Raw genomic sequence first — 144,179 nt, forward strand, 5'->3', positions numbered from 1 at the left:
ATTAAGTTGCGGTTTACATTAGTTAGTCTTCTCATGTGTAAATTCACACACAGGAGCACGAGTACCCTTCACCGGATGAGGACAGCTGAGAAGATCATCGGGGTCTCTCTTCCCTCCATCACAGACATTTACACCTCACGCTGCATCCGCAAAGCCACCAGCATTGTGGACGACCCCACACACCCCTCACACACACTCTTCACCCTCCTGCTCTCTGGTAATCCGTACCGAAGCATTCGGGCCTCACGACCAGACTGTGCAATAGTTTCTTCCCCAAGCCATCAGACTCCTAAACCCTCAGAAACTGGACTGAAGAACACACATACACACACACACACACACACACACACACACATACACACAACTGAGCATCCTCCAACCTCTTTGCAATTTTTTTTGCAAGTTTTTGCACATTACAGTATGCTGCTATAATATTTATTATACTGTACATAGGCTGCTACTCTTATGTTTACACTATTTCAGCTACTTGTATTGTACTCTTGTATTCTTTGCACTATTGTCACTAGATTCACTTTCTAATAGAACTGTGTGCTGGTCGGCACTGCCCTGGGACTTACTGTGCCCATTGTCTATCCCAGTAGTCACTGTACTGTCTTGTATTGTCTTGTGCTGTCTGCACATGTTTGCACTTGTGCACTTTATGTATAAATTTATGTAGTCCCTTGTAGTTCTGTGTTGTTCTGTGTTTGTCTTATGTAGCACCTTGGTCCTGAAGAAACGTTGTTTCATTTCACTATGTACTAACTGGCTGTATATGGTTGGAATGACAATAAACTCCACTTGACTTGAGTAGGATACGAAAGTTTTTCCATTTTAAATGTACAGAATTTTCATGAACACCAATTTTTTTGTGTAAATGCTTATATGAATGATTTAAGAATAAATTTGTTTGTATGCAGCTTGTTAAATGGGGCCCAGTGTGTGTCAGTAGAGTTCCTGCCTCAGGACAGCATCATTCCTGCATACTACATGTGCTTGCATTCAGCAGCTTGTATAACGTGATCAGCTGCAAATACCCACTGGCTGAATACAGTGGATATAAAAAGTTTACACACCCCTGTTAAAATTGCAGGTTTTTGTTTTCACCACCTGTGAAAAAACGTTTCAAGGGGGAAAAAATCAATAAAAAAGACCTGAGCAAAGGGATCAGCTGCATTTGTGGTTTCAGATACAGGAACAGAGCAGGGAAGATGGCTAACACATAATCTGTATGCAGTATTCTCACATGAAATGCTAGCAATAATTATAGCTTTGGACTGACTATAAGAGTGTTTATTTTCTTCCCCAACACGTCTTAGATTTGCTTTATATTAGGTTATAAAGCGAGCTAGCTCACACTCCTGATCAGTGGGTGGCGGTAATGCACAACAAGTTGTTTGCCAACCGAAGTTACAAACCGAAGAAGAAGAAAAAGCAGACGAGGCAGAAGAAGACGCGCTGCGTCACGTGATAGTCCCACATCGTCACGTGAGACACGCAGGCGATTTTGGCGTTTCCGGATTTGTAAGTGGAGTAAAAATGGTATGTATGTTTGTTTATTTATTTGTTTTTGTGCCTTTTTATGCCTTTTTTGTGCTTTTTCTGTGCCTCCCGTGTCGAAATGAGCTTTTTCCTTTGGACACGTAATGAAAATTAGCCACGCTTTAAATCTTTATAGCTAATTTTAGCTGTCCTTTAGAAGTGTCATGCAGGCTAGAAAAACTGTATATAACCGGAGGCTTCCATTATAAGCGGCGTCCATGTTTACTTTCCTCTGTGTTTACTCTTCCTCTGTGTCTACTCTTCCTCTGTGTTTACTCTTCCTCTGTGACTACTCTTCCTCTGTGACTACTCTTCCTCTGTGTTTACTCTTCCTGTGTCTACTCTTCCTCTGTGTCCACTCTTCCTCTGTGTTTACTCTTCCTCTGTGACTACTCTTCCTCTGTGACTGCTCTTCCTCTGTGTCTACTCTTCCTCTGTGTTTACTCTTCCTCTGTGACTGCTCTTCCTCTGTGTCTACTCTTCCTCTGTGACCGCTCTTCCTCTGTGACTGCTCTTCCTCTGTGTCCACTCTTCCTCTGTGTCTACTCTTCCTCTGTGTCTGCTCTTCCTCTGTGTCTACTCTTCCTCTGTGTCTACTCTTCCTCTGTGTCTGCTCTTCCTCTGTGTCTGCTCTTCCTCTGTGTTTACTCTTCCTGTGTCTACTCTTCCTCTGTGTCCACTCTTCCTCTGTGTCCACTCTTCCTCTGTGACTGCTCTTCCTCTGTGTCTGCTCTTCCTCTGTGACTGCTCTTCCTCTGTGTTTACTCTTCCTCTGTGTCTGCTCTTCCTCTGTGACCGCTCTTCCTCTGTGACCGCTCTTCCTCTGTGTCCACTCTTCCTCTGTGTCTACTCTTCCTCTGTGTCCACTCTTCCTCTGTGTCCACTCTTCCTCTGTGTCTACTCTTCCTCTGTGTCTACTCTTCCTCTGTGTCTGCTCTTCCTCTGTGTCTACTCTTCCTCTGTGTCTACTCTTCCTCTGTGTTTACTCTTCCTCTGTTGTCTGCTCTTCTTCTGTGTTTACTCTTCCTCTGTTGACTGTTCTTCCTCTAGACTACTGCACTGACTCAAGGTTTGGAGAGAATACCAGGCCAGCTCGGATATCTGGTGATCAGCGAGGAGGGCGTGCTTGCAGTGAGTTTGTTTGTTTGTGTTCCTTTCTCTCATTTCTCCATACTTGTATTACTCTAAATAACACACTACCACAACAGGACAGCTTTCAGGTATGCACATGCTGGTAATTAGATAAATGACACACTGAGATATCCAGTGTTGTCACTGACACTTCAGAATAATGTGCCCCGCCCCTGAGTATGGGGCAGTGTGATTTCTGCCCCAGTGGGCCTCTAGTGATGCTTGCTGCAGCTCTGAACACTAATTGCAATTATAATAATGCTGCACTAGATTAACCCCAGAAATGTGAAGTCAGAACTCAGAATTACATCATTTTTGAGCTTTAAAAGTAGGAAAAAATCACGGCCGCCTCCATGTTCGTGTTTTATTAGCAGCAGGCTAGCCAGCTAGCTGTGCTGAGTGATGTAGTTATAGATATAGATATGTGTTATAGATTTAACAGGTGAACATGTCTGTATGCTAAATGCTAAAGCTAATACTTGTGTATATACAGGGTAACTCATTGAAAGGTAAAAAGTGCTGCTGTGTTTACTGCTGATGCTGTGAGCAGCCATGTTGACGTCACTCCCTGAACTCGGGGGTGAGGTGACCGTCCCGAGTTCCTGAGCTGATGGAGAGTTTTCTTTGTTTTTACTAGGCGATGTTTGGAAACTAAGGAGTTATTACCTTTAGCTGAGTGCAGCTTTAAACATTGTATGTACTATTCTAAGAAAGACCTAGGAAAACTGCATTTTGAACATGTGCATGACATGTTTTTTCCACATTTTGGTTAATTTCTGCTCTGGTTAAAAGGAACATTGCTGACAATTAGAACCAGCAGTTTAGGTAAAGCTGCTATGGCTGTAGGAAGCCTAGAAAACGTCAGTTTCATTGATCCCAGAATCAGAACTACCTTCTTTTAGGACCAATGTCTAAAATATTTCTGTTACCACAGTAAAACAAAATGTTGGCAGTCAAGTTTTGTGCACATTTTTTTTAAAACGTAAAATTCAACTCACAGTCTGCGCAGGCAATATGTCAGCACAGTGCTGAAAAAGTATTTGCTCCTTCCTGATTTCTTCTATTTTTACATATCTGAAAGAAGTATAACAAAATTTAATATCCTGAGCGATATTGATCCTATTGATCTACAATACAGTCTTTAAATTATCATTTCAGTTATTGAAGAAAAAAGTTTCAACTCCAACTGGCTATGTGTGAAAAAGTAATTGCCCCCTTAGTTGCCCGATCAACTAATTATGCAAATTTAATTGATATTTGGATTCAATTAGACTAGACACACCAGACTTGTTTACTGCCAGCCCTGTTAAACCTAAGTATAACTTAACTAAAAGCTTTCCAGCAATGTGAAGTAGGTTAAAAGGTCTCAACAAGCAGCACACTGTGCCATGATCAAAAGAAATTTTGGAAGAAAGGAGAAAATTTATCAATCTGGAAGGGGTTACAAAGCCATTTCTGAGGCTCACAAAGCCATTTCTGAGGCTCTGGGGTGCAGTGAACTAAAGGAAGAGCCATTATCTCCAAATGGAGAAAACCTGGTACAGTAGTGAAGCTTTCCTGAAGTGGCTGGCCTAACAAAATTCCTCCAAGAGTGCAGACGACTCATCCAGGAAGTCATTAAAAAACCCATCTATGGACGTAGATCGTAGAACATCTAAGGATCTTCAGGCCTCACTTGCCTCAGATAAGGTCAGTACTCATAATTCCACCATTAGAAAGAAACTGGGCAAAAATGGTATCCACAGGAGAGTGGCACAGCAAAAACCACTGCTAACCAAGAGGAACATAACTTCTCCTGTCGGCCAAAAAACAGCCTGATGACCCCCAAGCCTTTGCGATAATGTTCTGTGAACTGATGAGTGGAAAGTGGAACTTTTTCAAACACCTGGGTCCCATTGGTGTAAAGCTAACACAGCGTTCCACAATAAGAACATCACACCACCACTCGAACATGGTGGTGGTAATGTGATGGTGTGAGCATGCTTTGCTGCTTCAGGGCCTGGAATCACAAATTCTTGAGGGAGAATGTCCAGGCATCAGTCCATGATCTGAACCTCAAGTGCAATTGGGTTATGCAGCAGCACAACAATCTGAAGCACAAGAGCAAATCCACCTCTGAATGGCTCAAAAGAAATGAAAGGAAGGTGTTGGAGTGGCCTAGACAAAGTCCCGGCTTGAACCCCATTGATATGCTGTGATAAGACCTTAAATGCCATTTCATGCTCAAAGCCGTCAAATGTGACTGAATGGACTAAAGCACTTCTACAAAGAAAAGGGAAAATTCCTCCACAGCAATGTGAAAGACAGACTTCCAGTTATCAGAAGTTTTTTGTTCTACGTTCTGAAGTTACCAATTTTATCCACCGCATTTGCAGCAACAGTGATAGGTAATGACAGCCTATATAACAGCATATACACTCACTGGCCACTTTATTAGGAACACCGGTACACCTGCTCATTTATGTAGTTATCCACTCAGCACAATGCAAAAAATCATGCAAATATAGCTCAAGAGCTTCAGTTAATGTTCACATCAAACATAAGAATGGGGAACAAATTGTGATCTCTGTGACTTTACCCGTGGCATGATTGTTGGTACCAGATGAGCTGGTTTGAGTTTTTCGGAAACTGTTGATCTCCTGGGATTTTCACACTCAACAGTCTCTAGAGTCTGAATGATATGAAAAAAAACCCAGAAAAAGCAGAAAATCAACTCAGCATGCACAACACACTAATCTTTGAGGCAGATGAACTACAACAGCAAAAGACCACATCACATTCCACTCTTAAAGCTTTAAAAACTTTCCAAAAAGATCAGATAACCTGCATTATATGCAAAACAGTTCAATAACAAACAGAAGTGCATAGCGGGATGTGAACAGTGACAATTTTTGTATCTTAACATTATATTTGCAACACAAGAAGGTTAGATATATGTATAAATAAAAGTATGTCTAATTGTTGATTCACTCTGCATAGCAAGCTGTCTAAACTAGATATATTGTAGCTTATTCTAGGTTTTATTCAGGTTCGAATGCTGATTAGAAAATGCTAATTAAAATACTTAATCGATAATTGAATTTACTGTTTGTGTGTGTGCTCATAATTTAAGACATTTATTAAGACATAATTTGCACATTTTCTTTCACACAACCACCAAATCAAGTTGGAGGTTGGGCACCTACACCGAACAGCCATAACATTAAAACCACTGACAGTTGAAGTGAATAACGTTGATTATCTCGTTACAATAGCACCTGTAAAGGTGAGGGATTTATTAAGCAGCAAGTGAACAGTCAGTTCTCGAAGTTGATGTGTTGGAAGCAGGAAAAATGGGCAAGCGTAAGGATCTGAGAGACTTTGACAAGGGCCAAATTGTGATGGCTAGACGACTGGGTCAGAGCATCTCCAAAACAGCAGGTCTTGTGGGGTGTTCCCGGTGTGCAGTGATTAGTACCTACCAAAAGTGGTCCAAGGAAGAACAACCGGTGAACCGGTGACAGGGTCATGGGCTCCCAAGGCTCACTGATTGCATGGGGAGCGAAGGCTTGTCTGGTCCGATCCCACAGAAGAGCTACTGTAGCACAAACTGCTACAAACTGAAAAAGTTAAAGCTGCTCTGATAGAAAGGAGTCAGAACACACAGTGCAGTACAGCTTGCTGCGTATGGAGCTGCGTAGCTGCAGAGCGGTCAGAGAGCCCATGCTGACCCTGTCCACCACCCAAAGCTCCTACAATGGACACGTGAGCATCAGAACTGGACCATGGAGCAATGGAAGAAGGTGGCCTGGTCTGATGAATCACATTTTCTTTTACATCATGTGGAAGGCCGGGTGCGTGTGTGTCGCTTACCTGGGGAAGAGATGGCACCAGGATGCACTATGGGAAGAAGGCAAGCTGGTGGAGGCAGTGTGATGCTCTGGGCAATGTTCTGCTGGGAAACCTCGGGTCCTGGCATTCATGTGGATGTTACTTTGACATGCACCACCTACCTAAACATTACTGCAGACCAGGTTACACCCCTTCATGGCAACGGTGTTCCTTAATGGCAGTGGCCTCTTTCAGCAGGATAATGCTCCCTGACACACTGTAAACACTGTTCAGGAATGGTTTGAGGAACATTTGACTTGGCGTCCAAATTCCCCAGATCTCAATCTGATTGAGCATCTGCGGGACGTGCTGGACAAACAAGTCTGATCCATGTAGGCCCCACCTTGCAACTTACAGGACTTAAAGGATCTGCTGCTAACGTCTTGGTGCCAGAAACCACACACATCTTCAGAGGTCTAGTGGAGTCCATGCCTTGATGCGTCAGAGCTGTTTTGGCAGCAAAAGGGGGACCAACACAATATTAGGCAGGTGGTTTTAGTGTTATGGCTGATCAGTGTATGTTAATCTGTAGAAAGTGAAATAGGTAAGCTGGATTTCTTTCTAGGCATACAGTCAGCATATTTTATTATGCATGCACATGAACTGTGGTTATTAATAAAACATAGTGAACAGGTCACATTGTGTAGGAATTTTAGAGGTATTGCAACTACAATAAATGTAATATTAGAAATGGAAACAGTAGATTAGTTTCCCTAAATGAATCACACTGTGTCCTAGAAAATTGGCTTACCTGTTCTTTTATCCACACTTTATTTTTGATAAAATTTGTAATAAGAAATGACAGTAGTAAGAGCATTCGTAAATTAACTATTAAGGGAAACAATGTTTTAATACTTGTTTTTTTTTGGGGGGATGGTTAATGGGCCATTGGATTGCTTTTTTTATGCCAACCTGGCAACACTGACTCATCCACCTGAAGCCTGTGAGTTACTTGATGCAAGTTTACAAACCCACAAACTCTTACAGCATATCAAGAATCCCTTTGGCCCAAAACAAGATAATTTTTTCTAAAATGTCCTTTCTGGCAAGCATTAAAATGTCCTTGGGAATTGTTATCTGCTTATTTTTAGCATTAAATGAGAACTTGCTAGAGTTGTAGCATGGGGATGGGGAAGTATAATTGGAAATGTAGTGCTATTCATTATTGCAGAATCATGCCAGTTTAGACACTGAAAATCAAATGTTTGATGGACTTTTGCATTTTAATTTTAATTTTGGCGGCCACTGCACATTGCTGTTCATACATGACTTAAAAGAAAAAGATTATGCAAGACAGTTGATTGTTCATTGTATTTAATGCGCCACTCTAACAGCGTTTGCCTGATTAGATTTATGGCTTATTGTAAAGTTTAAGAAAAATGTGCATAAACTCAGAATGCCAACAATTATCCTTGTTGAGCCAGGTTTTTCTCAGTTTTGAGCCAGGTTTTTCTCAGTTTTGAGTCAGGGTATGATTAACTTGACAACTAAGACAGTAATTGGCTCACAACCTACAAGTTATTACTAATGGTAGTGTTAACATGGGGATGTGAGACGTATTACCATTGCTACACATAATTTCAGGGAGATTGTTACACATATATTTTAAATGCTTAAAAAATATATTAAAAAATACAACACATTGCTATTAAATTGCGAACACAAAATGGCAAATTGAGCACAAATGAAGTAGTTAAATCTTGCACAAGCATTATTATTTTCTGGCTCTGATCCTATAGCCACATTAAACTGCAATGTCTTACTCCACTGGGTGCCACTTCAGGATTCTGAATCATTCTCATTAGCTAGTTGCCCTTTTGAAACCGAATTAGCACGTTTGGAATTATCTTCATTAGTAAATCTGGTTTGCATTTTATTTTGGAATAAACATTATCTTTGGTACAACAAATGTACAACAGGAACATTTGTGAGCAAACAATTTTACACATCAGGGTTGCCAAGGAATATAAATGTCTCAAAATAGATTTTTGATATTTAAGGTCTTCAAATTTCTTAAATACACTACATGGCCAAAAGTTTGTCGACACATTTACATTTAAGGCATTCGGCAGATTCCTTTATAAAGAATGATTTACAGAAGTGCTTTGAAGTCTCTATCAATAAATACATCCTGATACTGGTTCCCTAGGTCATGGACTAAGAGTACTATCAGTCTAAAACACTGTTGGGGAGGTGATATAGTAAGAAAAGCACATAGACAACACTTTTTTTTTTTTAAGTACTTCAGGAAGAAGTAGGTTTTTAGATGTCGTTTGAAGCCAGTCAGTGACCCAGCAGTTTAGACATCTGAGGAGAGTTCATTCCACCACCTAGGTGCCAGAACAGGGAAGAGTCTTGATGCATGCATTCCTTGTACCTGAGAGATGGTGGGAGCAGTCATGCAGTGCTAGAGGATCAGAGGGAGCGTGGTGCCATGCGAGGTGTGATAAATGCTTTGAGGGAAGAGGGTGCTGGTCCGTTTTTGGCTTTGTAGGCAAGTGTTTTAAATCTGATGCGGGCAGCTACAGGAAGCCAGTGGAGGTAGCGTTTCAGTGGGGTGGTGTGGGAGAATTTAGGAAGGTTGAAAACCAATCGTGCAGCTGCATTCTGGATCAGTTGCAGAGGTTGAATGGAGCTCAGAGGCAGAGCTGCCAGGAGTGAGTCGCAGTAGTCCAGTCTTGAAATGACAAGGGACTGAACAAGAACCTGTGTGGCCTGTGAGGAAAGAAATGGACGAATTCTTCTGATGTTATAAAGGAGAAATCGACATGAGCGTGTCAGATTAGCAATGTGAGAGGAAAAGGACAGTTGATTGTCCATGGTTACCCCAAGGTTGCGTGCAGTAACTGAAGGTGAGATCAGAGAGCTGTCTAGGGAAATTGCAAGATCCTGAGATGGGGATGAATCACCTGGGATGAACAGCAGTTCAGTTTTGGTGGAATTAAGTTTCAGCTCATGAGCTGTCATCCATGATGAGATGTCTGCCAAACATGCTGAGGTCTGAGTGGAAACATGAGCGTCTGAGGGAGGGAAGGAGAGGATGAGTTGAGTGTCATCCACAAAGCAGTGATATAAAAACCCATGAGAGGATATGACCTCACCAAAGAGATCGAGTATAGAGGGAGAACAGAAGAGGACCATTATTACCCTTTATTCCCCCTTTGCTGTTATAATGAGCTCCACTCTTCTGGGAAGCTTTCCACTAGATGTTGGAGCGTGGCTGTGGGGATTTGTGTTCATTCAGCTACAAGAGCATTATTGAGGTCAGGCGCTGATGTTGGGATGTCGAGGAGGTCTGGGGTTCAGTCGGTGTTCCAGTTCATCCCAAAGGTGTTCAGTGGGGTTGAGGTCAGGGCTCTGTGCAGGACGCTCGAGTTCTTTGTGGTAACAGTTTAGGGAAGATATATAAGATATCCGCATATGGGTGTGGTGATCAGTGTCACACTTTTGGCCATATAGCGTATGTTGCATCAGATGATGTTTTCATTTAAAAATAAAATAAAATAAAATAAAAGTGCCCAAGAACACATTTATTTTTCTTAAAAGTTGTGACCAGTGGGAAATAATGCAAGTAAAGATGCATCTGTTGACTTTTTTACACAAATGTGAGGGCAACATTTGAGAAGATAAGAATAATAGATCACTTAGAGTATATATGTTGGTAGTTTTGTATTTTAGTTACTTTTTTAGAGATCTGATGCAAACATTTTCCTGGACATGTGTAACCATGATGTAAATGGCTCTCATCATGTGACCAACAACACCCACATAGAAATGTTTTTACTTATTATTATTATTGTTATTATTATATACAGTTGTAATTCTTTAGAGGTTTAGTAACTGAAACCAACTCTGACCTGTGGGAATGGGTTAAACGCAAGGCACGAATGCTAAGGGGTGCCTCATTTTTGTTTCTCTTAAAATAGAGACATGAATACAGGTATCTTTCACACCTTAAAAGAGATATTACTTAGTGATATTATAATATCCTCACATGCCTAGTTCCAAGTAGTTTCTTAAACAGTTTCATGCTGTTTTCTTTCTGCTAGTCTTCAGGAGAGCTAGAGAATGATGAACGTACTGCAGGTGTGATCATGCAGATGGTCCGCACAGCGTGTCGATTCAGGCTTCACAGCGCAGCAGAGCCTCCTCTCAAACGCATGTCAGGTGAGGTATATAGGTTGATCTACTCTACAGCAGAGAGATGCTGCTAAAAAGATACACAAATACCTGCTGAGTACAAACTAGTAATTCTGATCTAATGCTACTCTAATTTTGTCCACAGTCATTTTTGAGGACTACGTTTATGCTGTAACTATTTCCGGACAAAAAGTATTTGTAGTGAAACGTCAGAACAACCAACGGGAACCTGTGACTGCCTAATGTTGAAAAGGAAATGCAAATTAAAGGACAAGTAATTCCTTCAAAATAAATCCTTGGAATAGTACACCACCTTAGCCTGATGCCAACCTGAGGATGAAGGAATACTGATAGTAAACATTTCTTCTGTAGTCTGATACAAAGAATCATGCTTAAAATGTTTCAAACACCTGGGTGTGTCTTAACTGCTCTGAAAATATCTAATTAATTTTGTTCCTCAATAATATGCATTTTTGTGGCGGAGGGCAGTGGTGGTATATCAGACTTAATGACTGTATTAATGCTGTATTGTATGTGGATGATGTTTAACTCAGTGATGCATTGTAATGTTTTTTTGTGCATCTGTTCCACTAGTAACAAAATGTCAGTATTTATCCAAAATAATTTCTGTTTTAACTTTTGTCTTTTCATAAATCTGTTAATAATTTTCTTTCTATTTCTCCAATTATGTTGTACCTTTACTTGATAGGTTCCCAACCTTGGGGCTGCAACCTCACATGGGAATGCCTGAGATGCGGATGGGGTCAATTTTTACCAGCCATAATTTAACCTTTCTTCTGGTATTTGTTTGACATTTAATAATTATTAAATCTGTCAGATCATTATTATTATTATTATTATTATTATTAAAGTTTCATTAGCCTTCATTCAGTTTGGAGCAACTCTTAAGCCCATTTTACACCTCATGCTGCATCCAACATACTGTCATGTTAAACAAAGTGGGCTTTACACCAGACACTGGCAACGTGGATATTTAAAATAAAAGAATGCATATTTTAATTTGCAGTGTAAGTCCATAATCTAAACAGCACACAGGCAAATTTCAGTGTGTAGCCTACTGTGTTGCTCTGATGTGTCAGTAAAAATCCAGAATTCAAACTCTAAAAGGGTCGAGGTGGAGTAACAGAACTCATGTTTAACAAACTATATGTTTAATAACAAACATATGCATTCGTAATGCGTCTTTATAATATTTAAAGATATTTGCATGTGCAAGAAATCACAGAAAATACTGCTCCACCCCACAGGGTGATTCAGCGTGAGCTGATTCTCAGTTGGATCAGATTCAGATGTGTTTTATTAACAATACTGAATTAAATATGTAACAATATGAAAGCAGTTGGTGTGGAAAGGGCTTTGTTGAAATAAAATGGTGGGCTTTTGTTATCTTTTTGTATTTAACAATTGAAAAGAGTATGTTTTGTGCTCGTTACAAGTGGTGGCCCCAAAACTAAATTAAATACAGTTCAGTAAAGTTATGGGCAGAGAAATATCATTTGCTTCAATCTGGCCAGTATCCAGAAAGCTGATATAGAATGTAAGCCATCTTACTCCCAGACACAAGGAGAATGTAAGGGAGCAAGAAAACACAATGGCTCTAACTTGAGAGAATTGCTGTTGCATGTGAGTCTTGCATATAAACAGATGTCTCATCCATGCCAATAGGCTATTTAGAAGCACTTAAAAAATCTTGAAAAGTTCACATAGTGATACTGATGTAAGTGACACATAATCAATATTATGGTCAGTAAACTAACATATGGGCTTAGTATCTCTTCACCCATAACAGACATTTCACCTAGGCATGTTAAATTGCGGGGCTTACTCTGATTCTTTGTGTTTTGGGCCTGCACCAGAAATAAAGTTCACTAATGTTGAAATAAATACATTATTGTTTATTCATGGAAATTGTGTCACCAAACAGTCAACACAGCTGTGCTTCAGAATCCTCAAAACAACAAACGTCATTATAAAAATAGATAAAATTGAAAATTTTATAATAGATAAAATTGAATATTCAGACAGTGCACCTCAGTGGTAGATAGGCTGATAAAATTCTGTGCCCTTACGTCTTATTTACATTTCAGATTCCACTGATGTAATGAATGAAATGAAGACAAATCATGCCTATTTTCAGCTTATGCATTGGATCGGGTTGAGATAAGAAAAAAAAAAAGTTAGAAATATGTTGGAACAAAATCTGCTGCAACACACACACACACACACACACATTTGTACATTCATTTGCACAGTTCAGGTGTGTGCCTCTGGTCAGTGGGAGGTATGTGTAGTACCCGGAAGAAACACAGGATCCTGGAACGGAGAGATGGTAACACACCGTGCCATTGTGCCACCCTGCATGATCACATAAAAATAAAACCAGGTCTGGCATTGTTTGTCTAAACTTCAGTTCATACATAAAACGCTAAAATTTAAATAAGGGTGTGTATCGATGGTATCTGCGGATGTAATATGGTTTTTGAAATCGGTAATATAGTGTATGCAGGGAGCATAATCAATTACTAAATACTATCCGAGTTAAAAATTATTAACACAAGAATGAGTGTCCAGCCTGCATGCAATCGCTATATGAACAGCGGTTGTTAAACTAGTGAAAAACACAATATCGTTTGACTATCCTCTGCCCTAGTTTGACCTCCAAGGGCCCAAAACAATTAACCGCTATGTTGGTGAAGGATGGCGGATCGGACTACACCTAGCCTTCTGGCAAGAGCCATTTTTGCTGGTTTGGTATTGAGCTTTCTGCACAGTGTACAGTTTGAGATGACTCACTTGACAGATGAATTTGCATGAAGATTTCTTACATAATTTTGTCAACATGTAATTATGCCGCACTTGGGCTTTGTATACATGTCTTACTCTGGATGAAATCCTCTTGATGCCTGGACAGCTGTAGTTAATGTAGATCTGAGGTACCACCATTGTGTAGGCTGTGACTTCTCTATTATTATTGTAACTTTATTGGAAAAAAAAAACATCTTACAGCATGCACTTTCATTTAAGATATACAGTTCCTTAGCAGTGTAGTACAAACAGTCCAAAAAATAGATTCTTTAAAGTGGGACTTCATTTCTGATTCTTGTCTGGACTGACTGAGACAATAGCTACAGTCAGTACCATTATTGGAAGAGGTGGTAAGGAGCAGTATCATAGCGTCACATGTGGCGGCAGCAAGGTAACTGTACTGGACTTCTACTGACTGTAGACATCCATCCTGCTTGACTTAGTGCATCTTCTTACAGTAAAGTCTGCCAGGAGCTTCAGATCTGCCAACCAGTTCTGCCCTTTCTGAGCATGCTGACCTCCAATCTCCTCATTCCAGCCATATTTCTCTTTACCCATGTTTACACAGAGCTAAAGACTTTTCAGCGGCTCTCGACACAGTCAATCACAAGACTTTCCTCTCCATTCTCACAAGTCTTGGAATTTGTGGCACAGCATGGAGGTGGTTTGCTTCTTACTCGAAGGAATGGTCATATCAGGCGACATGTGGGGATGCACAGCTGCTCCATGCAGATGCTCCACTGGTGTCCCACACAGCTCAGTGCTGGGTCCTCTTCTGTTCTCTCTGTACCCGCTCTCTTGGTGAGGTCATTTCTTCAGATGGGTTTTCATACCACTGCTATGCTGATGACACTCCTCCACAAACCCATCCTCTCCTGTCCTTCCTTAGACACTCATGCTACTGCTTAGATCAGACGAGAGAGCTGATGCCAGCTCATCAGCTGAAACTAAATCTCAGCATGACTCAGCTGCTGTATATCTCTGGAGATGCATCCCCACATCTTCCAGGACAACATTCAGATCACATCATCTGATAATGCACACAGACTAGAGGGATTTCTGGACTACCAACTACCTTTCTTGTCTCACATCGCTAACCTGACACAGTAGTGCAGGTTTTTTAACATCAGCAATTCTACAACATCAGGAGCATCCAGTCTTTCCTGTCAGATGCTTCTTCAGTCCTTTCTCAAGATTTGATTACTACAAATCACTCCTGACAAGTCTGCCTCTGTGCACCATCTGACCATTGCAAATGATCCAGAATGCAGCTGTAAGACTTGTTTTAACCTCCCCCACTGGCTTCCTGTAGCTGCGTGCATCAGATTTAAAACACCAAAGCTTGTGTACGAGGCCAAAAAATGGAAATGAGCATAATGGGGAGTTGTAGGATGAATTATATTTATGAATTATTTCTAGCAGTGAGTCCAAAATTTCTTGTATGGACTCGTAAGCAGCTAGAGGGTACTGGCAAGCAAAGGTTGGTGATGCATTTCGATCAGGAACGTACATCGTGTAGAGGTCTGGGACACTGCAATTATAGGAGTCCATAGAGAAGATGTGCTCAAAATAGTGGAACAATTGATTGAGTTGACGTACAGTGGCACATCTGTAGTCAGTCAAGCTGTTGCTTTATATCAGCCTCAAAGCATTAACACTAGGGGAGGAATTTGTGCTCTGAGACAATACCATGCATGATCATTTCATCCTACCGACTGAGGTCAATGTGCCAAATTAATCCTTTTCGGGTGTGTGAAGAACACACCCTCTTGATCTGACAAGAGTGAGAGCGAGCTTGTTGGCTCACCAATCACTGGAATCAAAAGTCTGAAGTCCTGAAATGTGCTACCAATTAAGTGTTATAACACTGTGTGGGGTAACATCTGAATGGCACAATTGGTCACATTCTGAATCAACACATAAGCTGGGTGGAGCAGGCTGGAAGAAGAAGGGTTGTGAGCATTCAAGTTTCTGTCCTATCATGATCACAAGCCAAATGGGGATGCCAAATGCAGGGACTACTACTGGGTAATACCAGAAAACATGTCACACATTCTGACCCAGTCAACTGAGTCATTCTGACTCAGTGTCAAGAAACATAGGACATCTAGGCAGTCTTCAGTGAACACAATGTTGTAGATGCATCATGCATTGCCCTTTTGGACAAGATTGCCAAGAAACAAAAAAGTGGAGTTGTGGTGGGGAAGGGTCCTGGCCTAGTCATAAGGCTGGGAGACCATTACTGGCCTTGCTTGGGCAATCTTCATTATATATCAATACATAAAATGCACATATCACTGTATCAGTGGGAGTACTCTTCATGCCATTCATAGACTGACTCCACATACTTTGGCCTGTGTAAAGGCAATGAGACAGCATGCGTTCTTCATGGGTGCCCCACGATCACTGGTGCAAACCTCCAATTCACAGAGAGAAGGACAAACGGCTGAGGTGGCTGGTCCGCTCCACTGAGCCCAAAGGAGGCCTGTGTGGTTTCACCCATGGCTGGAGTAGGATTAATGCGCAACATATCCATACCTTCTGCAGCCCCTGAGTTGAGGAGATCTGGAAGATAGTGGAGATTTACACACCAGGATAACAAACACCTCATGAAAAGCCTGCTCAAACGTTCAAATGTTTGTTGTAGCACTGCATATGAGAGATGGCCCATCTCTCTCCCAGTAAGCAGGAATAACACCAGCTGTATCTTGTTGATTTCTTCAGAATACAGAGAGGGAGAGAAAGCTGATTAAAAGGAGAGAGAGCATTGCATGAGGAGGCCTTTAGATGTCCCTGAAGCACCATCCTATTTATCAGGTTGTGCTACTCTGGGCTTTAGTGCACTGGCTTCCGGGTTAGCAGTTTGTATTCAGTTAATTATGGTAACTATTCACAGGCAAAGTTGATTAAAACACAATTCACAGTCCAAATTGTTATACATGGTAATGGCAATAATCATGAAACAAGAATAGTCAAAGAAATGTTAGCAGAATGGTCAAAAACACAGATAAGGCAAACCGGGAAATCACAGCTCGGAAATTACACACCACAGGAAACTGGTAAGACTTTACAATGAGATGTTGAAGACCTTGTGGTTGAATAGTGTTAAACCAGGAAGAGACATTGATTTCTGCAGGGAGGAAGGTTGTGACATGCATTATCTGGCAGCTGAATTATTATTAAAATATGCTCTGCTTTTGAATACAAAAAAAAAAAAAAAAAAAAAAAATTAAAGAAACTAATACTGTGTAAGGTATGTACTGTATATTGACCAAAGACAAATTGATGAAGATCTTACGTGAACACAAGCTTCACTGCGTCAAAGGCTTTGTAACAATCCATAAATTAAAGACTACTAATTAAAGCTAGTTTAAAAGATCTAGAATAAATTGAACATTGTTTTAAATATTGCGTACGTTCATAAATCCTGACTGAGTGATAGAGATAACGGCATCTAACCATGGCTTTAACTGGTTATGTATAATGTGGTAATTAGTTTATAGTCAGAATTTAGGAAAGTAAATAGAAACCATTTGTCTAAACATGACATTTTATTGGTGTAAGGACACACTCCAGTGCTGCCTCACTGCTCAGCAGGGCTTTATTTACTCCTGCAGCTGGAGCCCAGGAGAGAGTCCTCAGGTCCTGCAGGGCAGATTCAGGACAGGGCTCTGATGTCCTGAAGGCTGACGTGTGCTTCAGCTCAAATCCATGTTTCTTCAACACCTTAGCAACCACTTAGCAACCTCATAGCAACCACGTGCGATACCATAGCAACCGTGTAGTCATACCAGGGAACTCACTCAGCACTTTTCTATCATCATTATTATTATTATTATTATTATTATTATTATTATTAGTGGTGGTGGTAGTTATTTTTATACTAACAATATTTACATTGTTTCATTGTTTTAATTCCTTTGACTCCTCACCGTTCTTCTAGTGGACACTTTGACTTTTGGTTTAATTTATTTTGCAATTTAATAAACACAGACTTCTCATTTTTAAAGTAGGGCTTTTATATGCTCAGGTAATTAAATTATTGCGCTCATGCGTTCCGTTATCTTAAACTTTTTTAAAATCTATGCTGACGTGTCGCCCTGTTGAGTGACCCGGATGTTGTTCGACTGGGCTACGTCAGTGTGAAGTCGCCCTATGAGCGCGCGCCTCTGAGTCTGACCCCGGAAGTGGAATTCTTCGACGTGTACATCCCTCGCATGTTTCCATGCTCTTCCGGGGAAGCAGGTCTTGATCCACCGTGCTCAGTCTTGCCTCGTTGGCTTAAAAAACGCTAGAACAGTCTCATAAGACTATCGGTTCTAAAGCCGTTTTTCTTCCTGTAGGGATTTGTTTTCGGAGAAGGCGGTCATGGCCACATCAGTGTCTGCACAGGTCCAGAGCAGCGCGGCTCAGGCTCCGGCGCTGCAGAGAGGGATTGTGAAAATGGTATGAGCATATGGATCATGTAAAGTTACTCCGCTCTGTAGTCGCCTCAGCACTGGCTGCACTTACTGTGTGTGTGTGTGTGTGTGTGTGTGTGTGTGTGTGTTTGTGTTTTAATGGTGGAAACTTTTAGCCAGACACTGTAGCTGTTAGCCCTAAAGTCCCACTGTTAGCCACATGGTTATTTGTGAAGCATAGCTAGCTCCTTAATTCGTTTTAAAAAAGGACGCATTTAAAATGCCTGAAAATGTGCATGTTGGTGTATTTCAGCTGACATAAGCAAATAAATGCTGGAACTAACAGTGACCGTTTCTCAGAGTCGGCAGAGATGAAGCAGTGAGGCGTGTGTGTTAGTGCTGTGCTGGAGTTTAGCTGCTGAGGTGAGCAGTAGGAGCGAGTTCAGCGGGAGCCTCTCTCATAAACACGCTGTAGTCGGTTCTGGCTGGTTCTCATAAACACGCTGTAGTCGGTTCTGGCTGGTTCTCATAAACACGCTGTAGTCGGTTCTGGCTGGTTCTCATAAACACGCTGTAGTCGGTTCTGGCTGGTTCTCATAAACACGCTGTAGTCGGTTCTGGCTGGTTCGTTGCTTGTCTAGCGCTTCGCTAAATAAATGCTCAGGTTTGCTCCTCACGCTGGTCTTAGGGCAAAGTGCGCCTGTGATTCCCCTAGCTAGTTCCCCTCACTGCGACATGCAGCCTGGGGCAGAGAGGTACACTTTCAGTCCAGCTCAGCTCAGCCCCCCTTCGTCCAGCTCAGCCCCCCTCGGTCCAGCTCAGCTCAGCCCCCCTTCGTCCAGCTCAGCTCAGCCCCTCTCGGTCCGGCTCAGCCCCTCTCAGTCCAGCTCAGCCCCCCTCGGTCCGGCTCAGCCCCTCTCAGTCCAGCTCAGTCCGGTCCAGCTCAGCTCAGCCCCCCTCGGTCCAGCTCAGCTCAGCCCCCCTCGGTCCAGCTCAGCCCCCCTCGGTCCGGCTCAGTCCCAGTGTTAGATTCCTGAAGATCAGCTTCTTGGGTGCTCATAACATAATGTTCATGCTGTTGTACTATATTAATTAAGAATTATGGGATAATTCCATATCTTTCCAAACTCTGTAATTGGAAATCATTTGAAATTTTTTTTTTTTTTTTTTTAAATAACTCAATACCAACAGTGAATGGGTAGTTGTACCTCGTTTATCAGTGATGTGTATGTGCATAAATTAAGAACTTTGCAACACAAATGTGGGATTTATTGAATGAATGATGTGATTTGTGTGGTTTGTTGTGACCGTGTATATGCAAAGCGCCCTGGTGGCAAGCAAAGCCACTAGTGTACTGCGCTGGCTTAGGACTGTTTGTTTTTCACCTGTCTGGACTGCTAAAGATTTGAATTGTCTGATTTTCAGTTGAATTGAATTTTGCTTCATTAGAGGATTTTAAACATTTGGCATCAGTTGTGAGTCTTACGTAATCATGCTTCATTGGTTTTAGCTTAGATGGTGTGTTTCAGTTATCTGGTCATGTGTAATTATTCTTCCATTAAATGATGTGTTTCAGTTATTTGAATATTATCACTATTTCCACCGCTAACATGATACAGCATATCCACAGAAATAAGCTGAGTCTTGGATATATTGCTGTAGTCTAAATTGCCAGAAGCGTCTTATAAATCAATGAGATGTTTATTTTAGTTAAGCTTGTTCCTTCTTGCTCTCAGGATGTAGCTTAACTGCTGTCATTGCAGAAATTCAATCAATTACACTGGCTTCTGATTTGTGACGTCTTTGTAACCAGTCTTGCTGTTGCTGTTTCATGAGATCAGGATTATACCGTATAATAATTTGATCATAGTGATGTTACCTTAATGAGAGTTCCTGTCTGTTCAGGTCCTGTCTGGATGTGCCATCATTGTAAGAGGCCAGCCACGAGGTGGGCCTCCTCCGGAGCGGCAGATCAACCTCAGCAATGTGCGTGCTGGTGCCCTCGCCCGCCGCGCCACCCAGAGCCAGCCTGAGACGAAGGACACCCCAGATGAGGTGTGCATGAAATCTCATACTCCTGTTATAGCCTCAATAAAGCTCAAAGCTTTTATAAGCTTACTAATTGCAAGACAGGTGCTCTCTGGATGCACTACTTTTTTTTTTAACTTGAGAAATAACTTTTTTAACCATCGAGTCTGAATTGAATAAATTCATGGATGACTCGCTCTTGTGCTTTGTAGACATTAGTGCTTGACTGTCCTGTGTTTGTGTGTGTTCTGTAGCCCTGGGCTTTCCAGGCTCGTGAGTTCCTGCGCAAAAAGATGATTGGCAAAGAGGTGTGCTTCACTGTGGAAAACAAAACCCAGCAGGGGAGGGAGTATGGAGTGGTGTACCTGGGAAAGGGTAAGCAGCATTGCTGTGTCTCTTTACTTTTATAATATTTCAAATGAGTGGCTTTGACCCATTTCGGTGTTGATCTCTGACTCTGTACCTGTACACATGCTGGTCTTTTTGTCAGGTAAACCTACACAGGGCTACAATTGGGGCTACAATTAGTGATTATTCTGTTAATTGATTAAATTGGAAAAAAGATAGATTAATCAATTAGTTTTAAAAAATATCTTAAATACCAAAAATATTTGTTTGCAGCATTTCAATCAGCTAACACTATTACAGAACTGTTAACTAGGTTTAATTAAATAACAGGTCACTAACTGCAGTACAACATTACTGACCTTTACCAGATAATCTCTTACAGCAAGTGAATATTATCAAGTGTTTCCCTAAACCAAGAGAGACACTTAAACTAACGCAAGATGACGGAGTTCCATGCATTGTTTATGGTTCCACACTCTTTTTCGCAGCTATGTGTCTGCATTTCATGCCCTGATTTGTTTCATTTGAACCAGACGAATTCAAAATAAAAGCAAAATACATATGCTTACATAGTAACTGGAACTTTTAGTGTGTGGAATCGAAAATACAATCAGAGAGAATTTGTATTATTTTTTTTTTTTTAATTTTTTAATTATTATTATTTTTTAATTAATTAATTTTTTTTAGACAAATATTTAAAGTATTCTGGATCAGTCATGGGTGCAGGAGTTGTGTACTGAATGCTCCAAGTTTAATGAAAATTAGTAAAACTGGAAGACCATGATTTAAGAGGAATTTATAAATGTATTGATAAAGTAAATGCAGAAATAGTTAGTCCAAAAATTCTCAGTATGATCTGATGTGATATTACTCAAAGAGAGAAAATAGATATGAATGTTAAGAGGTACTGACAGGAGACTCTGACTTCAGCTACTGACAGGAGACTCTGACTTCAGCAGGCAGTCAGTGACACAGGTAGAGAGAGAGAGAGAGAGAGAGAGAGAGAGAGAGAGAGAGAGAAGGTAGGTAGGTAGGTAGGTAGGTAGGTAGGTAGAAGGAGTTAATGGTGACTGTGGCTGTACGGCAGCAGAGCAGATGAATGTAGTGACAGATTTCCTGTTCAGAGTGCAGTTAGGAATCACTATCATAGGTTTATGGACTGGCTAAGGAGTATGAATTCAGCGCAGGTGTAGCTTTGGAACTGCACGGGGTATAGGTAAGAGTACATGTGTTCCAGGACTGTTTTTGGTAGCCCACCCACATGACCTACATGAGAACAGTTAGAATTATTCGTTGTATTTTCATTGTTGTGATTTTGCTGTTTATGATTTGACCCTCAGACACATCAGGAGAGAACATTGCTGAGGCGCTGGTTGCTGAGGGCCTTGCCACAGTCCGCAGAGAGGGTATCAGAGGCACAAAGTAAGACGTGTGTGTTGTGCGTGCTCACTTACATGCATGTTCCAGACTGGTTCCATATAACCACGTGTCAAGGAAGAAACCAGTCACATATGATTTGATATGAAATGAGTGGATGTTTTTCCGTTTTCTATAGTGTGCATTTTATGATGGTAAGCTTATGGTGTGTGATTTAAGTGTATTTAGATGAACTTTGTTACTTATGTGTTAACAATGCTATTCCCTAAAGCAAATATAAAATGTGTGTGTGTGTGTGTGTGTGTGTCTCAGCCCTGAGCAGGCCAGACTGTGTGATTTGGAGGACCAGGCAAAGGCGGCTAAGAAAGGCCTGTGGTCTGAGGGTGGAGGTGCGCACACAATTCGAGACCTCAAATACAGCATTGAGAACCCCCGCAATTTTGTGGATTCCTTGCACCAGAAACCAGTTAATGGTGAGCCATGAGTTCCTTTTTTTTTTAAATTTGCCCTGTTCAGACTTCATATGAGCATCCGTCTCCGATGAGACATCGGACACCATCGGACAGTCAGGTAGGTTCCTGTTCACACCTGATGTTTTCATGTGGCTTGAATGTGTCTCAGGGACTACCTGTGATTTCAGCAGGGTTGTCCAGTCTGCCAGAAGCAACCTGATGTCACCAAAATATTAGCCAATACCAAAATTAAAAAAAAAGCAGCATATATTGAGCTGTCAGCAGCTTTTTCAAATTAAACCAGTGCTTGGTCAGAATTTGGCCACAGATCACAAGGATATAAACAAAAAAAAAGGCTTATATTATAGAGGATATTGCAATACAACTGATAATCTCTTACAACATGAGAATCTCATCAAGTGTTTATCTCACCTGAACGAGACACTCAAACTAACGCGAGGTGACTGTGTTCAGTACATTTTATGCTTCTGCACTTTTTTGCAGCTGTACATCTTCCCTGCATTTCAGGCCCTGATAAATCAGAATAAAGGCAGAATAAATATCCTCAGTCTGTTTCACTAACTGAAACACTCCGATGGTAAATTCACTCTGCTTGCTGTGTGTACGAATCATTTTCCTTGTGTGGAGTCGACTCTGAGTTTTCAGGAATCAGTGAATCGACTGTTTTCAGAGTTCCAGGTCCAGAGTGCACTAAGCTTATCGCTCCGGGATTATTTTCATATATATATATTTTTTTTCTGACTCATTTGGGAAAAGGGAAGAGAGTGCTGCTGAATAGGTGGCATTTATGCTAGTCTGTTTTACGTCCACAGATTACAGTAAAAGAAAAATCTAGGGGCTAGTGGACTTCCTCTCTCTGCGGCTCACACGCTTTCACAGTCTCAACTCCAAACTACAATAGCCATGATGCAGTGCACCTTAACGTTACCCCTCTACTCCCTAACACTAGTGCAGGCTGATGGTTTTGCAGAGCTCCTATGTGAAATGTGTAAGGTCTGGTAATATAACGTAGTCATTGCTAATTATTCAGCAGCAGTCACACAAGACTTTAGCTTCACTGTTTTCTTAATGTTGGTTGTTGCATATCTGAAAACCCCAGATTAGCTAGCTAGCTAAAGTTATCCTTACATTCTCTCCAAAATCACAAGACTGTCAGGACTGCATGTCATCATCTGATTCTGAATCAGTGAGGAAAACAGCCTGGTGAGAATCAGCTGTGGCTGTGGCATGATTCCTGTCAGAGCAGCATCCTGTTGATCTGTGCAATCTGATGGTATCACGTGATCAGTTAATCTAAGTGCTAATGCTACCAAAAAAAAAAAAAGGCTGTCTGGAAAGGTTTTTTCGCATTTCCCACTCTTCGGTAGTGGATTGTGCCGTGTATTGCCTTTTAATGTTTTACAGTATGTGGACTAAACATCATAATTTTATTTATTTTCAGGCAGATAAAAGTTAATTGATGTTCTTTGTCCTTTTTTTTATTTATTTATTTATTTTTTTTATTTTTTTTTTTTTAATTCTGCTAATAAACCAATACCACGTCTTTCACCGCAGTTCACTATTATCAGTTATAGACAGTTTATCATGTGGAGCGTCTGACATGGAGCACACTGCAAACCAGGCCGCACTTATTTTATAATTTATGCTGTTAGTATGCGGCTGGCCTACCACCAACACGTGCATGAGTTTTTGTGATAAATTCTGTTTTTTTTCCTTTCTGCCTGCTAGGATTTTCTTGTTAGCGATGTTAGCGAGGTTGTTCTGCATGCAGTAACCTTCCACTCATGGTTTGCTGGTTATTGAAAATCAGAAGTTCCTGTTGATAGATAGGGTTATGTAGTAACAGTAGTTCACCGTCTTTACTGCACATGTAAAAGGATTTGATCGAGTAAAAAAAATTCCTCTCTTAATTTAGAATGTAATAGCAGCTCTTTCACCTGTTGTTTTTTGAACCTACTTGTTTTTTTAAGCTTGAATTTCATGCTATTGGTGGAGTATAATCTGACGACGAAATGATCTCAAAATAAAACAACCTTTCTTCTTCATCTCTCTCCCTTTCACACACACAGCCATTATTGAACATGTCCGCGATGGTAGTGTAGTGCGAGCGCTCCTGCTGCCTGATTACTACCTGGTCACTGTGATGCTGTCTGGAATCAAGGTGAGAAATTATCCCTACTTAAGAGTGGTGTACAAAACCGATTTTATATACAGTGAGGGGAAAGAAATATTCTTTTATACACTATGGTTATTTCGTATCCTTCCACACATATGGTTATGTGTATCCACTTTACACACGTAATGCCTTTTGCTTTTGTACTTACGAATAGGAGCAAAAAAGTATTTCAAATTCATACATTTTTATAGATCTGATTGGATAATTGTGTGAATAAGCAGGATTACTGGTTAAACACATATACTCACTGGCGCTATATATATAAAATATAGTATGGTTGTAGTTGTATTCCATGTGCCTCAGGGTTTGATGTGCATTCTGAGATACTTTTCTTCTAAAAGAGTGTTTATTTGCGTTACTGCTGCCTTCCTGTCAGCCTGAACCAGTTGATTTTTTCCTTTAATTTGTCACTGGTCTGTGTAAAAGTATACAGAGATGGGGAAGACCACTCCTGTCAGGATAGAGATATTTCATCATAGCATACATCTGTTTCATCTTTTTTTCCTTAGTGTCCAACATTCAAACGGGAAGCTGACGGAACAGAGACACCAGAGCCGTTTGCAGCTGAGGCGAAGTTCTTCACTGAGTCCCGTCTGCTGCAGAGAGATGTACAGATCATTCTGGAGTCCTGCCCCAACCAGATCATCCTGGGTACCATCCTCCACCCGGTATAACAACCTTAACTCTCTTAAAAATGACCTTCTTCTCTGTCTTCATTCTGTCTATGGGTGTTGGTCAGTTTCAGTGGTCCAGTTAGTCTTAGATCAACAACACCCTCGTGTGCGAACACAAGTAATGAACTCGGACTTCTCTAAAATGACCCACAGACCAGACTGTACACAGACTGTCTCCTCAGGTAGGCTGAGGTCGGTTTGTTTGTGCTTCATCTTGAGGTCCACTTGATTCATGTCTTGTGATTACAAAGAAATGACCGTGATCCCAACATTATGCAACCATCATAAATACCGCAGCCATACAGCCATTCTTCCCTTTTTCCGTCTTGCCCTGTTCACATGTGCATGCTGCTTATACAACATATGGAGCTTTCTGCTTTGCAGCTGGTAGTAAGCCTCCTTATCTATTCTGCTGCAGTGCGTGTGTTTTTTTTGTAAACTATTAGTGCTTTTATAGTAAAAAGCTGCTGTGTCCCTTATTCCCTGATCACTCACATCTCTGAGGAGGGTGCGTGTTTTCAGGATCTTGAAACCAGCATGGCCAAATGTCGTGTCCGTGTGGCACCTTTAGGTCACCGCAGCCTGGTTCCTTATTCCAACATTTACCACGCTTTCAAAACTAAATGTGAGGAGGCTGAATTTTTTTGCGAAGACCCTCCCTTTTAGTGATGAGATTCATGCTGTGTAACCACCACGTTCCATTTCCCCAGAACACTGCTACTTTATACGGTCTGCCTTCCAAGGACATGCAGGGTAAAGAGTTCAAGTTTTACCCTTCGGCCTCTCTCTGGTTCCACAGGCATGTTGAAATGTGTGCAGATAGACAGAGACATCAGGATACTGACTTCTTTGGTTTACTGGGTCCTTTGCACCCCACTAAGGAACAGGCCATTCAGGGCACATCAGTGTCCTCGCACACATTTGGCACTCTGTTTTTAACACCAAAAACAAGCCACACCGTTCACTGGCATGAAGCTAGATTCACTTCTCCTGATTTGAGAGAGAAAGAGGAAGTTACTTTTTCAGAGCAGGGAGTGTGAGTTTGATTTAGTTTAAATGTTTTTCACCTCATTGAATATTAGGAGTAGCTAATGAAATAGCCTATTTTATTATGTAGCCTGTTGAATATAGTGTTTGATACTCAGGTGTATCAAATTGAGATCCTCATATTGAACAAAATGATGCATCATAGTGTTACACCCCAAAAAAAAAAAAATTGTCATCTAGAAAATTTACATCAAAAACACAGGCCACATACACCCACACACTTGAAGACATGATTCACATTTGACCTAAGACGTATGAACATGAAGGAGCTGTCATGTCATGAAGTGCAGTGATTGATTAGTAGGAATAAATACATTGTTTATGAATCAGATTCCCACAAAGGGACATTTAAATTAAGAATTTAGCAAGGCGCAACAGCCTGTGGAACAGAAACGTTTCTAAAACGTATTATTTGTAGCTGTAGATACCCTATATTGCCCCCTAGAGGGATGGTTGTAAAATTCACTAAAAAGAGGATGGGAAGGATCTTTCAAAATCTGCGCAGCTTTCTCATTAATTTCAGATAACGGCATCTGTGGTTTCCCTGTAATCTATAATCTGCCATGTTTACTGTTTACAGGTTTTCTTATTCTTTACTCCATTAAGGCCATACCAAGTGGAAATGGTCCTATTTCAGATTATAACATTTAAGGCTTTTTTTAATACCAGCTCCAGTGTAGCTTTACTTACAGAAAAACTATTTCGGTTCCTTAGTAGACATAACTGGTGCATAGCCTTTTAAGAAAAATATTAAAAAAAAAAAAGTTTTTAGTTGTCATGTAAAGTACCTAAATATTTAAAATCATCCACAATTCCCACATACTGGTACACGTGATGTTATTGCTGATAAATTTACTACTCAGTTTTCCTCGTATTTTTACCGAGAATGCTGTTTTAACACCAGTTCAGTACTTGATTAATATAAATAAATATGATCTCTCCCTGTCTGGGTCCTCTTCCTCCAGGAGACCCACCTCAGCCATAGCATCAGTACACTTGTATAAATGAGAGGTGGAATCTTGAATTTGCATCTCATTAGCATAGATGGCAGATAGTACGACTGACAAGTGCAGGTCCTTTATCAGGACCTTAAATAATGTGTTTTGTTGTTGTTTTCTTTAAACTACACATCAGAGGTTTTGATGCTGTAGCCTCACACAGTCACCCAGGTTTTTTTGATTGTGGAGTGGTTTGTGTCCCAGAGTGGCCTCAGGCGTATGTTCTGGCTCTTCCTTTTAGCTCTGCTGTTATAGTTAGACGTGCCCGAGCCCCCGCTTGCACTCTGATCACTACGTACACACTTTTAAACCACTGTAGTGTAAGAGTATACCTAATCTGGTCCCCCCCACTGTCGAGCTGTATGTGTACTCCTGCTGCCTGATGTGGTGTCTGTGCCGGATCCTGATACACTGGTGTGCGGCTCCTCTCGCCCTCTGGATCTGTCTGATTTATCCTGATCCTTATGCTCTACTTCTGCTTGGAGCTTTCTGCACTTACCCTCTGTGGCTGCAGACAGTCCTACAGGGACACCCTAAAGATTTCTACTTCCCCAAACCAGTTTATGCTTAAGGTTCTCCTTTGCTGCAGTGGATCTGACCTGGATAATGGATTTCTGCCCTCAATGACTTCCTGCTGTAATCATAAAGACTCTCCTGTGTTCATTCCGGGACTCTTATTCACAATGTGGCCATACTGAACAGGTTTTAAACACACTTGGTGCAGTTTGCTCTTCTGCACCTGTAGAATGTGATTATTTTATAATCCTGCTCCTGTTTTGAGTCTGTTCGTCTCAAGGAGTTTATCCTTGCCACTGTCACCTGTGTCTTGCTCATTAGAGATCTATATCTACATCTGGATTTCTCTAAAGCTGCTTTGTGACTGTCTATGTTAAAAGTGAATTAAAAAGTACTAATAAAATTGAATTAAGTGGAATCTAGATATTTGTCTGTAGTTACCCAATAACCTACCCATGTCGCAGTTCATTTTTCTCATTTCATATTCATGTAAATTTTTCTAATACTCAATTTTGTCAATATTGAATCATTTATGTTCAGATATCCAACCAATTGATGTGTTTAATGTGACTCTGTGTGTTGTGCAGAACGGGAACATCACAGAGCTGTTGCTGAAGGAGGGCTTTGCTCGCTGTGTGGACTGGTCCATGGCTGTGTACACCCAGGGAGCAGAGAAACTGCGGGCCGCAGAACGGTCAGTCTGTTACACTCTGGTCTGGTAGCTCATGCTGGTCAGTGACTTGAGCTTTCATACATCCAGTTGGTAGCCAGTGGAAAAAAATCAGGCAGTGTGTATGTATATATATATATATATATATATATATATATATATATATATATATATATATATATATATATATATATATATGTATATATATATATGTATATATGTGTATATATATGTATGTATATATATATATATATATATATATATATATATATATATATATATATATATATATATATATTAAAAAAGTAGTGGATGGATATTCATGAATTCGCTAACACTAATTAAATGGACCAACTAATAGAGACGTGACAGAAGGACAAATGCCTGTCCAAAGTAAATTTCTAGAAGTGCCACAGACTAGGGGGAAAAAGCTGCTTTGCAGTTGCTGACCTCTTGAACCAGTCAAGTGCAAAATCTGTTTCTTTTATTACTGCCGTCTCCTAGTAACGGGAAATCACGTGTATTAATGCGAGTCTCGGGTATCCAGCTTCATTCAGGTATAGAACGGGATTCCTAGTTGTTTACTGCAGGGCTTCTTAAACCCTGAGATTGGAATTAAAGCCATTGTATTTATATGTGAACTCAATAAATACAGTTAAAATACAGTCAGGTACAGGTGTTCCTAATAAAGTGGATGGTGAGTGTGTGTATGTATCAAAATTATTGCTACTCCTTAGTAATAATTTAATCACATGAAAGTGTCATTCGTGAAAAATATATAGAACTCTGGAACTCAACTCTGCTCTTGCTTTGAACCACGAGTTCACACAAAAATCACACAAATTCACACAAAAATCACACAAATTCACACAAAAATCACACAAATTCACACAAAAACCCACAAATTCACACAAAAATCACACAAAATCACACAAAATCCCACAAAAACCCACAGATTCACAGGTCAAAATTTATCATGTTAAACTTTGACCTGTGAATTTGTGCGCTAATAGAAAACAGAGAAAAAACAAAAGAGTTTTCTTAGGAACTGTAAATGTGCAGGTTGGGGAGGTTTGGCATATGTAGGTGGCAGAGTTACCTTCAAACAGCTGTTTCTCTGGAGCTGTAAGTCTGATTGAGCTTGACTGATGTGTTGTACTGAGTCATGCTGGTCTGAAAGTGAATTTCTAATGATGACTGGTTTATTCATTTTTGATCTCTTTAGTGTTCACTGTTACTTGTCAATAATTCGATTAGATTTCGGTAAGGTGGTGCATGAATATGCGCATTAGGTTTCTATTTTCAGTTAATTAAAACATGCAACATTACAAAAGTTCAATAATTGAAACTCTGAGTCTCATAACTCTCTGTAGCTCTCGATGTATTTTTAGCCCTATTCAGACTGGATTAAATGTACATGTGGTCCTGGGGATAATTTCCTATTTACAAGTGCTGCTCTGTGATTTTATTACCGTCCGGATCGGCCACGTGGTGTTTCTCTCAGGCCTCCTCTGAGAAAATTACAGCCTGAATTACCTGCTGTTTTTCTCCAGACTCAGCGCTCGCCTGCACATTTCAGACTGGATACGGGGCGGAGTGATTTTCTACGCAGTTGTCACTTCGCGTTGGGGGAAAAAAGATCTTTGACTGCTGCTGCTTCCCACTTACAGTGGTGTAGCGTGTGTATCAGTGCTCCTCCCCCAGATTTTAAAAACTTCCTGAATCAAAAAATGGAAAACGGACGCCTTTTTATACTTTGTGGTTATTGTTGTGTATTTCAGTCCATCACTTACTGACTGTCAGTGTTGTACTTTAGTGGGAAGCTGAAGAGCTCCCATACACTAGGCCTTAAAGACTTGGGCGAATCTTCCATCTCCTGCTTGCTGCTGAATGTAGGATTAGTATGCTAGTGTGTTCGCTTGTGGAAAAACGGCATGCTTAGGAGAAGCATGGTTTTTAAAAATCCTTGTAGCCTCTCCTGATTAAAGATAAAAAGGAAGCTGCTTTTTTTTTTTTTTTTTTTTTTTTTTTTTTTTTTAGAGAAAGGGCTTGATTAAGTTTATTACATCTCCCATGATATAAGCAGTATTTTACGATGAATAGCCCACTTTATAATGCAGTGTTAAATTTATTGTTCAATGATGTATCGAATCAAGAGACATGTCTTGAATGAAATGATAGAATTATTATATATAAATATAAATTAGGCACTTATGGGTGTATCCTCTCTAAGGCTTAAAGGCTTATGGGTGTATCCTCTCTAAGGCTTAAAGAACAATAGAACCAAAGATAATTCCTTCGGTGTTCTGTCACCTTGGAACAGTAGAACATCTGTTCTATGTTGGCTTCAGTGGCTAGCTGTAATTCGAGGAAACGTAGCAGGATGCCCTGTAGCGTGTTGTTGAGGTCAGAACTAATAACCCTAAGTGAGATTTCATTATACAGAGCACTTGTATCCAAACCCCTCTAATATTTTTAGGCAACTGCGGATGATAAATGCCGAATAATGACAAATACTCGCACTGCTCACCAGGCTGCAGTGGTGGAGTCGGCTCTGCTTGGTGGTTTTCAATAACCTTTTGCATAAATGCGAAGACACGCTCTTTCATTCCTGGCTTTCTCGGAAAAGTGTGCTGCAGTGAGGACAGATGCTGCATTGCTTGCTTGTTGTTTGGGAGCAGACTTCGGGATGAGAGGAATGGCAATGGTGCCTCCCAGTGGTTTTCTTTGTCCTGGAATTCAACTATGAAGCCACTTGCCTTCCTCTTTGCCATTTCCACTATACCTGAACGTGGCTCGATACGCTCTACAATTATATACACTCGACATCATACAATTCAATTCAATTTTAGTTGTATAGCGCTTTTAACAGTGGACATTGTTACATAGCAGCTTTACAGAAATATATAAGTTTTGGATATAAATTTTAAATTTATAAATTTAAGCCCTAATGAGCGAGCCAGAGGCGACGGTGAGGAAAAACTTCCTGAGATGATATGAGGAAGAAATCTTGAGAGGAACCAGACTCAAAAGGGACCCCATCCTCATCTGGGTGACACCCGATAGTGCGATTATAAATCATTCCCTTTAACTGTGTACTATACAGTCAAAAAGTGCCATTGTGTAAACAGAAACTTATGAGCTTATGAGAAACGTATGATTATAAGCATCAGAGTTATTTCTGAATTCGTTATAGTGATATAATGAATAGTGTAGTATATTTAACATGACAGACTATTCGTATCAATTACAGTCCAAAGCCATCTTCCTGATTTCTAAGTGGCACCAAACAAAATGTCATTAACAAATGTTACTTAGGCCAAATTAATTAATATTAGTACCAGGCAAGAGACTGATTTGCTTGAGATGTGCTGGCTATGGCCTTGTTAAGTCTGTATGGGATGTGGGTTAATTTTCTCAGAAGAGATTTTTAAATTGGCATTTCTTTGTTTTGCAGCTCAGCTAAGGAGCGCAAAGTGAGGATCTGGAAAGACTATGTTGCCCCCACTGCCAATCTGGACCAGAAGGACAGACAGTTTGTGGCAAAGGTGAGTTCTACGCTGTGCTACGCTGCTAACGCGCACACACACACACACACGCCATATGACCGAGCTGTTGGCGCTAGAGTGAGTGTACTAACTAATGTGCCTGAATAGTAAAATGGTAATGGTTTACACTACACTATGCGCAACACTGTTTTACAGAAGAGTGTGTCAGAGTTCGTTCATGATGCATTCTGTTTTAGAGACTCTGACTTTGCATCTGTTCTCTACACCGGCTGTGAAAATTTAACTGATTACTGCACATAAGTGTAAACGACATGCTCTTTTTCCACAGTTGTGCTGTGCCGTGGTATAAATCAAGTTGTTTAACGTTGTGAGAAAGCTGCTGTTATGGGACGAAAGAAAGATTTAACTGCAGAATAGAAGACAGCCATCGTTAAAAACTTGGGTCATAACAAATCGAAGCTTGAAATTGCTAAGATATCTGACAGAATTTAAACGCATTGAGGAAAAGGTCAAATAAGGGGAAAATGAAAGATGTTTCACAATGTAAATGCGCTCTCTCTTTGAGTGAGTACTGATGAAAAAGCCTTTAGCCAACAGCAGAGAGATATTTGACAAGGCTGGTGCTAGAAATGTTTCAAGATGAGAGAGGTTCTGGATACTCCAGCACGTGCGTGAAGCCCTCCACTGAAGACCATCCACAAGGTGACATGTGTTCAATGGGCCCAGAACTGCATGAAGGTGGATCCAAACTGCATTATTCCCTGATGAGTCCTGAGCCACTGTTGATGGATCTGATGGATAGATCATGGGTTGGGTCAGTAATGAGACCCCTCGTGCTCTGAGATCGAGACACCAGCAAGGTGGTGGTGATGCTTGGGGCTGGAATAATTGGTGGTGAACTGGTTGGTCCCTGGTGAGTTCCTGATGGTGTAAAGTCGTCTGCAGATGCTTATGTTGACTTTCTGAAAAACCACTTTGTGCCACGGTAAAAATGTAACCTGAAACATGACATTCGTGTGTGATGACACTCCATCACATGCAGCGAAGGTACAGTAGATTAGATGAAGAACACGGGCTTCAAAAATGGCTGTCTGCTGGAGTGGCCAACATTTTCACCTGCTTAGAATCTAATTGAGAACCTATGTAGCATCAACAAACCAGAAATGTATGCCTCTGGATATCACTTTTCTGCAGTGGAAGAACTGTGGGATTGCATTTCAACATCAGCAAAAGTACTCCACCCTCCCCAATTCAGAATCTACCCGAGTCAGTGGCTCAAAGACTCCTCCTGGTCGTATCAACCATGGCAGTTACATCAGTGAAGAAGCTGTTCATTATGGAGGATTGTTAGAAATCACTACATTTCTTAGTTCTAAATAAACATAGATACAAATCCCAGAGTTTGTATACAAACACTTATGAAACTGTTGTCTTCTTCACAGATTTGAATAATAGTGCAACAGTGGACAAAGTGCATATTTTGGTTAATCAGGAATTGGCTAAAGTTTGACTTTGAGCTGTGTTTTTTTTTTTTTTTTCTTTTCTTTTCTTTTTCCTTCCTTCACATCTCATATAAAAGATATTATTTGAGGTAGCTGGTGTAATCTTTGTGATCTTTTCTGCTGTGGTAGAAACATTATAACCCTCTTGACTCATTTCTTCTGGTTTCTCATTTATACTTAGAAATGCTAGCGCATAGCATAAAAGAATACATGGGCATGATTTTCACTGATCTCAGTAGCCAGTGAGGCGTTTCTGACAGCTCATTAATCACGTAAGCCTTGCCCTTCTTTTATAGTGACTCAAGTCAAATGGCAAAGGGATATTATATGATCAGAGATGGAGTTACAGATCATTTTCATTACATTTTTCAGTATTTTTGCTGGTGCTTGCTTGGTTATAGTTTCTTGGTGTGTGCTATAATAACAACAGTATGGTGTTTATTTGGTCTTTTCTCTCTCAGAAAAATAAAGAATTACATATTTTTCAGGATATCTGGGATCCACCCTGTGATGGACTTATCAAGCTCAATACAAACAAATTTATTTGTATGTTTTTATAGGCATATTTACACAAGAAATTTGGCATTCTTGAAAAGAAAAAAAAAAAAAAAGGTTAGTCTGGAAAATTGTAATATCCTAGAAGATAACCTCGATCAATCAGCTTCAAATTGTACAACTGGTGATGAGTTACTGTGATTTTACACACCGATTACTCTGTCAAGTTTCAACAGCCTATTTATTTACATTACACACAAACTGAACGCAAATTTAGTGAAACCCAGTTGTTTTGTGTTAGTGCTATTAATTAAAGAAATGTTAAATATGGAATAAATATTAAAGAAAGCATTATAACAAAAGTCCAGTCCTTCTGCTGTGTAGCAGGAGGAAGCGCAGCAGCGGCTCCGCTGGGGTAGAAATCGCTTCCATTTGCCCCAGCTTCTTTTAATCCTGTGCGACACCTCGGAGGCAGCACTACGTCACTGATCTAATGTGTCTCACTTTGCAGTGTGCTGTATACTCGCTAGTGTGCCGTGTGCCATCAGTGGCCTTTTATGGAATACATCAGGTTTTTTTTGGCGCGTGCTCTCTTGCTTTTCTAACACAACACTGGTGTGAGAGACTTCAAGACCAGCAGTCCCCGAGACACACACAATTAAAGCACTGATCATGGCAGTTTCCCTGTGTGATGTGCTCAGAGGCCATGATCACTTGGGTACAGTGTCGATCTCTGTCTTATTTTTTCCTTTGTTTTCATGTCAGTCCATTTTCTTTTCCTCTCACTTAAATAATGTCTAATTTATCCTTTCTTTTTCGTATCCAGATTTTAGCCTTTTCGCCTGCTGTTATGCTGCTAAGTAGTATTTTTTCTGGTGTAGACATGAGAGAAATTCACTTCCACCAACATTATCAAGAGAAGACAAAAACACGTGCTTTATCTCCTTTATATCCTCAGTTTTGCCTTTTATGGAGTTTTATGCACTGCACATGAGCTGTGGTGTGCACACGCTTTACACATTACGGCTGAGTGGGATTCAACACCATAGGCGTATAAGTACGGAGAAAACTATTAACGAACTTTTTGTAAACCTGGCGAAAATGTTTTGGTCGGTTTGTCCTCCGAAAACACTTACAAACTTTTTTTTTTTTTTAAATATATCAGAATGATAAATGAGGCCTACTGTGCCCCGGATAGGCTCCAGGATATGTCCCTGACCAGCACAAAGTGGTTACTGAAAGTAAATGAACATGACAGTCCAGCTCTTGGCCTGCAGATGGTGGTGTTCTCCTGCTGAGCCGTAGTGTGCAGAGGCAGGATGAGTCATGGAGCTTTGCTGCATGTTTCTGCTGGCAGCTTTCAGTGAGGTGCTTTGCATATGCAGCTACTAATTAACTAGCACGTGTGCCAGCCAGACATTTCATAGCAGCATCCACAGCCTTCATGTTCATTTAAAGAGTGGGAGATAAAGCGCAGATGACGTGCAGATAAAGCGCAGTGGCCTTGTTGGTTTGGGCTGAGCATGTGTTTGTCCTTGTCTGCAGACCGTGGCTTCCTGTCATAGAGAGATGCACGTGTTTTTGTCTTCTCTCGATAATCCTTCCAAGTTCAGCCTTATCTCCTGCCAAAGTCAGTGTACACCAGTTCATTTAGTTTGGGTGTAAGATCAGAGTGCTTCAATCATGCTTTCTTGTCTGTTAATCATTTTGTGTCTGACTTGTTTTCTGTACCTGTCCAAAAGTCTGTACTGTTCCTTTCAGACTGCCAAGTTGTTCGCAACTGACAGAGGAAGGATGCTCAGTTCTTTATCTTTGAGGAGTTGAAATGTTATGTTTAATGTTTTTTTTTGTTTTTTTTTTTTTGTTCTCTTATTCAGCTTTTCCCTTTTTAAGGATGCTGTCTCTCACAAATTCACCCTCTCTTCCCATTTACTCACACAGCTGCGGTTAATCTGGAAAGTGTTTGGATATTTTATTTGCATCCCTATCTCTGTGTCACTCAGTGCATTTGTTTTTCTGTTGCTTGGGTTTCACTGTCATTTAGGGTAATAGTTGAATAATTGAGGATTTGAGATTGGGTAGGGATAGGGACATTATCCAGTAGCGAGTGGGCGAAGTATTTATATGCTACTGTCTTTCTTTTTTTTTTCTTTTTCTTGTGCTTCATCAGGCTCGGCTCATGTTGGATATCCAAGCTGTTTCTCTGGCAACAAGCTGTGCTCCATGTTGTTAAAGTGACTTGCTTAACCCGTCCCTAACTCTTCCTGTGTGTTTGTTTTTCCTCCACTGTGCAGGTGATGCAGGTTATGAATGCAGATGCCATTATTGTGAAGTTGAACTCGGGTGAATACAAAACAATTCACCTGTCCAGCATTCGACCCCCCAGGATTGAGGGCGAGGTATGAAGGAGAGAGAGTGTGTGTGTGTGTGTGTTCGTTCCAGTCTTTCTGGGTTTGTGTGCTTGTCACTAATTCCACTGGGTTTAGGCTGTCAGATACATACTTTGCTGATGTAGAGAGCACCATTCTTTATTTTTTAAAAATGCTGTTTCTTATGACTTCATCATTTCCAAGAGACTGCAGAGTTTGGTGTGCTTCAGGCCCAGTGCTCTCTTTTCTACAAATGTCAGTCTTGTGAGATCTGAGACATCAGATCTAAATATCACTTTTTAAAATCTTGATTGGAATGATGAAAGCAAACAGTGTTTTTAAAATCAACCAGTGTGCGAAGCTGTTTGAGCAAGAGGCAGTTTTGGTTCTTAGTTGCATCAGCCTGACAAACACATGGCATACACAGGAGGAAGAAAGTTTCCTTGGCAGCGCTAGCCTGCAAGTTTTGTGTTATCTTTCTTGTTCAGCTGGTAGGTACAGGTTAGACTGGAGGCAGTTGCTAGTGCTTCACCTAATGGCCTAATGTAGAAAATTTTAGATCATTGTTTTTCTGCATCACTGAAAAATCTTAAAATATTATTAAGTTGCTTATTATTATTTAAATTGTATAAATTGGTGGATAATGAATACACATACACTTACTGGCTACTTTAATGGAAAAACACTGGCAGGAAGGCTACATTTTACAACCATGGTGAGCAAAAACGCATCTCAGAAAGCACAACACGTCAAACGTTGAATCAGATGAAGACCACATCTGGTTCCACTCCTTTCAGTCGAGCAGGAATCGGCGTGTTCCCAACACACGAACCATTCTGTGGGAATCACAGCATGATGGGAGAATGATTTTAGTTCCTGAACTTTAAGTTACAGGAACATTTTTAGCTCCTGCGAAAAAGTACATGTTGGTCCTGCAGAGCGGAAACCTCTTTCAGGTCCAGCAGCAATGGAGATTTCAGACTGAACATTGCTGATTGGTTAAATGCAAGTGCAACATTAATTCAGTTATATAGCAATTTGAAAAGCTGCGTCGCTTATAAGCAATTTAAAAAAAACCCACTTTTTTAATGTAAAATTATATACACACATTATATACACATATTCACACAACAAAGCAAAAGTGATATGGAACACTGCTTCTGTTTCACCTCAGTCTCTTCCATGATCACCATGTTGCCATGTCCTGAATAGTTGCATCTGTAAATATAATTTTACATAATGGTTACGGTTGGCAGTGAAAATACAAACCATTCCTCATTCAGGATTGTTTTAAAAGCATTAGACCCTGAAAAGGATTCAGAATCCACAAAACATGCCTACTGCTTGAATGTGTCTCATGCATTATGCAGTCTGTAGTTGGACATGAAGGTTTTGGCCCTTGAATTAACACTGGCTTTGAGATTAGGATTTGAGATTCTGAAGTTGAAAATATAAATCCCGATCACATGTACATGCATTTTAGTACTTTGATGTAAATTTACAATTGACAAACGCCTGAAGAATGTGACCTATCACCGTCACTGATATGTTTTGAGGGAAATGGCTTGATTTGAGCAGTTAAGACACGGGCAGCTACACCAGCTGAACATACGTTTGAGCATAATTCAGGGTGTAATGTCTATTGAGAGGAGTTATAACATAAGAAATGTAAGGAATGCCGTAACTAGCAGTGCGTAACGCAAGAGTAGAATAAAACTTTGTCACACAGAGTAATGTATTTCACCATCTGCCAGTCAAACATGAACTGACATAATCAAGAAATAGTACAGCCATGATCAGGATGTGTAGAGACACAGGAAGATGAACATCTTTTTTCAGTGTAATATATTTACTCCACATCAGTTAGATTGTATTTGTCGTACAATAGACGATATATGTACAAGTTATAACTCTGAGTCAGTTATATTGTATCCGTCGCTTGTATTTGTATTTTATACTAGTATACACTCATCGTCCACTTTATTAGGAACACCTATACACCTGCACATTCATGCAGTTCTGTAATCAGCCAATCATGTGGCAGGAGCACAACGCATAAAATCCTGCAGATGCAGGTCAAGAGCTTCAGTTAATGTTCACATCAAACATCAGAATGAAGAAAAAGTGTGATCTCTGTGACTTTAACCGTGGCATGGATGTTGGTGCAGATGGGCTGGTTTGAGTTTTTCAGAAACTGCTGATCTCCTGGGATTTTCACACACAACGGTCTCTAGAATTTACACAGAATGGAGCGAAACACAAAGAACATCCTGTGAGCTGAGGGTCTGCAGGCTGAAACAGCTTGTTAATGAGAGAGATCAGAGGAGAATGACAGACTGGTCTGAGCTGACAGGAAGTCTATAGTAACTCAAATAAGCACTCTTTACAAGTGTGATGAGCAGAAAAGCATCTCAGAACGCAAAACACATCAAACCCCAAAAAAAAGACTTGTATGTCTCGCTGTATGGTACAGTAGCAGGAGGGAGCCCCCTACTGGTGGATACATGGTCGCTACAAAGCTTCAATACATTCTGCCAATATTAGTTGTTTATTTAAACTTCATATTTGTATATTATTCTAAACTATATTTTTCTCTCTTGTATATATGTTTCTCTCATATTACAATTGATAACAAAAAGCGATAACTTTTTTTGTGTAGTCTTAAAGACGAGCGCTTGTTGCTAGTACCACAAAGGAAAGTCTGAATGGGCCATAGCAAGACTGAGAACTTTCCCACATAAATATTAATGTATCTTTTTAACCTAGGTAACTTGCGTGACCCTGGTTGACCCAGATCCAGCACCCACATGTGTACACGATTACCTGTACCCTGTTTTAGCTTGGGTAGTAACTCACCATACTTATATTCATGTTGCATGTGGATTAGTTTTACTGTCAGAAGAAAGGGTTTTTTTATGACTTGGAATATAAAAGCCTGGAAAAGGTTTTTTTTTGTTGTTGTTGTTTCTTCTTTTCTCTCTATCTTAACCACCTTCCTCCCTTTCTTTTCCATAGGAGAAGAATAAGGACAAGGACAAGCGCTTCCGTCCTCTTTATGACATCCCCTACATGTTTGAGGCCAGAGAATTCCTGAGAAAGAAGCTGATTGGAAAGAAGGTAATGTCTTAAAAACAGGGATGGAACTGCATTAATGAATTCAGTTAATGTGGCTGTCTAGATTAACAGCTCTTAATCTTCAGCTATATCTATAACCTGCTCTATAACCTGCAGATCTCTATCTAGATGATGTATTATTCTTACATGAACCATTTCAATATGAGATAGGGCTGTAAAAAAACGAATATTTTAATTGTTGGATACTCGTGAATTAAGCAACAAACTGATTAATCAGCTTCAACGTGACGTAAATGAGAGTGGCTGTAGTGAATGGCGTTTGGCATTTTTGTTTAATTTTTGTGTAACACAATGCAAAAAAAAAAAAAAAAAAAAAAAACCTTTGAGGAACTACTTAACATTTAACATCTTTTAGTGAACTGACTTTCTTCTCTTGGGGTAATCTAATGATTACTCCCTGTTACAATAAGAGTATCTACTTTAACCAATTACAAACAAGGAATTTGTTTAAAAAAAAAACACACACAATAAGAGTATCTTTATGTAAACTGCACTAAATAACAGATTTTGCCTCATCATTAATCTTATAAAGCCAAAATGAAACAGACTTGATGAAATTAAACTGGCCTTGTGAAACTACACATATTTTACACCTGTCCCTTTCATGAACTTTAATGGTCAACAGTTTAGTATGTTTCAGGTGTTTTCATTTTTAATGTTTGTGCATCATCAGTGTGCTGCTCTTTGCGTCTGCTGCTTTGTATCACACTTTTACATTTAGAGGAAAATACCACTGTTTTAGGTATTGTTCTTTTGACTTTTCTCTTCAAAGCCATTGTTTGATATTTTCGTGTGATATTTCTTCAGTGGTGTGTATGGAGAGAAGAGATGGTGGCTCACCCTCACGCTCAGGGTCTCAGATTAGAGATAAAGTTCACACAAACTCAACGCTAAATGATATTAAAGCTTTTTTCCACACATTCAGTTGTCTAAGCAAGGACCATATATATTGCAAGTGAAATCAATTGATCTGTTTTTTGTGTGCTTGAAAAGTGTTAATTCACACTTTGAGTATATAAAACCACATCAATAATTTTACCTAATCTGTAGTGTTGGAGCTGTAATACACATTCTGCTTTAAACAAGGTCTGGTTCAGAAGCCTTGAATCGAGCTAGCTCATAAGGTTGTCATGGGGAACGGTTTATTCAGAATATGTTTTAAAATACACGAAAACCCATTACTATAGAAACAGGAGTTGATCTGCAGGAGACTGAATAGATGAGAAATTAACAATCTTTAATTATAGAAGATTTATGATATCTGTTTACGATGAGAAACAGCAGCACACGAAAGGGCAGTTTCTCTTAATTTGATATGATGAGGCGTTTGGTTTCTAAGCAGTTATATTCGGGTCTGGTTCACAGTGGATGTTTGCTAAGACAGAAGAATGATGATAAAACGAACCAGTGCACTGTAGATCTGTGGTCTGTATATTTTGTTATTGTCACCCACATTAGGGGACGAGGGAAGTGTAGTTTGTGATATATATGAGTCTTGAACACTAGAACATTTTGAACACAACAAATCGAAGCTTCTGCAACAGCAGGATTTTGCAGGTAATGACATTGTTACATAAAGCATGTGTAGTGCGAAACATGTAGTTAATGGAAATATTTTTAACACTTTTTCGCTGTTCTCATGGCTTTAGTGCTGATTTCACCACGTGTTTTCTTTCTGTGTGTATATTTCCTCCATGTGCTCTCAGCTTTGATTTGCACAAAGATAGCAATGCTTCAAACAAAGACCAATAATTCCTGCTGTTTAGTTATTACTTGGCTATTTTACGAACAGCGGATAGGCCAGGTGTGTATTGCAACAACAGCCCAATGGCCATTAATCAGTATCAGCCCAATAATCAGTAAAAGCAGCCCCAGCTGCACCTTACACGGACAGGAAGCAGAGAAGGAAATGTTTAGGGGTGAGTTAAGTGAGAATTTATCAGTGACGGTTTCTGTTGGTTGTAAATTCATGCCATTTCTGTTAACATGCAAAAGCCCAGAATGAAGAAACATTGGTCGTTTATGATCCTGTATACTAAGACATTCATTTTCAGGAAGCTCGAGCATGCGTCCCATTGTAATCATGCAGTGATTGGCAAGAGGTGAATAGAACTGAGTTTAAGGGAACTCATGTGTTTGTAATGTAGGGTCTCATTAAATTGTAATGGTAGGCTTCAAATCAGGTTTATGGCTTGGAATTTAAAATGTACAAGCTAATAATTTCTGACTGTAGAGGCATTTAATATAGGAGATGGCTGTAAGGTGCAAATATAGTATAAACAGGTTTTATGCCATCATGTATGGCAAGTGCATTTAAATGTTGCCGTTTTACTGGAATATGTACATAATGTTGCAGTGCCACGAATCTGTTTCTGAGGGATGTACAGGGCATTAACTCCCATGCAAGTTTATCTAGAATAGACTGTTTAGAATTTAAAATACCTCTCCCAAGGGGGAATGAATCATTACTGTACATGTAGTTCTTCATTAAGACTGACCTAGTCTATAGGTGTTCTGCTAACATAGTTCACCTTAAATTAGAATGTGTGACCTGGAAAGGAGGAGCTGCACTTGCACTTTTCAGTTGAAGTGTATTTCAACGGCACTCTGCTCAATAAGCCAGCGGGGCCAGGTCGAACCTGCTCGTGGGCTGATTTATTTGTCATTATGCTCACATTGCAGCACGGTAATCAAAAAAGGAGAAAGGGAGAGAAAAAAAGCACTTTTACCCAACTAAAGCTTGCTTTTCAGCTGTTGCAGTCCTCTTGGCTTCTTCAGCTCACACTCACAGGCTCAGCTTACTGCTCAGACAGAGAGAGAAACAGCTCGGTAATATACACAGTGCAGATAGGTGTTCCACATTAATTATCCCCAAACGCTCCTGCTGCAGACGTCCTCTAACCACGACCCCACCTGCTACAATCTGTTACCAAAATATCTTATTGTAGAAGGGTTAATTTTGTGCACATGGGAGTTTACTGCTGATATTACGCAGTAAACACAGGCTGTTTTTATGTTTCTGTTTGATTCATTTTGTTGTTGCTAGGACACTGGAATATGTGTATGCCAAGGGCATTTAACTGCAATGTGAGAGACACTTGTGCCGCTCTGGCTGCCTTGGTAACGGCAGTGACAAAATCCGATAAAGTCCAGTGCCCTGTTAGGTAAACGCTCTTTATCCAGCACAACAATTTTGAAAAGTAAAATTTCTGTTTGTTGCTCAAATAATGAATTAAATCTGCAGAAGTAACTGTTTCACATGGGTGAGCTTTGCTGTCAAATGGAAGAGGCTATCTTACTGTTTTCTCTGACGGCGTTCAGTAACTGTGCTTGTGGCATGGGTCCAGTAGGCTGAAAATTTGAATTCAGTCTGGAATTTGATTCTGTATTCAAATATAGTCTTCCTTTCCTGGCTGTAGAGACTTTTAAGGATTGTTGAAGAAGCTTGAGGCTATGCCTGGATGCGTCTGAGACTGCTTTTGTTACCAAGGGAGAGATTATACAGGAAGGAGACTGTTTCAATCCATGCTCCCGCCTTTGAAATAAGTGCTGAAAAGATGTGCAAAGAGTTTACTCACATTGGGGAAATACGTTTCATTCAAAGCAGCCTTTTCATTCGAGCAACCTGTATTTAAGCCACTCTCAGTAATGGTATAACCCAAAACTGGCTAACTTTATATATACATAGCACTTCTATAGAGGGACTGTATTCAGTGCTGCTAGAAAGTTTGTGAACCCTTTACAGTTTTCTGTATTTCTGCATAGATTTGACCTGAATTGTGATCAGATCTTCATCCAAGTCCTAAAACATAAAAAGATAAAGAGAACCCAATTAAACAAATGACATGAAAACATTATACTTTTTACATTTATTTATTGAGCAAAATTATCCAACAACAAATATCTTTGGGATATTTGAAGTCGGGTGTTTCACTCAAGTGGATGGCAATCAGGTGTGAGTTTAGCAGGCCCTCCCATGTTTCAAGAACATAAGCTTCACTATCGAGGTCTGGTCTTCACCGCACAGGTTTATGGAAGTGTGCCATGACTCACTCAAAGGAGATTCCTGAGGACCTCAGAAAAAGAGTCATCGATTCTCACCAGTCTGGAAAATTTTGCAGACCCATTTCTTAAGAGTTTGACATCCACCAATCCACTGTGAGGGAGATGAAAGAAATATAGAAAATGGAGGGAATTCAGCACCACAGTTACTCTCCCAAGGAATGATCGTCCTGCAAAAATCACTCCAAGGGTACGGCGAATAATGTTACGGAAAGTCACAAAGAACCCCAGGGTAACATCTAAGGACCTCGTGGCCACTCTTACATTGAGTAACGTCAATATTCATGAGTCCACCATCAGACAAACACTGAAGCAGGCTGGTGTGAATGACAGGGTAGAAAAGGGGAAAAACACTACTCTCCAAAAAGAGCACTGCTGCCCGTCTGAAGTTTGCTCAAGACCACATGGATAAGACTGAAGATGACTGGAAGAATGTTCTGTGGACAGATGAATCAAAAATATAACTTTTTGTTTTAAATGAAAAGCGTTCTGCTCGGCAAAAACCAGACACTGCATATCAACATAAGAGCCTCATCCCAACCGTGAAGCATGGGGGTGGCAGTATCATGGTTTGGGGCTCCATCGCTTCCTCGGGTCCAGGGCAGCTTGCTATTATTGATGAACGTATGAATCCTGGATTGTACCTGCAGATTCTACAGGAGAATGTCAGAGTATCCGTCTGTGAGCTGAAGTTTAACCGTAAGTGGGTCATGCAGCAAGACAACAACACTAAGCACATAAGTAAGTCTCCAAAGAAGAAATGTAACCTACTGGAAATGTTGTGGAAGGACCTAAAAAGAGGAAGCCCACCAACATCACTGAACTGAAGCAGTTCTGTAAGGAGCAATGGGCAAAAATTCCTCCAATCCGTTATGCAGGACTGATCACCAGTTACCAGAAACGTTTGGTTGAAGCTGCTCACGGGGGTCACACCAGTTACTGAAAGCAAAGGTTCTCATACTTTTTCTCACGAAGATATTTAATGTTGGATCATTTTGCTCAGTAAATAAAGATAAAACCTGTAATGTTTTTGCATCATTTGTTTAACCGGGATCTCTTAGGATGAAGAGAAATACAGAAAATTGTAAAAGGTTCACAAACTTTCCAGCTGCACTGTATATAAGGAAAGGTTGAAGAGTACATTAATCCACTTATCAGGAAAGAGTTCATTCGGACAGTTCCATCCTCACATGGTGTGTATGTGAGTGTACTGCAAGCGTTTGTTGGATAGCACTCCAGTAATATGAAGTGGGTCATTCTGGCTGAGCTTCAGAGAATTACAGCCTTGTGCAACTCCAGCAGCTCACTTTTAATCCATGAAATATTGCAGCCTCTCCTCAGTGTATCCAGCCAAAGTGCATTAGATTATTCTCTCCGGGATGCAATGCATGAATCAGCCCCACTCTTAAATGTCCACCTGCACTTGAGGGTTGATTTAACGTGTGCGGTCTTGGTATCATAGGCTAGCAGCTCAAAAGTCCATGCCCACTGAATGGGCCATAATCCCGTTATCCCTTATGTTAAAAGGCTGTCAGAGGAATTTTTGCATTAGGTTTGAATAAATGTACAGAAAATGCGTTCTCAAATGGAGCAACATTTTTCATGGGATTACAAAGTATTAACAGATTTCAATTTTCTTCTAAATGTAATGCTGTGGTTCAGTAATCAAATGTAAGTTAGGTTATGGTGTGGTTATTCCAGACACTGTGACCAAAACTGGATGTTGTAGCAGGAGTTCCAAAGATTTACAGTGTTGACAACTTTGACAGTTCTGTTAGCAAAGCCATGTCTTGTTCTGCTGTAATCTGCTCTGAAAGACCAAGCTTAAAAAAAAACGTAGTACTTTGGCTCCTGTGAAGAGTTCCGAAGTGATGACAAAGTTCCAGTGCTGTTAGAAAAGTCACATCTGAGTAGCTTCAGTAGAGCGGTGCGGTGTCCTGTCTGCTAGGTGTCTCTGAGTATTTCTTCATTTCCCATGAAATAAGTTCATATTTAATTTGTATAATGGGAATAAATGGCTCTCCAAAACTTGCTGTGTTGAAAACGTAACGTTTAGCCAGACATTTACTGATTTATATGTATATATGTAATATATGTATATTATTTGTCGGCTTTTCTATTGGCTGCAGTCATCTCTTCCTTTATCTTATACCTTTCTTGAGGGTAAATTATTGGCTTTTTATTTTCTCTTCCCCCTTTTTAGTGTTTGAGAGGGTTGAAGTGTTGCTTCCCCTAAGCGTATTACCTCTACCCTGGGGGGCAGAGCACTCCTTCTTTTTACTGGGGGAGATAAAGAGAGACAAAAAAAAAAATCTCTTTGTGAGCCAATGTTTTACGTGTTGATGAGAGTGAATGATCCACAAAGCTGTTTCTGTTAGAGAACAAGTGTCTCTACAGCGCATTCTCTGTATAATTGCAATCATTTGTGTGTAATAAATCTATTGTGACAGTGGAGGATCCGTCTCTGCACACCCACAGGACTGCAGGAGAGTGAGACGAGCAGGCATCAGAATAATTGGTGCTAGTGTGTCCTCGCTTTGAATATCTGTGTGTTTGCACAGTGTTAATGAGGAAAGCCAGGAGGCCGCATGTTCCCTGTCTGCACATATGATGGGCTCTGTGAGAGAGATGAGCATGGATTCCGACACAGGAGCTGTTTACAATACTGTTTTTGAATATTTATTTATTTTCTGCTAAAAGGACTGGTTTATTGCTGTGACATTAACCATGTCCTTCATTTATGGCTGGGACTTTCTGCTTGTTGGGTATTTGCAGGCACAGTGTGTTAGAGTGGTGGTGTTTAAGAGTGAGAGTGTATCTGTGTGAAGTGCTCAGTGTAGACGGTCGTAGTCAGCCCTCCCTTTCCCCCTCTCTCTCTCTCTCTCTGATACTGAACTGTTTCGATGTATGATTTAGTGTTGCTCTGCAGAGATCTACAGCTTAACAAGACATAATTCATTCTGACTGGGATTGACCTTGGAAAAAGTAGCTAACAGGCTTTATCCATTATCAGGGTGTGAATTGATGTTTAATTATTTTTTTAAATAAATTTCCTAGCTCTTCAGTTGAGCTATCATTCTTCACAGGGAAATTGGGAAAAAAATATTTAATGTGGGTTTTTTTTTTTTTTTTTTTTTGGATGTAGTTCTGTCAGATTTAGTGCATGGTCATGAAGCAGTTGAACATTTCTATGTTCCTATCCCTGTCTATAGGTTTTCAGTGGTCTGTATATTTCCAGAAGTGATAATAGTGGTTGCTTGGAATAATGTTTATGTTTGCAGATTTTGTGAGTGAGTGATTTCTGTGTGCTCTCAGGTCAACGTCACTGTCGATTACATCAGAGCTGCCACCACCAGCACAGAAACGGCACCCATCCCTTCCTTCCCAGAACGCACCTGTGCCACCGTGACCATTGGAGGAATGTAAGTACAGTGGCACGTTGTCCAATCTTGCAGAGTCAGTGATTTTTGATGGAACTATAATAATCTGTTATTTGATAGATAATACCTAAAGCTCAATGTTTCTATTGCTCATATACACATGTAGTTCTCTGGAGCCTGTGTACGTAGTATGTAAGGATAGATTCTATGGTGTTTTGGATTAGTGCAATATAAAATCTCCCTTTAAATGGACCAAAAACTGCAGATTACAGTAGAAGAGAAAAAGTGAACTTCCCCCTCAGATTTTCTCTCTTTTTCCCTCTTATTTGCTTCATAATGTGATATGGAGAGATGAGTCACATCTGTTTGAAAACATCCACAATAGGTTTTAGTCAGTTTGTTGTACTTCACTCTAATCTAATACACACACACACTCACTAGTGTATGCAATGCTGTGGGATAGAGGTGTGAGGTTATAATATACTTGAGGGTGAACTGATGATCCAGCATGCATTAGCGCTGAAGCCACGCTAAATTTTGTCTCCCAGAGCCTGAGGAAGATTGTGTGTAATTGTACACAGTCCTATTGTAATTGTAGGTTGTCTTCTTCTTAGTCATCGTTGTCTTCTTCTACTACTACTACTTCCACATGGAAGGCTATGGCAGCCCATAGAATGCTTTGTACACTTTTTATGAAATTTGGCAGAGGACAGTGTCAGATACCTACGCAGCAATTATGGTGTATAGCCCTCAAGCACTGTAGTGGCACTGGGTGGCAGGTTTGGACATGTGTTTGCAATAATAACTGTAACGCAACATCGTAGAAACATGATCCAACCAGACTTAGTACATATGATTAGCAGCATAACCTGATGATAACAAAGAAACTTGTTCATTTGCAACTTGGGAGGGCTACTGTAAACAGGAAGTGATGCAATTTCTCAGCAGCAGCTTAATGTATTGCCATCAGATTTCTCTTTGAGAACAAGTGCTGCTAGTCCCAGTGTCTTCTGGTCTTCCTCCATCACTAAGGGTTGGGGCAAAAAGTGCTTGGTCCCTTAATCGCTGCTTGCTGCTATATTTCTCTGTGCTCTTACATTTAAACTGAAACTTCATTAGACTCTTCTGTACACCTAAACCTTTACCAGCCCTCCTTGCCTGTGAGTTCTTCTCAATCATTGCACAAATATTTAACAGCTACAAAAAAAACAGTACAGATTTTGAAGAGTGGCATCATAAATTTAATTTTATTGTATTAGATAAAGGGATAGATTAATGCTGAGTTGTCAGTAAAGTGTGAGTAACAAACAAGTCTCAATTTTCTCAATCTTTGCTTCGTTTTGCAAAGGCATGATTCTCCAAAGCTGTGAAGGCTAAAACATCATACAGTAACAGCCAATAAGGTTTTTGCTTCGCTGTGTGTGTGTGTGTGTGTGTGTGTGTGTGTGTGTGTGTGTGTGTGTGTAACACGAAGACGTGCTCTTGACCTGCAGATTATTTTATTTTCATTATTTTTCTCTGTTCTGCTGAAACCGTTTTATTATATTGTTATATTTTAAACATATAAACCTGCCCACTTTCACAGGTGCGTTAATTTTTGCTTTCACTCTCTCTGTAGAAATATTGCTGAGGCTCTGGTCAGTAAAGGCCTTGCTACAGTAATCAGATATCGTCAGGATGATGATCAGAGGTCCTCACACTACGACGAGTTACTGGCTGCAGAAGCGCGGTAAGAGCACACCTGTCCCTAAACCCTAGGACTAGACTCTGCTAGGACACCACGTTGTTAGTCTGCTGTCTATTGTTCCTTTCACACTTTTCCGTCTGCTTGTAATTTTTTTTAAACCTGAGCTTTATTTGGTGTGCATTGGGTCAAGGTAGAATCAAGGGTCACATTTTCATCTCTGAAGACATATGGAAGGGCATGGGGTCGAGGGTTTGGTAAAAGCATGCATGATTAACATATGGGGAAGATGAACTGAATGGAATTTCAAATGAAAGCAATAAGCAACTGGGAGTGCTATTTTACAGAAGTACACAAAGCAAATTATCTCACTTCTCATTGCCTGTTGTGTGTCTCCTTTTCACACAGTGTAACATTGTTATTCATATGTCCTTGCATCCCGTAAATCCATCAATCTCTTTATCTCTTATGCTGAAATGTCTCATATCCATACGTTAAGGGTATTATAATTTGACACAAGGCAAGTTAGAGCTGGCTTTTAGACCATCTTCTTTCAAGCGGTCAGTCATGTAGCTTCTTCTCTGCAGTCTGCCAGTCTTAGGACTCCTAATTGGAAAAAAAAACACTTTACAGGGCTCCAGTTTTCCCACATGTAATAATAATGTCTCCTACTGTTCTGTTCCTTATATATGGCACTTCCCTATTAGGAGCCTTAGTAATGGCACTATATGATAGCCTAGAGTGAGGAATAGTCAAGGACATGTCTCCTTTTAGGAGTGCGCAGTGTCAGTGGGACTCTGTGTGGTGGTGTGGTGATTTTTCAGGCCAGGCCTGCATTGTTTTTAAGTGCTTAAGATATAAAGGAATTCTTCAATCTTTGCTCATATAGACCTATTTTAACACTCTTAATGATTGCAGGGCCATTAAGAATGGGAAGGGGCTCCACAGCAAGAAGGAGGTCCCCATTCACCGAGTGGCCGACATCTCGGGGGTGAGTGTGTTTCACGTGTACGAGATTGTGTCCTGGTTTGTACATGCACGTTATTTTTTTGTTTGTTTGTTTGTTTTTTTTTTTTTTTTTAAATTCCCCAGAGTTTCAGTGTCCTCTGACTGTAGATTTATGACAGGACTCGTTTATTTCCCTGCACATTAATGTGACGAAATGAATATCGCCTGCCTCATTAATAATCTCTGATGTACAGATGTTGTTCAGATGTGCCAGGAGCCAGTGCCATGAATTTTGATTGGGCTGCGCACTAAATGAAGACGCAAATTTACCTGGCCCAGTGAAGTATTTTAACTCCATAATGAGAAGTTGGACTCTTCCCACTTCATGGAAGGCATTCTTGAAGTTTTATTTAACAGGCTGTTCCTTTATTCTAAGCTTTATGTTTCTCTTAAATGTCTGCTCACTTTCCACCTGCCCTACCCCGTCTGTCCGAAGTCTTCGCATTTTACAAGAAGCCGCTCGTGTGTTTAATGAACTGCATGACTGTATTCTGTGCCGTGCTTTACGTGAGCACGTTATTTGCTTTTTAGATGACCAATATTCTGGAATATTCCTGAAGACATACATACAAAGCTCAGTATTAGCCGTTTTCAGCTATGGTTCTGCTTCCTTTTCATATTTAAAAAAAAAAAAAAAAAAAAAAAAAATCCAAAAATAGCTTTTATATACATTTTTTTTTTTTTTTTTTAAATAATAGTCCTTCCACCTCTTCGTTTTCTCTCTGCACTGAGTGTCACAGCTGTGGGATATTTCCAGCTGGAGTGGGTGGCTCTCTTTGGCCCAGGCTGTCTCACAGGAAGCAGTTTCACTTAAATTAAGCTGGCATACCCAGTCTTTCAGCAGCTGCGTACTTCTCTATAAAACCACTTGCTGTCAGACTTGGGATGATGAGCAAGTAATAACTGAAATTATATATACCCTTTTCACTTTCCACCCAAAGACTCACAATGCCATATATATTAGAAATTATAGTATATATTAGAAACAATAACCACAAAGGCTGCTTTATTTGCAGTCATACAGTGTGTTTTATCACTCACTGAGTTTCTCTGTTAGGTGGACTCCAAGTACTAACGATGCCACTTAAAAACATTTATCTTTATTTAATCCTCAGCATTGTTGACTGCAATTCAAATTTTGCATCAATTTCATATTTACATATTGGAGTACCAGGGTTTCATATTGGAGTACCAGGGTTTCATATTGGAGTACCAGGGTTTCATATTGGAGTACCAGGGTTTCATATTGGAGTACCAGGGTTTCATATTGGAGTACCAGGTCCACTTTACGTTACGATGGTGGGTGAAGTGACAGCAGACTAGTGCAGACTAGTAAGGCAAAACCGTTGGCAACTGTTGTGTTTAACACGTAAGTTGATGAGATAAGTCCACGGTAATGTTTTTAAACATTAATGTATTCGAGCGGGCCGGCTTCGTTTAAGAGGAGGAGAGGAATATACATGCATAAAACTGCTAATGCAGCACAGTTTATCTCATTCTTATTAGCTAGTAATGAAACTTACTGGGTAATTAACAAATAATTAATACATTTCTGGCTAGTTAATAATGGCTAATTAATAATGTTCAAACATTGCAACAACATAACAGTTGTCCATGAACTGTCTGTGAAAGGTAGTTTTGGTTGCTGGACGGCGTCCCCCGTCAGTGCCGCTGTAGTCTGGACCGCTCCTTCTCTCACCGTAATGGTTCTCACACTGGTGTGTTTCGTTTTTAAACGGTGGACTGAAGACGTTATACTACCGTGATCCTTAAATTCGACGAGACAGCGGTTGCAGACTACGACATCCCTACTGATCACGCTAATTTTTCTTTCTCCATCCAGCTCAGAGATACGCCCGTTTTGTCTTATGTATTATTCCTACAGTGAAACATGAACCTGTTTTTTTGTTGCTATTTTTCACGTTCCCTTTTTTGCAAATTCTAGTTAAATGAATGCAAAACTGCCCCTTCATGTATATGTTGACGTTAAGTGTGTCTGTGCACGGCGCCATGACATTATCACAGATATGTGATATGATGCAGAGGTATAAATCAGCTCTTAGTGAAATTCTCCCCTCCGCCTCCCACCCACGTTCGTCTCTAAATCCCTCACTTGGGATAAATTCATATATTTACCATTTATATCCTGAATTTATTTATTTTTGTAAAGCTGTTTGTGAAAATGTCCATTGTTAAAAGTGCTATACAAATAAGATTGAATTGAATTGAACTGAACTAAGCTAAAGTAACGTTCACTAAGCTAAGTTGATGCTCACTAAGCTAAAGTAACGTTTATTATTAGTGTTTTCGTTAAGATGCGGTCACAACAGATCTTTGTCTTGTGAATTTCTTCCCCAAACATGAGCAGCTAGCCCTTGCCAGCTAGTTTGTTGTTTGTGAATGATGAGAAATTATAATCTTTGCTGTGTGCTGCCAGCTTGTTAACTCATTCAATAAAGTATTATCATGTTCATTTAGCTCGTTTGTGAGCATGCCGTATGGCCCACACTTCCAAATTTGATGACTTTGCAGGACAAATGCTATCTAAAGTTCATCTAGATGCATGAATGCAAAGCGGAGCAGGTGGATGTGAAATTAACTGCTACTGGAGCCAAGTTGCTTTTTCTTGCAGGCTGTAGAAAGTCGTGTTCAGAACGAACTTCAGTGGCTTTATACAGTCACTTATGAGTAGTTAGAATGGCTTCTATAGATCCACTATTAAAGCTGTGATCACCCCAGACATGACCAAAACCCACCTGTACAGGTTTATTCTGCTTCTTACTCGTTTATTCAGTTCACACCAGCACTGCAGCAGGGAGCGTCATTTCTGTGCTTTCTCACTATAGTAAATATATTGTGCTAATTGGCTATTGGACTGTTAGATTATTTAAAGCATATACGTTACCACTGCATAAATCAAATAATGTTTATTTGCTTGATGAAATAAGCCTAATGTGTGAAGCCCTGTCAGATTTAAAAGAAGTGTTTATTAAGGCAGTGCTTCAGTGAGGTACTCGCAGTCTGACGAGTGAATTTAAACACATGCAAGGGGAAAACAAAGGTGTGTGTGAGAGAGAGCACAGGTGTACAGAACAGCCGAAGAGTTAAGGTTTATTGAGGGAATGAGTGTGGGGTCATGTCTTTCTGAGTCAACATGTAATAGCTGCTTATTATTACTATTTCACTAAATCAAGATACATTTTCTGCTCCTCAGTCAAAACAACAAATGAACTAGCTGATAAAGGTTAGCTGTTCACTGAGCCACTGCTTTCCCTCTGGAAACACATCATACCAGGGACACAAATAATTACCTGATAATGTGACTGGCGTATAAAACACCCCATGCTATATTCTTATTTGCATCTAAATTGCCATTTTAGTCTTAGCTTGTGAACTCTGAACAGACTGAATTAGCCTTAAAATGGCAAGAAGGGATCCTTTTGTAGTAAGTACATTTTTATGCATGCGTAGTATATGGAAAAAATCAGGCTTACTGTGAAGCAGATCTGAGAAAATCTGTGAAATACTGTCCACAAAGTGTAGTGTACAACTTGTCGTGGTTTACTCATTGCTCCTATTATCCCTAGGCAGTAATGAAGGCTTACAGGATAGAAATAAACAAACCTTTTTGTGTTTCTCTCCACAGGAGACCCAGAAAGCCAAGCAGTTCCTGCCATTCCTGCAGAGAGCGGGCCGCTCTGAGGCTGTGGTCGAGTATGTGTTCAGTGGCTCCAGGCTGAAACTCTACATGCCCAAAGAGACATGCCTCATAACCTTCCTGCTCGCCGGTAAGATTATATATGTATATAATGTGTGTGTGTATCTGTGTATGCACATGCGAGGCATTCAGGAAATACTTAAATCCCTTCTCTCCTTTCTCATTGTGTTACATCACTTTCTTATTCTAAAATGGAGTCCTTCATTTGCAAGCAAAAAAAAAAAAATCACATTTACACAAGTATTTAGATTCTTCTGTACTTTGCCAAAGCGACCTTGGCTCAAATTTAGGCTCTGGCCAGGCCGCTCAGTGATGTTCTCACACATGCCATAGCTCTGATACAGAAAAAAACCATGATTATGGGTAGACATCTGAATTGCTTAGTGCAGTGGTCATGAAATAGATTTGACCTAGAGCCAAATTTACAGTGTTTGGGCCAGACATCAGAGTGTTGAGCCAGAGTGTTGGCTCTGCATCCCTGCAATGATGTAACGTCTGCAAGAGAGCAGTGCCTATATGTAGTTATACATTTCAGTGAGACTTGATGGTAGGACATTATGTAATATTTTTACCCTTATTTTATGGATCATTCATATTTTAATAGAACTGGAAAATGTGCTGGAAGATGGGTTGCTGTCAGAAAATAATCTCTGGTCAGCTGGATTCCAGGATTAGAGTTTGATCCTAGGTTTAGACTTTGAGAATGTTTTTCATGCATGGTTATTTCACACCACAGCCATCAGAACATTAAAGTTTATTCATAGCTCCTTTACTGTGGTGATACATTTGCAATACAATAAACCACAAAGCTCCTAAAAGCCTGTGTTCCACTGCTATGCCACTTGACCATACACTGTAGTGTATAAGGTGACAACGCAGCGACCATGCGAAGAGAACGCTCTACATTTGCTCAGTACTTACTGAAGAATCTTTATTTGTTGCTGTTTCCACTTCAAATAATTTTTACCTCCAAAACCAAGAGACATATAGTGGATTTTTGTGCCCTGCAGGATGTCATACACTCATTTTTGCTTTAGCCATGCTTAATGGTGTGTGTCTGCACTGTAGATGTTTAAATTAATTTGGTAATTTGATTCCAAATGTCTTTCCCTGTTTTCCTGTGCTTGTTCACTCCTTAGACACTTAAGCTTTTCCTCTTTCTTTCCCTCAGCCATCGGCTCCCTTCAGTGTGTCACTTCTTTTGCTTACATTCTCATCATTTCTTTTTCCTGCATTTTTCTCCTTCCGTGATCGCTGTAATTGCTTTATTATGTCTGGCTTATTTCCAGCGGCTCTCTGAGGCATTTTAGCGGTAGGTGGTGGTAAGTCTGATGAAGCCATTTGCACTCTACCAGAGATAACGTGATTTGTCATGGACTTACTTCAGGCTTGCTTAACGCTGATGGCGATGATGGTCACTGCTTGATCTCCACATGTCTTGCCTTCTAAACTTATCCTCAGAGGATCTGAGTCTGTGGCTAAACCCTGCATGTAGCATAAACAGACAGCTAATAGCCCTGTGACCTAAATTTGTCCTCATCAGAAAGCTAATTAGTGACTATAATAATATAATACTATTTTACAAAAAATATCACAAAGTCACAAGGTTGATGCAGTAATCACAATAAGTACCAATGTCATAGAGCCATCTTCCCCTGAAATCTTTGTTCGTGACTGCACTGCGACTTCAACACTCGGTTCTTCTGTTACTAGCGTTCTGTTTCAACCCTCGTCACCACCAGGGGCAGTGAGGATCAGCTGGGTAATGTTCAGTGATTGCCAGCAATGCCAGCGTGTGCCACAATCATTGAAATTTTGAGTTGTAGTGCATCAGTAAAGGTACATGGAAAAAAAAATACACCCAGGAGAAGTGATGGGAGAAGGCTACTGCCAGGAGGATGGGAGGAGGACAGGCTATTGTTAGCTCCAACTGTAGTCACAAGCTGCTATCCAGAGTTGTACATGTGATCAGACATGTGTATGAGGCAACAAAAAGAAAAGAAAAACACAAAACAGTAACTTGGGTAAATCTCCACCCAGGTACATACCACCCATTAGTGGAAAGGGAACATGAATCATGAAATTTGTCAGAAACAGAAACAAACCTTTTTTCAATCTCTCTAAATGCCCATAAGTCACCACAGACAGGCTAGTTTTTATCTTGTGGGTCCTCAAAATGGGGGAAAAAGTGCAAAATTTCCTAACTTGAGTGACATTAGGGGCATGTAGACCCCACTTTAATAGGCAAAGATAGTAAAGGTCACTATGTGCCATATTCATATTACTAGCCCTGTTGTCAAACTTTTGGAAATAATACTGCTGATATGTGCTGTGTAGTCTGATATCTGTTCTAGTCTGCTTGTCTAATGTGTATTGCCATCCTACACAGGTAGGTGTAGGAGCAGGTACGATGCACAAAACATGAACCAAAGGTACCCAGCCGATATCCTCAGATTCAGCCCACTGAAGGAAACTGCTGGTCCACTTGGCTGCATGTCAGAACTTGAAATACTTGGGGCTTGCTTTTACTTTCAGTTAGAGTTTCTTTTCCATTAAATTAAAATGCTTTTATAACTTGCTCTTTTGTTTAATACCTAGAAAAAGTTCATTCAATTTACCTGAAATAATATGCTAAAGTCGGGGATCCATTCAATCAGTTTACCTTATATATGATTAAGACTAAATTTAAACATGAAGACAACGTGGAAGGACATTGCAACTTGGAACATAATATGGCAATCAAATTTTCACACAGTTTTTCATGATTCTGCTAGTGAGTCAACATAACTGGGCATGTCAAAATAGTGCAAATTTTTAAACCCGTCTTTTTGTCAGTATCTTTCTATAATTTATCTATAATTTTGTCTATCTTGAATTCTATTGGTTGGTCAAACCTCAGATTTTGACACAAATTCAATGAAATATAGTGGTTTAAGCACAAACTATGACTAGCATTTGTTTCTACTGAAGTGGCATCTATAAGCCCCTAATATCACTCACTTTTGCACTGTTTTTTGCCATTTTGAGGACCCCATAAGGGGAAAAAACTGGCCTTCTGTGGTGAATTCTCAGCGTTTTTCAGGGGTAAATACTTAACTTTGGTTTTAGGTCACAAGCAACAACAACAAAAAAAGAATGAACAAAATCTGAGACATGCAGCAACAACCTCACCTGAATTGACAGTGAACGATCTGAATGGTACAACTGAGCAAATTCTGGACAAACAGATAAGCTGGTCAATTCTATTAGAGGTTTGCCACAAGTAGTTGGATTCAGCTCAAGAAAGTGTGGAGCAGTCTGGAAGAAGGCTTGTGAGCATTCGAACTTCTGTCCTTTCAGGAGCAGGGACTACTACATCATAATCACTTGCCACCTGACATGCTTTAGAGTGGTTTGTGTGAACGCACGTGTTTGGGCTCAGCCGTCAGTGAATGGCTCTGAATACTGGCCTGAGACCAAAGTACTCCATTGATAGTGTCCAGTTGAGCTCCAAGCTGGACTAAAATGTCTGTCTCAACATAGATAGAATGTGTCAGTTGGGGAACCACACTCATGTGCAGGTATTCTTTCTTCACTATTCTTAGGAAGAGTGCAGTGCACTTAAGAAGACTTTGTGGAACTCCCTCAGATAGCAGCCGCAGGCTTTTGGGCACAAACAATGAGTGCAAATATTGGCTAAGGACAAACAGATTCAGGCTTATTGTGGATTTCTCAGACCAGAGTGCAAGCAGCACATCTGCAATGGCTGTCCATTCACATAGAAATGTCTGTGACTGAGGGACTGTGCAAGGGTGTACTGGATTCAGTGAGAGCGCAGAGAAAAGAGACCTGGCTGTGGTTTGCCAAGGTCAGTGAATCGCATGTTGTGACATGTGGACAATGTCTGATTTGTCTGAAGCTGCCAAGACGGAGTCTGCCAATAAAAGATCAGAGTCTGCCAAGTGCAAACCTACAGTAGTGAGACTTTAGGGTGTTGAATTAATAGTCATGAGTTTGCAAGTATTGTAGCCACTAGCCTGACTGCTAATCGGTTTGGGACTCTCATTTGTCTGTGCTTGTAGTCGATCAGTGGTGCCAATCAAGTATGCCTTGACCAGTAAATAGCTTTTCTGTTTTTCATTTCAATGGTGGTTCATGGAATTTGTATTCTAGCTAAGAATTCTGTGTGATGGGAACTGGGTCTTGAGTGTAACTGGTCATTGTGAGTTTACACGACTCTAAAGGTGTTTCCAAGATGTGTTATGTTCCCATAGAAAGCAAAGGCCTCGGGTGAGTGCAAGAACGATAACAAGTCAAGATTGCGGGTTGGTTGGATGGTAGTAGTTATGATGGGTGTGAGTAGGACAGGAGTTAAGAGTATGGTTGTAGCTTTTATTTCCAATACACAAACAAGAAGACTGGCATTTACAGACAGTAAGAACAACAGGACAAAAGGGAAACTAGTCGCACCTAGGAGAGAGAACGTGGACGGTATAAACTTAACAAAATAAGACTACACTAGGCTGTAGTTAAAGTAGCTAACCTGCCAAAACATTAAATGAAAACTAGCTAACTACTCTATACTAACAAAAAATACAAGAGGTGGCACCCACCCTCTAACCTATTGTGTCTAGACATTCAAAAGCACTTAGCTGTTCTCAAACCAAGGAAGCTAGTATAAGGGTGGAAGGGAAAACAAAGCAACACACAAACAACAGTTGGTGCTAGTCACAACGGGGAGCTAGACACAGGGCAGACAAATACAAAACAAATGTTAACATTCAAGCAGGTTGACAATGAAAAAAAAAAAGCTAATAAGCAGCAAAGCTAGCAAACAATCTGGCTAAAAAAAAAAAAAAAGAAGCAGCAGCAGCTCATAAATAGTTTATCCATAGTTAAAAGAAATGAAAATTCATTAAAGATTAATAGCAGGTAATTGACCAATTTTCTCCAGAAAGCCAGGACAGTTTGATTTTCAGGCATGTGTGTCATAAGCTTTATAGAATTCTTGCATCTTCAGCTGTCTTAAGCTGCCAAACCTTTCCTTTCCCTGGCTATTTCTGTCATCTGATCTCTGTTCCTTGTCTGTGTTGGGTACAGGTATTGAGTGCCCACGAGGGTCCCGAAACATGCCAGGTGGTACACCTGAGCCATTCAGTGAGGAAGCTACACTCTTCACCAAGGAGCTTGTGCTGCAGAGAGAGGTAAGATCCCTCACTTGTATTCTTCTCTCCAACAACATGCTTGGTTCGGGCTCTTGGTACCAATTCAATCTCTGACCAGTATGTAAGTCCTGACCTACTTAATATAAGTCCTAATATGGTCCTACTTAAATTGTTGCGGTTTAGATTTTTGATTTTTGATTTTTTTTTTTTTTTATTAGTGTAAGGTCTTGACTCTCCCATGCTTTGTGCAGCTTTGATTCAGCGTTGTTGTGTGGTACCCTCTCACCGTACGTGTGGTGTTGTGCCTGCTCCTTCTCCCAGGCTTCACTCAGATGACTATGACCAGAGATGCTGTCAAAATTAATAAAAAAAAAATAATAATAAAAAAAAAACACACAGTTCAGCAGGAATGTCTTTTTCCAAATTTTCCTGTAGGGTCCAAGTGAGGTGCTTGTGCTCTCATGCATGCACAAACAGGCAGGCTTTACCTTAAGCCATTCCAGGCAATGTTAGTGGTATATTCATCTGAGTTGTGTGAACAAGCTTGATGCTGTAGTAAGGGGTAATGAGGTGAGCTTTTTATATGGGGTTGACTCAAATTGGTCCTGTGTATTGTGCGCTGGACTCTGCATCCTGCACATTTGTTAGAGAAAACAAACAGGAGAGAGTGAGAGAGATGCAGTGACACTGTGCAGGGAATTAGTCCAAACAAGCTGAGCAATGTGTATCCAGAAAATGGTAAAATCCAGGTTAACTAATGACTCGTATTACAAGGAGACGTTTGGTCTTGACTTTGGCCCTCATGTAAATATTTTGTTCAGTTATTCTCCAGGTAAATGACTGTTCTTGTTTTAAAGTCTTTCTTTTAGAAGATTCTTTTCAGAATTTTCCCTTAAGACCCACTCAAACTAAGAAATGCTGATTGATGCTGTTAAGAAACGCTCCATGTTTTCTCAGGACCCAGTAGCAAAGCTGGATCTGGTAAAGGTGATTTTAATGTGTTTTAGTGTATTGTATCCAACATTTTTTTCCAGCGTTTCTAGAATGCATCATATTTCTACAGCACTACTGCTGCAGGCTGCTTAAAAAATAATGCTGCCACAAGCCCAAATACACAGCACTCATGGACCACTTTCTTTCATCTGCAGTCAAAGTTCAGACAGGCTCAGATCGAGTGTTTTATTCAGTACCCAGGTGTGTTGGCTGTGTTCTCACCTGCACCAGAGTTTGATTATATATATATATATATACATACACTAAACACTGCACATATTAAACAGAAGTGTGTGTGTGTGTACATCTTTTTTTTGACCATCAATCCACACACGGTAAACCATAATGACAGAGCAAAAACAAGTTCTTAGAACTTTTCTGCTATTTTATTAAAAATCACAAACTGAGCTCGCTCATGTAGGTAAGTATTCAGACCCTTTATTCAGTACTCTGTAGAAGCAGCTCTGGCAGCAGTTACAGCTTCAGTCTTCACTGCGTAAGTCTCAACAAGCTCTACACACCTGGATTTGGGCAGTTTCTCCCATTCTTCCTGGCAGATCCTCTCCAGCTCAATCAGACTGAATGGGAGGCGTCTGTGTATGAGATGTTTCATGGCAGGGGTATCAAACTCAGATCCAGTGTTGTCTTGGCTGTATGCTTTGGATTGTTGTGATGAAAACTGATCCTTGGCCCCAGTCTGAGGTTGTGTACACTCTGGAGCAGGGTTTTTTCAAGCACTTGTCTGTATTTGGCTGCATTCATCCTTCCATCAATTCTGACCAGTCTCCTTGGCCCTGCCACTGAGAAGCTCCCCCATAGCTTGGTGCTGCCACCACTATGCTTCACTGTAAGGATGTCAGTAGTCAGTTGATGAGCAGTACCTGGTTTCGCCAGATGTAGCACTCGGAGGTCAGTCTGGCTACTGAGATTGCCTGGATGCCCGGCTCTAAGAAGAGTCCTGGTGGTTCTTCCATTTCGCAGTGCACAGAGGAACGTTTAAAGCTTTAGCAATAGTTTATACCTTTGCCCAGATCTGTGTCTCAACACAGTTTAATTGTGGATCCGTGGACTTGCACTGTGAATTGTGAGACCTTATGCACAGGTGTGTGCCTTTCTAAATTAAGATTTTGTACGAGGATCTTAAACCAGTTCATATGACAAATACATGTGGCAAAAAATAGAGGAAATTAGGGAGGTGGCAAATGCTACATACTACACAATACCAATACAACAGCCAACACACATTATATTTTGCGTTGTTACACAACAATGTTATAACCGTTAAAAGGGCTTTTCAGTAGCTTTCAAATGACATGAAAATCAGGCATTTTAGCCGACTTTGGAGCTCCATTTCCTGTTAAAATGGCGCCTCAGACACTGCTACAGAGCTCATTATGTTTCAGTCCATCACTTTCCCCATGTCAGAGACTTTGTTTAAACAATGAAATTTTAGGGAGAAATTATAAATTAATTTTTTTCTTTTTAAGAATATGGTGAACCTGTAGTAAATTTTGTTTACAGTATTAAACTTCTGTTCATATATATATATATATATATATATATATATATATATATATATATATATATATTTTTTTTTTTAGCTTATTTTATTCACTTTTATACAGACTAAAATGCACATTGTTTTGCATTGTTTATGATTCAGAAATAAAGGAGTGTTTTCTGTCATACATCTTTAAATAATATTTAAATTTGTGAGGCCAGTATTGTGAATTAAATTGAATAGAAAATTGAATCGTGACTGGAGTGTATCATTTACACCCCTAATAAATATGTATATAAATAGGGTCACCGTTACTCCTGGACTAGAGGGTGACTAGAGCCTCTTTTCCACTACAGACCTGCTTTATTTCAGCTGTTGCATCATGCCATTTTCCTTCTGTGCTGGCAACTACACAAAGTAAAGTAATGTGTCAGTAATGGCATTCCAGGTTTGTTTAAAAAAAAGTGTCAGTTGGTAAAATAGATGTGAAAACTATGCTGGTGTACCTGTTAAAATAATGTTTTGACAATGGCATAGAAATCTTATCCTGCAAGTTGCTGGAAATGGTAGTGTTTATTCAGCCATGGTCTTAAATGAAATGTCATTTTGATATCCTATGTAGATTTAATAACTTGTTCCACTGCAACCATTTGACAGATTCAAACAAAAAAGTGCAGTGGAAGTGTTAAGTGTGGACTGTGAGCTGAGTCTTGTGCTCTGTGGTCAAGTCTGTTGCAGATCATCGCAGAACATTGACAGTGCTACATGATTGTGTTAATCACAGTGAGCCAGTGATTGAATTTATGTCCACAGTCCACATTTTACTTCAGTTTTTACTTTTTACAGATTCAGTTTATCATCATTATTATTATTATGATTAATATGATTAGATGCCTTTACACTTGCTTGCATATAGTATATATGTTTTAAATACATTTACTACCGTACCTCTACAATTTTCCTCGGAAATCAGTCAGTCTGTCTGTCTATTAGAGATGTAACAACGGACAAAATTCGAATTTTTATGCAATTGTGATATGGTGTTGTCTCTCTATGATACATTTTTGATGCAGAAAAACTCCAGTTAGTGTGCCGTTAGCTCGTGAAAAGCAGCATGATTAGGAGAAGCGTTTTTTTTTTTTTTTTTTTTTTTTTTTTTTTTTTTTTTCCTCCACCATAGTCTCTCTTGATTCGAGATGTAGAGGAAGTTTGTTCAGTGTGTTCCTCTGCAGTTCTTGGGTAATAATGAAGAAGAGCACGACTTGCTTGTGTGTTGCTAAGTGACTGGACAGCAAGAAATAGCATGAAAGCAGGGATGAGTTAGAACAGGAGGGAGGAAGGGAGAGAGAGTGGCTCTTGGCTCACCACTGTTTGAAACAGTCATTCTTCCCCGCCACTCCTGTTTTCTTTTCTCTCTTTCTCTTTGTCTGTTGCTGACCTTTTGTGTGGGTGACATTTTATGCCGTGTTAAAGCTGAGGGCTCAAGAAATCATTTTTGAGCAGAAAGTTATTATGTCTATGCTGAGCTGCTGCAGTCAGTCGGGTTGTGACAATCCCAACATTTTCAATAGCAAGACCAGTTGTAGTATTGCTCTTTTTAATGCCGACACCACCTTCTGGCCGCTCGTCATAGCCTCTCCCCGGCTGAAGCAAAAGAAGCACACTCCTTGTCATTTTATACGTTGACTGCCAAAGCGAACTCTGAGCAACTTTAATGCTTCTAATCTCAGTAGCTCTTATGCATTTTTGTTGCTGATTGCATGATTTTTCTCTCAAAATCTATTTCACGTGTGACACGTGGTCAGTTCGGGGGCCCTGAGTGACCTCCACTTTCACCCACCCTGAAGACTCTGTGTGTATGTTCCATAAAACAGCTCATACGTTTAAAGTGTTTTGTATTTAACACCTACCAACATTTTATCCTGCCCCATCAGAATTGTGTGTGCATGTGTGTGTGTTGATCTGTGTTTGCATGTGTAGACTATATAGATTATCACTGGCAATCATTCTGGGGTTAATGTGGCTCTCCCAGCAGGTGTTTTTTTTTTCCCCCCATCATTTTCTCTATTGGATTCATATTCATCTATATGCTGCTGTAGCACACAGGGTTAGGGACAGAAGGTTTTTTTTTTTTGTTGTTGTTTTTTTGGTAATCTAGAGCAACCTTTTTCTGGGAGCAAGTAATCCCATGCTGGTTTAGGCTAACGCCGTGGCTGACCTCTGCTGGCAGTGAGGACAGTGATGTGCCCAGAGAGATGCATCTAATCTCTGTGCGCTCTCCCATCCAAAGCCTCCCACTGTGACACTAAAGAAAGGACAAGCAGGGCTGAAAGAACTCACTATTCCCATAGTGCTCAGCTGTGAAGAGAGAAAGAGAATGAGTGTAACAATACTCTGTTAGTGTAATTCTGCCCAGTCCTTAGCCAGCTGATTGTGATTTTTACAGTCAGATGTGTTTGTGTGCTGTATTTTTTTGAAATAGTGTTGCTGTAGCTCTGGGAAGACAGAAAGCATGTGAACCCAGGCTATGCCCGTTAGATTTATGCCTACCTTTCACAGTGTCTCTCTCTCTCTCACACACACACACACACACACACACACACACAGACTGCATAGAAGCACTATTCCAGTTCTCCGTGGAACATTCCTGCAGTATTGCAGGCTGGGACAAATATCAGATGAATATGTACTGTAATGCAGCATGATTGAAGGACGTACCAAGAGATATGAAGAGTACTGTTAAAATGCCTGTTTTGTTGGTTAAATCAGCAGCTCTTACAAACCTTACACAATAAATGTTCTTATAAAATAAATGCTCTTCCTTTGCCTGACAGTAGATGGTCCAGTCTGCACTTTCGGGCCACCGGTTGTGAGAGGAAAAAACACGTCAGTCTGACAAACCTATCTGGCCAACTAAATAGCTATTAATAGTCCGGCCCATTAGCTGTAATGAGCCGCCTCCCCTTCATGGGGGGTTGTGGATGGAGTTATTTGAAATGCTGGAGCATCATTAAGTTTGTGAAAACCACAATGTGGGCTGGTCCAGGTCAGGGGGTTATTGAAATAGAATCAGCAGTGGGCTAACCCATGTACAGTGAGGTAATGAGATAACAGAAACTTAGAAGCATACAGTTCAACATGAGATTTCATCATGGACAAACACAGTAAAAAGAAAAGAAATGATAGTGCCTAAGAGAGAAAAAAGCAGAAAAACACTGAGGCAGATGCAGGTAGCTTTGTAAAGCTAGTAAACGTGTGTGTGTGTGTGTGTGTGTGTGTGTGTGTGTGTGAAAGAGGGAAATACATTTATTATTGTTTTGAGGTTAGGCCTGTACTTTATTCATGGAGTATTTAATTGTTGTGGAAACCTGTAATTTACATTTACTCTTTTGTTTGAGGCTTTTATGCCTAATGCCTTAAGCACTGAGCTACCACTGCCCCAAACAGATCATTTAAGGAAGCATCTATTAGCCTGCTTTGCCATTTGGGTGTCTGATGTTTCCCGTGTTTAATTAGTTGTCTGCTGCTGGTGCTAAAGGTAGCAGAGGCTTGTGGAGGCCACAGTTAAAGTCCATTTCAGACCTGTTATTAATGTTGGGTTCAATTAAAGCATGTAACAGTGAATCTTCAACCTCTGGCCTGGTGTGCAGGAATATCTTTCAGTAGGCTGCCAACTCAAAATGTGATGTCTTTTTTTTTGTGTAACATAGAGAGTCTGTGAAAGGGCTTTTTCACACCTCTGTGGAAGTGTAAGAGGTGTTCAAGGACTCATCTTAATGCCATGGCTTTGGAATGTTCAGCAAGCACGTATGGGTGTCATGGTCGTGTGTGTGTGTGTGTGTGTGTGTGTGTGTGTGTGTGTGTGTGTGTGTGTGTGTGTAAAACATGAGGTGCATATGGGAGAAAAGTAACTCGAAACGCCAGTGCATTCTCCATCTTGATTGGTCAGAAGTTGATTACTTTTCGACACATTGCGTGGTCTGTTCTTTAGCACTCTCATTTGTCCAGTGTTGTATATGAGTAACTGGAGCAGAATAATGAAAATGGCAACCCATGGTCAATGTCTGTTGCCTTTGGCCACATGTATTTGGAGGCTGTTTGATCCAATACCAGCACTAATGTTGCAGTCTTCCCTCTTCTAATGTGAAAAACGTGCATTCACAAAATCTGTTTTGTTTTAAGTTTGGAAATGTATAATTAAGAAATAAAGCATTAGAAATGGCTAGGTTTACATGCACATCAAATTCCGTGTAAGGTCTGTATTCGGGTTGCCAGCCGTATTATAGTTGAGCAGTTGGATTGTGGCATTTGCATGACACGATGTAAATTAGAATATCGCCAAATTCTGATAAATATCGGAATATTAATGTGCATGTAAACGTAGTCAATGTCATAATAGTGATATTGCATCTGACATTCTGTCTCTTTTCTCTGTCTGTCTAAGCCCTTCCTTCCCCCTTCTGCTGTACTCTAATCTATTTCTACCATAGCCACATAGCCCCTTACCTCATCACTTCCTAATCATGAATGTGACACACACAGGAGAAAAACAGCATGAATGTCTGCCAAACATAAGCATGTGAGCAAGGAACTCTGTCCCTTTCTATAATGTTACACTGCCATAATCTGTGCAGCTTTCACTTAAAAGCACACTGGTGTTTATGCCAGACAGTTCCTGCTGGCCTTGAAGGGCAGCGCACAGGAGCTGGTTTGTGATAAAGTGGTAGCCACAGCACTGAGGTGCAAACTGAGCAGAAACTGAGTTTAGCTAATATTAGACAAGTGTATAGCTAACATCAGTTAACCATATACACTCACTGAGCACTTTATTAGGAACACCTGTACACCTACTCGTTCATGCAATTATCTACTCAGCCAATCATGTGGCAGCAGTGCAGTGCATAAAATCATGCAGATACAGACAGCAGCTTCAGAATCAGAATGGGGGAAAAATGTGATCTCGGTGATTTTAACCGTCGCATGGTTGTTGGTGTCAGACGGACTGGTCTGAGTATTTCCATAACTCCTGATCTCCTGGAATTTTAACACACAACAGAGTTTGAACAGAATGATGCAATAAAGAAAAAACATCCAGTGAGTGGCAGTTTTGACGGAGAATGGCCAGACTGGTTTGAGCTGACAGGAAGGCTACAGTAACTCAGACAACCACTCTATACATTTATGGTGAGCAGAAAAGCATCTCAGAATGCATAATAGAAGAGAAGACCATGTAGGGTTCCACTTGTATCAGCCAAGAACAGAAGGCTGATGCTGCAGTGGGCACGGGCTCACCAACACAGGACAGCTGAAGACTGGAGAAACGTAGCCTGGTCTGATGAATCTGGATTTCTGCTGAGGAACACTGATGACAGGGTCAGAATTTGGCACCAACAGTATGAATCCATGGACCCAACCTGCCTTCAACAGTCCAGGCTGGTGGAGGTGGTGTGATTGTTTTCTTAGCAGACTTTGGGCCTGTTAATGCCAATCAATCATCACCTGAATGCCACAGTGTGTTTGAGTATTGTTGCTGACAATGTGCATCACTTCATGGCCACAATTTACCATTTTCTAATGGCTTATCATTCCAGCATGATGATGCTCCATGTCACAACGCAAAAGTCGTCTCAAACTGGTTTCATGAACGTATCGATGAGTTCAGTGATCTTCAGGGACCTTCCCAGTCTCCGGATCTGAATCCAGTAGAACCCCTTTGGGACGCGGTGGAACGAGAGACTCGCAGCATGAAAGTGCAGCTGAAAAATCTGCAGGAATTGCGTGATGCGATCATCTCATCATGGAGCAGAATAGAGCAAAGTCAGGCCCTACCCGGTGTTAGTGTGGTGTTCCTAATAAAGTGCTCTGTGAGTGTATATAAAAAACACTTTTCTATACCATTACCATTTCATAGTCATGAGATTATCTATATGGCTTTTTTACATTTATATTTCTAGAACTGCAACTTAGGACTGATTAATCTATTGATTATTTTTACGATTAATTGAGTACTTGTTTTTTTTTTTAAGTACTGACAATATTTAAAAAATATCTCTTTGCAGCGTTTTAATCAGCTAACACTACTACAGAACTCTTCACTAGGTTTAAATAAACTAGCTGCATAAACTAACTGCAGTACAACATTACTGACCTTTATCAGATAATCTGGGTTTTTTCTGTGTTTGCGAAAACCAAATGAGACACTGAAACTAACGCAAAGTGACTGTGTTCAATGCATTTTTATGGTTCAGCACACTTTTTTTCTTTTTTTTTTTTTCCTTTTTTGCAGCTGTACGTCTTCCCTGCATTTCAGGCCCTGATTTGTTTTAATTCCCATCAGAAGTATTCAGAATACAGGCAAAATAAATCTCTGCTGCTTGTGTCATTAACTGAAACGACCTGAAGCTAAATTAATTTTGCTTGCCCTGTGTGAATGCGAGATGAATCATCTTGGTAACGTAGACCTTGATGTGAATATCATGAATCTGGAACACAGATTTTATAACAGAGTTCCCAATAGATGTAGTCTGTACCCTTTAATGGCGAGACTGACATAGAGACAAATCACAGGCTTGGTCAGGGTATCAAGCAGGATGTGAATGGAATAAACTTTTCTCCTTTCTGCGTCTTAACTAAAACAGACGAGCAGCAACTGTTTGTCTGGTGGTTACCTTAAACCCCCATATATATGCACACTAGTTTCTATCTTAGACAAATGATATATGAGAAGACTAACTGACTTCCATCACAAATCATGGGAAAATTTAGACATCATAAAAAAAAAAGCTGCATAGTAAAGGGGAAAAATATTTTTTATTGCATTTACGACATTTGGCACAGTACAAATTCATGGTGCTTACAAGATAAATCTGTAAAGATCAACTTAGGTCTTTTTTCTCTTAAAGAAAATCTTATCAATATAAATAATTTCAATACTTTTTCTTTTGTTTTACTGCATTCTCTATAGTATAGTTTAGAAATTGCACAGAATGTCCTTTGAAAACAATACCCTCATTTCTTAAATTCAGGGTGGCATTTTAAACAACTCCTCTTTAAATAGACGTTACAAGGTAGAAAATAGTTTTTAACAAGTGTTCATTGTATGTAATCTGCGTCTCTATCACCAGCCCGTGGTCGTGCACGTGTTTGTGTGGGTGGGGTGTCCTGGGAAAATCCTTCTTCATATGGTGAAATTTTGACAGTTTTAAAACATGAAGTTCTGAAACCTACAGCTTTTCCTGACCTGATGTTTGTGTTTCTTTTGCGCTTATTTGCATTTACAATTCCACTCTGATTTCCCTGAAATATATCCAAAAACTAATTATCTAAAAGCAAGTGTCATGTATTAATTTTGCTTAAATTAAATGTAATATGTAGTAAATGAGAGCTACAAAATGTGAATATGACAATGAATACTAGGTCTATCTACATAGCAGTTTTTATTCATAACCTACTGAGAGGCTTAGTCCAGCCCATTCAGTAGCATTCAGTGTTTAATAATAATATTCTGTATTTTACCTAAGAATGGAAAATAACATTTTAAACTATTTTAGAGTCCTCAGTAACTCACCTCTATATTATCTCATTTGAAATGATCTTAATCTGATTTAATAATATTATCCTGAGCAGACAAGCTATAGCAAGCACCTTACCTACCTCTACACTTGGAGTAGTGACACTTTTTATCAAAATATCAAATTTTCTGATGAGAATTGAGTAAATATTCTCATATTTAGTCATCATCCACATCAGTATCTCTCTCATCACTTGGGGCAAACATCATTCAGGATAGGAATAGGATTTAAATACGAGCCTCATCATCACCTTACCATCAACTCATCACTGCCTGTTTGTATATCGGTGGGAACAGAATCATTGATTGTCTAAATTTCCATTTTCTCATTAGGTAATTTAAAGTTTTTACCTCAGATGAAGAAGTGCTTTTTTTCTGGTGTCATGGCCCAGATGTGTTGCAGACAATTTGACAGCTCTGTTTATGAACTGAATAGGCATGAGTCTGTTTGGTTATGGAACGTAACTGTCCAACAATTTGATCAAAAATCTGACATTCACTTTGTGAGGAAATCACACTTAGCTAGGATTGATTGATTGTGTTTATTAAACTGATCTCTGCAGGCTCATAGCCAAGGCAATGTTAGAAAGTACAGAAAAATATTTCCACATATTTTTATACATATGTTATGGGCAGAAAAGCTCAATTTTGGTCAATTTTCTTTATTTTTGTCTGTTTGCCAACACTCCACGGGTTTTCCCAGACACACACACACACACACACACACACACACACACACACACACACTTTCTCTCTAAAAGAACCCACCCCGTATGTGTGTGTGTGTATGTGTGTTTTCTGAGGGGGTGCGTTCTTTTAGACGAGGACTAGATTTGAGTCTCTTGTACTTTCTCCTTGTTGTGTGTTTTTATGATGAAAGGCTCAGGCATAGTGCTGATACTGGGTAAAGTTCGTGGAAGGGAGTTTCCAGTGCTGCAGTTTTCTGTCCATTTATTTGTATGTCCCCAAGGCTTGTATGAGTTCTGAGTGCTATATTTTATCTCATGGTGGCTGTAATCCATTTCAGGTTTTTGGGGGCTCAAGTCTTGTTTGTGACTAAAGTATTCTGCTTTGAGTGGGCTGTATTCTGTCTTAAATGCACTGTAGTCTGGTTTAAAATGACTGCAATCCATCTTCAAGGGGCTGTAGCTGATGCCAGATTTGTTAGGAATGTAATCAGATTTGGGCTTGTGCATACTGTAGTCCATTTTGGGTTTGTGAATGCTGTAATCTGATTTGAAAGGGCTGAAGTCCAGTTTGACTGCTTGAGATTTGTAGTCAGGCTTATAAGTGCTAAATCCCGGTTTGTAAGGACTCTGGTTGGTTTTTTTGTGTATGTGATAATCAGGCAGTGACTTGTGCGCGTAGTTTGTAGAAGGTTTGTGAGAACTGTAGTCCACTATTGCAAGTGTGTTGTAATCAAAGTTGGATAGGTGTTTAGTGTAGTCTTTCTTCAGAATGTCAGTAGTATCATCTGATTTGGTTTTGGAGGTGCTAAAATGAGGTTTGGGTTTGTGGATGCTGTAATCTGATTTGAGTTCAGGTGTGTGGTAGCTGTAGTCTAACTTGTGGGTGATGTAATCTAATTTCTGAATGCTGTTATGATCTCTTATCACTGGTAGTTTCAATGCCCCGTCCCCTGACATACTGGCAGCAGATGCAGGTGGTGGTAGGTCTTCTTTATCTACATTAATAATCTCTACAGTCCTTGTTGCTGATACTGTGCTCCTTTGTTGATGTCGCTTCCGCAGTTTATAGAACACAATTAGCATGACTGCTGCTAGCAGTGTTACTGCTAGAAAACAGCCAATAATGATCTTAGTAGTCTTCATCACCTCATCCAGACTGGTACTGGTGGGTTTGGACGGCTTCCCTGTTGTCACTTTTGTCGTGGGCGTGGCTGGCAGGCGGCTTGGTGGTATGTCAGTGCTTTGGAGGATGACTGTTGGCGTTGAAATGAAAACTGGTTGAAAGACTGAAGGTGAAGTAGTGGTTGTGGTGCTTTGATCTGCTTCTGTAGTGGTCCGGGATTTGGGCATGTTGAACATTGGGTTGAGAACTTCCACTGTAACTGTGGTGAAGTAGCTGAGGTTGGATGTTTTCAGTTCTGCTGCAGTCACATTTAGATAAGCTGAAGCGTTGGATTTTCCAGCTGCATTGGACACCATGCAGGTGTACATGCCTGTGTCACCCACCAGCACATTTGAGAAGTTTAAAGTCCCATCCTTAACAACGGTTATGCGTGGGTGGTTAGTTGCATGGGTCAGTATCGTACCATTTGGTAAAAACCACTGCACTGATGACATAGCTGCTGTTCGACATCGAAACTCTGCTACTCGATCAGCTGAAATATTGAGGTCTCTTGGAGCATCAGAAATGAAGGGTGCAGAACACTGCATTGCATCTGTGTCTCCTTGGTCCACATCCACCAGCTGACGGCCTCTCATGTGTGCTGGTGAATGGCATCTGCCACAGCAGGTTGAGTTTGTACGGATGTACTGATGCAGCCACCGTGCTAACCACAGTGAGTCACAGTCGCAGTTCCAGGGATTATGATGAAGGTGCAGTTCCATCAGGTACCTCAGTGGGGAAAAGAGGTCATAGGGTAGAGAAGTCAGGTTGTTATGGGCTAGGTTTAGGTCTACCAGTGATGACAGGTCATCAAATGCATTACGTTCAATTATTCTTATGTTAGAGTTCATGATCCATAGCTTTTTCAGTGAAGTCAGTCCTCTGAAGTAGCTGGGCTTGATCACAGGGAAAAAGTTCTCAGAGATCTCCAGCTCCTCTAGCACTAGCAGTGAGTTCAAGTAGGGAATCTCCCCTTTGATGTTGCACATACCCAAGTTGAGGTACTTGAGGTTGACCAGACCTTCAAAGGCCCCATCAGAAATGTACTCAAGCTTTCGCAGCTCACCCAGGTCCAGTCTCATGAGAGAGGGCACACGATTGAAGGCATAAGATGGGATGCTTTCAATGGGGTTGTTTCTGAGCCACAGTTCCCTCAGCTTAGACAGATATTCAAAGGCCCCACTAGGCACCACAGTCAGCCGGTTATCAAAGAGCTCCAGGGTGTTCAGACTGGTCAGCCCATTGAAAGCTCCCACTTCGATCTGTCTGATGGCATTGCGTCCTAACTGGAGCACCTCCAGGTGATGGAGATGGCGAAAAGAGTCAGCCTGCACTGCCTCAATGGCATTCTCCATTAGATTGAGGTGTCTTGTGTTGGTGGGAATGCCGGGGGGCACATGAGTGAGGCCACGGCGGGTACACACCACCTTGCTGAGCTGGTTACTGCAGGAGCAGATAGGGGGGCAACCCTGAGTCCCCAGTGCACCCACCACCTCCTCCACATGCGCTTGCACCATGAGAAAGATGACAAAGAGCAGGGCAGCTTTCCTGACTCGATGTGCAGCTACACGCTCCAGGACACTCATGTTGTGGCACACTCATATTTCAACATGGTCTTGGGGAGGGGAGGGAGCAAGATTGGGGAGGATGGTGGTAAAAAGGGAATAATGGGAGGGATTTGTCTCCAGTTAAGAGAGCTAGCCCTACCCAGGGTTAAGCAAAACTCTGACTCTGTTTGCCATTTACTGTACTGGGGGTGGGGTAATTTTCAATGACAGGTGTATGAGAGCAAAAGGGATGGGTTCGGTGGGCAGAAGCCAAGCATTAATAAATTAGAAGGAAATAACAGACTGTATGTGTAAAAAGGGTTGGAAAGACCAGAAACCTACCTCGTTGAATTTACAGGTCCATTTTTTGATCACATAGGTGCATATTTTTACTCCTGTATCCAAAGGCAAATCCTTTTTGGGGCTTTTTTGGTAGAAAACACAAGATGAACAACAAAATGATTACTAATAAATCCACAGAGGAGTATATGAAGCAATAGAGCTTCAGGCTCACAGAGCTTTAGGCTAGGATAACATTCCAGTTTTGCTCAGACGCATGCGCCTTTGCTTGTTGACGCTCTGTCCGCAGATGGTTGTCCTTGGAAATTGTCGTTTGATGCCACCACTAAATACCTATTCTAAATCTCCATGGAGAATGCCTGCATGCACTAAACCAAGGGAGAGGGGGAAAAGGGGAGGGGGTGGTAAGAGGAAGAAGCATGAAAATTCCACCGTCTTTTCAAAAGCTCTCCTCTCCTTTTGTTTAGCCTCCAGTTTTTTCCACTTATTTTTTCCTGTTGCTGATGTTCTCCTGTCACTGCTTGTCCATTTGCCTGTGTGGAGCCCAGTTAAAAAGGCTGACACACGCACTGCAGTCATTAGTTTTTTCTTTTTTTTCTTTTTTTTTTTTTTCCCTTCTTTTTTTTTTTTTTTCTCCCCCTGATGTAGCTCTACACTCGCATATGGCGGCAGCTGCACCCTTCTTCACATGCTCTCACTGCAGTCCGTCGAATTCTTCAATAAAGGTTGGACAGAAGGTACCAGTTTGGAGGTAGCAGTAACAGTAAAAGAATCCGTTAAGGCTTGTTCACTGCAGAAAACTGTCACTTGCGTTCAAGCATGCTCTCTCGTTCCCTTGAATGAGAGAGAGGAGCGTGAGAGAGACCTTCTCCTCCCCTGCTATGACGCTGCATTGATCTGGAAAGTATCTGTATTGTATGGAGCTGAGATGAGTGTCCTTAGCTGAGAGCAGTTTTGGAGAGCTCAGCCCCGTGTTGGCTGCCCAGGCGCCTGGCTCGAGCTGCTGGAGGATTGTTCTGGCAAGGAAAAAGTGCATCCCCACGGCAACAGCATTCTCATTCTCTCTGAAAGTCTCTCCCTCCCTCCTGCTCGCTCTCTCTCTCTCTCTCTCTCTCTCTCTCTCTCTCTCCTGCTGCTGTTTCTGGCTCAATCTTTGTTCCGCTGCATTGTAGCAAGCAGATGAGACACAGGCTTGTGCTCTCACTCCCCCTTTTGTCCTTCAGTGGAAGTGCAAATGTACTGCTGACACATTTTGCTTCAAGCAGTGCATTGATTTGATGCAGTTTTTTGTGCATTAACATCCACTCTCACCCCTTCTCTTTATCTCACCCGCTCTCACCCTCTTGCACGCTCTTGTTCACTTTCTGGGCTCTTGGGATTCTTTATAAGTAGTACAGATTTGCTCTCTAAAAATTCTTGTTCTGGTGGCTTCGTGACTGCATAACGCTATTTTGCAGCTGCAGACTGGCTGGGGATGGACTGCAGTGAGGTAAAGCAGCTTGCCCTGATTTTACAGATACACACAGTCCAGCTGATGAAAGACTTCGGTCCCGCACACTGTAGCCCCCAAAAATACTTATGGAGCAGGCACAGGGTGATACCATTTCCTTACACTGGGTATGTAATGCTGGATCAGCTGAGAGACTGGGAGAGGGCTGTGCAAGGCTGGAGCATTTGCCTGTCTCTATCATATCTCTCCTATCTCTGTGTGTGTCTCTCTTCTTCCTCTCTCTCCCTTTTCTCTCTATCTTAATAGCTTTGAAACAGTTGCTCAGAGCACAAATGTAATGTAATGATGCAGTGCACGTTTGTAAATAGCACGGCCTTCGGGCCAGGGAGGGGGGGAGTGAGTAATTGCTTTCTGGAGCTTTACATTTTGCATATATGATTTTTTTTTTTTAATGCCAGGGCCTTCAATTTTCTCTTTAAAGGGACAGTCTGGCTACAGGTTTTCATTCTAACCAAGCAGGTCTGACGTTCGATTCCACTTGTTTAATTAGTCCATCTTGATCTGTAGTCAGCTCAGTGTATGTGTGTGTCTGATGTAAGAAAACAATCGCACAGAGTTTGTCTGCAACTACCGCAATATTGTTTGTGCTCACTATAGTCCAGTCAACCCAGTTTGTCATAATGTGGCTTGTCAGTTAATCCATAGTGGAGGTGCAGTGCATGAGCCTCAGTGGAATCCGCTAAATCAGACCTGTTTACCAAATAAAAGAAAAGCAAAGTGAGTCTCCTATCTACCTATCTCCCATCTCCTATCTGCATTCATATCCGTTTAGAACACAGATGTCTGTTCAATCCAAATAATATATTCATGTTCAGTTACATCCCTACATCCATAACATATGCCCTCCAATTCTACAGTGGAAAAGACAATGGGATTTAGGGTCTTTAAGCTTCCTTTGTGCTTCTGCCTCTGGTCCTCACTGTCTTTTTTTCCTTTTTCTTTTTTTTTCCCCCCTCAGTGTTTTTTAGTATATGCTTAATATTTGCCCAGGCTGTTTGTATTGTGAGCAATAGGAGATCTGAAGTGAGTCTGGGTATCAGAACTCCTCTGTGCTGGCACTGTGCTAATGGCTATCCTAGCTATCTGTTAATGACCTTCATTATGTCCAGCTCTATTTGTCTTTGAGGCACAAGCTAGATTATGAAACTGCAGCCATGTACCTTAAAATCGACCTAACTGGTGTTCCACTTTGCCCAATGACAGCGGTGGCATGAGTTGCTTTTTTCACTGCAAGCACTTACTGAACCTACACTACAGGCTACACTGTGTCCTACCCAGTTGCCTCTAAATCAGCCTGAAAATGCAACCAGGAACTGAAATCTAAAATGGCAGGCTTTCAGTATTATTCCTTTTAACAAGCGATTTGAGTTCTGGTGGGTTTCTTCTTTTTTAAGTCTCCAATACTAGGTGCAGGGGTTGGTATGTTTTCTGGTTGTTTGTTCATGCATCCATCTGATATTTTTATTATTAGTGTGGACACGATGTCGAAAAGCCCTTTTTATTCTTCACTGGTTGTGTTGGCCACTCCATGTAACCTTTAATCACAAGTTTCAGATACTAAGTAAATACCTAGTTATCACGTGATGGGATTACACCTGGTGCCTACCAAGGCAGTGAGCCACAATGCATGCCTTTTAAATCCACTTTCCACAGTGTTGTGAGCCTTGGGCCAAGTTCACTCTGGGGTTATTTCCCTTTGTAGCACCAAGACTTCATTCCCCTCACAAAGCCACCCATGCAACAAGAAATAGAAATCAGAAAAGGGAAAACTGATGGAACTTGCCACTCATAGATGTGTTTAACATACATTACAAGCACCATTATGATTTTGATTTGCAAGAAGATTTATGCATATTTTAATTAACACACAGGTGCACAAAGGGCTACCAGGCACAGGCACGGGTGATGCGGTCTGTAATCTAAGGAAGTGTGTCCTCTGTGTGTGCTACAGTAATAGGTTCAGTTCTGATGTGTGTGTTTCCTAGTTTCTTACTGAGGCCTGTAACTAAATTTGTGTATCATTTTTGAATATGGAAAAAGTAAAGTTATTTTTATTTTGTCTTAAAGTGGTCTCATCTTGCTCCCTTTCTCTTCCTTTTCTGGAGATCCAGGGATTGAGCAAAGTGAATGTAGTTTGCACCAGTAGATGAATGTGTGGTAGCTTACATACAGCCCTAATCCATGACAGCAGATCTACAGACATGACCTAGATAGATGGAAAACTCTGTTATAAATCTCCTTACACTAAATACTATGACATTTAAAGGAAGGTGTTTTCTGCTGCAGTGCAGGATTTAACAGTGGTGGTGAAGCGCTGTATAGATGGGGTGGGGAGGCAGTTAGCAGCTGATAATACGTTACCTTTACTGATATAGGTACAGCTGTGAGTTCAGCCATTGCTCTGTGTAGAATTTATCATGAACAAGATGAGACTGACTTTACTGATGTTGGTAAATAACAGGCAGTTACTCAGGCTTGTATGGCAACTTATACAACTCACTAACCCTCATAATTCCAGTATATTGTTTTAATATCCTAAGTTTCCTTTGAAAAACTCTTTCAAATTAGAGTCACTTCTTGTAGAGTCGTTTAAAAAGCAAACCTGCAGATGTATGAGACTATAAGAGGGAAGAGCAGAGTGAGAGAAGGGAGGTGGGAATAGATAAGAGAGAGAGGAAGAGAGAGTCAGGCAGAACCAGGGAGTGTTCTCACCTTTGACCTTGGTGTTCTCTGGGTGAGACTCACCATACAGTGATGCAAAGAATAAGAAATAAAACACATTCAGAGAAAGCCCTAGGTATTAAACTGTCATGTAGAATAAGAAATATAATGCATGCAAAACTTCAGGAGTTCTGAGCCAAACTGAAATATATCAGTGAGATGACAGGTGTGTGTGTGGAACATAAGTCACATTTAACATTGGGTTAGAGAGTTAGAGAGTCAGAGATAAGTCGGCTTTTCTTGAGCCAGTGTGTAAATTCTGTGGGAAGAATGATGTGAAGAGAAGAGTAGAGGAAGTGCTCGTGATCCAAAGGTGTCAAACATGTGGAGGCAGTGTTATGGCATGGGCATGTGTGGCTGCCAGTGGAACTGGGTCACTGGTGTTTATTGATGATGTGACTGCTGGTAGAAGCAGCAGGATGAATTCTGAAGTGTGTTAGAGCTCCTTTCTGCTCAGATTCACTCAAATGCTGCAAAACTGATAGGACGGAGCTTCACAGTACAGATGGATAATGACCCAAAACATACCGCAAAAGCAACCCAAGAGCTTCTTAAGGCAAAGAAATGGAATGTTCTTAAATATCCGAGTCAGTCACCTGACCTCAACCCACCTGAGCTGCTTTTCACTTACTGAAGGCAGCTGCAGTAGAAAGACCTGGCAAAGCATCTCCAGGGAGGAAACTCAGCATTTGGTGATGTCCATGGGCTCCAGACTTAAGGCAGTCATTGACTGTGAAGGATTTGAAGGATTTTAAAAATAATCCTAATATTTATGATTGTTAGTTTGTCCAATTACTTTTGAGCCTGTGAAAATGGAGGGACTCAGTAAAAATGGCTTTAATTCCTAAACGGTTAATGCAATATTTTTGTTAAACCCCTTGAATTAAAGCTGAAAGTCTACACTTCAATCACATCTTGACTGCTTCATGTCAAATCCATTATGATGGTGTAAAGAGGCAAAATTGTGAAAATAGTGTAGCTGTCCAAATACTAATGGACCTGACTGTATATGCGTAATTATTAGTGCAATGTATTAGTGGTGATATCTCTAGGCTGGTATATATGAAAGTATTTAATTCTCTGAGTCAGTGAATAAAACGGTGTGCAATGTATTGAAAAATAGTGCAGTGACCGTTCAGAGTGAAGAAAAGTAAAACAGTACAGTAGAGCTGAAAAGTATTAATGGCCCGTGGGTGAGCTAATGATGGTGTACAGTCTGAAAAGATGTGCGAAACACACTCCTGTCTGTGGTGAATCAGGAGTATCTGCACCGTGTAACACTGGAGTGGTTGCTTAAAAGTGGAGTGCTTAAAAGAGCAGCCTAAAAGATGGCAATTGACATTTTCAGACTTGTAGAACATGTGCACCAGGTTCTCGTGTATACCAAAAGCCATCAGCCTCCTCACAAATGGAGCTGTCTTTGGCCCTTCTTGTCCAAACCATCAACATTTACTTCCCACCCCACCATGTTGCTCAGATGAACACTCAGGTTCTTGTAGTCCTGCCTACCTTGATGTTCTCGCCCTGGGTCCCTGGGTCTCTCCCGAGGCTGGAGGGGACTTCTTATTGAGTTAAACATGTGCTGATACCACTCCACAAAGCTTTGAGTGAAGTTCCTGCATTCCACCTCCCTCCCCTCACTAATACACCACACAATTGCAGTGTTGTTTTAGAGCCTTAGGAGCAGCAGCGTGCATGTGTGTACGTGTGCATGTGGGCGAGAGTGTGCATGTGTGTGAGAGAACACTCCCCCAGCGTTAGTTAACAGAGAATCTCGAGGCTCGTCACAGAGCCCATCTGTCATAGCAGTGCCCAACACCCACTGCCTCTCATACACACTAGTTATTTATCTTGCAGATGGAGCGCTCAACTCCACATTTTGGCCTGATAACCATGGTTACTTGAGACCAAGTGCCCTTGCTGCCCTTCCGGGCGTCTTTCGCAACATGTGAATGTGTGAGAGTTTAAATATTATTGAATAGGTTTATTTTCCTAGAACTTTCTTGATTAAGCATGTTGAGGACGAGTGCATCTGGCTATCACAACTAGGGCTTTGTCTTAAGCACTATGGGTTTCACTCACACGTATTAGCTGTCAGGTGGAAAAAAACTGTCATTTGTTACAGCACATGCTATTTTTTGCACGATGATCTAGACATATTTTGTCTTATTTAGTCTAATATTTTGTGTTATTTTGTAGTGTTTTGCAGCAGAAAGCATAAAGGCCACAATTTTTTTCACTTTTTTTGATTTTCTGCATCAATACACAAACTAGTGTCCATAAGTTTAATGTGAGCATGAGATACTAAACTGATACTCCTGAAATCCTGACATGGTTAATGGATACGCTGACCAGGTGCTCATGTGCTATGGTTAGAGTTCGGTAGTTACAGTTTCTAAGAATTTCAGTGTGGAGTGTTGACAGCCGAAAGTGAAGAGGCAGGAAGAGAAAGGAGTGGTATATGCCTCGCAGCAAACGGTGAACAGAAACTACTCAGTGCAGTCAAAGTCACTGACACTGCAGAGAAAAGCTTTCAGCTCCCCGGAGAGAAACATATGCATAGAAAAAGAGCAAGTAACTAGCTAAATGCAGGCCACTACTGATAACAAGGGAAGACTGACTTGATGCTAACAGCTTCTTTATGAATAACACTCGTAATATAGAACAAAGCACATTCACCGAGCTAGAAATGAGTAAGAGGGGGTTGTAGCCTGCTTTGGAAGACAGGTCACCTGTAGCTCCTACTGGGGTCACAAGGTGAGAAAGGGAGAATGATGGTACGGTGTCATGCATCAGCATGAAAAGGGTGAAACAGTGATGTGGAAATGGCCAAATTTCCCATCCACCTTGACCGACACTCTCACAGAATTGTTGTTGTTCATTTGTAGAACAGAGTTGAACGGCTAATAGGACATCGCTAAAATAAAAATACAATTCCCATTCATATTTTGTTCTTGCCATTAGAACCATAATCACAAGGATTCATTAGTATGTTATTGCACTCAGCCTTGTCTGTATTGTTTTCTAAACCCTAAAGAACATCACAGGTAATCTGCAGAAGATTTCCTTCTGTTTTGTATCTTCCTATGCTCTTCTTTCAATCTTCAATCTAACTTTCCTCATTCTCCTAAAATGTGGTACTTCCCTTTCTTCTGTGGTATGATGGCTGGCCAGTAATCCCTGCAGTTGAACCACACTCCTGCATTCGAGGTGTGTGTTCTTCGAGTGTGAGTGTAATATCAGGGTAAGGGTAGTGTGCAGAGGTGTGTCTGAGTGTGTGTCTAAATGCAGAAGACAGTGCGTCAGCTGACGCCAATGAAATGGGAGCCAGTGTAGCTGATAGAGTGCAGACGTAACATGTGCTGAGCACTTTGTAAGGACTCTAACAGCCGAGTTTTGAATGTGTTGAGGTTTATTTAGGGTTTTACTCGAGAGAATAGACGTAGAATAAGGAATTACAGTAGGCTAGGTGGACCGTCTAAGCATGCTGCGGAGGCAATACTGCGGAGCTGATAAGTGATTTTTGTGAATGACCCAATATGAGGTTTTTAAGAATGAAAGTGTTATCAAAGATAATACCTCGATTGTGAATGTTTGTAGAGGTTTTACAGTGACGGCATCAATATCGACAGAGAATTCTGAACTTTTAGAGATGACAGGTTTAAAATTAATGTAAGGAAGTTGGTGTCCATTCATGATTTTATATTATGAACACATTCAGTTAAAGAGGAGTGAGGAAGAGCTGTGGAGGATCTTCTACTGAGATAAATCTGAGTGTCATCTGTGTAAAAGTGGAAGCGAAGACCATGTTTACAATTGATCTTAAAAAAAAAAAAAAAAAAAAAAAAAAAAAAAAAAAAAAAAAAAAGAAGAAGAAATGGAACAAAGACTGATCCTTGATCGTGATTTGGATTGTATGCTCTGTGTTTTTTTTGAATGAAGTAATGTGAAAATGCATTTTGTTGTCTCTGCCAGATTTAAATATTTACAGTGATTTTGAAAATAAGTGTTTTAGAATATTTTGGTTAATGAAGTTTATTTTCTTATACAAAAAAATGGACCGTATGAAAGTCATTTAACTTTTGAGCTGGGAATGAAGTACATGTTTCCTTGTTATGCTTGACGGACTTGACACTTGACTACAAGCTGCATTAGAAGGTATTTTGATGGCGTAAACCTGGCTGGTGCTCCAACCCAAACTGCACCCATTACAATCACAGATGTACATTCTGCAGTGAGCTCGTTCTTCTGCACATGTCTTTATTAAAGTTTTTTTTTTTTTGAAAGACTAGACACCCCTTTCCCTTTCTCAAATGTACCAAATTCTTTCTTTTTGTTTCAGGTAGAGGTTGAGGTGGAGAGCATGGACAAAGCAGGCAACTTCATTGGGTGGCTTCACATCGAGGGGGTAAACCTGTCTGTGGCATTGGTGGAGAACTCGCTCTCAAAGGTTCACTTCACAGCGGAGCGCAGCTCCTATTACAAAACCCTGATGTCTGCCGAGGATGTGGCCAGGCAGAGGAAAGACAAGGTGAGTCCTTAAATACATTGTCATTGTTGCTTTTTCATTGTCTTTTTTGCAGGCTTTTTTTTTTAATCATTGCCTCCTTTAAAAAAAACAATCTGGGTGCTGAACAAACTCTTTTGTGGTAGTAGGATAAAAAAAACCCTAAAGTCATTGCTGTTATATGCTGGTGGTATATATGTTTCTGTGGTGGTCTTGTTCCTAGACTCGAGTTAGACAAGGGCGGTGTATAACGCTGTATCCCGGGGATAGCTTCATTTAATGCTACATACTCATTTGGAGTAGATTACATCCCTGATCAGTAGTAGTTTCATTTACAATAAGCACTTTAGATGTAAGGGATCTAATCTTTAGCAGTACTAGCTTAAGATCAAAAGTGTTGACAGTGCATTTGGTATTATCTAATTTTATTTCAACTAGATTACCAAAACAAACTTTGTGAGATTCTGAGGTAGCTCAGGGAACAAACACAGTCTCAGTGTTGTGGAAGGTGTGTTCCCACTCAAGGCAGCTAGCAGGTGGGTTTAAGTAGGCCTGTTCTGAGACTATGAGCTATGCTGAAAGAAATGAGAGCAGCACCTCTGAGTGGGATGGGCACCGTCCCGCCCTAAAAGGCCATACTTGCCCCCAAAACTACTTCAGTTGTCTATAAAGCCACCACCTGGACATCCAGCAGTTCAGTGACCATAACCTGCTGTAAGCTACATCGCCACGGCCGTACTGGGCTGGGGCCAGAGCATACTACTGCATCGGACATCACCTTCGCTAATTTACACACCTCTACAGTGTTAGCTTTAGTAACCTCTGATTGATGAGGTCATATGTAATTAGCTCCTATTACAGAAAACCTGTGCTTGCCTAAGACTCTGAGACTAAAGGCTTGACTAATTTTTACGTGTGATAGAATAGTCTCCTGTAACCGGAGCTCTTTAAAGAGGCTCCTCAGAGAGTGTCTTACTGAGGCGAGTTAACCTGTTTGACGTGTGATGTGGACAGGAGTGGCGTTCCTGTGGACGAGCCTTGGCGTTAGCTCTGGCTCTGTGTCTATGGCACCGAGTCGTCACTCACCCACTCTAATGCGGGGGGTAGTGTGTTCACTGTCTCTGCCTAAGGCACGCAGACTTTCTCCTACTGAGCCTACGCTGTTCTCGCACATGAATGAGCTTACCAATCATGAAATTCTGGCTTTCAAATAAATACCTTCTTAGCTACTCTCCTAAACTTAGTTCTAAAAAGGCATTCTGGGTTAAATATTTTGTGAAGTATGATAAACTTGTGAAACTAGTCCTTATTTAGTTTTTGTTTTATATAAAATAAACAAATGAAAAAACATGCTATTAACCAAAAAAAGAGATATTAGCCTGCTAATTCCGGCAATGCCAGAGACTTTCTGCCATGTAGTATTTCTTTTATTTTCTTCTTTGTTGAGTTTTAGGTCGTAGAGCATGGGGAAACCAGACACTGCAGTTATTCATTTTTCATGTAGGCTTGCATTGGACGCAATTGAATTTGGACAATAAGACGATGTCTCGTGTCCGATTGGTCAGTCCTACGGTTTACTTGCCACACCATGACTGTTCTCGCCATCCCACAATCCCTCACTTCCCATTTGAACAGTTATGGGTCATACTTTACTCTTGCCAGATTCAGAAGTTCTTTTATGTTCTTCTTTCCACTAGACTCTTGAAGGACTAACAGTTTTAATGCTTATATTCTGATAAATGTTCAAAGTGAGTAAATGGCAAAGTAAAGCGATTAAGTTCTGGAAAGACTGTTTTTTTTTTGTTTGTTTGTTTGTTTGTTTGTTTTGTTTTTTTTTGTCTGGCTTCTGGGTTGAAAAAATTTGAGCCAATAAGAAAGGATCTTGGGCATCCCAGCCTAGTTCCACAATCCAGAGCATGTGTCTGATAGATATCTATTAATTACTTATTGCACTAGTAGCTTTATTAGATGTGTCATGGAATCACAATCATCTTGACACTTTGTAAATTCCGAGCCTTCTCAAGAATGAAAGCAGTCTTTTTAAAGTCACAAACAAAAGCCAACAAAGCAGTTTAAATTAAAAAAGGTAAATGATCCATAACTCCCCTAATTTCTGTTTGTCCAATATTATATATGAACTGTGTTTAATGACATCAACCAAAAGAAAATCCCAGTCTGAATGTAACATTAAGTGCTGGTGAACACAGGTGATTGCTGAAGGAAGCTTTCAGCTTGGACAGTAACACATTCCTCTGAGAAATTTAAGCACTAGCAATCTTTGCAGAACAATGCGTCCAGGGCTTGATGAGCCGTTACTATCTGTCTCTGTGTCTGTCTTTTCAGATGCCTTTTTTTCTTGTGACAGCGTTAGTTGTATGATACAGTTGAATGTTTCATGAATGATTGAATGATTAATCTTGTTGTAGTGTAACTTGACTGTACATTTTTTAGCAGTGATCCCAGTAAAGTCGTGTCCATGTTTAAGTTAGGTCAAATCACAACTGGCTTCCTCTATTTACACTCTCTACTCCATATACAGGGATCAGCATAATGACGCTGTGAACCCTACCTTGTGCCCTATATGCGAAGTGAAGGAAGCTCTATGCAGAGGTGCCGAATTTGTGGAAATGTGTTCCCCACCCTCTGTGTTTACTTCTATAAAGGCCCAGAGTGTTGGGGGGGAAAAAAACAAGAGCACAGTCCTCAGGCTAAATATAGAGAGAAACCTGTAAAGAATTCTGAGATGCGTATGAGATGTATTTTATTGCGTAATCTCTGCATTTCATGTGATGTCAGGGTTACTGTGTATGTGCTGAATTAAGAAGACTGTTGTCATTTATACTGATCATCACCATGTCAGGTTGCCTTGTAGCTAAGATAGCTAGCTAACTTTAGCGAACAGTAGTCAGCTGATATCCATTTACCCTCCCTATAACCAGTTGTTTCTCCTCCCTGGAGACTAGGTGTCAGTGTTTTTAAATGCTTTGAGGCGCTCCAGAATAGGAAGAGGGATTGTGTACAAATAAACACACAAATTTGAAAACACTAATTTACAGACTTTTCTTAAAGTTTAAGTGGAATCAGCGATTTGGGGCAAAGCAATGCTCACAGCATGTTTTATTGGCTTTGTCAGCGTTTCGCGTACTGTAGTGTAAGGGCTGATTTAATACTTCTGTGAGCGCATTATTGCGAGCACATCAAGGCGTCATGCACGGATACTCGCATGGTGAAGTCTTCATGCTTTGTTGAGCGTGTCCTCTAGGGGGTGGTATCACATGAACGTTTTAAATAGAAAACTGCATGCAGGGAAGAATCAGCATTGCACAAGCCTATTAACTACCCTGTTGTGGTTGTGACTGACAGACAGACAGATACCCGTAATTGCTTAGTGAAAGGAGAAAATGAGCTTTCCTTATCCACCAAGGAGGAGGGTGTGAAAAGGGGGTGGATTATGCTGTCTTGCGCTCTTGGCCATGAAGAGTTGTGGCATCATTGCAAATCAGTTCTTGATTATATCACGTCGATATTCCGGATTATTCTGTTACCCAACAGTCCTCCTGTAGTGGTAAGATCCCTTTGGCGCACACACACACACACACACACACACACACACACACACACACACACACACACATATTCCCACACACTCTCGAGATAAGTTGTGTGCAGAAGACAGGTTCAGGCTGGCAGATCCAGGGCTGATGATTCACAGCTCATTAATTTTCTTCATTACCTGCTTAGAAAAAGTCTTCAGTGCAGGGGAAGGCTATTCTTAGATCTTTAACCAGTTGCACTTCTAAATGCTTTCTCTCTTTCCATCTCTCCATCTCTTTCTCTTACATACTTTTACTAAGATTCTTAGTTCACTCATATTTTTTACACATTTTTGTGGGCTTTGTTTTAGTGAAATAGATGCTAACACTTTGTCACCATGGTGTATATTAGACTTGGATATTGACTTGAATATGGAAATGTAATTGTTTTTCAGGCAAACAATTTATCCTAAATGTCCTGGGGATAAGGGGTTGATATGAGAACTTCATGAAGCTGGTTTGAAACCCACACAATCATTTCCCTCAAGTGGAACTATTACTGTAGTTTTATGTGTCTCATCATGGAAGAGGAGAAAACCAGCAGCAAAAAGATCTCAAGTAGTCACATACGCTATATGGCCAAAAGTATGTGCACCCCTGACCATCACACCCATATCTTCTCCAAACTTTTACCACAATGTCAGAAGCACACAGTTGTATAGAACGTCTCTGTTTGCTGTAGCATTACAGTTTCCCTTCACTGGAACTAAGAGACTCAAACCTGTTCCAGCATGACAATGCCCCTGTGCACAAAGCGAGCTCCATGAAGACATGGTGTGTGAAGGTTGGAGTGGAAGAACTCGAGTGTCCTGCACAGAGCCCTGACCTCAACCCCACTGAACACCTTTGGGATGAACTGGAACACCGACTGAACCCCAGACCTCCTCGACATCCCACCATCAGCGCCTGATCTCACTAATGCTCTTATAGCTGAATGAACACAAATCCCCACAGCCACGCTCCAACATCTAGTGGAAAGCTTCCCAGAAGAGTGGAGCTTATTATAACAGCAAACACAGGGGAATAAATCTGGAATGTGATGTTCAACACGCACATATGGGTGTGATGGTCAGGGGTGCACATACTCTTGGCCATATAGTGTATTTTTGTCAGCCGAAGAACAATTGATTGAGCAGGTGGTTCAGATGTGGCTACTTCTTGGTTGGAATGAAAACACAAACCTTGCCCTGTTATGTAATTAGAGAGGCAGTTACAGTTGAGTAATGAGTAATCTGTCCTGGTGGATGTAACTTTCTTTTTCTGATTACATTCCCTTTAACTGTATTATCTCTGTTTTTTAAACCCAGTTTGCTCATTGCCAATTGCCACCCAATCGCTAGTTCACACACACACACACACACACACACACACACACACACACACACGCTAGCTGCTAGTTTCAAACTGCTGATTGTGCAGCATTCAAACATTTTGCTTATTATGTTACACTGTTAACAACATTATAAAGTTTCATTACCCACTCTGGCAAATCGGTGGACCAGACTTCAGGGCTAATACCACGAACATGTTCACGCATCTGTGCTGATATCACGCTTTTGTGATGGGCAGTGGAACTGGATGAAACCACGAAGCAACACACACTGCATTCAGGCAAACCTACACAATGTCATCATAAAGGTTCAGTTAGAGCATGTGTACATCAGTGGCATAAAAGAAACAGGTAAACAAGGATTTCCACCATTTCAGGTTTAAGGAGATTACAGGAGGGCGTAAAATCAGCTGTGCAGTTGGAACTGGGGCAAAACTCAGGTGGATCTTTGGTGATTCTGCAGTAATGTGCAGTAAAAAAAAAAAAAAAAACATTACATTTCAATATAATCCTTTTACTTAGTGTTTGTCTAATGTCCACATGGACAACTGTTTCTCCATTGTTGCTGTAGATTTTGAGCATCAGCAGTGTCTGGCACAGGAGGAGACAAAGACTGCTCTTTTGGTGTATTTTTGGGTGATAATTCTACTCTGTAGATGCAGTATGTGTAATGGCTGGCAGGTCTAATAATAATAATAATAATAATAATAATAATAATAATAAATATCATCAGCGATTAGCATCACTGGATATTGTGGTAGTGTAATACTGTGTAGGAGCGCTAATATTATGTCGAGCTATATGTATATATTTCTGTTAGAAAAGAATAAGATGTCTTTTTGTGATACGCACCGCTTTGAGATCATTGTGCAAAGGCATGTTTGCCTGCTTGGTATTCTCGTTGTTTTAATGTGCTTTATTGTGGCAAGGTTTGGGTGAAGCGTAATCAAGGTTATGCTCACTGAGTATCATCAGTTATGTGTTTGTAATGTCAGACACCTCTGTCCTGCAGTGGGTGAATGAAAAAGAAGAAAAAAGATCTTCCATCAGACATGCAGTTGTCTGTATAAATGAAAGAGTACTGTATATTTCTATGATACTCTGTTAGGGGACACAGAAGAGTATTAAAAGGGCTGGGTCAGTCAACTTCACCTCAGACTACTTTTAAACTTACCACCACATGAAACTCTGAATTTTAAATTCTGCTTTATTGAAGCGTATTGCATGGAGGTACTCTTAAATATTTCAGTGCATTTTACAAAAGCAGCCATACTGAATTTTAAAAGAAAGGAGAAAAGAAAGAGAGCTACTAGCAATGCTGTAGAAGTGTGTATAAACCTGTCGAACCCGGTCCCCACTATGACGACCCCTACCCCAACACCATGTCTGATACACTTAACAAAGGTACTAGCTGTATAAGTGTGAATGTGTTGATCCCATATCTTTTATAAAAACATGAAATGTTCCGGAACATGTAGCCTAGCGAAAATTAACAAAAATGGATGTATAAATTAATAACACATGGAATGAGTGATATTTTGAGATTGCATATGGGAACATTGTGTTAGTTTTTCTCCCCCAACAATCCATTTTATTCTTTATCACGGTCTTCACAGCAGGAGTCAGTTACAACCTGCATTTATTTTGTAATATAGCAAGAGATTGTGTGCTTACTGATATGAATATACACTCACTAAGCACTTTATTAGGAACACCTGTACAGCTGCTCATTCATGTAATAATCTAACCAGCCAATCGTGTGGCAGCAGTGCAGTGCATAAAACCATGCAGATTTGGGCCAGCAGCTTCGGGTAACATTCACATCAACCATCAGAACTGTGGCATGATTGTTGGCTGGACTGACGAGCTGGATTGAGTTTTTCTGATCTCCTGGGATTCTCATGCACAACAGTCTCTAGAGTTTACACAGAATCGTGCGATAAAGAAAAAAACATCCAGTGAGCAGCAGTTCTGTGGCTGGAAACACCTTGCTGAGAGGGATCAGCTGGGAATGGCCAGACTGGTGACAGGAAGTCTATAGTAACTCATAACCACTCTGTACAACTGTGGTGAGCAGAAAAGCATCTCAGAATGCACAACATGTTGAACCTTGAAGCGGATGGGCTACAACAGGAGAAGACCACGTTGGGTTCTACTTCTGTCAGCCAAGAACAGAAAGCTGATGCTGCAGTGGGCACGGGCTCACCAACACTGGACAGCTGAAGAAAAACGTAGCGTGGTCTGATGAATCTGGATTTCTGCTGAGGAACACAGATGATAGGGTCAGAATTTGGTGCCAACAGCATGAATCCGTGGACCCAACCTGCCTTCAACAGTCCAGGCTGGTGGAGGTGGTGTGATTGTTTTCTTGGCACACTTTGGGCCTGTTAATGCCAATCAATCATCACCTGAATGCCACAGCAGCCTGTCTCATTATTGCTGCTGACCGTGTGCTTCCCTTCATGACCACAATTTACCATCTTCTAATGGTTTATTATTCCAGCATGATGATGCTCCATGTCACAAAGCAAAAGTCGTCTGAAACTGGTTTCATGAACATGACGATGAGTTCAGTGATCTTCAGGGACCTTCCCAGGCTCCGGATCTGAATCCAGTAGAACCCCTTTGGGACGTGGTGGAACGGGAGACTAGCAGCATGAAAGTGCAGCTGAAAACGCTCATTTCAACAAAGGAATGTTTCGAACATCTTGGGGAATCAATGCCATGAAGAATTGAGGCTGTTTTGAGCGCAGCGGGAGGCCCTACCCAGTATTAGTACAGTGTTCCTAATAAAGTGTTCTCTGAGTGTATTTAGAACAGTTATAAGTTGCGAACATAACTGTCTTCCTGGCCAGCGTCACAGTGTGCTGAATCAGCTCCTTATATTTATATAGGAATTACCTCTAGGACACACACGGGAGTTTGGGGTTCTGTTCAAAACTCTACTCAGGTATCATACATCTCTGTCCAGAACTTGTGTACATATTCCTGTTCCCATTCACAGTGAAGCTGCTAGTTTAAATACTATTTTAAAAAGTGGTTCTTATGTGAGTGGTTTCTTCTGGAGAAAACATAAGTAGATCTTTAATTGTTTAAGGTTTAAATTTGAATGTGTGCATGCTTATTTTCTGCAGTCGTTTTTGCCCATTCTGTTAAAGGGTGCCAGTAATTCTGCTGTCTGTCTGAGGTAGAATGCTGACATTAATTTGTGCCTGTGTTGGTGCTACACTGTATGTTGCACCCTGTATAGATATATGCGTCACATAGCAATATACTGAAACCTGTTTTCTGGTTATTTGATAGATTTGGGCCAATTATGAGGAAAAGCCAACAGAAGAGGTCGCCCAGCTGTCTGAAGAGAAGGAACGTGTGGCCAAATACAGGCCAGTGTACGTCACCGAAATCACAGACGGCCTGCACTTCTACACACAGGATGTGGAAACTGGTGAGTGATGAGTCACTGGTCAGGGATCAGTATGGAGTTATAACAGTACTTTCAAACTGATAGTCAACAAAATGATTATAGTTTTGCACCTGTTAAGGAATATTCACAAACAGATCTTGAGGAGGTATTAAAACAGTGTCCCAAGAAGTTGGTCTAAATGTGAAGTACAGTATGTGCATTACCACTGTACTAGTTACGATTTTCACTATCTGCTAGAGAGTCGTGTTTAGCTACAGAGCTAACTTCCTAATACCGCATGTGGTAAAAGACCCACTGGACATTCAAATCCATTTCCTTCCCGACTGGAATCCAGTCAAAATGAGGTCATAAATGTCAAAAAAGTGGAGATGTGTGTATAACTTGAGTCACGCTGATAAACTGATGAATCAGTTCTATGCCATTTACTCAGTGATTGAGTTTGGTGTGTCCTTCACAACTACAAAACTCTTTCAGATCTTTTAAAAGAAATTACAAGTACAGTAATATGCAACTGCACAAGATTGAATTATTTTCTAAGTATTATTTTATCTATTCATAATCTACTTTTTTAAAACTTAAAACTTAAAACATGCACAAGGCTACAGCCTCAGAGTCCATGCTTACATTACATCACAATTTTATGAAGATTTTAATGTCTTTGAAGTATTGAAATTGTTTAAACTCTTATTTTTGTATGTACACATCTCAATAATTCATAGCAAGGATATCACTATTTGTGTAGTTATAGAGCTGCTGCGTCCTTTTAAAAAGGGGTCCAAATATTTAAAGCTTAATATTTAATACTTAACAATTAATACTTAATACTTTATATATTTAATTTACTACTTGCTTGTATTAAGTGGTACTTAAATGTAGTGATGATATTGCACAGGTGCTCTGTGTTGTACATTTTGCCAGACATTTGTGTTATCTTATATCTTATCTAATATTATCTACTGTACCCAGGTGATCATTGACACCAAACTCATCATACAGAGAAACTGCTGTTTCATAGTTTTTTTCAAATTCAAAGCAAAGTGTCCCGCTGTCTCTCGGCCAGAAATCCCTCATGCTCTCCCCGATGCCATGAAAAGAGAAGCAGAAAGACCACAGGAAGCGAATGGTGGGCGACACACTGGGGTGTACACGGCACACTGCAGCTTGAGACCAGCTCAGTCCCTTAGTGCTGCAGTAAACGGGACAGACTCGTACACTGCCTGAGCGCATCCTCCTCATAGCGGCATTCTTAACTGAATGACTGCTCTTATTTGTCTTAATTTATGGATTTTTATATTTCTTTCAGAAAAACCATTAATATGAAACGGCTTTCACAAAAGTTTAATTAAATTTGTGTGTGTAACTATAAATACGCAAGCTGTTTAAAATTGACAGCAGAATTAGTTTTTTTTACTGTAAAAGTGCAGTAACTTATTATAGATGATATGATTTGAAGCCGATCAGTTAAGGTTTACATTGATTTGTCTTCTCATGCGTAACCTAACACACACTCAGGAGCATGAATAGAATATGAACTTTTTTTGTTTTGTTTTGTTTCCCAAAATTTACAGGATTTTTTTTTTTTTAATACCAAATTTCTTGTGTGAATGTTCCTAAGAATGAATCTGTTAATGTTAAGAATGAATCTGTTAAGAATGAAGCTTGATAAATGAGGCTCAGTGGCCCCAGACATGCGTCCAAAACTGCTAGGTACAAACTAAACCTACTGGACCCACCAATCTCTCGCCTTTTGTGTAGGAATGTCGCATTTTAAGATGCCTTTTGGTACGCATTTTAGTATGCTGCTACGAGTTACCTCTCACAAATGCACCAAAAGAGCAGTGTTCTTGGTTTTTACTCCCCCACTCGATGCCTCCTCGCTGCGGGACTACGCTGTGCTCGTCTTCAGGGCTGGCACATCTGGTGTTCTGTAATGGCCAGCTCAGTCTCTGGATCAGAAACCTGTCATCGAGTTGAAGAGGCAATCCATATGCAGAACTCTAAGAATATAAAGAGTTTGAAATGTTCTGTGTAAAGTGCAAAATATCACTTATTGCATATGGAATTGTGTGAATTCTGCAGTTTTTGCTAGTAACTCCGCTCACAGCTTGATATTAATAGAAACTACTTCGTGAGCTGATGCATGGTTGTGCACATACTGTGTGTGTGAATACACTGTACCAGCAACTTTCTAGTTTTTTGCCATTTTAATTGGGCGGCATTTTTGCACAAAAAGGGAAAAGGGTCGAGGTGTTTGAAGTGACCCAAGCAGCACTATAGGCTTTCCATGGTGACACACAGCAGCTCAGCAATACTGTTTGTTAGACTAGATTTTTCTCCCCGGATTTAATAATGCCATTTTAACTACAGTATTATAACAAATCACAGTTCCAAAACACAAGCAGAGAATTGATTTCAGTCGGAGGATGCGAGTGTTGGCATACACTCGGAATTACAGTAAGGAAAAAGGACTTTGTAGCTTTAATTCAGTGTAAGTAAGAGTGGATTTTACTCTAGTCTTCTGCCTCCAGCTAGGGTCCTTAGCACTGGTCTGGTTTACAGCATTGCAGAGCGCACACTTTGCGCACAAAACACCTACACTAATGTGTGGAACTGTTGACAATTTTAACCTTATTGTTGATTACGTTTCTGAGTTTGTAATACATAGTTTATTCTGCCTCTATCAACTGTATTGTGCTTCAGGAAGTCACTATCTCTCACTCGAGTTATATGTGATGCACAAGGAGTACACACATGGTTAACGTAGTAAAATAATTTTATAGGATTTCCCCCAAATATCTACCCTCAATATCAGACAATTTTCTTTAAACCCTTCGAATCTTTCGTTTTGCAGGAGGCTAGTCGATTAAGCTTGTTGAGGAAGTGTGCCTTTTTAAAGCAGCGGAAACTGAAAGCATGTCATGCGCCTGAGTTCCTCACACTGCAGGAGCTCATGGGTAATTTTGGAAGCCGATGTAAACAAAAATGCTAGAAATGCTCCCAGCTGCACAATGTCATTAATTGCTTCCGTCTTACAAAGCAGTAATTGAGCACACAGGCTGTGATTGTCTCGTTCCATGCTTCCCTTCCTACTCTTGGTCCTGCTGGTGACTGTGAATGGAAGCGAAATAATTCTCCTAAGAGTGCTCTAATTTCCTTTCTGTAGTATGCTCTTTATGCAAAGCCAGAAATGACAAGAATAGTTTCTGAATAGGAAAACCTTCATTTCTGGAAAGACTCGTGGTGTTTTATAACCTTCTGACCTGTGTCTGACACGAACGCACACAATAACCTGCTGATCAATAACCAAATGACCAGTCTCTGCAGAGTGTCTGAATCCTGCTTACTGGGAGTTGAGTGTCTCTAAGTTCTTCCACATGCTTGTGATTCAGTTTATATTCTCTACACCTTGGGGTGGGTGATGTGGCAAAAATATCATATCACAATTATTTTTAGGCTGGATCATGATCCACAGTCTTATCACAATTATTTTTCATGTTGGTTTTAAAGACTATTTTGCAAGTTACTGAACAGAGCCACCAAAATAATTTCCTTACTGATGAGTCCATTTAGGCCAAAGCAACCTTCCAGTTGCTGTATGATTACTTCCTTTCCTTCTGTATGTCTCTGGCTAACTTCGTCTGTGCACTTTAATGCTCGAACATTCTGGTTTGTTCCTGGAATGTCTTTATTTACTTACATTCACAGGCTCGGTTACACGACCTACCAAACCTTAAACAGATGAGATGGTATAGGTGTTGGTACCAGTGCATTCTGAGGCAAATGTGCAGATAATGATATAAAGCACTAAATCACAGATTCATTTCCACTGAAAAGTGGGTATTATAAAGCAAAATCAGTTAATTTACAGCAAGTGCTTTGACTCTGTAATTGCGAACCAATGGGTGCTCATCTAATGGATGTGTCTAATGGATAAAATGAACATGAATATACTCAAATGTTGAAAATATAGATGACTCTATAACATATGAGCTGTAGCACGGTCATTTTACAACGACTGAAGCCCTGTAATTATGATGAAGTGCAGTATATGTTGGCTGCAAACTACAGACTGCTAAAATGTCTGTGACTGTGCCACAACCACAAACAGAAGTCATATGTGATGCTTTTTGCTTTAATCTGTGCAGGTGCACAGCTAGAAAGCCTGATGGAGACCATGCGAGCGGAGATTGCAGAACAGCCACCTGTGGAGGGCGCCTACACCCCACAACGGGGGGACTACTGCATTGCCAAGTTCACTGATGGAGAATGGTAAGCACTTAAACGTCTAAGCACTTAAACGTCTAAGCCCTTAAACGCACAGGACTACAGGGAACAACAGGAGCACCACGCCAGAATTTGGAGCTGGAATTGTCTTCTAACTGCTCTCTAAATGCTGTGAGAACTGACCAGGGGATGGTATCAAGGGCTTGTTTTTGGTAGTGTGTCAAACTGTTTTCTATTTATCTCTGCCTTATAGAGGTTTAGATTTACTACGCTGGTCACATTTCTTACCTTTCTATGATCATGTACCAGTGAGCTGTGCTCAAAATGGACACTGCCTCCTCGCCTGTAAATCAGGGGTGACAAAGGGCCCGTGTGGGTGCAGGTTTTCATTCCAACCAGGCAGGAACCATCAGCTGATCTTGTCCTTTAATTGACTGTCAGGTTTGGTTCCTGCTTGGTTGGGATGAAAACCCACACTCACACTGGCCCTTACACTAAGGCATTGTTTTTATAATGGTTTCCCAGAACAGGACAGATGGAAGTGTGCATGGTATGAGTAAGTATGAGTAAGCCTGAGATGAATTTGCAGGCCTCATGCAATGAGGGGTCGAGCTCTAGAAGAAAAAGAAACATCATTATTTATACTATACAGTAGGGCTAGGTGGTAAACTGGTATTAAAATGACAAATGGATTTTACCATATTGTGGATATCATGATAAGCCCTAAAACGGTAAATGAGATACAGCCCCAGTGTGAGAGAAATTAAATATGAACTTGAACAGCTTTAAATAATTTGTAGAAACCTAAAAGAAAAAACTCACATGCATGTTTACAGTGATGGCGCAGCACAAAACACATCTAACGTTATATACATTAGCCATGTTAGTGGTAAAATCTGCCAACAGCTTTCAGTGGTCCCTTTTTACACTTTGGGTTTAGAGCTCAGAAGTAAGCAACAGCAGGGTAAACAGAACAGCAAGGTTACTGAACGTAAATAAACATTTAGCTTCGTCGGTTTAGTCAGGTTCACATGCTACATGTGTAAAGCTTATTTTACACAAAAAGCATCACAGCCTGCACCAGTCAGGGGTGTGGGGCATTCACTTCTGTGCTTTCTTGCACTGGTTTAGTAAATAATAACGTTCAAATATCTGTACATACAGAATGATTATTATAAACATGCATTACCTCTATATATGATCACAATGTTCTTTTAATCTAATGAGATTTTCACTCGTTCACAAACTTCGGATTTTAACTGACACCAGACATTATGGACATACACTCCAAAATATAGCATAAATCTTGTATTTTGTAGTTTTTCTAATTTGAAACCGTGACAGTGCACAAGTACGCTCTGCATGCTGCGGTGTCCGGTGTAAAGTCCACCCTGATTAACAGGACAGCAGGTTGGATGCAGCACATCTGTGGTCTGTGTAAACTCCAAATTGAATGAAGTTTATTAAAATTTTCATTTAATTTTAGTTATCACATTAAAAATTCCATGAATATAGTTACATGCATACAGCTGCCATAAGCAGTTGGTGAAAAAAAGAAATCTCCTTCGAAGGTTGAGAACTTTTATACATTTATACAGTGAGAGAGATGGTATTTAGATTGAATGATGAGCATAAATAAGAGCAATATTTTTAAAAATTATAGAAAGAAGTATGTGAAATATCCCTGACGGACAGAGATTGCTTGCCACGCCTGGGAGTGAGACTGTCAGTTGCAGTGCTGCTAGAGCTGGGCAGAGGTCCTCGGGCGAGTCTGCAAGAGGAGTGTTAGCTCTGGTGACATCGCATGTAGTATTCGTCTGCACTTTGCTAGAAAGCGACTTTACTTCTCCATATCGAAGGCTACATGACAGGGAGGTTTCATGCAATGCTCAGAGATGGCTGCACAAGTACATTTACCCTTTACTAGGTCTGAATTCTTCTCCCCCTCTTGTCCTGTTCCCTCTCATTATCACTCTTTTCCCATCTCTCTCTCTCTCTCTCTCTCTCTCTCTCTCTCTCTCTCTCTCTCTCTCTCTCTCTAGGTACAGAGCTCGAGTGGAGAGGGTTGAATCTACAGCAAAGGTTCACGTATTCTACATAGACTATGGCAATGTGAGTAATAATGAACTACACGTGTGTGTGTGTGTGTGTGTGTGTGTGTGTGTGTGTGTGTGTCAGTGGGTGGTGAATTCACAGTTAAAGTAACTGTAATTTTAATTACCTTTGAAATGGGGGAATTAAGTAGTATATCCAGTTTTACAGTTGTAACAATGCCTGTACATTAGTGTCATGGATATTAAAAGGTTTGAATAATGGCTTGTCCCTAATGGGATGAAGGTAATAAAGCTGAGTTCCTCTCTCCTCCCCTCTTCAGATTAATGACTCTTTCTGCCTGTTGAAGGCTTTGACAGCCCTTTCAGATGATGCTTAATAAACCTTTGTGTGTGTGTCATTCTACAGAGAGAGATATTGTCTTCTGTACGTCTAGCAGCTCTTCCTTCTGCCTTCGGTATCCGTAACCTGCCTGCACAGGCCACAGAGTACACCTTCGCCTTTATCCAGGTCCCACAAGACGTAAGTACATGCACAAGCACAGACTGAACTCTGCTTTGTTCCCCAGGAAACATTTCTATTCTGCTACGGAGAGAGCTGTAACTTCCAGCTCCACTCCATTATACACATTCTTTTACACTGGTGGAATTCCTTTCAGAATTATTCCTCAAATTTTACCACCACTGCCTGACACCCTTTCTGCTGTTGGAGAATAGGTGACATCATATCATCATAACATTATTGCAGAAAGCCTTTGCTAGTGTGTCACCATTATTTAAGACCATTTATGATTTAAGACTATTATTGATGTATTGATGTGATGTATTATTAATATTTTGTGATGCAATGTGTAAGTTCAGCAGTGTCTTTTTGCTTAATTCTTTCAGTTTTCTAAACTGTTTTCTAATTACTTTGCTATTGATCTTAACCATGATATATACAGTAGTGCATGAGCTTGTTTGTTTGGGGTGTTTTTTCGTCGTCGTCGTTGTTGTTGTTGTTTTTATCTTAGACCAAGTGAATAGCCTTGACTATAGCCTGAAGGCAGAGATTGTGGTCTCTGTTGATGATAAATGCTGAAACTTCACTTTGCCTTCTCCAGGAGGATGCACGGGCTGACGCGGTGGACTGCTTGGTGAGGGACATCCAGAACACACAGTGTCTGCTAAATGTGGAGTACGGTGGCACCTCTTGCCCCCACGTCACCCTGCAGTTCAATGACTCCAAAGACGACGTGGGCCTCGGCTTGGTCAAAGAGGGCCTGGTCATGGTGGACGTGCGCAAAGAGAAACACCTGCAGAAAATGGTGAGGGAGTAGTCTTACACAAGAATTTACTCTTTACATTATACCTGTCTCATCTGCAGAGAAAAGGACACAAAACAGCATGTAGCCAAATCAGATAAGGGCTCTTTTACTTGTAATTTTACTAAGTTACTAATTTATTCATTATGGGACGTGCTCATTAATAAACAGTATCAGCTGTATTGTAAATAAGCCGGACTTAGCCCAAAAAGGCTCATTTCCATCTGTAGTCCCTGGCCAGATGTTAGTAGGTGCCCTACAATAGTTTACATTAGAATACAGTGTAACACTATTATAAAAAATACAAAACATATCTAATCTTCACAGCAGAAAAAAGCAGAGTTCATATTTAACTCTGTATATGTATGCATTCATAGAATCAAGTAACATATGCAGCCATTGCAATCAAGGTAGTACAGGCACATCTTGGTTGTAAGATGCCAGATTAGTTGTTTTTCTCATCTTTTAAAATATTCATGAATGGGATGGAAGTAGGCACAGCTTTATTGAAGCTTAAATGCATATAGTCTGTTCGTGTCAAAAAAAAAAAAAAAAATTCTCAATTCTTCAGCCTCAAGGTTCAGTCAAGGATTAAAAAAAGCATTAAAGTCCATAATATTCTACAATTATTAAATACCTAAATCTGTTACAGAATATTCACTTCAGGAATGGCATCATATCCTCCCGCTGTCCCAGCTACTACAGTATATTACTGACGATAACTGACTTGGCCAGCCAGCAAGTGCGATTTCAGTGTCAACGATTTGCATTGTAATATTTTGACAAAATATACCTTAACATTACAATTTTTATAACAAACATATTTTCTAAGTTGGCTAGCCCTTTAGCAAACTGCTTGTTTGCAAGTTGGGTCGATGGGTATCATGCTGTTCTCAGCAAATTCTGACCCTACCATCTGCATGTCACAGCAGAAATCAAAGCTTGCTCAGACCATGAGATTACTCACACCAGCCCCTGTCACAACCACCGCCATGCCACGGTCAAAGCCGCCGCCATCACATGTTCCCCTTTCTCATGTTTGATGTGAACATTAACTGAAGCTCTTGACCCTATATCTGCATGATGTTCTACATTTTTAATAAACGTGGTGACTCAACACAGAGTGACTAAAATAGGAAATTCAGCAGTGTGAGTAGACAGTAACTGCTGAAACATCAAGCACACATGGTCCCCACGCTGTGACCTCAGATTCATTCTTGATACGCCAGATCACTCGCGTAGAGCAATCACAGCCACACTCATTTACGTGGGTGATTTTAAACTACTGACTCGATGATTCAGTGATATGATGCCTCAAGGGAAAGAGTTTTGGCAGTGATTACGTAAAATCAAATTCAGTTTGTCTGCACTCTTTCCCAGATGAGCTTAAGTGCTGTTGATGCACTTACTCATTCACTTACTCTCAGCCCTACCCCCTCTCTCCTATGATGTGCTTGTGTACAGTCCAGATGAAGAGGCCCAAGGGACGTATCAGATTTTATTACGATGTGATTGTGTAAACAAAAAAAAAAAAGCCATGAGATCACATGGTTGATGTTGGAAGTGGGTTTTTTTCCCCTCCTTGGTAAGAAGGCCTGAGATTGTACAAAGCTTGAAAAATTCTAGTAGAGATTTATAGAAGTACCTGTGTGGCTTGGTATTCAAATATTCTTGTTCTTTTGTCCTGTTCATTGAAAAATTTACAGCCAAAAGCATCAGCAGCCAGTAGTGAGTCCCGGTGGTAATTGTGGCAGGGAGACTCCAGTTCCTCTGCCAGCTTCCAGCCCTCTTAGGGCTCAGGGCCTCAGCGATACAAGCATTGATATAACCTCACAAGATTGTTGCTCTTGCTCCCAGATCTTGCAACATCAGATGTTTCTTGAATAGTACTTTTAATTTCACTATACTGTGTGTTCTACAGTGAATCATGAACCATAAAATAGGCCTCATGAAAAACAGTGTTTTAATCAGTATTCTTCTAGCATTGCTAGATCTAACTGTACTCAATCTGAAAATCTTGTGGGAAAGAAAAAACTAATCTTGCCATGTATTCATCCTGCGTCTAATTATTGTCACCTGTTTACATCATGGGATCCGGCTCCTAACCCGAAGGAAATGCAGGCCGTTTAAAAAAAATAAGTAAATAAAAGTATGCTGTTTCTCTGAAGGTTTGTACCTTTAGCTGAGATTCTACAGACCTAAGAACTTACCTTCTGTATTCTACACACACACACACACACACACACACACACACACACACACACACACACTCACTCTCTCTCTCTCTGTAATCGGGTTTGTGAGTGTAAATGGCCGTTCTGTCGGGAGCTGTCAGTTTGTGCTGTTGCCCAACTGGAGAACAGGAATGTAAAATCATCAGTGTTAGGTCCCCGGTGTTCCACAGCCATTTGAAAACCACAGTTTTCCAAATGCGTAACTTTTAAGCTGCGTGTTCTGCATGAGGATTCAAACAGGACTGCTGTGAGTAGGACTGTACTGTCTCAGACACCTGATGGGAAATATCACCTGCTGTAAATTTGGACTAAGCACTGTTTCTTTTCCAGGTGACTGAGTATCTAAATGGCCAGGAGTCTGCAAAGAGTGCCAGGGTAAGTCCTCAATCATCCTTCCTTCTTTCCTTCCTGCCTCTCTTCCTCCCTTTTTCCCCTCTCAGTTTACACAAGTCACCATCAAAACATACACCTCTATTCCACAGCAAGCTGTGCGGAAAATCACATCACAGGCAAGAGAAGCGAACAGCAAACTACTGGCAATGAGGGAAAGCTTTGTTGGGCTTATCTTCTCTCGCTTTACTCTTTTCTGTACTCTGCCTCCCTCTCTTCCAGCCTCTTTCCCTCTGTCTTTCCCTCTCTCCACCCCTCTCTCCCTCTTCCCTTTCTCTCTCACTCTCTTCTTCCCCCTCTCCTTCCCTCTATCCACCCCCTCTCCCTCTTCCCTCTCTCCTTCACTCTCTTCTTCCCTCTATCCACCCCTTCTCCCTCTTCCCTCTCTCCTTCACTCTTTTCTTCCCCCCCTCTCTCATTCCCTTTCTCCCTCTCCTCTCTCCTTCTCTCCCCCTCTCCCCCTCTCTTCTCTCCTCTCTCCCCCTCTCCTCTCTCTAACTCCCTCCTGTACTCTCTGATAGCACTGCTACTTGTACTTGTACCATTTGAAACCGCAAATATTAAACTATAAAAATCAAGCGTATATATCAGCAGTTTGAAACAGTTGAAGGTGGTGTGCACACATTTACATATAAACATGCAATTATGAGTTTAACACTTTTTATGAATTTAGTACTTTTTGATAAAGTATCACAATTACAGCGATATCTATAGAAAACAAGCATGCATTATTTCTGAAGTTCTTGTGAACATACATGAATGTGCTTCACCTGCACTGCCGCGCTGTTCACGCTCTTCACTACAGAGGTTTAACTCTGAAAGCCATAACACCGTTGGCAGAATGTACAAGGCCAGTGTCCACTTGAGCATATTGTGATCAATATTTCAGCCACAGAACATAGATATTTTATTTTGCCCTTTAATAGAGTAATTGTCTTTATTGGTTATGCCATATGATGGATGGTCACACCAAATGATGAGAACACTACACATGGTTAAATAAAGATCAATACACAACAAACCAGATCTGAAATCTCAGACAAACACATAAAGGGTTACCATTAAACAACAGCCACAGTCGTCGCTTTTCTCTCCCTGTAACTCCCCCACTTCCTTTTTTCTTTTTTTTTTTTTTGTGGACTTGAGATTTAACGCAACCTTCCATGAAGTGGCTTGTGAATGTCTCTGGTTGAGGGCGTAATAATTTGAGCGGGACAATACAATGTGATTTTTCCCTGTAATGATTGGAATTTTTTTGATTGCTCATTGTACATGTTCCCCAAAAAGTCTTGTTCCTTCTTCTAACCGTCTGCACGCCTTTCCTTTCAGCTCAACATTTGGCGCTACGGAGACTTCCGTGCCGATGACGCAGATGAGTTCGGATACAGTCGCTAAGTCCTGCCAGTCCAAAGATGTTATGGAGGATGCATTAAAGAGAGAAAAACAGGAAAATATTTCAACAATTTTATTATTGGTATCATTGAAACATTCACCTCCTTTTTCCCATGCTTAGCGCATTTAGTCTTTTCTGCTCTCTTTTTTTATTTTAAGTGAGTACAGAATTTACATGAAGATGCGTATAAAAGGACCAATTTATGATATTTTAGCCAAGCTTCATTTCAATTCTCATGATTCCTGTAGCATTTACAGACAGACACCCACACACTTTATTGTACAGCTTCTGTAGAGGTTTTTGCACATCTTCCTGAGAAAATGCTTCCTTAATTATGAAATAATTTTCAATTTATGAATTTATATGGATATTATTTTGAAGTTAGGTAAGCACACTCAAAAAGAAACTAATGAGTGTATTTTTTTAATGTATGAGTGTTTTGTGTAAGGAATGTTTTCCTCTGTGTGGCAAAAAAAAAAAAAAAAGAAAAGCTGCCAATGCCTTGACAAGCATTTGTTCAATTTCTCTGGGATGTTTACATATAACAGTAGTTCCTTTGTGTCCTCCATGTATCTCACTCTCTTCTACCATAGCATAAACTAGTGTTTGAAATGATTTCCTTCCGAGATAGACTTGGTCATTGTATTTAAATCTGCTAAATAAAAGTGAGCAATGTCATTTTGTCCGTCTCCCTGAGAATGAATGAATTGATGGATTATTTTCTCTGCAATAATGCCATTCCATACCAAGTTTGTATGAAGCCTGTTTCCTGCATTTCTGTCTGTTTTCCCAATGGTAATAGATGATTATAGGGATTTTCCACCAATTAATTTGATCCAAAATGGTGCAACTTGACCAGAAACAGCACAGAAAGCTAACTGGGCATGTGTTCCATTGTATGTTAAAAACTGAAGCAAAAGAGTTCAAAACTTGCATGAGGCATGATCATATTGGGGGTGCTGAAATTTTAAGCCAGAATAGTTGTGACATGTGCCATGTAATCACGCCCAGTGGACAGAGGATATTACTGCAGTTGCTATAATGCAGAGAAAAATAATACAGCTCGACACGCATGACGTTAATAATCACTGATAAACTGCAAAGCCTGTTATAATTAATAATTGATAATGTATTATAAATTCCCCAATTTCCCCTTAGGGATCATTAAAGTACATCCATTTATCTATCTGTATATTTTAGCACCCTCTAAAGTTTCACACCCTATAAACGTAACCTATTTTAAAAGAGATATAAATAAACAAATCTGCACAAACACCACACAGCAAGAGCAAGTTCAATCCTGGAGCACGGTCATGGGTCTATTCCAACTTCTTCACAATGGCAAAATGTTCATAAGAGCTTCAACATCAGTAACTATGAGAAACACACTGATATTTTTTTTTTCTTAAAAAAACATGGTGGACAAATATCAGTTAATCCATTCTGGGGTGCAGCTTAGTTAATCAGTAGGGCTTAAAATCATTATGTTTTAGAAAACCTGCGCTTGAGATTCTTTTCAAGTGAGCTGCCAGTATTGGCCTCAGTGTGTCAATAGGGGGAGCTATAATATGCTGTTTCTCAGCTACTGCTGGTCCAATAAAGTGTTGCATGCTGTTCCTTTGAGAGAGGCTGTAAATGGGTTTCTAAGATGACTTGCTAATTGAAACATTATGGCAGGACTATCAGCCAATCAGATTTCAGCAGGCATTTGTAAAGCCTTAGCATTGGCCAGTCATCACAAAAAATGATGAATGATATGTTTAGCTATGAATCCAAACTGGACAGCTGAAGACTGGAAACGGACCAGGTGATTTTTTTCCCCTAATCTTCAGCTGTCCAGTTTCAGTGAGTCTGTGTTCATGATAGACTCAGATTCCTGTTCTTGGCTGAGAGGAGAGGAACCTGATGTGATCTTCTGCTGTTGTAGTTCATCCACCTCAAGAAAGAAAAAAAAAAAGATAGTACACCCACCTTCAATTCTGTTTTTATTTATCAGGGCCTAAATGACAATTGTGTGTTCCTCACCAACTTCTATAAACCAACAGATAACCTCAGGTGAAAACAGCAAAACACAACACATTTCAATATGTAGTCATTTTTTTCCCCCAAAAAGTAAAGCAACATTCAGAAACCAGGTGGGAAAAAATAAGTACACCCTATAATTCAGTAACATGTAGAACCACCTTTAGCAACAATAATTTGAAGTAAATGTTTTGTTGTAGGAGTTTATCAGTCTTTCACATCGTTTTGGAAAATGTTGGCCCCCTCTTCTTTACAGCATTGCTTCAGTTCACTGATGTTTAAGCACAGCTCTCTTAAGATCCCACCACAGCATCTCAGTGGGGTTGAGATCTGGACTTCGACTTGGCCATTCCAACACCTTCATTTTTTCTTTAGCCATTCAGATGTCGATTTGCTGGTGTGCTTGAGATCATTGTCCTGTTGCATAATCCAATTTCATCGCAGGTTAAACTGCTGGACAGATGACCTCACATTTGTCTCAAGAATATTCTGGTATAACGTGGAGTTCATCGTTGTCTCAATGACGGCAAGTTTCCCAGCTCCTGTGGCTGCAAAACAAGTCCAAATCATCACCACTCCACCACCATGCTTCACAGCTGGTATGAGGTACTTGTGCTGATACGCCGTGTTTGGTTTTCACCAAACATGGTGCTGTGCATGCTACTTCTGAGATACCAGAGATGCCAGTGATCCTGACCCCTTCTGCTCCTCCTCGCTGCCTGACCCATCCTGATGCCCTACTTCTGGTTGGAGTTCTCATCGGTTGAGTTGCTCACTGCTGCTGGGGCCCCATATGGGCGGCCTGAAGAACCATTTGGATTGCTGGGGATGGTGCCACCTGGGGGCTGTGGAGATGGCTTGGGGATCACATATGGGGAGCTGTACTGTACTGTACTGTAATGGCTTGGGACTGCGATTGCTGTAGTGGCTTTGGGGCTGCAGTTGCCACGAGCAGCTTCGTACTCAGGACTCCATCAGTGGACAGTGGATAGATTTTAACCAGCCGGACTTCTTGCAAAAACTGTGATGAATTTACTGGTTGCACAATTGCACTATTTGTCCATATAGTACACAATAATAGAAGGGATTTATTTATAATTGCACTCTCCGTTGCACCCAGACGAGGATGGTTCCTTTTTGAGTCTGGTTCCTCTCAAGGTTTCTTCCTCATATCATCTCGGGGAGTTTTTCCTCACCACCTCACCTCTGGCTCACTCATTAGGGATAAATTCAAATATTTACAATATATTTTTGTGAATCCATTTATTTCTGTAAAGCTGCTTTGTGACAACGTCCATTGTTAAAAGCGCTATACAAATAAAATTGAATTGAATTGAATTGAATTGTGCATGATGACCAAACTGATGAGACCAAAGATGGAGGCCTGTAGGTCACATGATGTAGCTCTTGGGTTTTTCTTTATATCTCTGCGCATTAAATGGTCTGACATCAGACTGAATTTTCTGGAACGCTCACTCCTGGGAAGATGGGCAACTGTCTGGAAGGTTCTCCGTCTGTACTGCAGTGTATTTATTCAGTAATAATAGTACTTTAAGTATTAATAGTATTAATAGTACATTAAGTGCACAAATGAAGAAAAAGTGTAGTACACAGTTTGTAGAGAAACAGGTTGGTTTGGACAAATGTAAATCACAAGCTGTGCAACGCTGTAGGAGGTGAAACTAGTCGCATGGATTTCCTCCTACTGCCCCAAAAGATGCTAGAATCTTCACCAATAGAAGCACTTTAGAAAGCTTTCACCAGCTCAAATCTACAGATTGCACAAGCCTAGTATATGTTAGAGAAAAAAGGAAGGGGGAATGGAGATAAGAGGAAGAAGGACTTATGCTGCCTGTGCCTGGGAGTGCTATCACCTCTGACCTCGGTGTGTTCACTCACAGTGATGCCTTGTACCAAAACACAAGAAATGAGAAATACAGCATCTGTCATACAACCAGTCATGCACAATACAAAACAGAATACAGGAATGGATATAAACTTTAGCAAGTGATCATAGTCAGAGGCAAATAATTAAAGGCAAATGGAGACATGGAAGCGGAGGAGAAAAAGAGATCTACACTGTACCCCGGTGATCATCCACACAAGCAAGTCACACAGGGAAACTTATTTTAAACTGCTTTAAGCGCGTTAGCCGACGTGCTGGAAGTGTTGCACAGCATTAAAAGACAGCGGATATAAACTTTTTTTAATGTAAACAGTGAAACCAAATCATGTCAGATCTTTTTCCACATCTAATGTGAACAAAATTGAAGTAAAAAACAAACAAATATTTTAGGGGAAAAAGAAAAAAGTTACAGTAACCTGGTTATATAAGTGTACTAATAGTAATACTTTATAGTACTAATACTAATACTTTGTAAAAGCACATTTTGCTTGTAAATCAGCACTCAGTGCTTTTGGGTAAGAGTCTACCATCTTAGCACATCTTCCTTGGAAAAATGCTCCGGAAATATCAGATTGTGAGCAGATCTCTTGTGCACAGCCCTCTTCATCTCATTCCACAGGTTTTCGAGGATTTACATCTGAGCTCTGACTGGAACGTTCCAAAACACTGACCTTCTTCTTCTGAAGCCGATCCTTTGTTGACTTGGATTTGTGCTTTGGGTCGTTATCGTGCTGGAAGATGAATTTTTTTCTTCATCGTCTAACAGATTCCTGCAGGTTTTCTCCCAAAATGAACTGGTATTTGGAGCTATCTATGATTCCCTCTATTTTGACTAGAGCCCCAGTCCCAGCTGCAGAGAAGCAGCCCCATAGCATGATGCTACCACCACCACGCTTCACCATGTTCTTCGAGTGATATACTGACTTGTGCCAAACATATCTTTTAAGTTTTTCCCAAACCTTGGTCTTCAGACCATAACACATTGTGTCACATGGATCTGGGGTGATTTAGGTGGGCTCGTTTTATTTTGTCTTTGTGAGATAGAGCTTCCATTTAGCCACAGTACTCCATAGCACAGACACGTGAAGTTGTCCCATGCAGGGACTGACCACTACTTGGAAGCTATTCCTGCAGCTCCTTTAATGTTGTTGTAGGTCTCTTGGCAGCCTCCCGAGTTTTTTCTTGTTCCTTTGTCAATTTTGGAGGGACGTCCTGTTCTTAGTAAAGTTACTGTGGTGCCCCATTTTCTCCACTTGTCCATGGTACATCTAATGTTTTGGAAATTCTTTTGTACCCCTAACTCCTTTCGACAGTGAGGTCCTGTACATGTTTTTTTAAAGCTCTTTGTGGACCATGGCTTCAGCAGTGAGAGGAAACCAAGAAGAAACTCAAGAAACTCATACAGAAACAGCTGGTGTTTATTTGGAGTTAGTCAGAATCACTTCATTAATGACAGCTGTATGATAATTACTTTTGAATGTGAATGTGGTTAATTCTGATCACATGCTCATTATAAAAGGGTGTGAATGCTTATGCAACCAGATTATTGTAAGTTTTTTCTTTTTCCCATAAAACGTTTGTTTGTTTTTCTCTTGAATTTTGTTGGTTGCTATTTCACATTAAAACTGGAAAAAGATCTGACATCATTTATCTTGGTTTATTTTTTTTTTACATAACAAAAATCTGCAATTTTAACAGGGGTGTGTAAACTTTTTATATCCACTGTATACGATTTGAAGTCGAGGTTTACATTATTTATTCACACTCAGGAGAACAAGTGGATACGAATGTTTTTATGAAATTATGGAATTTTCACAAATACCAAATTCCTTATGTAAATGTTTCTATGAACAATTTATAAATCAATCTGGAGTTATAAATGAGGCCTAATATTAATAAATATCAGTTCTGCATAGACAGGGATAGTGTTCCACTCACTCTCTCCACATTTCAGATCTTAATGCTTTCAAAGCCAAAATATAACATCATGTAGTAAATTAGTAAATAGGTCACTTACTTCAGAAGCATATAATAAGCAAGGATGATCACATGATGTTTTGCTTTGCTGTAAAAACTGTAGATGAAAGTACAGTAAAATATAACTTTATTATATAGTCACCAATACATACAATAGAAATAGCAGATGTTTCTAATCTCATCTCACACTGATCAAATCCTGCTATGGAGCATCACACACACACACACACACACACAGCAGTGTACAATCCATCAGTCTCCCTCATAATTTCATCCACATGAGCCAGTTAAATTCGCCTTTAAAAAGTAAGACATGTAGCGTATGATGTAGCTGCCTAGCTAAGCTCCTGAACTGGGCTGTGAGCATTAGCGACCTAGCTCGCTACCTGGGAGGCTCCATTATTTTGAATGTGTGCTCATAATGTTAAAGTTTAGACTACTGTTCAAACACTAACATTAGAAAAACACTGTTCTTCACAAGTCACAATTCAATTCAGTTTTATTTGTACAGCACTTTTAACAATGGCCATTGTCACAAAGCAGCTTTAGCAAAATATATAAATTCGGGATATAAATTTTAAACTTATAAATTTATAAATTTATCCCTAATGAACAAATATTATCAACACAGGCTAAGTTAGGCTAAGATAATCAAGTTAGACATCCAACATATAAACATAATGAAAAAACTTATGTGATATTAAATGTTATATCACCTAAAGCACTGCTGTCCTCAACACTCAGTCTGAGGTAAATTACAGTCTGAGGTAAATTACAGTCTGATGTAAGTTACAGTATGGGGTGAATGGTCATGCTGGCCCAGGAGAGCACCATGGCTTGAGAGAGCTGAGTGTAGGGGATCTGGTTCTTCTGGTTCCATGATGGCCAGATCATTCTGTAATAACCAATGAGGGGCTTGGGACCCAGAAGCAGAACATAGGCACAAGATTAAACAAGCAAGGCAAAACAAGGCTGGGCGTAGCAGAGGGCAATGCAAGGCTGGGCGTAGCAGAGGGCAATGCAAGGCTGGGCATAGCAGAGGGCAGGCGGGCAGGCAGGGATCTAGAGCACAGGGGAAAAACAGGATTACACAAGGGACAGACAAGAAGCAACAATGAGCTGAACACGAACACAAGAAAGGACCTAATCTCAGATACCGCACTGGTAGCTGGAACAATCTGGTGATGAGTAGCTGGAGAACTGGGGTTTATATACACTGCAGTCTGATGAGGAGGAAGCAGGTGCGTTCACTTGATTAATCAGGAAGAGGCATGAAGTGGAACACCACGCCCAGAGACACACACACACATAACAGAACAAGTAGGAGAGACAAACACCAGAAACATGAGGAAGGGGGAATCACAGGAGCCCAGTCTGGGCCATAACACATCCAAACACAAACAAGCATTCCAGGCCAGAAGTCAGTTTTTCAAATGTTTTTTTAAGCCACATAATACTTCTGTCCTGAGGTCAAGGCTTAACCCATTATTTTTCTTGGTTTTACATATTTTGCAGGTTATTTGTACAAGTAAGAAATAAAAAAACTGACTATTGCACCTTTAACTGTTAGGAAAGCTTTTTTTAATATCCGCTTTATTTATTGATTACATGGCAGTAAACTTTGTGTTTATATATCACTACACTTCATTCATTTATTCCACATTTTGTCATAATAAAGATAATGTGCTTTGACCTTCATTAGTAATTATGCCATTGAAGCCAGCTAATCTGTTCAGTTCAGCACAGTCCACATATAAAGAATGTGGTAATGAGATTTGCTCATATTTATGGACGTTCTCTTTTCCTGACAGAAACCTGTGTATCTGCCAGAATGAAGCTACGTTTCTTCCTCATATCGTCTCAGGGAGTTTTTCCTTGCCACCGTCGCCTCTGGCTTACTCATTAGGGATTAATTCATACCTTTACAATTTATATCTTTAATGTATTTATTTCTGTAAAGCCTTCTGATTGTGGCGATATCCACTGTTAAAAGCACTATACAAATAAATTTGAATTAAATTGAATCGAACTGTGGTGGTGAACAGAGGCAAAATTACAAAAATTGTGTCACTGTCCAAATACTTGTGGACCTGACTGTAGCTCATAGTCTCAGAACAGGCCTAGTTAATCAGTGACAATCCAAAGCAAAGCCAGGGAGCAGACAAGCAGGCTAAACTTACCGTCTGCTAGCTGCACTGAGTCGTCACTCAAGTTCCACTATACTGAGACTGTGTCTGTTCCCTGAGCTAAACAAAAATGTAAAAAACCTCAGAAAGTTTCTTTTAGTAACCTAATTAACATAAAATTAAATCAAACCAAATGCACAGCCAGCACTTTTGATCTGAAGCTAGGACTGTGAAATATTAGATCTCTTACATCTAAAGCGCTTATTGTTAATGAAACCATTACTGATCAGGAGTTTTATGTACTGTGTTTAACAGAAACGTGGATTAAACCAAACGAGTTTGTAGCATTAAATGAAGCTAGTCCTCCTGGGTACAGTTACATACATCAGCCCCGTCTAACTGGCAGAGGAGGAGGCGTCGCAGTCATTTATAATGATAATCTAGCCGTCACACAAAAACCTAGTCATAAGTTCAACCCGTTGAAGTTCTTTATTCTAACATAACATACGTAGCCACTAAAAATAAGTCTACCCAGGTGATTCCAGTAATTATTATTTACAGACCCCCAGGGCCATATTCTGAATTCCTTTGTAAATTTGCAGATTTCATCTCTAACCTGGTTGTTTCTTTAGACAAAGCATTAATTGTTGGAGACTTTAATATTCATTTTGATAATCCAGATGACCCTCTGAGAACAGCAGTTGTGTCCATTCTAGATTCTGTAGGGGTTAATCAGAATGTAATAGGACCCACCCATAGTGGTGGTCACACTCTTGATCTAATACTAACATTCGGATTAAATATAGAAAATATAGTCTCATGTCCACAGTCTGAAGCTATCTCAGATCATTACCTCATCTCATTTAAAATGTGTATTAATCATAATATATGCACCTTGCCACGTCACCATGTCAAATGTACGTTCACATCAACAACTGCACAGAGTTTTATCAGTAATCTCCCAGATTTATCAACCATGATTGGATCACCGTCTGATCCCGAAGAACTTGATCAGGCAACTGAATGCTTAAAGTCAATGTTCTGCTACATGCTAGATAAGGTAGCTCCACTTAAAAGAAAAATAATTAGATAGAAAAACTAGCACCCTGGTATAACATATCTCTCCACCCTAATTGAAGATAACAGAAATAATCCTAGATTCCTATTTAATACTGTAGCAAAATTAACTAGGAATAAGATCACAATAGAAACACGCACACAATCATTATGTAGCAGCGATGACTTCATGAATTCTTTCAATGGTAAAATAAAAAATATCAGGCAAAAAATTCAGAGTATTAATTTAAAATCAGACAGTTCTATAACTAACCCTGTAGACGATAATATAATAATACCAGATCTGTGATTAGAATGTTTTACTCCCCTTCGAGAGACCGAACTACTTTCACTAATTTCATCATCAAAATCATCAACCAGTATACTAGATCCTTTACCTACATGTTTCTTCAAACAGATAATTCCAGAAACAATCAAACCTCTTCTAAAGATAATCAATTCTTCCCTTAGCATTGGCTATGTACCTAAATCTTTTAATTTAGCAGTTATCAAGCCCCTGATTAAAAAACCTGACCTTGACCCCTGTCAGCTGTCCAACTATAGACCAATATCAAACCTCCCCTTTATCTCCAATCTCCTAGAAAAGGTTGTAGCACAGCAGCTATGCTCACACTTACATAGGAATAACATTCCTGAAATGTATCAGTCAGGATTTAGAGCTCATTATAGCACAGAGACAGCGCTGGTTAAAGTGGTAAATGACTTACTGCTGTCCTCTGATCAGCGTTGTGTCTCCTTGCTGGTGCTGCTTGACCTTAGTGCAGCTTTTGATAACATTGATCATGCTATTCTCCTCGATAGACTAGAAAATGTAGTAGGCATTAAGGGAACAGCCCTTTCCTGGCTCAGGTCTTATTTGACTGATCGTTATCAGTTTGTAAACGTAAATGGTGACTTCTCTTCTCATGCTAAGGTAAAGTTTGGTGTCCCACAGGGCTCTGTTTTAGGCCCACTGCTCTTTTCTTTATATATGCTACCTCTGGGCAAAATTATCCGTAAACATGGTATTAGCTTCCACTGTTATGCTGATGACACACAGTTGTATGTTTCAGCAAAGCCAGATGACAGACACCAGCTTAATAAAGTTGAGGAATGTGTAAAGGACATTAGACACGGGATACTTCTAAACTTAATTTATAATAACTTAATTACTTAATTCTGACAAGACAGAGGTACTTGCACTAGGACCACATGCAGCTAGATGTAAGCTTTCTGATTACAGTTGGTCCTCCACATTTGCAGGTTTAACCTTTGCAGATTGGATTATTCGCGAGTTTGCCAACAATAATTAAATGGGAAGATTTTTTTGGAGTTTTGCAAATTTAGTAAGTCATAAATGCATAAAATATATGTAGTATTAATCTATTTATCATTTACTACCATAAATATATACACAAATTTGGGGACTCCACACTCTTTGTCTCTGTACTAGCCAGCCGCACTCACCTGTTTTGTCTCTCAGTGTATCTTGTGCTTCTCTCAACTTTTTGCATCTTTAAAGTGCAATAAAATATCGATTGTAATCATGGGTTATAAAGGTTAATAATTTTACTGCTGTCTAAATACTGTACATGTATTGCATCATATACTGTATGTGTACTGTATTGCCTCTCTCACACTCTGTGTGTGTGTGTTAGCTGACATTGTTGATACTTTATAAAACATACTGTTGTAGTACAGTGTATTGTTTTACTTTTTTGTGTGTTAAATATGAGGACTAGAAATATTTGTGTTTTTTTATATGCCTGACTATACATAGTAACTCTAGATGGCCATAAAAGACCTTGGTGTGATTATTGACTCCAGTCTTTCATTTGAAGCTCATGTAGATAATATCACTAGGATAGCTTTCTTTCATCTCAGAAATATTGCTAAGATAAGAAATATAATGCCACTACATGATGCAGAAAAACTAGTTCATGCTTTTGTTAGCTCTAGGTTGGATTATTGTAATGTCTTACTGTCTGGATGTTCCAGTAGGAGCACAAACAAGCAGCTAGAGTCCTTACTAGAACCAGAAGATATGACCACATCACCCCTATCTTATCCACACTGCACAGGCTCCCAATCAAATTTCGTATTGATTCTAAAATACTACTATTGACCTATAAAGCACTGAATAGTCTCACGCCTCAGTACCTGAGCGAACTTCTGGTCTTTTATGTTTCACCACGCCTACTCAGATCAAAAGGCGCGTGCTGCAGCAGGAGGTAGAGCTTTCTCTTACAAAGCCCCACAGTCATGGAACAGCCTTCCAGCTAGTGTTTGGGGCTCAGACACAGTCTCAGTGTTTAAGTCTCGGCTGAAAACATATTTGTTTAGTCAAGCCTTTAGTGAATAGTTTTTTCTTAGGTACAGGGGCAGGTCTGGAGGGTTTCACAGGCATAGAGTGTTGTGGTGAACTGGGATGTTTGGATGCTGTCGCCCCCCCACTCTCACACGTTCACTCAGGGTTGTCGACGGTGGAGTGGCTGGAGCTTTATGTCCCAGGAGCCCTCATGTCTGTGTTAGCTTCTGGCTCTCCCTTTTAGTTATGCTGTCATAGCTAGTCTTGCCGGAGTCCCTGCTTTCACTCTGCACATCTTTAACCATTACATGACAATGAGCATACCTAATAATCGGTGTTTCTCTCTCTCTCACTCTCTCACTCTCTGTCGAGCGACACTGATATCTCAAGAGTAGCATTATATTCTGAATTCATTATAGTTTTATCTTGAAGTCTATTTTGTTGAAGTTATCAACCTTTCAATGGAGTGCAAAACTGTTCATAGCAATTGCAGTCCTATGAGCAGATTCTGCTCTCTGGACCTGCCTGATCCATCTTGATATCCTACTTCTGGTTTGAGTTCTCATCACCTCAAAACCACTCACCGCTGCTGAGGATGGCCCCACATGGACAGCCTAAAGATCAAAGAGATTACTGTGGATGCTACTACATAGAAACCATAAAAATGGCTGTGGATGTTCTTCCTTAGGACTGCAATTGCTATGAACAGTTTTGCACTCCAATGAAAGGTTGATAACTTCAACAAAATAGACTTCAAGATAAAACTATAATGAATTCAGAAATGCCTCTATTGTTCATGTTCATAAGAATATGGGAGGAAGATGGGTTCCCTTTTGAGTCTGATTCCTCTCAAGGTTTCTTCCTCATATCGTCTCAGGTAGGTTTTCCTAGCCACCGTCTCACTAGGAATAAATTTATAAATTAAAAATTTATATCTGGAATTTATATGTTTCTGTAAAGCTGCATAGTGACAATATTCAGTGTTAAAAGCGCCATACGAATAAAAATTGAATTGAGTGCGGGAGTGCTGTGGAGTGGAGAAAGACTCAGCGAGGGTGTGAAACAGCAACTGTGGATGCTGCTGCTGATGTTCAGAGAATTCGAGGGCTCCACTCCAGTCCCTCCATTCCAGTGCCCCAATAAAAAGAGTGGTGGTGGACATATTAGAGCCGTTTCCAGTCACCAATGCTGGTAACCGATATATCTTTGTGGCCATGTACTACTCCACAAAGTGGCCTGAGGTGTTTGCAGTCCAGGATCAGGGCACTGTGACCACCTTGGGGAGGCTGCTGGAAAATTTCTTTTGTCATTTTGGTCTTCCAGAAGAGCTGCACAGCGACCAGGGGCAGAACTTTGAGTCTCAGGTGATAGCGGAGATGTGCCACCGGTGGGGGTCCAGAAAATGTGGACCACACCCCTTCATCCAGAGTGATGAGCTGGTCAAACTGTTCAACCAGTGACTGACCACGCAACGGGCCATCATCACTGACCACCACCAACACGACTGGGATCATCACCTGCCTTTGATGATTTGGGCATGCTAGACAGCAGTGCAGGGGGAACCATGAACACAGCATCTACCAGCGGCTGACTCTAACAGTTAAAGAATTAAGAATAAAGAGTTAAAGAATTAGTTTTAAATTTTGACACCAAACTGTTTCCCTGTTATTTGAACATCAGGTAACCATGTAAGATATGAATTTTTTCCACCTCCTTCATGCATTCTGATGGGCTTTCAGAATGCACTTGAGAAATTTGAGTGTTATTAAACTATAGCTATTTATATCATTGAATAACTTATTGCTATATTTAAGAAAAAGATTATTAAAGGATTACATTGCTGTTATCATTACTATTATTGTTAAAAATAACCTCTTTGGATTTATGAAAATCAACAGTATGAATAGCTATAACTATTAAAATATTTGAATAATACTGTTAAGTTTAAGCTTAATAAACAGTTACAGTATTGATGTTGGTGTTGGTGTATAGGCACTGATGTACTAATATTGATAATTTTATAATTGTTGTTGATCTGCTTATTTTTTGCTGTAAATTTTTAAATAAAAAAAGTTTATTGTAATATGCATCATTTATTCTGTGTAATGTTTTCCTAGTTAAAAGCAGCTACTGTAAAATAAAGTAGTCTGTGCAGCCCATACAACACTCAGACAGTGCCCATTTTACAGCCCATGCAGGACCCTTCATGTACCCATAATAACCCTCATTAAGCCCATGTGGGGGCCACTCTGTTCGCCTACAAGGGCCCTACATGTGGCCACATCTGGGCCCCAATATGGGCTCCCACATGTGGGACTTACATGGATATGCTAGCTGGGTATGACTTGGTGTCCTATCAGTGGCTAAATGATCCTAAGTGGTGGTCTAGCCTGCAGGGTTGGGAGGTTACTTTAAAAATGTGTTCCTTTACAGTTACAATATGGTATCACAATACGGAAGTAATGTAATCTGATTACTTTTGGATTACCTTAAGGTCACATATGTAAATAAAGTCAAGCGAAAAGCAATATGAACAACATCAGCAACATCACAAAAGGATTTCAGACAACAGCTTTAGAGTTTCAACTGAAGTTATGATGGAAATGAGAAGTGACAGTGGAGCACATTTCAGCAAGGGCAGTGACCAATCCAAAATCTGAAGATCGAAAACATTTTCATAATTTTGCAGCAGGACATTAGAAGCTGTGTTATACAGTATGTCCTTACTAAACACATTATTATTTGTTTGAAGTTTGATTCGGCAAAAAAATCCAGTTCTTTGTACATTTTGTTCTTATACACTCAAATTTCATTAACTAATGTTAATAAGTACAAGGCAAAAATGTCATTACCATCACACACAACATTAAAAAAAAGTCTACACCATCTACATTTACATAAAGCTATTTCAGAAAACATGCTGTTCAAGGCCGTGATCTTTCTTCATTTCACTGATTGACCTTGGGGGGTTGGCGGGAGTTCTCTGGGCAATGGATGGAGTGGGATGAATGGATGGAGCGGGGTGAATGGACGGAGTGGGATGAATGGACGGAGCGGGGTGAATGGACGGAGTGGAGTGAATGGACGGAGTGGGGTGAATGGACGGAGCGGGATGAATGGACGGAGTGGAGTGAATGGATGGAGCGGGATGAATGGATGGAGCGGCATGAATGGATGGAGCGGGGTGAATGGATGGAGTGGAGTGAATGGACGGAGCAGCATGAATGGATGGAGCGGGGTGAATGGATGGAGTGGAGTGAATGGACGGAGCGGGGTGAATGGACGGAGCAGCATGAATGGACGGAGCAGCATGAATGGACGGAGTGGGGTGAATGGATGGAGCGGGGTGAATGGATGGAGTGGGATGAATGGATGGAGCGGCATGAATGGACGGAGCGGGGTGAATGTGTTCATTCAGCTACAAGAGCATTAGTGAGGTCAGGCGCTGATGTTGGGATGTCGAGGAGGTCTGGGGTTCAGTCGGTGTTCCAGTTCATCCAAAAGGTGTTCAGTGGGGTTGAGGTCAGGGCTCTGTGCAGGACCCTCGAGTTCTTCCACTCCAACCTTCACACACCATGTCTTCATGGAGCTCGCTTTGTGCACAGGGGCATTGTCATGCTGGAACAGGTTTCAGTCTCTTAGTTCCAGTGAAGGGAAACTGTAAAGCTACAGCACACAGAGACGTTCTATACAACTGTGTGCTTCCTGCTATGGGGCAACAGTTTGGGGAGGAACCACACATTTTGGGCATATAGTGCAGATATCTCATAAAAACTCAGAGTATTTATACTAGAGAGAAACTGCAAAGCTTCTGTAAATTTCTGTAAAGCTGCTTTTGACAATGTCTATTGTTAAAAAGTGTTATGTAAACCATATTGATTGAGTTGAATTGAAACTGAAGACATACAAGTCTCTTGATGATTACAACTTGCTGCTTGTGGGCATATTCAGGATGTAATGTTTTATGGTTACAGCATGCAGAATGTTGTGGCACTGAAAGCTGAAGTGCTGCCAAAACAGGTGCCATAAAGGCATCATTACAGACGACTCCTCGGCTTAGCGTTAGCTGGCTAGTTACTTGATGTAGATTTTAGGTGAGCTACCCAAGTTTGTTAAAGCAATATAAATTATCATGCTAGCTTTCTAGCAAGCTAAGCCTGTAAAAATTCTTAGTCAGCATGTCAGACTTCACGCTGATCCTATTTAGATGAGATGAAATGAGCGCTGCAAAGACTTTGAGCTTCTCGGACCAATTATCCGTCCTAACTGCCTGTAGCCACCTCCGTCTTCTGTAGGCTTGGCATTGTGTCTGATCTGATCTCACCCACGAACCGGTGGCCACTAACCCACGCCCGCTAACCCACACTCACTAACCCACACCCACCAACCCACACCCACTAACCCACACCCACCAACCCACACTCACTAACCCACACCCACACTCACTAACCCGTGCCCACTAACCTGTACCCACTAACCCGTACCCACTAACCCGTACCCACTAACCCACACCCACACTCACTAACCCGTGCCCAGTAACCCGTACCCACACTCACTAACCCGTGCCCACTAACCTGTACCCACTAACCCGTACCCACACTCACTAACCCGTGCCCAGTAACCCGTACCCACTAACCCGTACCCACTAACCCACACCCACACTCACTAACCCGTGCCCAGTAACCCGTACCCACTAACCCGTACCCACTAACCCACACCCACTAACCCGTGCCCACTAACCCGTACCCACTAACCCACACCCACACTCACTAACCCGTGCCCACTAACCCGTACCCACTAACCCGTACCCACTAACCCACACCCACACTCACTAACCCATGCCCAGTAACCCACACCCACACTCACTAACCCACGCCCACTAACCCACACCCACTAACCCACACCCACCAACCCACACTCACTAACCCATACCCACTAACCCACGCCCACTAACCCACACCCAATAACTCGCACCCACTAACCCGTACCCACTAACCCGTGCCCACTAACCCGTACCCACTAACCCGTGCCCACACTCACTAACCCATACCCACTAACCCACGCCCAGTAACCCACGCCCACTAACCCACGCCCAATAACTCGCACCCACTAACCCGTACCCACTAACCCGTGCCCACTAACCCGTACCCACTAACCCACACCCACACTCACTAACCCATACCCACTAACCCATACCCACTAACCCACGCCCACTAACCCACACCCAATAACTCGCACCCACTAACCCGTACCCACTAACCCGTGCCCACTAACCCACACCCACTAACCCATGCCCACTAACCCACACCCACACTCACTAACCCACACTCACTAACCACACCCACACCCACTAACCCGTGCCCACTAACCCACTAACCCACGCCCACTAACCCACACCCACACTCACTAACCCATACCCACTAACCCGTGCCCACTAACCCACACCCACACCCACTAACCCACGCCCACTAACCCGCGCCCACTAACCCGCGCCCACTAACCCGTGCCCACTAACCCACGCCCACTAACCCAAACCCAATAACTCACTGTGGGCATGTGTGCTGGGTTATACACGGCTTGTACATGAGTCAGGATGGATCACACAAACACTGTGTCAGTATTAAGTGTTATTGAAATGATTGCACTCTTATAATGTTTTAATCATCAGAAAATAGTCATGTAATAGTCATATTCAGGCATTTTGAGGTAGAACTGCTTTGAAGCTGAAATCTTCACACTCAGTGATAATATTAGAAACTATTTCACGCCATTACAGCAGCTTGTGTTCACTTTTAAAGGTTAGATTTTCCTCACGGTCGAACAGGAAAAACCCCACGTGCTTTCTGGTCGAAGAGGAAATGTTTAGTAGCGCTATTATTTTTGTCAATGATTTTTTTTTCTTCTTTTTTGTTTTTTTAACGCGCCGCTTCCGTTTGCTGTGTCCAACATCCGGAAGGGTGGGAACCTGTCTTCAAGTGCAGATCACAGCAGGTTGCGTTCAGTCGCAGGCAGTTCCGCGTGTGTGTGTTTGTGTGTGTATTTGTGTGTATGTTTGTGTGTATTTGTGTGTATGTTTGTGTGTGTGTGTGTGGAAACGCTGATCAGGAATACACAGTGTTTAAGGAGCTGCAGGAGATGGCGCGTGCAGGCTGATGGTTCAGAAGGTGGTGTGGGACACAGCTCACCTGGGTAAGGAGCTCACGCGCTCTCTGCGACTCCCTGCTCACCTGAAACACTGCTCTCTCTCTCTCTCTCTCTCTCTCTCTCTCTCTCTCACTCTCAGTGCAAACGCATTCTCTCTCTCTCTCTCTCTCTCTCTCTCACTCTCTCTCTCAGTGCAAACGCATTCCCTCTCTCTCTCTCTCTCTCTCTGAAGGTAACTTTTGATCAGTCTGAGGATTTAACTGAAAAGGTGGTTGGTGTAAGATGTGTGTTGTTGTGTTTGTTTGTGTTTCAGTCGGAAGGCTCAGTGTAACACCACAGCCAGGATTTACTTTCATTATCTATTATTCCACCTTCTTCTTCTTTCATGAAAAACCTTCATGTTTATTGTTTAGCTTTAACCTGAGGTGTGTGTGTAGAGGTGTGTATTTGATAGTTGTGTATAGAGGTATGTGTTTGTGTATAGTTGTGTGTAGTGTGTGTGTAGTGTGTGTGTAGAGGTGTGTATTTGATAGTTGTGTATAGAGGTATGTGTTTGTGTATAGTTGTGTGTAGTGTGTGTGTAGTGTGTGTGTAGAGGTGTGTATTTGATAGTTGTGTATAGAGGTATGTGTTTGTGTATAGTTGTGTGTAGAGGCGTGTGTGTATAGTGGTTTGTGTGTAGAGGTGTGTGTGTGTGTATAGTGGTTTGTGTGTAGAGGTGTGTGTATAGTTGTGTGTAGAGGTGTGTGTGTGTTGAGGTGTGTGTATAGTGGTTTGTGTGTTGAGGTGTGTGTATAGTTGTGTGTAGTGTGTGTGTTGAGGTGTGTGTATAGTTGTGTGTAGAGGTGTGTGTATAGTTGTGTGTAGTGTGTGTGTTGAGGTGTGTGTGTATAGTTGTGTGTAGAGGTGTGTGTTTGTGTATAGTCGTGTGCAGAGGTGTGTGTATAGTGGTTTGTGTGTAGAGGTGTGTGTGTGCAGAGGTGTGTGTTTGTGTATAGTTGTGTGCAGAGGTGTGTGTTTGTGTATAGTTGTGTGTAGAGGTGTGTGTTTGTGTATAGTTGTGTGTAGAGGTGTGTGTTTGTGTATAGTTGTGTGCAGAGGTGTGTGTTTGTGTATAGTTGTGTGTAGAGGTGTGTGTTTGTGTATAGTTGTGTGTAGAGGTGTGTGTTTGTGTATAGTCGTGTGCAGAGGTGTGTGTATAGTGGTTTGTGTGTAGAGGTGTGTGTGTGTGTGTGCAGAGGTGTGTGTTTGTGTATAGTTGTGTGTAGAGGTGTGTGTTTGTGTATAGTTGTGTGTGTTGAGGTGTGTGTGTGTGTATAGTTGTGTATATGCTGCTAAGGCTGCAATGTTTCTCAGCAGTGGCTCAGAAAAATGAGAAGTGATCTGCTCATGAGCTAATGCAGGCTCGAGCTGAAGGTTTGTGGGACGATTTCTTTCCTCTTCAAAGACGACATGTACTCCTTTAATTTAAAGACTATATAGTGATATCCCTGTATACCCCTGCTGAAAACCCCAGTAGAAACCCTCATAGAATCTGTAATGGTTTTAATGGTCATAATGGGGATTGTATTGGTTTTAATGGTTATAATGAGAATCTGTAATGGTTTTAATAGTTATAATAGGAGTTGTGTTTGTTTTAATGGTTATAATGGGGATTGTGTTGGTTTTAATGGTTATAATGAGAATCTGTAATGGTTTTAATGGTTATAATGGGAATCTGTAATGGTTATAATGGGAATTTGTAATGGTTTTAATAGTTATAATAGGAGTTTGTTTTACTGGTTATAATGGGGATTGTGTTGGTTTTAATGGACACTGTAATGGTCCCTGTGGGTCTCTACTGGTAAGTTTTTGCCTGGTATTGGTGGCATGTTATGTCTAGTGGATACCATTAAGTACCAGTAATGATTTTAATGGTTAGCTGATGGTTTGTAATGGAAACCTTTAGAATTTCTGAGCTGGTTTCTATTCTTTTTTTTTTTCTCAGCAGGGAGTGCTCTCGAGCCCTGCCAGTGCAACATGACAGAGAAAGTGTGTATTATGCTAGGAATGTAGATAATATTACAGAGAGCAGTAATTCGAGGCACAGTGGGGTAGAGAGAGCCGAGTTCAAAAGAACACCGAAAACTAATGAAGGCTATAAAGGCTAACAGCAGTTCTAGCAGTTTCCTTATCTAAAATAATTTCATGCTCATACTATGATCATTTAATGTCACCCTCTTTGTTCATGAGATGTCGTAAGGAGATACTGATATAATAAAAATGTTAGTAATACATTGAGTTATTTTCGACCTCTCAGTCACCTGATGAGAAGGCAGACACTCTTCTGTTGTGTTTACCAGAACATTCCTTTATTTAGGAAATATAGGAAATAATTTATTATACTGATGAAAGCATGTACCACCCATATGCAGACCAAAACACAAGACAAACAAATTTAAAAATGTGACCTTGAAAAAGAAAAGCCTACTTCAAAACCTTACAAAATCAATTGCAAATATAGCTGCACGCAGAGATTAAGGGGCCAAGCACTTTCTGGCTCCACCCCTTAGTGACAGGAAGAGAGGAAGAGCAGAAGCCTTTGGGTCCATCAGCGCTTGTTCCCAAGAGATATAGTAAATTTGATGGCAATATATCAAGCTGTAGCTGAGATATTGCCTCATTTCCTGTTTTCCGTAGCCTTCCCATATTGCAGATGAACTCAAAGCAATATGACCTGATGCTAAACACGTATGCCAAGTTTGGCATCAGTACTTAAAAGTGTTTCTGAGATATGCCCTAACTTCCTGTTTGGTGACTTTGTAGTCAAATTCATTTGCATGTTACGATCAAACTGCGCCACAAAGTGGAATTGCATTTCTACAAAGTCGCATTGCAGAGTTGTTATTGCAAACGTATGTCCTGTTGGTGGTTGAGTGGTTGAGTGGTGTACACCAAAATGGCTGTTTAGGAAGCTCAGACTGTCCTCTATCGCTGTGCCAAATCTCATAAAAATCTCATAAAAAGCGTACAAAGCTTTCGATGGGCTGCTGTAGACTTCCATTTGGAAGAAGAAGAAGAAGAAACAGAAGAAGAAGAGGAAAACATACAATTACAATAGGTTGCCTACACACTTTCGGTGCTTGGCCCCTAATACTTGCGTATTTTTCTCTGTAGCTTGGACAAAAACAGCAATCATATCAGTTTACTATACGTGCACTATAACTATCACACGGCACTTTCAGGAAAAAAATCTCACATACAGGTTCAAACATACTCAGCAGAAGCAAGTGCGTAACTGCTAATGTGCATCATATTACATTTCATATAAGAGGGTTGATTTTTTTTTTTTTTTTGATGTAGTAATAAGCAGCTTGTGTAATTTTGATGTGTTAAGATTAGTGATGAGGCAGCGTCTATGTGATTTAGCACCGTTTACACACACAGGAAAGCTCCATTTAAACATACAAGTTTCCTTTTGTTTTTGTTTAAAACCAATTCCTTATTTGTAAATGTGAACTGAGTATTGTTATTGGGAACAAGGAACAATCTTTGAGTTCATTCATAAACATTAAATTAGCCATAGAGGAGAAAGTCAGCAGAGTAATATTGAAAAAAAAAGAATTGCCCCAAATCCTCTTTTATAAGCCATATTTAAGCAATTAATCGATTATTTCTCGATTAATTCACATGAATAATTGAATTAAATATCATGAATCCATGATGGCATCATGAATTTCTTTACTTGTGATATCGTTGATTATAAAATATAAAGTGTAGGGTTATAAATGGAGTTCTTTGTGTACTACTACACCTGAGGGAAGTGTCACTATGATGATGAATATTTTACCACAGCTAAACTTTTTTCTTTTAGCACTTCCTCCTTCGCTAGGTTTCTTTAAAGGAGTAAGTGCTCTGTTTTTGGTCTAGCTATGGTATAAATACTTTTTGGGAACTCTGGCTCACTGTCATTCCAGGAAATCATTAATAAATTTACTGTTCCTGTATCATCTCGTTCTTTTTATTCACCATTAACACTTTCACTCTAGACTTATGTCATGTGTGTGCCTTGGCAGGCCTTACTGACTGACCATCCTCTGATTCTCCCTTACGTTCACACACATTTGTCTCTCGAGTTTATAGTTTCTTATTCCAGAAAAACGTTATCTGTAATGCGTTATCTGTAATGAAAACTTGGGAGTGTGACCTGGAGGCTTATGGTTTTCAACCTGAGTGAAAGAATGTGTGGATTAGCAGCAGGAATCTTTTCATATCATCCATTTGCATTAACACAGCATCCTCCATCACTGCAGTCTGACCAACAGTTTCAGACCAGAAGTGTTTGCAGTGCCTTACGTTGCCAGAGCTTTAGACCATCCGTTTCAGAAAACTGTTTGTTTTGGCTGTGATTGCTAACATCAGTGAAGTGTGAAGTTACAGTTTACATTTTCATGGCCATTCAATACTTATTGTTAAAACTCTAATGATGGTAATGTACAGTACATTCGTTCCATGGATGTTGTTTTGGTATTCGTCACACTCCAGGGAGTGTGTTTCGAGAGCTCGTGTCGGGATAGTCCTGTAAATCAGGACACTTGGATTTGGGACGGTGCAGGCGACTCTGCTTAGTGTGTGGCCCTGTAAGAGTTTCTTTCCATGCAGGTAATAGTGTGTTACTCTATACAGCGTGCTATAATAAGAATGTTTTCTTGTTTGCGGTTATACCATTATGTTGCTATATACCTCTTTGCCAGTATTGTATATCTGTTTAAATTCGTCATGTGGGAGAATCATTATGTAAATGTGTTTCATCACTCAAGATTTTTCATTAGTAGAGAAAAAAATCTTCAATATTTTTGTGCTCATATAACTGTATTATATACTGCATTAATGAAGCAAACTCTTGTGAAAAGGAAAAAATGCTTCAGTTGTCTACACTGCAATAGAGAATAAATACACCATATGGCCAAAAGTATGTGCACCCCTGACCATCACACTCCTATTTGGTTCTTCTCTAAACTGTTACCACAAAGTCTGAAGCACACAGTTGTATAGAACGTCTCTGTGTGCTGTAGCTTTACAGTTTCCCTTCACTGGAACTAAGAGACTCAAACCTGTTCCAGCATGACAATGCCCCTGTGCACAAAGCGAGCTCCATGAAGACATGGTGTGTGAAGGTTGGAGTGGAAGAACTCGAGTGTCCTGCACAGAGCCCTGACCTCAACCCCACTGAACACCTTTGGGATGAACTGGAACACCGACTGAACCCCAGACCTCCTCGACATCCCAACATCAGCATCTGACCTCACTAATGCTCTTGTAGCTGAATGAACACAAATCCCCACAGCCACGCTCCAACATCTAGTGGAAAGCTTCCCAGAAGAGTGGAGCTCATTATAACAGCGAACACACGGGGAATAAATCTGGAATGAGATGTTCGTCATGCACATATGGGTGTGATGGTCAGGGGTGCACATACTTTTGGCTGTTTAGTCTAGTGCACTTTGGGAGTGCTTATGGTTGTTGTCCTGTTGGAAGGTGCAAAATCCAGTGCAGTATCAAGTCTTTCACAGACTGGAACTGGTTTTCTTCTAGTATTGCCCTGTATTCGGAGGAAAAATGGAAAAAAAGAAAATAATATTGGATATAAAAGGATAGCTGGGATAGTAGTAATAAGAATTGGATTTATTATAATAATTTTTGGTTTTTAACTGTATAACATACAGTAGTTATGTGTGTTTTGCTGCATGTAGAACTGTGTGATATGGCTTTGCTTATGTGGTATAGCTGCAGGAAGGCTGCTGTTAGTATGGGAACTCTTTACATTACACTGTGCTGCTGCCCTCATGACATAACGTGTTTTCACAAATTGCGCAATTGAGTAATATTTGGACTTGTCATCATTTGTGTGTGGCAGCGTGAGAAACAGTGGGTGTGCAGTGCCCGTGGTCGAATCCTGCTTATTAATCACTGTGTATGTTCAAAGTTTAGGATCATTTTTCATAACCAAAACCTGATGAATACTTTTCCAGAGCATTGTCCCAGACTTGTTTTGATAGCTCCTTGGTCTTCATGATGCTGTTTTTTTTTTTCCAGTTATACTCTCTAGGTTCTTCAGGAACAGTATTGGATTTATACTGTATTTACAGACGTGGACAAATGTGTTGGTACCCTTACAGTTCTTTGAAACAATGATTCATTGCTCCTGAAAAGTGATTAAACCAAAAGCAATAGTCTCTTATATACCTGGCTGCCCATAGTATCTGATGGATTAAACCTGATAGATTAAAATTGTGAAGAGAAATGACTTATTGTTTATTTTACCAATTTCTTGGTTCCCCTAAAAAAGCTTAGAAATCATTGCAGTCTAATCATGTTTCAAACTAATTGTTTAACCTTAATTAGTGTCACAGGTGTCTGAGTAACAGCCAATCAGCCTATTTAAAGAGAGAAAACGAAATCTACTTAATTAAATAAAAACTTAATCATAATTACTGCCAAATTGTAAAGAATGGTCATTTTACAACGAGTTCCCACTCTGATTAGCGGCATCATGCACATCATCAGAGGAAAGGTCACTCGCAGCATTAAAACATGAGCTTCATCAGCGGCTTTTCACTTGACTGACCTCGGTGGGGAAATAATAGCTGATTCATTCACTCACTTCTGTTCTGTTGATTAAATCTCTTATTGTTAGTGTCTTTATACTTTATCGTTTACACATTTTCTAGCTTTGTCCACTGTCAGTGATACAGAGGGATGTAATACAGGGCCATTATCTGTATTCTGTATCTGTTTAGTGCTCAGATTATTCATATCTGTGTTCCTGGGTGGATTTAAACCGGAAGTGGGTGTGGTCTGTACCCAGAGTTTTGGTGGTTTCTTTGTTTGATTGTAAAGTGAACCCTATCACTATGCCCTGGATATGACGACTGGGGTGAGTGTGTGGCATTCGGTTTTATTCCAGGGCTTTGAAAATACATGATCAAATCATGTTAGCTGCAGCTCAATTCATTCACCTGGAACCAATGTACACGTTTAAAATCAAAGAAATTCAATGAGGCTTTTCTTTCAATGCCATAAAAGCATAGACGGTATTAAATCTGTCCAGCTAATCTTATATAAGAATTAAGACTCAAAAAGCTAGAATACTGTACATTTACAAATGTAACTGTGGTGTTCTGAACACTGGATAACTGCCCGGGACTGTGTTTAACATTTCTACATACACTCACCGTCCACTTTATTAGGAACACCTGCTCATTCATGCAGTTATCTAATCAGCCAATCACGTGGCAGCAGCAGATGCAGGTCAAGAGCTTCAGTTAATGTTCACTTCAAACATCAGAATGAAGAAAAAGTGTGATCTCTGTGACTTTAACCGTGGCCTGGATGTTGGTGCAGATGGGCTGGTTTGAGTTTTTCAGAAACTGCTGATCTCCTGGGATTTTCACACACAGCAGTCTCTAGAGTTTACACAGGATGGTCTGAAAGAATGGTTGATTAGATAACTGCTTGAATGTGCAGTTGTACAGGGGTTCCTAAGAAAGTATATGGTGAGTGTATTCTCGTATGTGTGTGTGTGTGTGTGTGTGTGTGTGTGTCTGGGACCTTTACCACAAAGTCACACGGTGACAGTAATGTTGTATTTGGAATAATTACCATAAAAACGTCACTTTGGAACCTGGGACCTACTCGCCGAGTCCCTACTGGGCCGATGGCAGATCTGAATGGTAGAGAACCCTGGCAGATATCCAAGGTTCAGAGAACCGCAGCTATATTTGTACCTAGCATTCTATTTCACCCTTCCTAACTGCCAAGAGTAGTGCTTAACACCTGGATACAGCTGGATATGTCACAAGGTCATGAGCGTATCTTGTTCAGCATTTGTTGAAATGATGGTGACTCTACCATGGATGGTGGTAGCATTTCCTTAACTGGTTGTCTTGCTGTAAGTCTCTTCATCGCTCCCTGAGTTACCTTCATCCTGATGCTGAATAAAAGTCAAGTGAGCTTGGGGAGCTGTCTCCTTCAGCACAGGGCTCTTCAGCAACGAGTTTTGTTTTAGCACCTATCCTGATTAAATTCTATTGCAAATGAAATCAGCCTGTCTGTTTTTTGTTTTATAAACAGTCTTTTCATTACCTATGTATATGTGTGAAAATCTGTGATAACTGGACCACCTGGAAACAGTTTTGCGCACAGCACTGTGTGGTGCGTTAGCAGCACTGCTACTGCCCCGAACTTTTTCACTATTGTATTATATTCTCCCCGGGAATAGAGGTCTGTGCTCTCAGACAGTATATAATAGTTCTCTTGTTGGTTAGGTAATTTATGCATTAAATGTAATATGCACGAATCCACGTTGATCATTTTTTATAATCAGCATAATCCATTATGTGGACTACTTGTTGAAGCCCTACAAAGTGTATGACTTTGGGATTTTGGACTATTTTAGGTTTAATAAATTGCTATGGAATTAAACGTGCTTAATATTAACTATAATGTAGAAAGGTCTGTTTTTTGTACATAATAATGTAGGTGACTGAAGCATCTCTATAGTACATTATACAACAGTTAGCTCCAGTCCACTAATTTGATTGAGACAAGTGGCGTTCCAAGAGTGCTGATATTTAGTATAACAGCACTAGTACGTGTCGCTGTGTGCATCACTCAGCTCGTCTATGTTCGCTATATAACATTACAATTCTAGCAATAGTTCATTAAATTGAAACTGTTACTACACACACTACAGGCTGTCAGGCTTTGGTCTGTGCATTACTGTGGCAATAATTTTTATTGACGAAGCACAAATTAACAGAATATTTGGCCATATTGTGTCTTATGTCAGTTATTAAATATATAGATATTTCTTGTTTATGGATCTACTATAGGAAAGCAATATCACACTCATGCTGTTCTACTGTGATTGGCTGTGACTGGCTGTGACTGGCTGTGACTGGCTGTGACTGGCTGTGACTGGCTGTGACTGGCTGTGACGTCATGCCTACGGCTGTATAACAGCATATCAGCATAACAGCACACTTGCTTTTCAGACATTGCTTAATTTTCAAGCTTTACAAGCTTTTCAGATATACAATCAGAAGAGAATGTTCCTGCTTATTCTTTCCCTCGGGTTTTTGGTTGTTGAGCTACACAGGCATAGCGAGCAGTTTATACTGAATGCTGAAATTTGCACACGCCTGAATTCAGAGCTCAGACCACAGACTCGCATGTTACTCAGACAGTGGAGTTGTGAGATGTGTGTGTGGTGTAGAGCGTGGCGGAAATGAGAGTGTGATACTGACCTTAAGCCACAACTTAAGCCCATTTGTATTGCGAGAGCTCAGCTAGAGCAAGGAACAAGTCCAGAGATACATGAGTTGTTATGGAGAATGTAAATGTATGTATGAATTGATTAATTCTGAAAATCAATATTGCGTAATGAAATCAGACATTGTGTGCACACTTTATGATTTTCTGACCTCAGGTTTTTAACTTATCATGTTTAGTTTTAGTGTAGTGAAGTTTAGTGTAATTTAGTGTCCAATTTTCTGTCAGCAGACCCATAAAAAAGCTGAAAATAAAATAATAATTGACCAGTTTAGTCACTTCTGCTTTTTCACACCTGCCTAAGCTCTTTTCTGCTTTCTGCTGATGTCGGCATAAGATATTAAGCTGTTTCTATTGTATTATGAAGGAAGTAGAATGTCAAGTGCTATTTTATGGCCTGAAAACTGAATTTTACATTTAGGAATTTGTGCATTATTTCCATGAACACAAAATGAACGTGATTAACGATTAGGATCCTCTCCGTGTCCTGATTATGACAATCAGCCTTAATACATTTGCGAGTAAGCAAAGGAACTTGTCTATGAAAAAATTCTGTCCTGAATGTTCTAGAAAATAAAAATTTGGCAGACATGAACATGTGAACTACACGTACACAACATGCAGACGTCATACCGCCTAGCAGCTTGTTTTGAGTGGTTTTAGATACAGCTTGTGTTGAAGGTAATCTTATGAACCAGGGTTATTGAGCAATGTCTAGAAAGGTGAGCGATCAACAGAACGTCAGCTTATATGTCAAATAGTAACACTTTTTAAAATCGTTGGTCACTCAAAAGAGGTAATGAGTATTTAACTGAAATGTAAAATGTATGGAGTAGTGAATGAGGACTTTATGAAGATTTGTTAAATGGCTGCTGTAATTGCCCCACCTGCCCCTGAGATGAGCCGCCACTGGAACTAAAATAAACCAGCCATCTCCATTGCCACCTTACTGAAGTCAATATCGCACTGTGCTGATCTCACAGTAAAGAAAATCATATAGGCTTTATAATGAAATGCAACTTAAAGGATCCAATACTGACTCGCAGCAGGAGTGCGCATGCGTTCCAGCATTACAGGAGATTCTGATCGGCTCTGAACTTTCTGGAATGTGACAAACCCATAAACTGAAGTTAATCTGATTAAAATATTATTAGATGGCTATTGTTGTCAAATGTAATAAGTTTTCATGATTTTGTAAGGAAATTGTTGCTTTGAAATACAGTTAGTTTAGGGTCACGCATGGCTGATAAATGAGACTCCTGGGTATGAGATTGCACACACTGCACTGTTACAGTGGGGGTGGTATTGTCTGTCTGTGGACCTAGTCCCTACCAGGGATGCAAGCCTCAGGCTTACGTGATACAATACGATTTTAATTCTTAAGGCTACGATTCAATATTCGACAATATACGATAAGCCAAAGATTTCCTATTTGATGATGCCACAGACTCTGCTGTGCTATGATAAGTTTAGATTTAGTAAGATTTAGTAGCTTCTGATCGATATGTGGCTAACTTGTTTGATCATGACCTAGAGAAGGATTACTTTAAAAGTGTCAGAGTTCCAGGTAAATCACCTTGCTAGTCTATTAAACTATTTATACACCATTTAAAAATGTATTTTTTACACTCTGTCCTGGACCTGGGAAGGACATTGCGAGTAGTTCCTGGAGCTGATGTTAGAGTAAGTGGATCAGTTTGTTACATTTGCGCAGAGGGGCCTCGACTCCTGTAGGTGGTGTCTCAAGAAGACCGAGAAAACTGTAGAAATGGCAGCTCTGGACCTTCTCGTGACTCGGCTTTTGGCTGGCACTGCTGAGTAGTTTGAATATCACCAGCCTGACTCTCTGGTTGATGTGATTCGGTTGCCAGGGGACCACATGTGTAGGCGCACAGGGATCAAGACCTTTTCACTTTCCTTCCCCTAGTTCTTCCCCACCCCTTTTAACCTCTCTTCACTTCCCCTTTTTTCCTAGCGTGCTGCAGCTGATGTCACGTTAGCTGGACTAGGGCAGGTCTGTTGTGTCCTGTCTCGCCGCAGTGCCTTGATCGCCCCAAGGGGCATGCTTTAATAAAATTCCCGAAAATATGATTTGTACACAAGGATAGCTGAAATTGGCAGAAATGGGTTGAAGCACTGTTATCTGCGGTCTCAGGTGACTCAGGATTTCACAGGGGTTTTAGCATTTAAATATGGGTGAAAGCCCAAGGGGTGTTGCATGCGGTTAAAGAAAGCTGTGGAAATAGTCCAACACTCACTTAAAAAAAAAAAAAAAAAAAGCTTCAGTATATTGTGGACCTGAGAGCTATCATATATCACATTCACAAATTCTGTGATATATGTACACAAGGGAGGAAGAATGTATAAAAAAACACACACAACTTAAATCGTGTATTATATTGTATTACTCCTCACATCTACTTGCCAAGCGTCAAGGACTTTTTAAGGTCACAGTGACTGACATAAGCTACATGATAACTGGACGTTGACTAATAGAGGATGCAGTTTGCAGGCCAGTGTGTTCTCCCCCTACCTGCTCACACACACGTCTAGGGATGGCCCATTCTGTGTGGAGTTTCACAAGGTGAGCACAAGCTTGAGCCAATGCTTTCTTATTGATGATCTCCTGCATAGGCTCATGGATTCCTCTATTGGCTATTGACAGATTCACTGGAGGAAGAAATGGCCTCCACATCACTCTGTCCCAATTACTAATAGGCCTCATTCTACAGCCCCTCTGTGTGTAAAATAAATAATTTAAACAAGAACCATGAGTTAAGTGGAGAGGTGGAGTGGGCTTACGGTGGGAACGCATGCCTGGGTTATTTTTTGCAGTAAACTGTTTACGTTATTATTATTATTATTATTATTATTATTATTATTATTATTATTATTATTATTAGCTAATAATTATTGTATAGCATTGACTCTTCCTGCTAAGGTACAAGACAGGGACATGGCAGGCCAGTAAATACATTCTGGTCCAATAAAGGGCAAAAATTAGCTTTAAACAGAATTTAAATAAGACTTTGTGACTTATACACCAAGACAATTTTCTGTTAGATACATTTCACCATCATTACTGTTATTTGTTCATAAATCACACAAAAGTCAACAGTAAAAACAGTATATTATTTTATTTGTAATACTGAACTTGAATATTGACCTGCATAAATAAGTACTGCATGGCCATTTGACTGAAATGGAATTAATGTCCTGTACATTTTCCCGTCTTTATTGTTTGCCACCAAATAATTAACAATAAGTACCGAATAGACTTTTGCAGTTTACTGAGAGTGGAGATTCAGTTGCAGCATTGTTATGAGCATGGAATTTGTTTTTGTCAAAAATTAAGTTTATAGCCTGAGAATTTCCCAAAGTCTTCAAGATTATTATGGGGATAGATTGAAGTAGGCTAGAAATATATATATACTGCATCATGGCGTGGTGTAACACACTTGGAGGAAAGCGCTGTCCGCCCCATTCCGCATGCATTAGCTCACAGACACCCGTGATTGGCTAGTGTCCCTGTGATTGATAGGGGAGAGAGAGTATGCTCCTCCCACCGTGCGAGCACAGCCGATTTTGCTCTCTTGGACTCCAGGTCCACAGATGGCTGTGGCATCGCTGAAATTTGAACTCGTGGTCTCCAGTATAGGGTGAAAGCTTTTCTTTTGCGCCACTTGGGAGCCCTCCCAGACTTTCATAAAACACACACCCTTGTCTCCACAGGTGATATGATAGGAAGAAGTGCCAGAAAGTTCCACTGCCACCCCGTTCCCTTTACACAAGTAAGCAAACATCCACTATTCCACTATTCCACTATTCCAGACATAGGAAAAGTCTCAAAAAGTAGACCAAGCCTAATAATAACCCAATTAAACTTTCCCCCACTAATCAGAACGGAAACTACAGCCTCACATCATACTTGATCTAAACCAGAGCAGCTAGGGCAGCTGTTTCAGTTAAACGGATTCAGTCTCACTTATAATATAGACAAATGCACAACACACAGTGAAAAGGCCTGCACTGTTTAAAGTAAAGCAGCTGATGATCCGTTGTAGGACACTTGGCCCTGTATTGTGTCATTAGTGGACTGTGATAACTGAACGCTGTCGTGAATGAAGGTCATGGCTGCTTCAGGGCGATCGAATGTTCTACACCTCCAGAAATGTGATCCAAAACACTGGGAACAGTTCTCAGTGGCCTTTGCTTTTTAGCCATCTCCAGTGCAAAGTCAGCGAAGATGAACACCCCATCCATCTTCTGAGTGGCAGTTGGGTCAGACTTGGCCTAGGCCCGTCTCCAGGTGAGGGACCTCCCAGAGAGCGACGTATTCTAACTTTTGGCAAAAATATTAAACCTCCTGGTGGAGCTCACGACTTCAGTCCTGTGATTAAGCTTGATACGAGCTTCACAGGTCCACAGTTTACGAGATTTGGCCCAGTGATGGAGGACCGTCTCTGCTACTTGTGCAACAGTTTTATTATGTGCCTCCCAAGCTCTAGCACCACTAACAGAGCAAGCTTGGAATTCATTTGCTAATTGTGAGGGCTGCTGAAAACAGAGTGAGGTAGTATCTCAGGAGTGGCTTAATGTTTTGCCTTCATATGCAGCACATCTCCTTGGGAACAATTGCTGCTGGTTCCAGTGGCTTCTGGTCTTCCTCCAGTGCTAAGGGCTGGGGACAAAAGTGCTTCTTCTTCTTCTTCTTCTTCTTCTTTTTTATTGGTGCATGAAAAATCACAATTAAAGATCCAGTTTGTGTCTATGGTTTCTCAAATCTTGCTGACTTTACTTTTTGTGTCTCAGGTTTTCCACAAATCACAGTGTACTTGCATGAAACATTTGTGAGCCTATTTCACTGGCGCGTCTCCAATCCTTTGAGAAGAAATTCCGAGAAAGCTCATTTGCACTGTTAAAACCTTAAATGCTATGAGTACCCAGCCAAGGAGAATCCGTCTGAAGCCGTGGCTGCTGGCTCAGGTGAGCAGTAATGTTTTTCTCTGCTGAATGTGTTCTTTTCCTGGAGACTGGTTTAGTTGAGTGGAAGCAAAATGGGTATAGTTTTGACTTTTTCAAGAAGACAGAGCAAAATATTATCACAATTTTGAAAAGAATCTTCTTCATTAAGGACCGTCAGAGTTGGCAAATTAAGTCAGATTATGCAAAGTACATGTATGCATGTAGTTCACGACTGTGAGGTTGACAGATTTATTTATTTATTTATTTTTGAGTAGAAGTGTCTGAGACAGGGTTTTTCAGCAGCATTTAGAGCACTGCCTTTAAACCCAAAAAGAAATTAGGGATTGAAAATGGCCTTTTCTTTGCTGTCAGATGTAATGTGATGTAACATAAAAGCAAGAGACATTTTCAAAATAAAAAAGACTAAACCAAAGATACAGTAGCTCAGGGAGATGATTGCAAGCACTGAAATAAATCTAGTCAAAGACAAAGGAGTCTAGTATATTGCTATATGTATTTCTAATTGTAATGATCCCATTAATCACTACATATTTGGTTGAATTTTGCAGTATGGCTTCCACCCTTATTATTCAGCAACTTATAAAATATCACTTGATCCAACGCATCCTATTATTTAGCATTTTATTTTATTTTTTATATCGCAAACCAGCAGTTAATCATGCGTGTTTTATCACACTTAATTTGGTTCTCGAGCTGAGCAACATCTCCAAATAAAATACTGTCTTTTCATGGACTTTACAAGGACAGTACTGTTAATTAATTAATGATGTCATTTAATATTTGTTCAAATGGCATTTCATAGTTTTGGCATGCATTTACAGTTCAAAACTTCACATTCAAAACATACGCAGGCGAATGTGTAAACTCTAATGTGTGTTCTAGCCCTGTAAACAGGAGTCTATAAACACGGACATGTTTCCTTCCCCCAGGTGAACAGTGGGAAATACCCTGGCCTCAACTGGCTCAACAAGGAGTGTCGCTTATTTCAGATACCTTGGAGACATGCCACACGCCATCTGCCCACCCCGGAGGAGGAAAACACTATATTCAAGGCAAGTCTTGTCTAACTGAGACATATACTATTGCACAAAATATTCTTTACAAGATGAATTAAAAGAAAATTAAAAGAATAAAAATTATCATTTTTTTCCACAGATCTGAAATATCTCTGATGAGAACTGGGGTTATTTTATGTTATTATTTAATTGGAGTTATTATTTAATTCCAGTGTCATTAATATTCATTAAGTTCTATGTATGATTCATCTAGATCACTCTAAATCAAAGTTAAAAAAAATATATAATCTTATGGGCCTCCCAACCATTTTTTTTTTGTGATTTTGGTTTTTGCTTCCTGATAGAGTTGCTAACTCCTCAGTGTGTATAATTCACAACGAGAAATTGATATTGATCTGAATTACATTCATATATTGATTGTATCCTGATGCTGTAAAATCCACTGTGTAACTCTATTACAGATTCCACTGAACCAACTAACCCGGAATCAGACACTGTACACTCAATAAACACAAACTTACAAAGCAAAACAGTCTGCAACTAATTTTTAAACATATCAGTACAGGACAGTGCAATTCTATAAGCAGGAGAGTGTCATCTGTGCTGATAGCTGGTCATACGTTCTGCTGTAGCCGCAATGTGGGAATGAGTCGTGTTTCTGGCCTGTTCCAGTGTTGCAGTTCATGCAGCTGTAGTCTGCAGAATCGTAGTTCCTCTTCCAAACACAAAATAGTAACAGTCATGAGCTATTTTTACATCGCGCATGCTGATAGTTGTCTTTTCAGTCTTTCATTAAATTCACTTATAATAAATATACAGTTATAATGGTCTATAAGACATTATTAGAAAATATACAATATAGATGTATATATCTATATCAGGAAATAAAAGCTGAAATTCTGATCAATCGTCTCATATTCATCTCTTGATCCGAAACCCAGAAATCTTCAGTGTATAACAAAAAGAATCGGCCTTTCTGTTCCAATACTTTTGGAGGGGAATGTATATACTGCCCAAAAGTTTGTGGACAGCTAACCATCACACCCGTATGTGGGCCTTCCTCCTCAGACAACATCAGTGTCTGATCTCACTAATGATCTGCTCACAAACATCAGAAGTGAGATGAAATGTGACCTCAGTGACCTTGACGGTGGCAGGTGGCAGGTTGCTGAGGGAGGGGCAGAGGTGAGCAGAAGTGTTCAGAGGCGTCCCTGACATCACTCTGAATTCTCACGCTGTGGTTTTAAAATATTTGATTAAAAGTTCGGAGATGCTATTCTACATCCTGTAAAACGAATGCACTGAGTGTGTGTACCTTTTGTGTGTGTTTTTTTTTTTTTTTTTTTAAATTATACGACTGTCTTCAACTCCTGAACCAGATGTCCTGTGGAACTTTCTGGCAAGTTTACTATCTTCTATCTAAAGTAACAGTCTTCAGCCTGGTTCCCAAATCGAGAAAATGTTATTTACTCTTTATAACAATAGCAAATATTTTAATCAGATTTACTTCGGTTTTCGGGTTTGTTACATTCCTGACAGATGAGAGAGGTTCACTGGACATGCTGGACACCTGGACACAGGACGATTTTCTTTCTAACTGATGGAGAGCAAACATTTAAGAACAGCAAAAACATGTGCAATAAACATACAAGTTAATATATATTTTTTTTAATGAAAGAAGTGATCTTTTCTGAAGCCCCCAGCAGAGATGTGCAGCTCTGTGCACAGCACACGGTCTTCATGGGCCATGTGGAGCAGCAGCTCTGTAAATAAAAGCGTTTCTGTTGTTTGTGGTAAAACCACTGATGAAAAAAACTAATATTGCATCACGAGTCATACAAGGTTAATGAACTCCAGCTCTGTTTTGTTTGCAGGGTTGCCAGATACTCTATGTCAGTGTAGTGCAGATAGATTAACCACTGTTAACTTGTTGCACATGAAAAGGCGAGGAAAACGAAGGACAATACATCTACGAACATGTCTGGCCATTTCGGATTGAGAGTCACATCTTTTTGTGTGGTTTTTGGCATGTAGATGGGGAACCTGGCAACCCTCCCCATGAGCTCCACAGCAGCTATTCTTTAAACCTGCAGATTAAAGGCAAGTAAAAACCTCAGGCAGCTTTTTTCTTTCGTCCTGCAGGACCCCGTTGCACACGCCTAGTCTGAAGCAGGGGATCTCACGTCCGTCTCTGTGTTCGTGGTCATTTATGACGCATGTGCTCAATCTGAGTAATATTTTTGTATTTGGTTACACCCCTAGTACCTATAGATTCTACATTACTTTCAGGGGTTTTTCCTCATTCTGATGAACAGCTTTGCAGAAGTGAAAGTGGTTCAACTTTCAGTTCCCTCCATGCCTTGTGCTGCATGAACAAACTGGTCAAGAAGAAGACCCTAAAACCTCAAAATCATTTTCAAACCTTTGCATAATACAGTAGATGGTAGTTTCCCGGTTGCACTGTTTACTTTATAAACATGGTTACAGTCTAACTCGTCTCAGATCTCAGACCTGGGGGTGATGATATGAATATTCTGAACACTTTTGCTTCCCATGGTTCACTGTTGAACTGTTTTTCTACTCAGACCCTGAATGTGGCCTGAATGAATTGACATTTCTGAAACACAAATGTGAGTTATGCAGGTTTATTATTTTGCTAACAATCCTCCCAAGCCCCCTGACGTTCATTTTCTTTCTTTAAAGGCCTGGGCGCTGGAGACGGGGAAGTACCAGGAGGGTGTAGATGAGCCTGATCCGGCCAAGTGGAAGGCCAACCTGCGATGCGCACTCAACAAGAGCCGGGAGTTCATGCTGAAGTATGATGGAACCAAGGAGACACCGATGCAACCATACAAGATTTATGAGGTGTGCGATCTGCCAGTTAATGGAGGTAAGAGCAGGTTGTGGAAAGTTCTCCGATACAGCAGTGCACCTCATGGGAACAGTGGTAGAAGTGTGAAATCTTATCTTTTATTGCTTTAGCATTACCCTCACTGTTTTTTGTTTTGTTTGTTTTTTATCATTTTATGTCTACTTTACTTTTTTGCTTTTGCTTGCTTGAATAATTCCATGTTTTATGCTCTTTTAGATGAGGGTGAGGATGATGAGGAAGAGGTGAGCACTGCAGATAGAGATTGTGAACATTGCACATAAGATTGAAATTGTCGTTGCTCTATACACACGTAGTCAGGATTGCTCTTGCAGATTCAGAGTGTCTGTTTTTCTTTGTTTCAGCTGCCAAATTTTGCACACCTCTCCATCAGTAAGTCTCTTTTTCTGTTTATGTACATAACTGTATACGGGGCACCAATTGTAAATAGTTTAATGTTCTATTCTTTCTGAGATTTTTGAACATTTGAGGCCATTTCGATACATTTAGATGTAAAAAAAAAAAAAAAGTTTCAGGTTTCAGTGCGAAGTTTTGCTATACAACGTTAAAAACATTGTGTGTTTTATAAATTATAAATAATATATATACTATATCATGGGAAAAAGAAAGTACGCTCTCCTTCAATTCTATGTTTTTATTTATCAGGGCCTAAATAATGATTGTGTGTTCCTCACTAACTTCTATAGACAAACAGATAACTTCAGGTGACAACAGCAAAACACAACACATTTCAATATGTATTCATTTTTTCCAAAAAGTGAACCAACATTCAGAAACCAGGTGGGAAAAAAATGTGATGTTTGTTTATAGAAGTTGGTGATGATGCTCCATGTCACAAAGCAAAAGTCGTCTGAAACTGGCTTCATGAACGTATCGATGAGTTCAGTGATCTTCAGGGACCTTCCCAGTCTCCGGATCTGAATCCAGTAGAACCCCTTTGGGACGCGGTGGAACGAGAGACTCGCAGCATGAAAGTGCAGCTGAAAAATCTGCAGGAATTGTGTGATGCGATCATCTCAACATGGAGCAGAATCTCAAAGGAGTGTTTGTGGAAATCCATGCCATGAAGAATTGCAGATCTTTGCTCTCAAAAGTCAGGCCCTACCCAGTGTTAGTGTGGTGTTCCTAATAAACTGCTCTGTGAGTGTAGAATTGAAGTAGGGTGTACTTTCTTTTTCCCATAACCGCAAATATTAAATAGAAGCTACGTATGTGTGTAGATCATATGCTGAATTCCCTCACACTCTCAGAGTTTTCTGGAGTTTTATATGTTTAACATTTGGGTTTATGCTTAATATTTGGTTTTATATTGAGTGTAAATGCCTGGCACCTGCAGTGGTGCCTTTAAAGGCCTTTGTACAATAATGGCAACAGAGAGCAAGAAATGTGAAGCTCAGCTGACCTGGCTGGAAAAAATGCTCGCTAAACTCGTTTATCTGATGGGGAGGCATCAGTTTTCTGCATTTGATTCAGAGGCTGATCCTCCAGGGCCTGTGACAACTAAATCGTTGATGTAATTCATCTGTTTATTTAAAAAAAAAAAAAGAAAGAAAAAGGATAATAAGTGAGAAACAAAAAATATGAAAAGCATAGATAAAGGTAAAATTGAGAATTAAATCGAATACATAATAAAATATAAAATAAACACGTACATACAGAACTACACTGAGAAATATATGAAGACAAGCGTAAAGTGAGACTAATGAAAATGGGATTTATTTTTATTTAATGGATTTGTTTTCTGTGACAGACCCCTGTATCCCTGAGCCTCCCAGCTACCCAGCATTCCCAGCCAACCCAGGTGATGCATTCCTTCTGCCTTCTATGCCACCTGGCTTTCCTGATCACAGCCATATCGCTCCTACTGTGAAACAGGAGGAGCACCTATTCAGGGAAGCTGTTCCAAATGGACATGGTCTGGGCACCAGGGTCATAGCACCATCTGCTGTTCCCCACACTGTTGACATGCCAGACACCATGGAGGACAGTCCTATGCCAGAGGTGAGGCCTGAGGTAGAGAGCCAAGTGCAGCCATGCATCTCTGACCTGCTGAGCAGTCCTCATATGCTGCCCCGTAAGCATGGCATCTTTCTTTTTTATTCTTACTTTTACTTTTTTTGCAGAAAGACAGACTTAAAGGCAATCAGTGATATACTCAGTCTAACACACTGTCATTTCGAACTCTAATTTGAGAGGCTGGCTGGCTGGTATGAGCTCCCCTGACCATCACACCCATACAGTATGTGCATGTTGAACAACCCTTTCCAGATTTATTCCCCTTTGCTGTTATAATAAGCTCCACTCTTCTGGGAAGGCTTGAGTCAGAGCATTTTAATGGAAGAAAGGAAGCATAACATAAGACTTTAATAAGCAGCTGATTTGGTTCATATTCTTTGGCATAAATCTCCGGTGTGGACCTCACCTCACTAAAACTGATTTTGATCCTGGTTATGGGATAACACACACACACAGAGAGAGAAAACTGAGGGAACTGTGGGAGAATGTATGAAGTTTTGTTATTGGTATTGAGAATGCTGTGACAGCAAAACAGTTTCAAGGCAGGATGCTTAACAGGGTTGTGCACTTCTTAAAGAATGAAGAGAAACTGGAAGAAATTAGAAAACCGTATTTCTGCATTGTATTTTCGCATACTATACAGCACAGTGAAATTCTTGTCTTGGCACATCCCAGCTTCTGAGCCGAGCGCAGGATCAGCCATGTTACTGCAGAGAGGGTTAAAGGATAGAGGGTTAATCTTACAGATGCTGGGGCTTGAACCCATAACCTCCTGTTCAGTAACCCAGAGCCTTTAACCACGTGAATATGAAAATGACTGTTTTAACACTAAACAGATAGATATAGATACAGATGATGCATAAACAACTACCAACTATAACTCCATTAGCCTAAGTGCATGTATGTGATGCAATGATGGTGTGTATTACCTACAACATTACAACCGATGGCGTTTGTTGTGCCTTAGAGACAACATTGCTGTTTCAGAGAAGTCCAGCCACACACAGATGCAGCGGTCTGATTTAGATTTAGCATGTTAATAAGCGTACTTCATTTTATCATGATAAAAATCATTAAAGAGACTGAGAAATGCATGAACATGTTTTGGGCAAAGCAGGAACCCAAGAACAATTGCACATCAAATGATTCTTGTTTAAGGCCTGTTATGCTCATTTTCTTGGGACAGTATTAAAAGTGCTAATAATGTCAAAGAGTTATGATGCAATCTGTTTTAAAGTCTGGTTTTATTAAAAACTCTTGAATCCTTATTACCGTGAGGACACACACACACACACACACACACTGCAATTAAATGTTTGTTTGTGTTAAAGAAAGGAAGGAGTAATGCAGGAAACCCTGCCTCCGTCCAAGGCAGAGCAGTCACTGAGGCTCTTCTCACCTCTGGAGGCTTTGGGCTGCATTTAGAAATAGAACTTGTAAAATGACCTTCAGTATCGGATATCAAACTGAGGAAAAAAGAGATTTCTAATCTAGTAGTTAACAGGTAACTTGCTTATAGTGTTGAGATATCGGTTACTGTTACCAGTTAAGATGCAGTGTGTGTGTGTGTGTGTGTGTGTGTGTGTGTGTGTGTGTGTGTGTGTGTGTGTGTGTGTGTGTGTGTGTGTGTGTGTGTGTATGTGTGTGTGTGTGTGTGTGTCGGGTATTCACGCTTCTTGGTGCTATGGGGTGTGGCAATCCTGGCACACTTTGTTAGCAACATTTATCTGTTGAATAATAGACTTAAATGCCTCAAATTGCTTATTAAATCCCATAAATGCTTAAGTTGCTTAAGGTTCACATTGCAAACTGGCAATCAGATCGGTACTTCTGAGAGAGAAAAGTTGTCAGTAGTTTGAAGTATTGTCCTAAATTCAGATAGTACCTAGAAATAAAATGTTTGCTAGTGATAAATGTTTTTCATGACTACTTTACTTTGCTGATGTATATTTGATGAGACTTATTGCTTACTACTAATTAACGCTTTTCATTATACACACACTCTCCATTTTCATTTGTCTCTTTCTTAGTAACTGACCTCGACATTAAGTTCCAGTATCGCGGACACACCATGGGCTCTATGACTGTGAGTAATCCTCAGGGCTGTCGGCTTTATTCTGGTAATTTGGCACCGACACCGGAGCAAGTGGAGCTATTCGGGCCCATCACACTGCACCAGGTGCTGTTCCCTGGAACTGCAGAGATCCAAAATGAGAAGCAGCGCTTCTACACTGAGCATCTGCTAGATGTGATGGACCGTGGCCTCATCCTGGAGATCCAAGGCCAGGACATCTACGCTGTGCGTTTGTGCCAGTGCAAAGTGTTCTGGTCCGGGCCGGGAGTTCCTGAGGCGGGCCAGCCTAACCCGATGGAAAGGGAGCGCAAGATCAATGTGTTCAGTCTCAATAACTTCCTGCAGGGTGAGCCGAGCTTTTTATCTGTGCAGATTAGTGTGACTATGTATTGATATGATGGAACTTGGAATAAGGAAATCTGAAAAAAAAAAAAAACACACACAATAGCCTGAAATCTGGTTCAATGCGCAAAATGCAAAAAATCTTAGCAATATTGTAAGACATTGTAAAATGTTTAAAATCTTAACTTTAGAAGCTACTGATTCAGTTTAACTCACTTTTATCTGTATGGCACTTTTAACACTAGTCATTGTCTCAAAACTACAGGTTCAGTTTATAGCTGGAGACTGTAGTGACAAGAAAAAAACTTCCTGAGACAAAAAAAAACAAAACAAAAAAACAGGAAGAAACCTTAAGAGGAACCAGACACAAAAAGGAGCACGTTCTCTTCAGGGCAGCACTCAATAGTGGGATTTTGATGATTACAGTATTAACAGTTACACAGAAGTAGGGAAAAAGTACTAAATGTGGTGGAAGACAGACAGGATGTTTGGTAATTGTAAAAATGAGCTCAAGAATGAGCCTTAAAACAAGTTTGGGTGGATTGCAATGGCTAATGATCATGAGAGCAGTTTTTGGAAAGTGCAAGCCTCTTGGATGACTTAAATACTGAGGTATTTTGTGCCAAAAATAAAATTAAAACATGAAAAAGAAAACGCAAACTTTTCATTTTCTTAATGAACTTCAAACTGAAAATAAAATGTAAGTTAAATGTAAAATGGATAATAAAATCAAAAAGACATTTAATACACATGGGTATACGTGGGATTAGACTTTTAAAAGACTGACAGTGATCCATTAAAGACGCCGTTAAACAGGAGGGAGTGAAGCATGCCTGCACCAGTCACTGTTTAGGATAATTTTTTGCAAGTCTGCTGCCTGGTGTCGTTTGCGATGTTGAAATCGGCAGCACAGGGGACAGATGCTGATCAGGTAACTGTGATAACAGGGTTCACTGTCGGTAATCAGAGAAAATGATTTCAGAGACTTGCGAGCAGTGTCACACTGAGTGTCATTCAGTTTCTCGCTGTTGAAAGACAGCAGGGATGAAACCGGCTCCAGCTCACACTCAAATTAGGTATAATTCTTTGTTGTGCTTATGTTGCAAAATGATGACTAATATATTCTTTGGAAGAAGAAACACTCCTGGCATATTAAACATACTGCAGCACTAGTGGAAAAGTATTTTGGAGTCCATTCTTCGTAAAAGACATGACATGCAGAGTCCTGTTTGCTGAATAGCGACAGTCTGTCAGGTCCGTTACTGTTAATATCCAGCAGTAAACAGAGGCGTGGCCAGTGAACAGAGCAGGCCTAGCAGCACAGCGCCATCTATCAGACATGCGTATAACAGCGGAATTAACGCAGTGTACAGCACGGTTATGAGTTTATTAATGTGTCTCTAATATGTGCTTCGTTTATAGTTCTAAACTGCATTAATGCATACTGGATGCATTATCTATTAAATATTATATTACACTGATAGAGTGCGTTGTGTTTGATTTAATACAGCTGGTGACTGATACTGTCTGAAGTCGAATATTATTTTGACAATCATGTGGTAGAGTTTAATAATGTGTACACACTTTAATTCTAGCAATATTTTTTGGTCAAATATTATAATGCTTAATTATACTCAGCTATCATAACCCCGATAGGTAGCACAGGCATGGAGGTGGCGGGGACGCCAGCTTTCCTCCACTCAGGATGTATTTATTGAGAGAGACTCTGTAAGTCGCTCTGGATAAGGGCATCTGCCAAATCCCGTAAATATAAATATAACTCCTCTGGCAGCAAACCTGCGTGATTGTGAATAGAAGGCAGGGTGACCAATATCCAGGTAACCGTAACTCTGATTATTCTAGTTCCTTGTGAATAAGCTGATGTGTCTTTCCTCCTCTAACAGGACTCATCATGTACCAGAAGGGCGAGGTGCCGACTCCCCCACCCTTTGAAATTTACTTCTGCTTTGGGGAGGATTGGCCTGACAGAAAACCCAAAGAGAAAAAGCTCATAATTGTCCAGGTGTGTAAATTCACTTTACCCAGGAACTCCCACTATAACTCTATGCAGTATACTATATAGCCTTTATCTAGGATGAAATATCTGATTATTAAACCTACTTCTAGACATTAACTCATTTCAAGCTTGTTCTAGTGGCAGGTGTTGTTTCTCATTTTAAGCATTTAATTCGAGAAAGTAGTAAAATTATCTGCCAATATATAAGAATGTTTATCTTTTTCTAATAAGAATTTAAAGAATTTAAAACCATTGAAATATGTACAAGCATCTAAAACCAGCTGAGCAGCCATGTATTTGATTTACAGTAATCTTATAATAAGAAATTGGATCAATTTTCCCATATTCTGGATATTTTCACTCGTTTTTGCAGTGTGTTTTTATTCTCTATACGCATGTCTGTTTGTTGAAGGACTTTTACTTTTGAATATATGGTTTCTTTCACATTTTTGCAATATGACATTCTAAGACATAAAACTGGTTTGTGAGGTGTTTAATTTGTGGATCCAGTTACATAATTTTGTGGCTTTTACTAATTTTATTTGAAACTGTGTTGTATTATTTGTGTGTGGAACTGATCCATGTGCAGGCTGTGTGCTGAGACGAAGAAAAAAATCGCATGAAGGTGTTAGTCTTTTTTAGTCAGATCAGAGCATTTGTGTTATTTGAAGGTTTAACGCTGAAAGCACTTTCTCCAGCCGAAGGAATTCTAATGCAAAGCTATGTCCAAGTTTCCAAGGCTAAAAATAATTCAAAACTGAAAACAAGCAGCAGCTGAGGCTCTTCATAACGCAGACTATGAAATATTTGCTGGTTTGCATCTCAGTGATCATAACCGGTGATGTCAGTCAGATACATAATACTTGATATACAGTAGAAATAACATTTCTGGATGCCTGGAACTTTGGAATGCCAGTTCTACAGGAACTGCTGTAAAGTGCTATAGGAAGTCGTGTATTGCCTGAGAACAGTGGTTCTAGTATTTTAGAAAAGTTGGCCTTTTTGTTGGTGTTTTTATCCTAGAAGGCATTTGGTAATTCAGCGTGTGACCTGTGACTGGTAGAGTCATAATTAAAAAAAAATGAAAAATATAAAATATAGTACCAGCTTTTTGTTGTTGTTGTTTTGAGAATAGATGAGAGACATCTGTTTTGTGTTTGCACGTTGCTAGCAAACAAAAGAATAAATCCTTCGTCGGAAGTTCAAAGCTGCAAGTTACAACTTGACAAGCAAGTACAGAACAGATGAACTCAACAGACTGCTACTGATGTGCGTGGTGCTTTTTGTTGTTGATGATTGATTGTTTTTTGTTTCGTTTTGTA

At 40.4% G+C, this 144,179-nt stretch overlaps 4 protein-coding genes across 7 annotated transcripts in view; 3 read left to right on the forward strand and 1 right to left on the reverse strand.

Annotated features, from left to right (window-relative positions):
* The first annotated feature begins 1,400 nt into the window (after positions 1 to 1,400).
* Positions 1,401 to 12,100, forward strand: lamtor4 (late endosomal/lysosomal adaptor, MAPK and MTOR activator 4). 2 transcript variants are annotated; one of them, XM_026943602.3, is made up of 5 exons: positions 1,401 to 1,542; positions 2,593 to 2,673; positions 10,593 to 10,710; positions 10,829 to 10,957; positions 11,393 to 12,100. In XM_026943602.3, exons 1-4 carry the CDS (start codon positions 1,540 to 1,542, stop codon positions 10,924 to 10,926), a joined length of 300 nt encoding a protein of 99 aa, XP_026799403.3. In that variant the 5' UTR covers positions 1,401 to 1,539; the 3' UTR covers positions 10,927 to 10,957; positions 11,393 to 12,100. The 2 variants fall into 2 exon arrangements, with proteins under 2 accessions (XP_026799403.3, XP_026799402.3); XM_026943601.3 differs by having other exon boundaries at positions 10,829 to 12,100.
* Positions 12,101 to 17,708: 5,608 nt separating this feature from the next.
* On the forward strand, positions 17,709 to 101,343 carry snd1 (staphylococcal nuclease and tudor domain containing 1). The gene is made up of 24 exons (XM_026943322.3): positions 17,709 to 17,955; positions 19,815 to 19,964; positions 20,192 to 20,312; positions 21,626 to 21,707; positions 21,975 to 22,135; positions 24,205 to 24,296; positions 24,821 to 24,979; positions 28,134 to 28,240; positions 31,674 to 31,764; positions 36,017 to 36,121; positions 39,107 to 39,208; positions 46,604 to 46,710; positions 48,287 to 48,397; positions 49,271 to 49,343; positions 53,007 to 53,148; positions 58,158 to 58,261; positions 80,558 to 80,746; positions 88,949 to 89,090; positions 93,215 to 93,338; positions 95,336 to 95,405; positions 95,754 to 95,867; positions 96,448 to 96,651; positions 99,213 to 99,257; positions 100,602 to 101,343. Exons 1-24 carry the CDS (start codon positions 17,878 to 17,880, stop codon positions 100,665 to 100,667), a joined length of 2,739 nt encoding a protein of 912 aa, XP_026799123.3. The 5' UTR covers positions 17,709 to 17,877; the 3' UTR covers positions 100,668 to 101,343.
* lrrc4.1 (leucine rich repeat containing 4.1) lies at positions 67,509 to 74,076 on the reverse strand. Its single transcript, XM_026943324.3, has one exon. It carries the CDS (start codon positions 71,721 to 71,723, stop codon positions 69,114 to 69,116), a length of 2,610 nt encoding a protein of 869 aa, XP_026799125.1. The 5' UTR covers positions 71,724 to 74,076; the 3' UTR covers positions 67,509 to 69,113.
* A 16,655-nt stretch (positions 101,344 to 117,998) lies between the features above and the next one.
* The window catches only part of irf5 (interferon regulatory factor 5), a 30,126-nt gene continuing 3,945 nt past the window's right edge, over positions 117,999 to 144,179 (forward strand). Inside the window, exons 1-10 of one of the 3 annotated variants that reach the window (XM_034313086.2) lie at positions 118,000 to 118,249; positions 131,249 to 131,307; positions 132,329 to 132,502; positions 133,432 to 133,554; positions 136,222 to 136,408; positions 136,607 to 136,632; positions 136,753 to 136,780; positions 138,159 to 138,482; positions 140,455 to 140,844; positions 142,745 to 142,863. In XM_034313086.2, the coding sequence (XP_034168977.1) occupies positions 132,452 to 132,502; positions 133,432 to 133,554; positions 136,222 to 136,408; positions 136,607 to 136,632; positions 136,753 to 136,780; positions 138,159 to 138,482; positions 140,455 to 140,844; positions 142,745 to 142,863 (1,248 nt within the window). In that variant the 5' untranslated portion in view covers positions 118,000 to 118,249; positions 131,249 to 131,307; positions 132,329 to 132,451. Of the gene's footprint in view, positions 118,250 to 131,248; positions 131,308 to 132,328; positions 132,503 to 133,431; positions 133,555 to 136,221; positions 136,409 to 136,606; positions 136,633 to 136,752; positions 136,781 to 138,158; positions 138,483 to 140,454; positions 140,845 to 142,744; positions 142,864 to 144,179 lie in introns of all 3 variants that reach the window. The other 2 variants (XM_034313085.2, XM_034313087.2) reach the window with 2 other exon arrangements.

The sequence above is a fragment of the Pangasianodon hypophthalmus genome, chromosome 18 (assembly GCF_027358585.1).
Source record: "Pangasianodon hypophthalmus isolate fPanHyp1 chromosome 18, fPanHyp1.pri, whole genome shotgun sequence".
Taxonomy (NCBI): Eukaryota; Metazoa; Chordata; class Actinopteri; order Siluriformes; family Pangasiidae; genus Pangasianodon; species Pangasianodon hypophthalmus.

What these genes read in the sequence shown, in the direction of transcription:
- snd1 (XM_026943322.3), top strand. Translation starts at nt 17,878, where the DNA reads ATGGCCACATCAGTGTCTGCACAGGTCCAGAGCAGCGCGGCTCAGGCT. An exon ending in TGATGCTGTCTGGAATCAAG is followed by an intron (nt 24,297 to 24,820) that starts GTGAGAAATTAT and finishes TTTTTTCCTTAG; the next exon opens with TGTCCAACATTCAAACGGGA. An exon ending in CCCCCAGGATTGAGGGCGAG is followed by an intron (nt 36,122 to 39,106) that starts GTATGAAGGAGA and finishes TCTTTTCCATAG; the next exon opens with GAGAAGAATAAGGACAAGGA.
- lamtor4 (XM_026943601.3), top strand. An exon ending in GCGAGGAGGGCGTGCTTGCA is followed by an intron (nt 2,674 to 10,592) that starts GTGAGTTTGTTT and finishes TCTTTCTGCTAG; the next exon opens with TCTTCAGGAGAGCTAGAGAA. An exon ending in TCCTCTCAAACGCATGTCAG is followed by an intron (nt 10,711 to 10,828) that starts GTGAGGTATATA and finishes TTTTGTCCACAG; the next exon opens with TCATTTTTGAGGACTACGTT.
- lrrc4.1 (XM_026943324.3), bottom strand. Translation starts at nt 71,723, where the DNA reads ATGAGTGTCCTGGAGCGTGTAGCTGCACATCGAGTCAGGAAAGCTGCC.